The sequence below is a fragment of the Anabas testudineus genome, chromosome 7, assembly GCF_900324465.2.
Source record: "Anabas testudineus chromosome 7, fAnaTes1.2, whole genome shotgun sequence".
Taxonomy (NCBI): Eukaryota; Metazoa; Chordata; class Actinopteri; order Anabantiformes; family Anabantidae; genus Anabas; species Anabas testudineus.
This window is the reverse complement of record NC_046616.1, coordinates 21989142-22090944: the sequence shown is the minus strand read 5'-3', so window position 1 is coordinate 22090944 and position 101803 is coordinate 21989142. Positions and strand designations below refer to the sequence as shown.

Here is a 101803-nt window from a genome sequence, read left to right as displayed (position 1 = left end):
AGATACTATACATACTGTATTTGGATACATTTAAATTCAGTTTGGACTCTTTAACACCGTATCTATGATATTGAGCATAAATGAGCACCTGTGATGAACCTGTAGTAAAATGTAATACCTTTCTTTAGGAATGGAAGTTTTCATGCAGTGGAACGGCAGCGGGATTAGAAGCACAGATAGAAAGATAGAAAGATGATGAACAGGTTTATCTCCTGGAATTACATTTTTGGGGAAATTCCTGTCAGAAGGACAGTTCCCCAGCTCATGTCTTAAAATGAAAACAAGCTTTTCATATTGGATGAGCCTTGTACCACGGAGAAGTGAATAGAGCCCAGACATGTCTGTCTTTGTTGTATACGCCAAGCCCGTCTCCAGACTGAGGGCAGCGACTTGTAGGGCTGGATGCCAGGCAGAGAAAATGAGAGGCTGCAGCTCAGTGACAGAAGCAATGACCCTCAGCTGAACCATCTTTTACTGTTTATGGATGTGCTGTTGCTATAATGACCCACTTTTAAAGCCTGTCTGCCAGGTTGGAACATAATATTTTCATATATTAAGGTACAGTTGGCAGTATTCCCAATAAGCATGACCACAAGAGGCCACAAGAGTTCATACAGCTGGAGTCCACTTGTCCACTAGTATAGGTTTGTATTCCACTCAGCGTTCAGTGAAGGCCAGCTAACCTATCCTTACTAATGGTAGCACAGACTCCAACTCATCATTTTCTTCACGTTATTACAGCACCTTCTGAATCACCAGCCACCCTCACACATGTTACGAGGGCAGGACAGGGGTCCAGCCAGTGTTAGCTCACTCTGTCTTGTATGGGCCTGGTTGTGGTGATGGGAAAATAACCTGACTGTCAAAACTCACAGCAATGAGTAGTTGTGTAATTATACCACTCTGTTACCCAGTGGTTCAAAACGCAATGTGGAGTTACTAATGTACTCAGTCACAGAGTAGTGTCACACTACAGTTTACATTTTAGTGCACCCTGCACACAAATGTATTGGTCTGATCCAAAAATTCTTCTTCTGTCTCTAAAAGAACTGAAGACTGTAGTATTAATTTACATATATCTGTCTCTATGTCTTAAGTCAAAGGCCTCTGATCCTAAATATACACCACATCACCTGTCTCAGTCTGAAAGGTCTGCTGTTGTATATAAAACTGACATCACTAACATGCCCCTCTCTACTAACTGGAGAATCTGAGTTACTGAGAATCCAAATCCCCTGATTTTACCACATTTTCCAGTTCCATTATTCTTTTCATGATCTGTATTGGTGCACACAACAGCACTAAAGACACTGAGTTTACACCCTATAAAGCCAGGCCTGATGATGGTGCACCAGTGTTGCGTGTGCACTGGTTTCTCTGTGTCTAAGGTCGCACATAACAAAGTTCACAGTTTTACTTTCCATTCTCTGTCGTCCTACCTGCTGTCTGTCTAAGATGACGGGCGGGGAGATGGGCGTTTTGGGAAATACACACAACAAAATGAATTCATACTGTAAGGTAATGAGGACTTGCATGAGCTGTAATTGTTATTATTGCCAGACACAAATTGAAAAGCATAACCTGGCTGACACCAGCTATCAGTTGTCATTATGTGGGAAAACATGCCCTCTTTGCAGATAGCTGTCTGTTGACACCCAAAGTAATTTAGGAGGTAGTCGAGCTGTTGAAGGCTCTCAAAGGGGAGGACGAACACTTGATCAGAGCATTTTTATGTCTTCGGAGATGATTTGATTTCACATAATGTCTATTTTACAGTCAGATATGCCATTAATTTGCATGATAGCGAGCCAAAATGTGACATTTTTATTTAGACGTCCCCACAATGTTTGGAGAACAATTGGGTGGTGTTTTTTCTTCCGTCAGTCTTTCAGAGCGGTGGCGTCTCATTATATCATATCTAACAGAGCAGTGAATAGCTGCCTCTCTCCTCACATTGCCGTGTCAGGTCAATGTGCCATTTTTTAAGTGGTGACGAGAGGGAGGAGGTGGGGGTATATTGTTGACAGCGAAATGATGATTTCACATTTAACTCTTTGTTGTTGTTTTCCAACAGAAGAAATAAAATAAAGATGAAATAATAAAAAAAAAAAATTTAGCCTGCACATTATGCTATATCCTATATATTTATTACAGTTTTGTAATATTCTTTATTATCATCCAATTTCAATGTAGCGACTGCTCATCTGGAAGCGTATCTGTAGGTGTGCCACTAAACTGTACATCCACAGCGCAAGACTGACGCTCTCTCTCCTGTTAGCTCAGGCTGGCAAAGTGGGCAAGTCTGTGCTTGGTGCCTGAAGCGCTGAAGCGAGAACAAGGGGCTTCTTTCCCATGAACTGGAGCCAAGTGCCAGCACTTAAGGTGAAGGGCCGAGGCGCTGGAGAAGTAATTTAATCTGAGGCTCTGCCCAATTCCCTGGGCGGCCGAGTTTACGAAAGGTCACACAGAGAAACAGGCACTGGTGACCCCTTCCCAATTACAAGCGCTACAGCAGAACATATCACAGCACCGTCCAAAGTGACAGTCATTTAGCAGCAACTCATCTGAGGGGAGGAAGTGGGAGATGGATGATAAGGAAATAAAAAATGATTTGCCAGGACCTGTTAGCCACTTCTCTACACAGGCCTGCTGCTCCCCCAGCTCCTCCCCATCTTATTCTCACACACTTATATACTCCCTCCCTTTCCTCCTCTCTCTCCCTCTCTCTCTCTCCTCTCTCGCTCTGTCTTCCCACCCCCTGACACCCCTGCTGCCCATCTCCCTCCTGCTCCACAGACACGTGATGACTCCGCATGATTATTGGCGCAATCACTCATGTAACAGCCTGCCCAGCTTTCCGTGGGGGCTCCAGTATTTGTCACTGTCACTTCCCCAAGTGCTCCGCCATTGTCTTGGAAATTGTATGTGTAAGGCAAGAGATGCCTGTGACCCACTTCGACAAGGGAGCCAGCGATGTGAGGGCGCTCATCACACAAAAAAACAGCAGTTTGATGTGTCCTATTATGTGTCCCAGCAAGAGCCATAAATAATTGTGACAAGTTTTTTGTTGCGCGTGAAAGTCCTTGACTCTACCTCCTGTTCCAGCACCTCCTCTCTTGTATGGAGACGCTGCCAAGCACCCCCGATGATAGATGGCACGGTGCAGCAAATGACAACGGGATAGATTTTTAGTTTGTGCTTTGGAAGGGATCAGTAATGGTGCTTTGCTGTACAAAGCAATAAAAGAGAAGGACAAGAGACAGAGGGGAAGAGCAAGGGGAAAACCAAAAAAAAAAAAAAAAAAGATGCATCGATGCTGGAAAAGGAAGAATGATGGTTGGTGACGCATGATTTTTGGGCATCTGAGCACTTAGATATATGAAATCAGGGTTTGTCAAGATGGAATGGTGCTGTGATATTTGGCCACTCACCACAAAAACATACATAGAAAATGCATCAAATCTGCTTCGTGGTATTATATTGTCCACTAGCCCTGAAAAAGAATAGTCTTTTCTTCCTAGAATAAAAGAGGAAATTGATATGCCCCAGTACAACTGCATTGTTTCTGTGGTTTGTTTTTACCTTGGACAAACACGAGCTGTATGCAGTTGTTCAGCTATTCATTTGAGCACATTGTTTTTTGCTCTTTGTTCATTGCCAAGCTGTGATTTCGGACTGCTTAGCAGAGGAAAAATTCTTCAGTGAAAAATTGACACGGACGTTAGATAAAGTACCACCTGCAGGTCCCGGGTGCCAGGCGGGCAGGATACTGGTAGACAGTATGATCAGTCATGGTAATGAGCGCGAGGCTGACTTACATGCTTTGAATTATATGACTTTGAGGCCTAGGCTCCCTCAAACCAGGCTTCTGCCATTAGTTTAACCACTCTCTCCTTATCTCCGAGTCAAGCTGTGAAGTTTTAACAGAGCCATCACTCCCCTTTTTCCTCCCTAAATTGTTCCACCCCCACAGCAGTGCAGAGTGGGAACGCTCGTACAGGTAAATAAACATTGTTTGTGTTCTTCAGTTCAATTAAAGCTTCTTTTGCCTGATTTTTTTCCTCCAAAGCTAATTTGTCTAAACCTTTCACAAAACTGACATGAAATATAAATAATTTGTTGGTATCAGCAGTTTAAGCGATACAGCAGCATGTACTGTAAGCATGTTTGTGTGTTCGTGTTTGTCTTCTTTAGTTGCCCGCAGATGCAATTTGCTAATTGTAATTCTGCTTCCTCTATCACAGTTATTAATTTATCTCTTAAGACCACTGCGGCAGTGATGATCATTTATGTCCCTGCATCCGATAGCTAAGAAGTGGGCTTCCGTAAAAATCCATCATGTACATCGATGCACATTACTGAGGTAATTAAACAGGAGGTAATACTGCCAGATATCGTAAAATATCAAGGGGTGATCATACGCCCCTTAACACTGTACAGCCTCAGCACGTGGAAATGATGCAGTAGATGAGGGATCAGCTGCAAAACTCTAACACACAAATGTAAATGTAATTTGTCTATTTTACAGTATCTGTACCTTACCCCGTGAAAAATACTAATTATTTGAAATATACTGATTACAGTGAGCCGAGAAAGTGGCATTAAAATAATTACTTGTGAGCCCTCTCGGAGTTTGTACATTTAGCACTGTACCACCATTAGGAATAATCTGTCCAATTAAAGGTTGTGTAATTAATTAAGTGCACATTCTGTGAAGAGGAGAGGGGAGAAAATTTATCAACCTGCTGAAATATGACCTATCTTGTCCAAAAGACTAATATGTTTAAACAAAAGATGAAAATTGATGACAACATTATTTGTAACAGAATGCTCACTGTGCAACTATGATGCATCTGTACTTGGATTCGGCTTCGTAGCATTGTCCTCACAAAAGCTGTGATGTATTACCCCTGGCTGCTTGGCAATAACTTTCAATGAAGGGCGCTTTGCCTATCTAGTGAGACCGTGTGTTACTTTATCCCACTTCACATCTCCCACATTCACTATAAGCATCATGTGGTAGATTAGGACTTGTTTACATATATAGATTTGTAACCGGAATTCTGTTAAGGCCTTCGTAGAACAATATAAGCTAACCATGACATATGATGCATAGGAACTAGGAACTGAGGAAGTGTTGGCACTGAGAGAACATCCTGATACTGTACCACCACCCAAAAGTGTAGCAGAGCAGAAAATATCTTGCTGCGCAAAACCTGTCGGTTCATTTCTGTTATAGCAAGTCATTCTGAGCCAATGTCCTTTTGTATGTGTGTGTGTGTGTGTGTACGTGTGTATGCGCACATTTGAGAGAGCAAGCAAGATGCCAAGTGCACGTTCTTTCACCTGCCATTATAGTTTGTTGCCAACGCTACATACGGCCAAGATCGACACTTCGGGGGGAACAGGCATCACAGCCCAATATTTAGTTCAGTACAAACACACTAGCATGACCCAGACTCAGGAGCACTCAAAGTACAGAAAAAGCTAAATAATTTCAAAAATATATTGTATATGTTGGGTTTCCTATCCCAGAATCTGGGAATAGTAGTGCAGTAGTGCTCCGGTGTGACCTGTAAGGTGGCTTCAAGAGCACCATGGGAGTGTGAAGAGGTAGCAGTGGATATTGATGAAGAAAGTTTAATATGAACTTGAGCACTTAAAATAGAAGTCTAAAAATGTTAGTGATGATTAAGTCAATGACTTAATTTGTACAATACAGTAGTTGGCTCCAAAAAATGGAGTATCCCTCCTAGCTAGAGGTACATACATCATGTTCAGACCTTCCGGCAAGAAAAAAACTGCTGCAGTGGGTGTATGATAGAGCTCACCTGACAAAAAGCTTGAAATTTGCTCAAATGATTATATTTAGCTACAGCATTTTTTGGGGGGGATATGATATAAGCAATGGTATTCTAATGGACACAGACCTCCTTTAGATCAATCAGATAATCAAATGAATGTTGAACTCTTTGCCTTCATGTGTTAAAAGTGGTCTGAATCCTCAAAGGTCTGTTATAGCAGGTGAAGCCTGTTGTTGGAATGTCCCCACAATCTATTGTTGTTGATCCCCCTCTTTACAAGAAAAAAGCTTTTTAGAAATAACCAGTGAAATGTCCAAATCCAAGACCTGCAGCCACTTTCATGTCCTCTGCTGAAGCACCAGGTGACGCCCTCTTTAAAGAACAACAGTAAGAGGGTCGTATTATCAGCACGTTTTCTGTTGTTTTAGTGATTTTCTCAAAGGCAGGTTATAGTTTGAGCTGCAATGTGCTGCCTGGTGGAGGGCAACCACGGCACTGTACCACTGCACCTTCCTGAACTGACAGCTCCCAGCCAGGGGAGAGAGGAAGAGAGGGAGACATAAATCCTATGTCCTATATAAAAAGAAATACTATCCATGTCAAGGAAAGGTGGGATGCCCTAAAATGAATGATAACAGACTCATTAAAAATAACGGCCGCCTAAATGATAAATAGCCGGCTTGCTGGAAAGAGCTCAGGACAATGGCTTTAACAAATGAAGACTGCAGTGCTCTGCCTGAAGATGGTATTGGCCCTCTTCTCTTTCACTAAAATATCAACTGGTGCGAACTCTGTGTGTACTTCACATCACGGTCTTCACGCTCTGCTCTGTGGATAACTTTTAAACCATTCACTACCTACAGTACCAGTTCATTTTGTTGTACTACAAAACCAAATTTTAGAATATGGTAGTTGCAGAAAAACACGCTTTAACAAAGTTATTCAAGTGTGAAATATAAAAAAATATATATATATTTATATATACCGCCTAATTTATTCCACATCAGCTGGCATTTGCAAACGAGAGCCTAACAAGGATGCTGCTGGTTTTGGCACTACAAACAGACCACTATTATAACATGTAAACCTGGCACCATGCTTTAAAACCAATAGCCAGCGTCTGAGACAGATCTCGCATTCCTAATGATGACAGTAAATTAAGCAAAACTATCTCAACACACATTCGAAACTGTGCATCCTTTTCTCTCTCTCTCTCTTTCTCTCTCTTTTCTCGGACTGTAAAAACTCAGCCAGCGTTCATCAAGTATAAACATTTACATCTGTGTGACATAAACAGATTCCACCGCTGTAAATACTGCAGAGAAGAGACAGAGCCCGGGCCTGTCAGGGGGAATGAAAATGAGGAAGGGATGACTTGCTCTAGTCGCTGACTTCTGAACTGATAGACGTCCACCCTTGAGCAGACTTGATAAAGGGGAGTGGGGGGGGTGGAGGGGCGAACGTGTCCGTGAGTGCACCCTCTCGCTGTCTCTTCTGTAAACACCGACATTCCACACGCATGAGAACGTTATTTAGCAAAAGATTCATCGTGAATTCAAAGACCTGCAGTGACGAGAGTTATCAGAGCAGCGTGTTTCGCAGTGCTCTTTGAATCGCCGGGAACTTCAGAGCCTAGATCCACGTTAAATGTTACAGCTGTTGGGTGGGCTGTCTGGTTAGATGCCTCCAAATACATTGGATGACATGTTTATTGCATTTTAATTCCAGTGTCAGTTCTAGCAGTACCTGGTACAGCCAGACACTCATGTCTGTGTGTATACACCAGCTCTAAGGACTGATACAGGAAACAAGGCTTTGATCCGGCTGACAGCACGTCCCAGTTCTATATCTGATCTGGTAAAAACAAACCACACATACACTCAGGTTAATGTCAGCACAATTTTCATTTTAATTTCCGGGCGTATTTTTGAAGAACTTTATGTTTTTGTGGCCCAAGCGATTTGTTGTGGTCCTGTAGTTTCATGTTGAACATAACATTTTATATCTTGATACCACAAAACAATCCTAATATGTCCTTTAGGGATTCAGTTAGCCCGTGTTCAGACAGAGTGGACTGGGGGACTTTTGTCAAAAGCAAAAAACAACAAACAAAATTCAGCTGAAGTAGGTCATCACTTCTGAGATCTAAACAACTGTTGAAGAACAGCAGTGCACACTGCATTTATGTATGCTGTCCATTCACATACTTACTATGTTGTACATTTAAAACTGCAACTCTTTAAGGATTTTATTTGTAGAAATATCCTCTAAAACATATCTTTAGGTGAAGAGGTGCAGGGGCAGAAAATCAAAGTCAGGAGATTATTTTTGCCAACATTTCTTCTTTTTTTTCTTCTGGTGGAAATGAGTTTCCATAGTTTTGAATTGCACTGATAATAACTAAAAGTCTGTGCATCAGTCTATTGTGCCCTCCCTAAATGTTGGTTTTTAGTTTGGCAGGTACGAAAACAGTTCTTCAAACAAGGAAGGCTTCAGGCTGTTTATTTGTTGCCTCCTTAATAAAAGTACTGAACTTAAGAAATTAGCATAGCAACTACTGCCATATTACTAGCGGGCAGCACAAAGTCAGAATTTGGGGGACTGCTGGGGCCACAGCCACGTAACCTCCACTGCTACATGCAGTAACAATAGCCACGATTTGTCTTTATGAGTTCTTGTGTGTATGTGCCATAAATAATTAGGATATGATTATAATTCCTTCATGTTTGGTAGTAGTGTTTTTGAGTGAGGCTCCCCGATCTAACCAATGAGAGAAGCTCATTTTTTTCTGTTTGACTGGTTTTGTAAAATTCTTATATTGTAATTCATAGTTACCTAAAGACTGAACACAGCATAGGGTGGATTGGAGTGGATTGATGTTGGCTTTAATTGTAAATGGATAAAATTTGTGTCCTCAATCTACACACTATTGAAAATGTAGGGCGAAGGGCAAAAAAAAAAGGAAAAAGATTTTTTTATAGGTTAGGCAGTGTAGGTTGATTTAAAAGTCAAAATACAGTTATCAGTATCAACTTTAAATTAAATATAGTAATCAGTAAAGTGAAGGGGTCTGAATATTTTCTGTGTGTTAGTTTTAAATACCTCATACATTGACTATTACTTCTATACTGCTCTGTGCATGAAGTACACTATAGCACACAGTATTGCTTTTAAATGTAGCGTCTTTCATCTAGGTTGCGTCAGAGTGCATGTTGAGCAAATTACTGCAGCGCTTCATTTAGTGTGGTCATCTAAGACTGGCAATGTAAACCCAAAATGTACACTGTTTTTATCTAATCTAAGAAATTATGCACTGTGCTGCGTGCATTTAAATGTGCTTGCTTTGCTACCAAACAATGACCCTGTAATCTCTGGAATGATTTCAAACATAAGCCGTTTAAAGAAAATGGTAGTTTGAGTTAAGTTGTGGACAAGAGTTGCAGGGGGAGGAGGGTGGGTGGGTGGGTAGGGGGTGTTTCTAGGCAATTCAAGCACATGTACTGCTTGATTATACATAGCGACGCTCTGATAAGGCTTCATTGAAATTTACAGCAAGCAATCTCTACCATATGGACTCACCAAATGGAGATCACAGACTGGCAAAAGCAATCAGCTTTTTAATTAACAGAATTAACAGTGCGATGTTAAACCATAATGACAGCAATAAAAACAGTTGATGTGACAATCAAAGTGCACCAAAAACATTCATAACCATTATTTTCATTAGTGAGAGAAAGACAATAGCAGTGAGTGGGGTTATATTGGAGAGGGATCTCAGACCCCACTGTAATCACACTTGAATTAGCTGCAGATACTGCAAATACGCCAATAGGCTATAAAACATAGGGTCACAGAGAACACTCATTTGGGTTTATCTTGGACACTTCATTTGATGTTGGCCCATTCTCTGAAGGAGTGAGTGTTGTCAGAAGCAATAAACATTGTGCATTTTGAAACATTTCTGAATGTGAGACGAGGCCCAAATCTACAAAGTTGGCCGATCTGCTGAGATTCATCTTCCAAACTGCCACAGCACTGCATTACAACCAGAGATCTGATCAGCAGCTGAAAGACTTTGGCAGAAAATAGCTGTTTATTGACCATAAAACATGTGCGAGTACGCATAAAAGCACAAGCGCACGCCCCCGCGCTCACACAAACACACACCCAGAGATAAACCGTAGCACCACAGCAAGGGCCATACCCCCGGCAACAGCACACAAAAGAAAGTCAAATTATTAGAAATAATGAAAAGCCATCAATAAGAATTCTGCAGAGACTCATTTCATTCTGTTTTCAACAGCGTTTTTCAGCCCATTATTTTCTGTAAATGTTAACATCGCCAAGCCTGCCTATTGATTCTATTATTTTTGACCTTGCATTAGTGTCGGCTAATCTTGCATGCTATAAAATTTCATTTCATAGTGAAAAATACTCCAAGGCCCTAAGGGTGAGTTATACACAGGTTGCGGCACCCCTGGGATTCATAAGTGCACATGCGGGTAAACAAACCGTACATTTAATGTTTCTTAGATGAGTGAGCAGCACTGGGGGTTTCATTTCTTCCTAAACCTCAGGGTTTTTTTTCTTTCTTTCTTTTTCTGTGAGGTGGCTCAAAGTGAAGGTTAGGTAGAGAGGCTCATTCAAAGATGAATGTGAGCATCTTCCAAAACGATATTGTGTTTTCACTCCCATACAGTACACAGGCCTGAGAAGCATGCTGATCCACAGCAGCCAAATATACTGTGTATATATATGTATGTATGTATGTGTGTGTGTGTGTGTGTGTGTATTTTTTCCTCATTGCATGTATGAAGCATCACTGGAGATTGTTACATTTGTCAGGTCATATTCTGGAGTGACCCATGTTTGACCTGTGAACTACACCATCTACTTTGAATCTGCTATTATTCAATTGACACGTAATAATAGTATCTAGTAGTAGTGGAATAAATAGAAGAGAAAGAAGTCATTAAAGGCATGATGAGAACTGGTACATTAATGGATAACCTAAGAAAAAATGTTGGCACCAGTTTTTGTTGAGTGTAATGTTTACAGCTGTAAACTTCCCGTCATAATAAAAGTAAACATACTTACTCCAGCTCATAAATATACACTGCTCCAAACAATTAAAGGAACACTTTTTAATCTGAGTTTAGCATAAAGTCAGTTAAACTTCTGGCATATAATCTGGTCAGTTTAGTAGCAGAGGGGTTGTTAAGCAGTTTCAGCTGCTTTGGTGTTAATGAAATTAACAACAGGTGAACTAGTGGAGCAACAATGACACGGGACTGGTTTTACAGTTGGAGGCCACTAAATGTTTTTTCTCTCATCATCTTTTTGGACAGTTAGCACTGTCACAAATTTAGCATTTGGCTACTGTCAGTGACACTACTGGTAGCATGAGGAAGTTCAACTCCTCCAGGATGGCACATCAATACATACCATTGTCAGAAGGTTTGCTATGTCCCCCAGCACAGTCTCAAGAGCACAGAGAGGATTCCAGGAGACAGGCAGTTACTCTTGGAGAGCTGGACAGGTCCTTAATGCATCAACAGGACCAGTAACTTCTCCTTTGGGCAATGAGGAACACTGTCAGAACCGTACAAAATGACCCCCAGCAGGCCACTGGTGTGAACGTCTCTGACCAAACAATCACAAACAGACTTCATGAGGGTGGCCTGACGGCCAGACGTCCTCTTGTGCTCACTGCCCGGCATCATGGAGCTCGATTGGCATTTGCCATAGAACACTAGAATTGGCAGGTCTGCCATTGGGACCCCGTGTGTTTTTACAGATGAGAGCGGGTTCACCCTGAGCACATGTGACAGACATGAAAGGTCTGGAGAAGCCGTGGAGAACGTTGCATCATTTAGCATGACCGGTTTGGGGGTGGGTCAGTGATGGTGTAGGGAGGCATATCAATGGAGGGACCATAGACCAAAGACCTAAAGGCTACACAACAACACCCTGAGTGGGATTAGGTATCGGGATGAAATCCTTGGACCCACTGTCAGAACCTACACTGGTGCAGTGGGTCTTGGGTTGCTCCTGGTAACAACAATGTCTGGCCTCATGTGGTTAGAGTATGCTGGCAAGATCAAGGAATTGATACTATTGACTGACCCCCATGCTCACCTGACCTTAATCTAATAGAACACCTCACAGACATTATGTTTGAGTCCATCCAATGCCGTCACGTTCCACCTTAGACTGTCTGGAAGCTCAGTGATGCCTTGGACCAGATCTAGGAGGTGATACTGCAGGGCATCATCCGTCGTCTCATTAGGAGCATGCCTCGGCATTTGTCAGGCATGCATACAAGCACGTGAGAGCCATACAAAGTACCGAGTACCATTTTGAGTCGCTGGAATAACATTTTTGTAAAATGGAGTAACCTGATAATTTAAATTTCCATCAAACGATGTGGAATCCTTATGTTCCTATTACATCACGCGGTCCATATCAGTATACATTCTGAGCATGTATTTTTTCCCCCATTCAAATCAGATGTTTTCAAAGTGTTTCGTTAATGTTTTTGAGCAGTGTATTAACATTTATAGAAAATGTACCATCGTCTGGGTATGCCGTTTTCTTGTCTGTATTTCATTAAACAAAGTAAATTAGAGCGCTTCAAATAGTTCATTTGGTGACACTGTCAGTCACACTAGTCCATGAGTGGCTCGACAGGGCATCAAGGAGGGCAGCTGGCCCTGCTGTTGTAGGGTTTACTTCTTAGCTGCCCTGAACTCTGAACCAGTCCCACCTCAGTTGCTCTGTCTCTAAAAAGCTGTATTTAGATAATCGAAAATATGTAGGTAAATACAGCATGTCCATAAGCCAACATGCTGAAACCTCATGCCACCCTCTTGGCACCCATGCAAATTTTTCTAAATCAGACAGCAAAACAGTTTCAGGATTGAATGCTCATTCCCTAGTCTAAACCACGAAGTGGGGAATTATTTATTATTTTAGCACACTTCAGTGTAGAGCTATGAATTTTAACATTTGTATTTTCTATATTATATTATTATTATAAAATATTATATTTGAAAATGGCCTGCCACATCTTATGTAAATGGTTTACATAAAGTTTTAGACGTATAGAGTTCCGAACAGAGGCTAAAACCAACAGCAAGTTGCCTCTACTCACTATGATTTTGAGCCTAATTTCCTGGTTTTGTTCATTTGTCTTTGCTGTATAGATGTCCATTGTTGTCTGTAAACTATTAAGAACACAGCGAGCCACACCACTGCACTGGGCGCCATGATTCTTTGTCACAAAACAGTCTGACCTGAGTTACTTTTTTTTTTTTTTTTTAAAGAGCTGCAAACACTGAGCATAACTGTAAGTATAAGTACTCAAAGTATAGAGCCTCTTGCATTCTTGCAAAAGACTTTCAGCATGCTACACATAACATCACCAGAAGCATTTCACTTTTCCTTGATAGTTATCAAGGTCTGAATGCTCAAAAATGAGTAGCTGTGCTCTTAACTGGTCAAAGCAGATGGGGTAAATTTAAATTACCAGCTATGTCATAAACAATTAGACACAGGAATAGTTTTTATTTTGCAGGTTGTGAACCTGATGCACAACACTGTCTGTTGATGGAGACCAGACAGCTTGTGTTTGTGATATTGAATAATTCCGACATGATAAAGTCATTTCATGACAACAATCTAATCTGTGATTAATCTCTTTTTATTCTCAAATCATTTGATAAACAGTGATTATCATCCCACCTTGTTTGTTCTTGTTTTGTTGTGCCCCCCCATCCCCATCCCCACATTAGTCCACAGATGTGTGTTTATCTATTTTTAATCTTCCTACTACCTTATCACGCTTTTCAATTTGGAACTTTTGACACAAACACGCTGGAGCACTTTGCTTCAGCTCCAAAATTAGAGAGCAAGGAAGGGAGCGGCGAGGAGAGAGAAAGAGAGAGAGTTCGAGTGATTTTCCAACTGTGGATGCCTGCGTTCTGGGTGTCACTTTGGTTAATAATCTCCTACCAATCCTTCAACTTGGGTGCACGTTCAGGACGCTTTAAACCATGAAAACAGCTGGCTTTGTGCAGCCCAACTGTCAGAGTCTCCTTTGCTGTCGATGATGGAAATATCAAAGCAGTGAGCCGTGAGTGGACATCTCAATCTGAATCTCTTCAGCTCAGCTTAAGCACCGCTATCCTCCCACTGATAATTCATGCAACATACACTCACATTAGGAACACACTGAAGCGTTCCTATACCATCCTCTCTTTCTCACAGTTATACACGGGCAACATAAAGCTCAGTAATCCTGTTAAACTTGAAATGAAATGGGTTTTAGTCATTTCTCAGACTCGCCTATCACTTCGATATTCCATTGTCCAATGAACATCAATTCAATAGCCTTTCAGGCCCCAACACTGGTTTGTGCTCTTTTCAAATATTGAACTAAATAGTGAATTTAATGAAAAAGCCTGAGTTCAGTGATATACATAAGAGAATGCATTTTCCCGCTAAGTACATAGTTGTGGAAATTATCTCCATTCAGGGAATAAAAACAACATCAGTCCTTTTCAGCTGTCTCAAGATTATCATGCTGCTCTCAGTTGCTTTGCCAGCGTGCACTTAACCTCCCCATTTATTTTAATCATTGCAGCTAAACTAAAAAACAAGGAGTAATAGGCGCGGTCTTCCATGGAAATCCCAATCAACACGCATATCTAAACATTTCCGCGTCATTCGTCAAACGAAAACAAAGAATGTCTCCGCATCAATCCAGAGCGGCTGGATTTTTAGATTTATTAACAACCAGACAGAGTGGAAATTAAAACATAGAAATGGATTTGTCTTCCACAGAGAACAGATTGCAGCCGATGATGTTCAGAAGAGAGGCGGAAGGAATGCTGTGTTTGTTTTTCTTCTCCGGACCACCATTATGTGTTTTCAGTATGATGTGAGTTGGAGATCAAATTATAGAGGTCTCTGGGGCTCATCCAAGTTTAACAACGCACCAAGGACAGGCAACCTTAAGCCTACACACTGCTACAATGCTCCATGAAGAATGTAATAAATAAATGAGCAGATGAGTTGGGTTCTGACAAGTGAGGGACATGGCGCACCCTGTGCATTTTTGATAGTGATCTAATTCATCTGGCAGGCGTGGATGTTGATTAAATCAGAATGTCAGCCACTTGACAAGACAAGACACAAGCCGGCGTGGAACCTGTTTGAACAGCGTGAGCCATGCAAGATGGCCAGGGAGATTTCCAATGCTGTGTGGCCGCTGAACTGCGCGCAACCACCCCCTCCCCGTATTATCATCGTTTCCCATAACATGTCCGGAGAGAGACAGACGCACGCAGACAGATGGATAGAGCCGTGGAGGAATCCGCCGAGGGCCCACCTCTTCTGTTCTCTCTCAGGGTGACATCAGCCCTGTGACACTCTGGGTAAACACAAGGGTGATGATGATGGCAGGACCATGTTCCCCTTCACTCATATGTGCTTGATGCCTCTATCAAATCTCCTTGACAATCACAGAGCTGGAGGCAAGACATATGTACGTGCTGAAATCACAGGCTCTGCAATTATGGGGAACAAAGCTCCTCTGAGCAGACTCACTATATGAAAGACCATCAACGGTAAATCAGAGCAAAGAATGCTTAGGGTTGGTCTGTCTCTAGCAGCACACAATAGGAGTATGATAAAGGGGGAGTTTCAGACACAGAAATCATTGAGGCAGGTTGCTATTTAACTGATGAGTGCCTCTCCAGAATCACTATATCTGTGGAAAAGTATTACTTTGCCCCAAATCCAACACAATACCCCAGCCATCTGCCAAAATATGACAACAGACTGATGTAAACACACTTTGGGAAATGATACACATACACAAAAAGTACAAGTGGTGTTCTGCAAGTTCTTCAGCATCAGATGGTGATTGTTGTCGAATCACCATCTTTATGTAATATTTTCTTTCACACACAATTTTACATTTCCTAAAATCTACTATTCCCAACACATTTCTCGACTTTTGGAGCAAAACCAAGACGCACAGATCCGAGTCCTCGGACAACTCCTCTCCTAGCTCCCGCTCACCTTACTGCACGCACGGCTCCAAGGAGGTCAAAGCTACATGTACAAAGTCACTCTACTAATCTCCTTTGTCACTCATAAAATTTACACAACATCTCCCTCATGGAGGCCTGTCAGTTTGTGGCTGCCTGTGGCTGTCAGAGAACACAGATAATTACTCTGAGGGATCAGAAAAGGCCTTGATTATTTATAGGGCTGCATGTCTGAAAAGGAAAAAAATATTATATGCTGCTTTGAATGATTTCTTGTCAGTAATAATACAAGATTATTATTGTTTAAAAAAAGTCCAAAGTTAACAGCGGTAAACCCTGGAGTCATTTCTCACTGTATTAGTCTAAGGGCTTTATTTATTACTCACAAAATGAAGATTTCTTTTTGTATTAAATCTAAAGCGAGATTAAATTTTTCTAGATTTTCAGACAAGCAAATGAGCATTAAAAATTGACACTGAACAGTCAGATAAATATATTACAACCTCTCAGACTTCCCTTCCCTTCATGACATGATGTGTCTGTTATTGCATATATGTCATGGCTCGTCCACGTTTACGAGTAATAGTGGTCAGGTGAATGATGTTTTTTGTTTGACTTGTTGTTGTGACCTCACCTGCTGTCTGATAACAGTATGAAAAGCCCCTGAATTATCCTAAGCCACGCGAAGGAGAAAAACAAGCCACTTTTGAAGAAGAGCTGATGATCATGTTACAGTGATGACTGGCTTTGGTGCACCTCACCTTCACATCATAAAAAGCTTTTTAACTTTTTCCATATACTATGAGATGGTGCTGTAGCTAACAGTTTAATCACTCAGCAGAAATAGTGATTTTAAAGCCCCTGAAAACTTCTTCTTCAAATCTTAATTGCCTCTTTTGTATATTTTACAGACACACACAGTCACAGTCTTTCTGCAGTAATAAGAAAACAACTTCTGTCCAGAACTACTGTCTTCAACAAAAACTATATTTTCGTGACAAATTTAAAATTTTTTCAAATTTTTTTCATCACTGAAAAACATCTACACTACCACTCCAAAGTTTGGGATCACTTGCAGATTTCTTTGTTTTCCAAAGATAAAAACTATTTTTCATGCAGTTCACAAACAGTTTTATCCATTTTACAAACAATTAAAATTAATCAGGTGATTTTTAAAGAATGATATACATTTTTGCTACTCAATGCTAGGATATGCGAGAAAGCTTAAAATTTCTTATCATGCTGTTAACTACTCACTGCAGAGAGGAGCACAAACTGTCTTTAACAGGTACAGAACAAGGAGTGGGAGGCCCCGATGCACAACTGTGCAAGAAGACAAATATCTGAGAGTGTGTAGTAAGACAAAGACAGCTACACGTCAAACCCCAGTGTCAGAATCACCAGTAAAGAGGAAGCTTCAGGATGCTAAGACTGGATAAGACAATAAAAACAAAAGACTGAGATGGACAAAAGCACAGACACTGGACACTGGAAGACTGGAAGGTGATGTCTACAGAAGGCTTGAGGCCTTCGAATTAAACAGATAAACATTTGTAAAACGCAGAACAAATGAAAAGATGCTAGAACAGTGCTTAATACCTTTAGTCAAGCATGGTGGAGGCAGCGTGATGGTCTGGGGGTGCTTTGGAGGTGGTAAAATAGGAGAATTGTACATAGTGGAAGGGATCCTGAGCAAGGAAAGCTATCACAAGATTTTGCAACGCCACGTCATAGTCTGTGGGCAGCACTTAAAATGGGCCAAATTAATTCTACCGCAGTATAAGACTGCATCAAGTCAATCCATCTTGTGGGAGATACTCCCGGAAGGAATCTTATCAAATTATCTTGCAAAATTTCTGCCAGGTCTGCCAGGCTGTAATTTTTTTGATATAGGCAAAGTTTGAAGAACACATTCATTCCCATCAAAATCGTTCTTTCTAACTCTGACAATGTCAGCATTTCCTGTTCTTTTGCTATATTTTCTATTCATATTAATTTTGTGTGTGTTTCCTTGGAAAACCCAAAATTCTAAGTGATCCCAAAATTTTGAGTGGTAGTTTACATACGGTGGAGGAAAGACAACTGGACAAAGAAAACTTAGGACCCAAGGGCCCAAGTGCTTTTAAGCTATTGTAACATTATTGAGTGCTGGGAATGTCAGTTTAATTTTAATTCAGTTGTCTTTTGTGTCACTATATAGCTCCTTTATGTAGAAGAAATTTGTTCTAAAACTAACGTTAATGTAGATAGGGACTGCTGAAGTCTGGCAGCAGTAAAGACAGATTACCTTTAAAAGGTTTTTAATCAAGGCTCGTCCTGTCAGAAAAGGTTAGTTGATTCAACTTAACTGGTGATTTTTGTAACTCCTTATTTGCTGTACCACTAAATACTTAAAAAATAAAGACTGGACCTGGACAGTGTGTGGCAGAGCATAGCAGAGCTGCTAAGTGGATTTCCAGTCTCGTGCTAGATTTACAAAAGTTACATGTTGTAACTTAAATGTGTAGTTAACCACCGACTGAAAGTCATCCTCTAAATATCCAAACATCTTACTGCATGTAGATTTCCTCTTGAGCTTAACCAGTGCAATGTACAATATTTTATTCAACAAGTGAGTGGATCCAATTTTTGAAGTATTTGCTGTTCAGCGATTGAGGGCACAGACACTGTAGCTTTGGTTAATGCTAAATTTGGAAATGAAAGCTGAATTTACAGAGAAAAGTCAGCCTGTTGTATTGTGTAAAGCAAAGTGATGTGGACATTGTGTGAGACCCAGAGCTTCTTCCACTAGCGTTGTGATGAAAGAAGGAGTTAACCGAACAAAGATCTGAATACTGGATTACAGCATGTTGCCCAATTTAGTGCTTGGAAAGCCACATTTTCTGCACACTTTCGTGTTTTTGAGGCCATAGGGCATTCTCACTGGTGTCCTTCTCTTTCCAAATGGTTTTGGATCAAATTCTGATAATGAAAAGGGTCAACACGTGGGGCTTGTGATGCTTAGTGAAAAAAATCATGATTTGTAGCTTCTTCTTTGTATTTTCTATTGGCAAAAAGGCTTTTTAGGCCAGTGTGCATCATCTGATCCATGTGGATGTTTTGGTTACACAGTTTGGTTGTTATGCCAAAATTGCTTCCCAGTCCAGAGCTGATACTGATTCTTTGGAGTACTAAAACAAGACTGAGATCAAAGCTAGACTGTTGTGGTTGATTAAAAATAGTAGTACTAAGGTGCTATTTATTAAGATGTGTGTATATATACATATATATATATATATATATATATATATATACATATGAAAATCAGCTGATTTTCTTTATATTCATTCAAAAAAGTGTAAGAAAGATTAAAAAATAGGCTTCCCCAGGCGTTAATACTGGTTATTTAAATCTCTAAAAGTAGTAAAATAGTGCAAGAATCAAAACCATCTTACCTCCTATTTAAATCTAAGACACCACTTAAATGTCAGCATAATAAGAGATAATAAATTCCAACTGAAAATTAATTTTATGATATGTACAAGGCCTGAAAAGTGCACATCACATATTATGAGCCAGGATCAAGCTGGGGGCAGGTGCCTCTCTTCTCAGAATTACAAGGAGAGTTTGCAGACAGATATGAATTTACAATTAGTCTCATCCTGGCGACTTCTTAAGGTTTGTGACAGTGTCTGGGGTTCCACTAAAGGCCATGTGTGTGAAGCCATGAATTTCTTGCGACAGGCTACGATACCAGAGAGGCTATATTTAGGGAGGATAACTAGTACTGCACAGTATAATCTGACATTTGTACCACAAGGGAGCCATACTGCAATGCTCACAAATGACAGTGTCACTGTTGGTTTGTGTCCCCGGTGGAATAGGTTAAAGAGAACAAAACATGTTTTTGCAGTGGTGTGCCGTTCTGCAAGACAGATCTAATAAAACTGTATTTGATTGTGGGGGTATGATCTGACTGTGGCTGTCACTGGTGAGTGAGCCCCCTGAGCGCAGAGACAGCAGCAGTCTGGTTGAAAAGGAACAAAGAATCCCTGGGAGCGGTCTCAGTAGACTCTGAAACAGGAGTCTGCATGAGTGGCCTGCTTTCGATGGCTGACTTGGGCAGGGCACTTCAACTTCCCCATCTATTTCTCTGGCCTTCTAACCACGGACAAAGAGAACAAATAGAGGCCAGCATTGTCCTAGTGTTGCAGCTGTAGATTCCCTTACATCTCTAAGTATATCATGTAATGTACTTTATATTCATGAATAAGCGTGCTATCAATCTACAGTTGCATTTTCTATCTGTTCCCTGATGCGTTGTCATAGTTTAAATTATAACGTCATATTTGAGTACCTGTCAAATCCTTTTAAAGAAAACAAGCATGATGTAATTCTGTCCAACCAGGCAATTCATTAGCCCAAGTCAAACACCCCTTTTGCAGTTGGCTGCTGTTGTCCTCCCTGCGGACGCGGGAGAAGCCACTGAGGTCCGCATTCACCAAGGTGATCAAACCTGCGTCAGCCTACACCTGCTTCCCCTCTCAGGAGGAGCCAGGACACAACAAAGCCGCAGCAGCACACTTGGGGAGTTGAACTAACCGCGTCTTCAATCACCACGTCTCTGAGCCATCCAAAGATTGAGGGTATTTAGAAAAAAAACAAAAAGAGGAAAAAATAAAAAAGCAGCAATGTACATGGAGGAGTTTGCTTGGGATACATACTGCACGAGCTTATTGATGTGCAAGGGATATTGCAGCCACTTAGCCACTGTAGTGCTCTAGCAGCTATGTGACATCTTGCATTTTCCCATGCAGCCTTTGCACAGTCTTTCAAAGCAGAAGGAGAAACAGTATTGCTAATAAATAGACATATGGAATATGAGTGTTGACGACATCTTTACTGTGAGACAGTAAAGTCATGTTAGCAGAGGCAGTATAATATTATACTAGCTAGATGCTCAGTGGATATTTGGGGATCAGCAATGTGCAGGCTGTTTTTTTTCAATGATATGTTTGAATTATTTCTTATGGGTGTGCATAATAGCAATATAAATCTTTCTGGGTGTGCAATTACAAAGACTGGCATGGTCTATTCCCCGCTGGGTGATCGCCTGCGAACAATGACATATTACCGGCTGGCCGGCAGTGGTCATTAAGAACTGATATGGGATTTATGGTCAGTCTTTAAACATGAGATGGCATTAAAGAGATTTGAATACAGTCAAAATGGCACAAAGAATCCTGCCGGAGAAAGATGGAGCTAATGAACTGTGGTTAGAAAGCAGGGGGACATAAAGTTATTTTGGGTAAAGCCAATTTCTCATCAAGCAAAATGAGTCTGATTTTAATCACAGGTTGTCAGAGTCCATAACCAGCTTGCTGTGTTATTATGGTATTGTATTGGTGAGGTCTTATAGCGTTGTAATGTGCAAGGTTGAACAATTAATAAATTATGTGCGTATATTACGTGTGCTTCAATTTGCAATAATAAAATGCGTGTTGAAAAGCAGATGACAACACGTGAAATGTTATAATATGGAATGTGAAAAACACAGTAGGATTATATTACAAGAGTTCAACACGAAAACCTTAAGTGATCTCACTCTGTGTTCCTGCATGATGACAACAGCTCTCTATATAAGCATGTTACTAATTTCCAGTGGCAATTAAGGAGTCTTACATTCCACATGATACCTGCTGAGTGAGTATAAGGAGCTTAAACATCAGATGTGTTCATTGGAAAGGGAGAAATAAAGACTTTGCCTCATCATATCAGTGCCAGCCCTTAAAGTGACTGTTTATCATGAGGTAGTGCTCAAGGTTTTAATGAGCTCCCTGCCTGTTCTAGTATAATTCCAATTAGTCCCTCCGTCTCATATAATGGCATGATTACCTTGTGAAGCCTCTATTGTTTTCCGTACAAGCCTTGAAAGGAACCCTGACTATTTTAATCTGTTTCCCAGTGGCAGCACACCTGCCAAGCCAGTTACACCTCCTGCAGAATGATCACAGGTATTGGTTCATTAATACAGAGAATGGCAGTGTATGAGCCCCCCCCCCCCCCCCCCCCCCCCACCACACACACACACACACACACACACACACACACACAACTCCGATCACACTTAGCAGATAGATGAGGAAATAAATGTTAAAATCAGATTTTCACTGCATTTATCTCTTCCTATTAAACTCACATCATTCACAATTTCATTCCGTTAAACCGGGGGGAGATCCTTATAACACAGAGAAAAAAATAACAACATTGTGCATATTTAATTCTGCTTCGGTCACACCCAAAAGTCCTTGTGTAATAGTTTAGGGTTTCTTGAATGTCTCAGCTCACTTATTATGAAGTGAGAGGGATCTCAGTCAAAGTGATAACAAATCCTGCAGCTGTGTCAGCCTCTAAAGTAAGGGCCATTACCTCAATTTTGGTCGCTGCCATTTCAGAGGGAGAGAAGAGTAGGAGCTATTTTTGATCAAAACCCAGGCAAGAGGAGAATCAGTCATTAGCAACAGCCATTTGCACTGTCATCTTGTTTGGACAGCCTGTGGCTTCCCACTTGGAAAAAAATGGAACTGCACGAGCCTCATACTCCACAGCTCTCAAACCCAGGGCTGATTAACCAACAAACTCACAGCACAGCCCAAATGACGCTTTACTTATAGGTTTGTCATAAGGCCATGTTGAGAATATGCATAACGAGGTGTTAATCCACGCAGCCAAATAATTGAGCTAATGTTGTCGATTCGATAACTTTTGCAGTATCGCGAGGGCAGCTCGCTCTAGAAGCACCGCGTTGTCCCTCGTATCTCGGTAATTGATTCGGAGCTCAGAGGACACTGTCTCGCACAGGAAATGTTTCATTCAAGTCATAATTTAACAGGGTATCAGCAACAACGAGCACAATGGGAGAGGATGGTAATAGCCGGAACCCAAAACTGAATTTAGATTCTCTCTCAGATTTGACACTCGTGCAGAATAAGAGACAGGAGGAAAGAAAATGGTAATCTGCAAGAAAACCCTTAAAAGAATCAATTTGGCAAGGTGTCTGAGAATGTGACTTTATCCGGCACTGTGATTCCGACTGTCTCCTTTAAGAGTGGGATGACTGTCTTTCTTCCCCGCTGACAGGCAGACCCGGGCCAAATTGACAGTTCTTTAAAGCGCCTGACAGAAAGCCGCATTAATTAAGTCATTGCTGGACTTTAATTGTGTTAAGAAGTTGAAAAAAAAATCTAATATGAGAAAAGGTTACCAAGTCCTCCGTGGTGTCAGATTTTCTACTTTCTATGAATATTAATGTGCCTAATGAAGACAATCTTCGCTTCATCTCCCCATTGTTCTGTATTCAGGTGCCAAGCTTTCACAGCCATTGATTTGTTGTTAAAGAACAAATATGTCATGGGAGAAAATGACTGCCACGTCTTTTATCTTAAATTTATCAAGTAAAATGCCTCTCTTTTCAGTTGAAGTGTGGATTTTTTTTAGTTATTCTAAAAAGATTTTAGCTGAGTGAATGTCACGCAGAAGTTGTCAAGGTGTGTTTGGGTGTTAATTACATGTGGTAAGCCAGTTTTGCTGTTCTGCAGTGAACAGGGAACAAAAGGAAATTCAGATTTCGTGGACAGTAAATAAATACAAAGCCAGCACAGCAAACCGAGTGGAATGAAATAATTTAGCTTTTAGCATTCAGCACTTGAGCACACCCATTGAAAAATGTTTGTTAAGACAAACTACTGGATGCTCTCAGGTAAACACATGTGCAGGATCACGATTTCTCCAAGGTGCAGAGCTGCTGGGGTACAAGCGTTTGGCAGATATAGTCATGCAATAAGATATTTGATGTCAGGTTACAAGTTCTTTGTGCCTCTGGGGGTGGAGGGGGAACAAAACCAAGCGCTCCCCAAACTTCAATATTAACCGGGCATCATGATTGCCAGGCATATTGAAGAGACAGAAATTCAAATGAATGTCTCTCCCTGTGATAAGACGACCTGAGTCCTTGTGAAAGATGAGCTATGGCTATTTCTGGAGAACGAAGTGCTCGGTCTCGCCACAGGGCAAACCCTGAATAGCCAGGGTTGGAATTACTTGAAAAGAAGGACTGGCTGATGTACTTGGCACTTGTCATTGAAGGAGTGTCTTTTGTTCACAGTGCCATAGATCTCCATCTGAGGAAACTGTACAAAAGGACTCGTGTTTTTGTGAATCCTTTTGTGAAAAATTAACAGACACATGTTACGGAAGGGGGAAAAAGGACACTGTCAGAACTAAATTTTGCAGCATCTCGTCTGAATTTACTGTTTTAAATTTTGGCAAACCTGATCCGTAATGCACTCTGTGTGCTTCTTTTCTCTCTCCAAACGTCCTCGCCTCCGAGGAGTTACCATAGCTAATTTATGTTGCAGGGCTGGGTGTACACAAAGTGTGAAGGATGGGGAACCGTGCACTTGCGGACGTCCCTTTAATGCATCTGACAGAGACGACTTCTTACTGATGTCATCCCTCTGTGCACATGGTTGTCGGTGAAGTTCACATTGTTTCCCACCAAAAGAGACACGCACACACACACACACAAGCTAGGCTCATCAATTTAATGCTTCCTTCAAGGGGAGCTGTGGTTTTACATGTTGAAAGAATACATGGTAATTCAAGCCAACATAATCTTACTCAGTGAATTTGATTAATTTGTTAGTAGAGACAAAACTTTAGCACATAATGTATCACATAAAAGTCCAATCTGGAATCAATAAGTGCCAATTTAGGTCTTTGAAAGTATAATTGTAATGATTCTGACACAGTTAAAGGTTTGTTTACATCAGTATTGATGGGAAAACCATAGGAAAACATCTGTTTTAATTATGATCCGCCAGATTTAATCTATAAATCAAACTCCTCAGTTATTAATGAGCGTGTAGTTAACATTTATGTGGACAAAAAAATTATGGATTGTGGCTTTAATGCCCCTCCCTGTAGCAATTTATGTTACATGAACCAGATTACTCAAAGGTAACTCGACGGGGGGAAGTTCTTGCTCAGATTTACTTTAGTTCCCATGTGCTGTGAACCAGACTTACTTTAATTTATGGGGAAAGTTTAACTTCTGGCTTTGTGCTGCAATTATTATAATTCTGACACTGAGCCATGATGCAGTTTTTAAATGAATCATATGTAATGTTCACGCAGTTGATAATTTTATTATTTTTCATGTATGTCCTTTTATAACTGATGATGATTATTATTATTTTATTATTATTATTATTTCTTTGTTTTCAGCTGTAATTGTGACTATACTGACCCCAAAAAAAAAAAAAGACACAGGAGAACAAATGAAGAGCGGCATCTGAAGGAAAGTAATGAAACGTCTTTCAACAACACTTTGTCTCTGTTCCTTTGGCCAAGTCTAGGATACCTATTAACACTCCCTTTAAATTATTCATACTGATGGATAAAACACCTCCACAATTAATTGCATGTGAGCCACCCAACCTCCTTAAATCTGTTGAAGAGGCTGGATTTCACAGCATGCACTCGTTAAATGTGTAATTCCCCTGCGCCAGACTTTTAAATATTGAGCCGAATGTGAAAATAATAACTTTTACTGTACTGTAGGTAAATATGGTAAAATACATGGCGGCTGATTAATGGGCCTAGCATGAAATATCCTCTCTTTATCAACCCCCTCCCCACCCTTCTCCTGTAATAATACACTTTGAGAAGAAGGAAAGAAGACGAGAGACGCTCTTCTGATATGAAACTTTCCCATCGTTTGTATATTCTGTTTCATGGACATCACTTCAGAGCAAATGAGCACCACACGTCTTCGAACGCTCATGTAAATTACATCAGCTTCCCGACCTTGCCCCAGCCACTGTGAAAACGACATTCAGTGTTATATATTAATCATATACACCATCAATATATGCAGTATTAATTGTCCTACTTCTTTAAGAAAAAAAAGATTTGTTGATGATGTTTCGCTGTGGGGAGGTCTTCTCTGTCTGAGTTGTTAATTTGTCGAGGATATTTAACATGATTTCATTTACTGACTTGCTGAGCTGTACTGTTGTTTCTAAGGAATTCGTGTTGGCAAGGATCTGGCCATACGATAAGTATCACGATATGTGGGTTATGATATATTTGACATTAGAAGTGAAACCGTGAAGCGTTCGCGTCTGAAGCACATTGTCAGAAATGAGGTGTTCAGGGACTTTCCAGAATGTAGGTCATCCATGTTTCAGACGATCTTGTTGGTGAGCCATTCAGAAACCGAGTGTAGGCCATCTGTTGTAGAAACACTTGAGTTAGATTCTGGATTTTAAAATTAAAATTTATTTAATTGCTTAAGTTTGCTTAAATCTTGTGCTGAGCTCTTTAGGTTAGTTTTCAGTATTCTTTCAATATATCTAATTATCTCAATAAAATTAAGAGACAAATGCATATGTGACCAAAAAGTTAATTTAAGACCTCGATTGAAAACAAGTGTAAGCCAGCGATATTATAGATTTTATATCCTGCTATTTTTAGTCAGACATGTTTGCTAATGCTAACATTAGCACTGCGTCTACCTGTGCTTACATTGGAGTAGAAGAGTCATTTGCTGATGATAATTTAAATTGACACTGCTATCTAGAAGTTGGGGTTTTAAACACACGATAAAACACTATATACAGCAAATCTTTGCATATAAACGAATGAATTGAATCATTCATTTACAGTATATGCCCCCTGCCCCTAGTTGTTTTCATCTAGAGAGGAGCAATGTCATGTTTCTGGACAACGCCATTTTAAAAATGCTACCTCGGAGGTGAAAATTAAGTTATAAAAAAAAAAAAACATGCTTTAAACAATGAGGGTAAATAAGCATTGTGTTTTTGTAGATGTCTGCTGTGCATAAGCTCATCCAGGAAGAAGAGTGTGCTGCCCAGCCTATTTATTGCTGTGCTGCTGAATGCAACGCCAGCTCAAAAGGCTTCAAATCATTGGGGAGATTGTTAGGCTTCTGTGAAAATTACGGAAATGCAGGGGAAATGGATGAGCAACACTTCATGACAATTAATCAGAGGCCGCTGATTAATAAAGTTCATTTTTTATTCTCGATGATTCAGGGGATTATCAAAAGGACACTGTCCTTGTCATTTTGATTAACAAACCCATCCTCGCTCTGGAAGAGGACGCGCTGAAGGGAGACGCTTTCTTTCGCCCATAAAATAAATATTGAATGAGAATATTAACTCGTTAACCTTGACAAGTATTTGTAATTTTCATAAGGGGGTAAACTAGCGGATTCAGCACAAAAAATGCTGTGGGGGTTTGTGAAAAGGCACAGGAAGAGGGGTGGGGGACGACAACACACAACAAATTAGAGAGAATGAAGAATGCTACTGCATGAATCCTGTCATTTTTATGGGCTGCAATGATTAATTTGTTTGTTCAAATTCTCAATTAAGCCAGGAGGAACTGGCAGAATTAGAAAAGGAGAGCAGTGCAGCGTTGTCTTGGCTTTGCGAGCACCCTAGGGAGATATAGCCCTACCTGATCTCAGGTCATCAGGCTATTGTGCAGACAGCTCACACAGCCTGGAGCAGGGGTGTGGTGTACGTCTTCAGGATTCATTTCAAACAGCTGAGGGAAAAAAAAAGTAAATCAAAATGTTTCGTCAGCCCCCCTTCCCCTGATAAATCATTCTGCCTTTTCCTTTCATTTGTCCAGGTCGCCTTGTCAAGGGTAATGCCCTTAAAATGTCAATTGTCAGTGTGAACATGCATTGCATTAGATATAAAGTACAGTTCACCACACAAACAGTCAGTGCTATACAGAAGGAAATAAAATATGGAGCTTGCACTTCCCTTTTCCCTGGAGGCCCTGTGCACTTATTATTTGTCAGAGTGACAGATGTTTTTCAAATGATGGTGTCTCATGTGTGCTGAACTTCTACCAAAGCCCCACCGTGAGAGACTGCGGGACGCTATACACCATCTGATGGCAGAAACCTCCATGGACTGAATCCCTGTGCTGAGAGGCTTTCAGCAGGGAAGTCTTAACAGCAGAGGAAGACATTGCCGGGGTGGTCTGCCAAAGGTGAGCCTAGCCCCTCACTGAGGCTTCGGACCTGGAGCTGCATAGCAAATATGCAACAGCACAAAACTCTGAAACCAGAGTTAGATTTGCTTATCAGAATTGAATTTGCTGAGTGCTGCAAATTTTGTTTTGGTGGCTGCAACAAATATTATTTACAGCACCAGCATAAATATTAATATAGACCGAAAAACAAATTTGCAAGTAACTCCGCGACTGCTCAGTTTCACAAACTGAGCAGAAGTAAAGAGGTCATTTTGTGATGTGCATTTTTAACTGTGTGTGGGAGGTAAACACTCAGGTAGCAACATAAAGCTGAAGTAGTTTTTAATGAGCCATTGTCAGAATAGGTTAAAATTTACCTGCACTGAGTGGGTCAATTAGGTATTTTTGCTGCTTTCCTTCTCACCTTCAGCTCTAGCCATAACGGATCAACACTAGGCAGGCTGCACATTAATTTAATTACATATTACAGTCTGTACAGTAGAAGTGGTAACATGTATGGTGAACTGCACTGTTGCTGTAACCATACATAACCTCAGATATGCAAATACACTCATGATTATCCCAAAGCAACTGTACTGTTTTTGCTCCATATTTCTGCAAAGTATGCAGCACGCTGTAAAGATGCATTATCTAAATGGACTTCTGTCTGGTAAAACTGCAAACAGAGAGGAATCCCAGCAGGCACGGATGCGTCTCTTACTCCTTGTTGACCCATTGAAGTGTGGACAAGGTGTTAGATTTTGCGCTTTGTTTAACCAGTGTCTTTAAAATTAAGTACTACATTTATTAGACTTCCACTTCTGCTCACTAACGTATTTGTTTACCTCTATAACTGTTTTGTAATATTGAAATCAAACAAAATGGTACATCTTTTGTGCACTTGAGTGTAACTTAAAAATCATCTAGAGAGAGAGGGCTGTGTCAGTTCTACATACGCTGCAAATTCTCTTAGCAAAAGTGCAACTTTGTTATTGTGTTTACGACCATTATATGATTTTTGTAATGAAGTCATAGTGTGTTTTCCGGACCAGTGGGTGCTTTTAATAGTGTTGGCCACCTTTCTTTTTTTCAATCCAAGGTGTCCTCTATACAGAGCGTATATCCAGAGCAGCAGCATTGACTACAGCCAGCACTCGTGAAGCGAAAATGCTTATTAGTCAAACAGTCCCCATCGGAATAATGCCACGGTCAGCCAGTGGTGAGGGATAACTCTGTATAGATGACACTCTGGAGCCTATTCTGTTGGGGATCTGCTGTAGTACAGCCCGCACAAACATGATGTATGGACACACAAGCAGAGAAGCATCATGGGACCACACAATGGAAGAGCTGCGGATGAGTTACCGTAGCAAGAGCAGAGCTTGCATCGAACATGCACTTCAAAACAATGACAGTATGTTCTAGTTTCTGTTTAATGATCCATTTGCCCCAGCAACCTTGATCAAATCTGTCTGCAAAAACAAAGCAGTTCAAAACGAATGTGGACTCGTTACTTGTGATGTTAATGCCTATGGTTTCTATGCAGTGTGAAAAAACGAAATAAAATACACCCAAAGCCATTTTGTTCTCTTTTAAAAGTCCAAATGAATGAAGAGTACGGTTACTGTGAAAACAGCGCATTGAAGTTCATCTTGTCTTCAGAAAGGTTTGATGATATCAGGGCTACGTGCAGGACAAATGACGATCTAATGGCCAAAACACAAGCACTTTGCAAACATGCTAGCACTACTTCATCACAAGCACTTCTCAGAGCTACTTTCTACATAGTGTATTTAGTACAGAGTATTTATTCTTATCTGACATAACATAAAGAAAAATACTAGTAAAACAAACTACTAAACTAAAACACAAAACTTGCAAAATGCAACATGATATAGCAAAATAAAACTGGCAACAAGAAAACACACAAAATGAACAAACAATACTAGTAGCTATAAGAACAACAAGAACAAAATGTATATGTACAAACGGGAGGAAAATAATTAGACATAATCAAGAACAAATTAGACATCATCAATAAAATGTAATAATCATTTTCTCATTTATTTAATTTATTTGTTTTTAGTCGCTGAAGGCTACTTTAGCAAGTGTGTTAGCGTGGCTGCTAACAAGAATAAGTTCATTTTTGAACTGTCAACACCGCTTGTTACTGGTCTGTGGTGCAAATAACCTATTGTTTTTCAAAGTTCACTAAAAGTTGTTAGTGAAAACTAGTGATTACAGTTGACTTAGAAGATTTCGCCATGATATTCTGCACTTTTTAATGCTGGTGTGACTGGGCGCTAACAGAGCGACATCTAGCCTGACTTTCATTGCCAGGGCCCTGCAACTTTAATACAAAGAGGTTTGTCAACACATCATATATTTATGTGGGACATTTGCTGCGTATAGGAAAGGGGAAAATCAATTTCCCACCCCTCTTGATAATTGATTGATTTTTTTTTTTCTGAGTGTACTGGAAAGATGATGTGCCAGGTCTATCATAGCAGCCAACATCTGCATATAATTCTACATCAAACAAATATAGTAATAAAAATAGATACCGCACTGTTGACTATCACCTTACCTATTAGCTGCCTCTCTGACTCCTCACTTTAAAATATATGAATGTATTAAACAATACAAGCACTTACCAGAGACCCAGCAGTACACTTCACTGATTTAATTCCTCATCTCCACTTAACAGTCTCTAAGACACTTTGTCATTAGCCAGTAAACCTTCTCAAAATAAATCCAATCCCATAAATCTACCTGTGAAGAAATCTGATACTTTTAAAAACTGACAGCTACTGACCTTGAGATTTATTTTTGTCACACCAGAAACTGTCTCCCTCAGCAACGAGAGATGTGCCTGTCCAGATGGTTTTGTGTGGCATCGTCTTGCTAATTGTCAGTGATGCCATCAAAGGGATGTAGCAGACCTGACATCTTAGCTGATGAGCAATAAGATGAGTATGAGGGGGGGAATTAGAGCCAAAAACATGTGACAGTTATTTTGTGCAGCCTACCTATGCTTTTAAGCACTTTAAATCATTTGGCTTCCTTTGTTTCCAGCATTTAGTAGCAGACTAGGATACGAGTACAATAGCACAATAGAAATATGTTATTACTGAACTGAGGTTCAGAATGATTATAACTGTTTAATTATAATGTGCAGCTAGCTGTGCATGCATGTTATAAATATCTCTGAAATGACAGTAATGCACAAGAAATAGATCCACAATCTCATGCTTTGTTCCCTATGGTAATAAGATGTTTTCTGAAGCTATTGCTCGTCTGCATTTACTTTTAAGTTGATGGGGCTGCAGCACATAAGCTCAGCAGTTTGTCTCTGGTGATTGTAAAACATGCAAGACAAAACATATGACACAGGGGATGATCCTGACCTGAGACTGACATGTGCTAAAGTACATTATAGTCATCGCCAGGATAAAGGTCACATTGACTCCTGTTATAAATTGGACAGGACAGCTCCAGCATACATGGAGTGTCAAGTGTGAGGAGGTCTGAAAGAAAATCCCATGGATGTTTCAGGACACACAGACACACAGAAGCGGACGTATAAAAGTGTCCGCGTGTCTCGCCCTCACTTGTGATTAGCACACTTAATCGTCACATTAAAGGAGAAGTCCGCACTAAGTTCATCATATAATAGAGATGCAGGGAGTGAGAAACAGGCTTGTGTTTTTCTGCCTAGTGGTCATCAGAATAATATAATACAGAAGGTGAAATAAAAGTTAAAGTGTTTATTGTTGATGCTCTTCATACAGCTAATGAGTGCATTCAGAGTTTCAACTCTACAGAAAAAAGTAAAAAAAAAAAAAAAATACACACACGCTCACACACAAACAAACACACACACACACACACACATATATATATATAGAGATATAGATATATGTATATATATACATGTTCATCTGAGGCATAATGGTCTTTTGACTAAGAATACTCCGCCTGGAACTGCAGTAAACAGAAGAGCAGACTTTTGCTCTCAGATACAAAGGGAGACGACTTGAAAGGAAATAAGCAAATGATTGCAATGCCTCATTAGGCGGGTTTTATTTGACCGTAGCCAATTAGACAGCATCTGTAATTTAAAACAGTCAACCTAAAAAAAGACCCAACGAAGAACACATTTCTCTCATGGGACTGAATCCTTTTGCCTTGTTTTCATTCAAATGATTTTTTTTCCCAGTGACATTTTCTATTTGAACGAATATAAATAATACACAGAGGACACTCAAGTTCAGCAATATGCAGATAGGCAGCCTACAGTAGGAGTTTGGAAGCGAAGATGAAAGAGCAGAAGGATTTCGCCGAGGTCAAGGTTGCGTGCTGATCTGTTTGGCCTTGCACTCGGCTGGCTCTGCTGACTTGTTTTGCCGCTGCTTTGTGATCAATACCTCTCCCTCTGTCTTAATCAACGACCCGCTAAGGTACTTGCGGGCTGCTACTTTAATGAAACAAAGGTGCACTTTAAAAACAGAGCTGCAGCCTGGGTGAGACTGACAGCTGGTTTAGCCATGAATCACACCTGAGTGCAGATTAACGCGGCGCTCCTCGCAAACAGCGACAGCACTGAAATATTGATAGGGAGAAGTAGATTCTCGAGGCTTGTGTGAATGATCCGCATCAAAAGATAGGACCAAAACAAGATCCTGACTGCTTACTTTGCAAGGGGAGCCTCGTGAAAAATAGTAACACCTGTATTGCTTATACTGGTTGTTAAGCATTGGAATAAAATTTTGTGCAATATGCATAACCAAATGCTGGAATAATGAGCCATCTGTATGTGTGGTCCCTTCCTTGGAGATGCCAAGAACGGCACCATCTGTGATGCAGCTACCAGCTGTTTTCCTTCTTATTACATGTTTATTAAAAGCTGAAGTTGTCCTCTTCAAGAAGAGGAAAAGAGAGCATGGGTGGCAATGTTGGTTATCTGATTGCCTCCATCTCCATTAGAAACAGTCTTGAGCTCCGATCCTGGTCCTATAAAAATACACTAACTGTTTCAACAGAACAGAGGGAGCGCTAATTAAAAACTCCTTCTTTTTCATCAGCGACTCACAGGAAATTAAGAGAACAAACACGAGATTGACTGGCAGCAAAGCAACAAACATGAAAGAGGATGAATGAATCTAATCCACCAGGACTGGAAATAAATAAATAAACAATGTCGCTCACCCCACCTTCACTTAGCCCTTTTGGGTTTGTATTTCAAAAATCCCTCAGCGGGGTTTACGCATCTTTTCTATTTGCATTGTTTTCAATTTTCAAAACCTATTAGCAAGCTATCGATCGACCACAATTGAGCATTTATGCACAGCAGGCAACCTACATCCCTCAAGTCAAAATCAGATCACATCTCCCATAATTGAGGGTGGCAGAACTGCAGACCACCCTCTGCAACTGTCAACAAATTTCAGGAACTCAAACTAAGATGCGTCAGGGATGCATCCTGCACCGAGTGATGGACATTGAGAAGGAGAACTGGAAATGTCCATCAGCATCCTCTGCCATGTGCTGAACAAGACAGGTCAGGTCTGAATAGACACTGACAAACCCAGGGTGGACACACTGTCGACGCAGACTAAAGCAATACCAAGGGACAAGTGACAGGCTGCTCTGATGCCTTACCTAACTGCAGCACAAGCGTGCACGAAGGCAAAAAAAAAAGTATGTGGCACACCGGGCACCCACGCGCACGCTCATCCCCACGGACAGAAAGGCCTCGCTGCCTTGAAAAGGAGAAAAACTTGAGAGGCTGCGTGCAGCCTCATTTGAAACAGTCAAAATGCTGAAGACTGCACTGTATGTTAATACGTGTGATGAGAAGTGCAATTGCAGAATGGAGTCTAAAACAGCAAATTGATATTTCTGACAGTGCATCCATTTGTGAGGTGAGTGTGTTCACTCTGCTCAATGCTCAATAAAACAAACAAAATGCCCTCTATTTCTGTATAAACAATTACCTGCCATAGATTGTAACCTTATTGGATCGAGTGAAATGTTTGAAATAAATCATTAAAGGCGCTGACAGGGCATTTATCTTCACTCTTGCTTTAATGCTCTGTGCACAAAACAGTGGATGAAGTCAGTCAAGGGTGTGTGTGTGTGTGTGTGTGTGTGTGTGTATGTGTGTGTTTTTGAATAAGCCAGGCCCCAGTGTGCCTCAGTGTGTGTGTGTGTGTGTGTGTGTGTGTGTGCTTGTAAGAGCACCGTTGCGTGTGTCAATCCTCCTGTGGAGCCATGTTCTCAAAGCTCTTCATTTTGAAATCAAGCATGAATAATTAAGCCATTTCACAAGGCTGCTTTAACGATATATTACATGAGAGGAAATAGGTCAAGCAGCAGTGTTAGAATGATTGTTTGCATGGGTGTTATTGGGCTAAAAGAAAAAGACAGCGAACAGCACGCCAAACACTGTACTTACTCTGCAGACTGACTGACAGCTCCAGCACTGGACTTATTTTCCTACAGATATGAAATCGTTTTCTGATAACTTTTGCTCTAACAATTGAGGTTACATCTGGGTCGTTCCACCTGAGGCAATATATCAACTTTAACTCCTCACACTGGAGGTGATGCTCGCTAGCACGCAGAACACCTTGGCGGACAAAACAGACAACTGCGCTATTTAAATGTACATTTTTCAGAGTTGCCTGTAATCTTTTGACAGACAACAAATATTAAAAAACAAATTATTTAAAAGGATTTCTCCATGGCGCATTAAAGTGCAGCAAATAATTAGGCTATATGTCTACTGGCCATAGTATGGGGAAACAGCAAACAAGTCAAATATCATTTTTGTTATTAGACTGTTTGAGTCCATTCAAATATACAGAATATTCAGAGAACACATGCACGTTAGAGGAAACCTGGACTTTAGAAATTCAAGGTCTTTTATCTGAATTTTTATACAAACACTGAATTACTTCTAATGTATAATTACTAATACATATTTACACATTAAAAGCCACCATCATGCGGTCTGAAACTATTTGTGACTTTCACACATGCAGTGAACCTATAGGATCCCTGTTATTGCACAGTGTATGGGGACCTGTATGCACTATCACTGACCACTGACCCTGTACAGTTTAATACAATTCAATACAGCAGCTCTGCCATGAACTCTGCTTTAGCAAAGCTATCATTTCTCAGTTTTTGTTGAAACTGTCACAAATCCCACTACTATGTTTATTATTGAGGTCAATAATGGAGCTGTATTGCACTGCATTCAATTGCTTCTAATGTTTTGGCCCTATTTAAATGAAATGTTTGGCCCACAGTTACATCAACAAAAACTGTGAAATTAGAGTTCATGACAGAGCTGCTTCACTAGATTGTATTAGATTGTGCAGGTGGACCTAATAAAGGCGCTACACTACTATGCCAACTAGTGCTTTCATTTCATCACCTTGTACAATGTGTAATGCACAAACAGTCCACTTTAGTACCAAATCAAAAGTAGTCACTAAAGGAATGGATTAAGAGAGGAAGAACGGGAGGTATTAACACCTGTCAAGAAGAGAACGACAAGTACCCACTTGTCAGCTACCAGCATGAGGTACGAACTGCAACAATATCACAGTGGTGTCTATGTCTCTATAGTACAAAATATAAAATTGTGAAAAGAAGTAAGTTGTGACTGATGTGGGGAAAAAAAAGCTGCAATGATCTCTGTCATTTGTTACATTCAGCCCTGAGGACAAACACGCCGAGTCCCACTAAGCTCCTTTAACTGTGCTTTCAACAACAACAGCACTCACATCAGCTTGTTCAACCTCACCTACTTTCAACTAAACTCTGTTCTCCATACTCAGGATGGGACCACATGCTATTGTGTTTATATAACTATTACCACCTTTTGCTTCTTTGAGAACGGCTGCACCGCGAACATTTCCCCTGTAAAATTAGTATTTCGTCTGTTTCGGGAAACATCTCATTACCGTCATCAAAGATCTACAATCACAGTGTTGTTTCAGGGTGCGTTAAATGATAATGAGAGATTACCTGCATCCTCTTGTTATTCACCATTCTTGAACAATATTAAGCTTGCATCATTATATTGTTGCAAAATAGTCCTGAAACTGTTATTTTTAAACTGCTTGTCAATCATACAACTAGAAACTTCATTTTTTTTAATAGCTCTTTGTTTTTACCGTAGCTTTGGTATGTTTTCACAACGCTACATGAATTACATCTTCAAATCAAGCAGCTGCTTTTGACTATAAGCATATGTTGTTGTTCCCCTTTGAATATTATGAAACCGGACATCAATCACAGGCTGTCCATTGTACATGTAATTTCATCTCTGGATTAAAGACAGGTTTGAATTTTCGAGACCATCCTCCTTTTATCATGACTAGAGCATTATAATTAGACTCCCTATTGAAAGACTGTGTAACTAAACAGTTGAACCACATAATATGAATGATTCCCATGTTATGATACTGGGAACAGTCTCAGTTGAGTCCAGATTTCGCACAATAGGATGACCCCCACAAAGCTTGTGTGCTTTCAAATGTTCTGCATCCACAGAGTCAGTCTGGAAGACATGTCTCTTGGCTATTTGCTGGAGTCATGTACATGTATAGAGCAGTTAAATACAGCTCCGACCTGGGAGCAAGAACCAATAGATTCTAAGTTTCCATTTCCCAAAGTGTGGATTTTGTTTGCAAAGATCATCTAAAAAAAAATCTGCAGTTATTTCTCATTCTCTTTGACATTTGTATGTATTACTTGGAAATGTTCGAGTTGTAGAAAACATGTCCAAAACGAACGGAGACAGATAAAACCAATTAACAGCAGCACCGTCCACCACCTCACCGGGGTGGCTGAAACAAAAGTAAGCCAACGGATGTGTTGAACTTGGTTATTTTTAGGCACAACCGGTTAGGTTAAGACACAGAATCACAGTAATCATGGTTACTGTAACACACAGCGCTTCACACTGCATGTGTGCCTGCATTCGGGGCCCAACCGGTAACTTCTTTCCTCTGCTCGTGTCATAATTACTAAGGACACTCTAGGTCTATTTTACAGGTGGGACAGTGTCCTTTTATAGGTCCATATAAAAAACAACACTGGTTTCAGCAGCTTTAAGATTGTCCTAGTGCATAGTGTATATAGTAGTGTATAAACTAATCTGTCCTTGGGAGGACTCTCCATTAGATTACAGTGTCTTTACGTTGGACCGATGTGGTAGTTGTTTGTATCATTGTTTTGTTTGTATTACTGTTTCCTGCTCCCCAACCGGTCGAGGCTGATGGCCGTTTAACTTGAGCCTGGTTCTGCTGGAGGTTTCTTCCCCTAGGAGGAGTTTTTCCTCTCCACTGTTTGCCTAGTGCTTGCTCAAGTTGATCTTGTTGGGCTACATGTGTTTCTTGTCTTGTGAAGCACTTTGTAACATATGTTTAGAAAAGTGCTCTATAAATAAATTTATTATTATTATTATTATATTTTAAGAAAAGAAGTAAACACCTTTGTAGGTTTTTGGACTGGACCAACATCATGTGTTGTCCGTAATTCATAGTAATATGTCAAACTGACTTTACAGTTGGTATGAGAATCTAAATCTTTACATCTTACTCAACAGATGGTGTCATTAACATAAAGAAGTTTTAATGATTGTTTTCTCATATCCTTTTTTTAAGTGATTTGCTGTAAGCCTGTGAAGTTCTGGCTTTGAAGACAACAATACAGTGAGTCCTTGTCTAGGTGATTTGGCCCATTAAACTTTTGAGCTGCATTAGTCACACTGAGAGAGTGAAACTGGAGTTTGATGGTCTAAATGTAACACTGACATGACACGGCGTGAAACTAGCTACAGTGCCGACTCTGTGTGAGATATAACATTCGAGGTTAACCCGAAGCTTTGTGAGTCTCCACCTCCACGGTCCAATGACGTCTGTGAACACAAATCCAAATCTCTCAAAGCTAAAATGATGAGAGGTCAAAACTCTGGCTCTGGCTGCCAAAAGACGCTTTCTGGAGCTGCTTTGTTGACAATAAATAAAAGGTTGATTTTGTCAACTCTCTGGGACTTTCATGGTTCACTTGCAGGGAATGTGGGCACATTATCAGTGTCAGAGCTCATTGGAAATCCAGCTCATATGAGTGGAGGAGGAGGAGGAGGCGTGATGATTGGTTAGGGCAAGAACATTAAGCCAATCAAAGGCAGAGTACGGCGGGGCATGCCTTTGCCTTTGAAATATTTTATTCTGAAAATCAGCTGTTTAAAATTTGTAAAAAAATAAATGTAGCACGTGTTGCTGTTTGTTTGTTTGTTTTTTTGTTTTGCGTGATGGGCCACACTGTCCATTGACACTGTTCCCACTTCTCCAGACACCACTACTCCACAAATAATGCACAAACTCTGCTCCCCGTTGTTTGTCAGAGAAGCAGATCTTGCTGTTGATGAGATGTGAGCTAAAATAATTACTTATCAGATTTAAGGCTTAGGGAAACATCTGCTTGTGTAGATTAGCTGGGAAAATGTTCAAATTCAGTTTCACTTTGAATTTAAAAACCTGTCAAAATTCCCAGACATTAATTTAAGGGCAACTGTACCATTTTTCTACTTGCTTCATTTGTTTCTGTGGTATTATGGCATTAAAACTATCCCTATATTTTAATACACCCACTGCTTCTAGCTGAAACACTTTTCCTCCAGATGATGTCATCTGGAGGAAGTGAACTGAAAAACCTTTTCGGAGAGAAGCAGAGATATCTTTTTATAAGGGAACGGCAGAGGGAAGTTACTCAACATCAGGAAGCTTGTAAGAATGTTTCATGTTTTGTTGTCTGCTGTCTCACCATGTGCTGCATATTTGCTGCTTTATTGCAAGAAGAGCCACAGGTGGCTGGAGGGAAAAAAAAAAAGCACTAACAAGACATATGTTTGTCACATTTTGTTACAGCCGAGGATCACACTTAAGGGGAAATCTGTTGAAGTTGTATCCTGGAAAATCCTCAGGCAGCCAGGTATGAGAGCTGCAGCCGCGTTAGGGAGAAAGAGCTCGTCAAGACTTAGGGGATGACAAATTCCACCATCTGCACGTGGATCTGCCGCTGACGGTGATGCATGAACGGGAAGGAAAAAGTTTGAGAGCTACAAACACTGATCAGAAAGTTTGCAAGAAGCGGAGTGGGCAACAAAGGCGTGGGCGAGCCAGTGTGGCGGTGCGGATGACGTACGGTGTGGATACAGTTAGTGTGAGAGGCAGTGGAGCGAGACCATCCTGGGAGAGATAAGTAAGCTATTGATGGTGGTGGGCAATGGTGTAACGTCTGTCACCGCACAAGCACACTTTGTGTACACACGGTGTTAGGGGCTGTCAGACAGGTATGGCACTGGCTTGATTTGAGTTGTGATTGATCGCACAGGTTCAGGTGGAGTTCACAGGAGGTCTCTGGTATCATTGCCAAAATGAGTGACAGACACAAAATAGGGTGATGGAATATTATCAGGAAGCCATTTGTAATGCGGGGCGAGCCTGGATCTCTAAGGGGTGTTGTCTCCCTGAAATGAAGTCATCCATCACCTCAACTTCATATTTGATTAGGTCATGAGTAGCTCTTAAAGACAAAGAGATTTTTTTTTTCTGTGCTCACACGCTATGATTACTAAAGTTATAGGCTGCAGCGTGAAATGTACTGAACCTTGCATTAAATGTAGATTTCATGGTTGCAGACATTAGGATCAAAAGCTGAACAGCAGGATCAACTGCATGTCAACTGTTTGTCATGTCTGTTTTAAGCTCGATTGATTCTGTACACAAAGCAGGTGTTGATATGGGTCTAGTGCTTGAACACATTTACTTTCCTACTTTTAGGGAACAGGACTAAATAAGAGATCAAATATTTTAACGTTGATTCATCTGTTGATCAGAATGCAAATGTTTTAATAAATGATCTCTTACTAATGGTAAACAATCTCCAGCTTTAGCTTCTTAACTGTAACAACGTTCAGGTAAAAAGAAGAGAATATTTTTTAGTTTATTTTAGTGTCGATCAGCAATTCAACCACAAAAGTAAGAAAACTGAAGAGAGAACTTTTCATTATTTATAAAGTAAATAATTATTTTGAGTTTAAATAATTATTATATTTATTTGTTCTTTAAACTAAAGAATTGGTTTAGTAAATAACAGATTAATGAAGCTGCAACTTACTTAAATTAAATTAAATTAAATACTTAATATGTACGCAGCTGATAATACTGATAGTATAGTTACCTGGGGGCCCAGGAGTGAAAGGTCAGACTGAGTCAGCCAATTAGCCTAAAGTCAGATACACTGTGCTTCATGAAGGCCTCCTACACCCTCAAAAACCTACACCTGGATCCTCCACACCACACTTTTACAGTAATTCAAATGTTTTCCCGTAGATTGGTGCCTCTAATTTGCAGCAAGAGTCAAAAGAGGAACTGTTCACATCATAGATAAAGAGAGAGGAAATATAAACTGAATGTGAACTTAAATTAACATATCCACTGATCTGTGTGTCCTGGAATGGTAAATTCCAGGTTGTAACAGAGCAAACTGTAATCGAAAAGTCTGTAAAGTGTAATCAGATTACAGCTGACACGCTGGTTGGTTTCAGTAAGTACTCTGTAACAAAGTGCATTTCCACTGTAACTTTCTCCAGCACGTCTCTGCAGGCCTCCCAGCTCGCGTTCAGCGTGGGAAGAGCTGAACAGCAGGTTGAGGAAGTTTCTTTTAAAGCATCATAATCACACGAGCAGGGCTTTTTTTTTTTTTTTACTGGCAGTTGGACCTAATGTGCAATGGCGGACTGTCGCTGACTGCAGCGGCTCGTTCACGTCTCAAACGATCTCCCAAACTTTTGTCTTTTATCTAGCGAGCCGAGGCGGAAGCTGCAGGGAAATGTCTCCAAATGGGGGGAGAAAAGCAAAGCTGCACGAAAGAAAAAGGCAGAGAGCGGAGAGCAGATAGACGAGAGCAGCAGCAGAGAGCAGCAGCAGAGGCAGCAGCAGCACGCCGTGCTTTTCACTGGCCTCTGTTCCTTTAATAAACTCATGGTTATCTAGTGTAACAAATGTCTCGCTGCCATCATCAAGTCCAGGCGAGGAGGGAGGAGTTTTTAATGTTCAGTTTGTTCTATGGATCGATGTCTGCTGGCATCGCCTCTCCCCCTCGCATGCACCGTGCGTAATATGCTGAACCATTACCAAAGGCTTTTTACGCGCATTTCCCTCCACATCGTATCCGCCGAGAGCCGCCTGCTGCCCGCGGGACTGACTGACACACGTCGATCAGCATATGTGGCGCTGATGGACGAAAACGGATGGTGAGAGGAGACGATTCGCCCCCCGTAGGAGGAGGAAGAAGAAGAAGAAGAAGAAGAGGAGGAGGAGGAGGAGGAGGAAGGTGAAAAGAACGAGCCCGATTTGACATCAGTTTCCACTGAAAGCGATTCCGAACTGGATTTTTTTATTTTTTATTTATTTTTTGAAGACACAGTGAGAGAGACTGAACTACTCCGAGAGCCAAAATAAAGACTCTCTCTCTCTCACACACTCACACACACACACACACACACTCTCCCTCTCTCTATGCAAGGACTATCGTAGACCGCATTCAGATTTCACCTGGACGCTGTAGAGACCTGCGACTCCAAAACAACAACAACAACAACAAAACAACAAAACAACAAAAACAACAGAGCAGACATGCCACGGAGGAAACAGCAGGCGCCCAGACGGGCTGCGGGTAAGACATTTCTTTTCCGAGAACCTGTTTGAAAACGAGTGCGATGTTTGTGGGTTGGTTTTCTCCTGATTCTGCCTATAGCACAGGGCCCCCCCCTCCTCCTCCTCCTCCCAAACTTTTATCATGTGGGACCCCCCGAACAGAAGCGGACCCGTGCGTCCCCGTGCGTCCCCGTGTCAGCTGGATCATAGTTAGTCAGAATGGAGCACATGTTTGTTCCGCTGTGTGTGCGCTCTGCTCACTTTTATAACGAGCGAGGGCTTCCTACAGGGGTCCCGGACCCCAGTTTGGGTACCGCACAGCTATAAGAAAGTCAGATGTTAAAACAATGAGGGGGGGGGGGGGGGGTTGCAGCATCACAAGCTGCAGCTGTGGGGAAATTAACAAGACTAATAATACAAACAGCTGAGCAAACTGTCTATTAGGATCAGAAAGAGACAAATAACAACAGAAAACAGTGCACCCCCCCCCCCCAAACACACATTTCTGTATTCAGTGATCACAAAGTTTAGTTTCCTCGCTGGGGTGCTTTTTTTTTTTAAAGCCTTCCTCGCTGCGTTTGATTTGACCCGCATGAAGTGTAGAGGAGAGGAACGAGGTAAAGAGGGGGGGTGGAGGGTGGGTGGAGGGGAGATGAGCGATGTTGGAGCCGCTGTATCTGTAGCAGATGAACTCTGCATGAACTCTTTATAATCTTATGGACAAATGGAGAATGGGCTACACTCACTCACACACACTGCACTGCATCCATGCTGCCTTCAGGGAGTGGGACACCTACACACACACACACACACACACACACAGAAATGAAATTTCTTTGTGCAGCAGGGTAATGTGGTAAAGTCTACAGCATACTATATGCACGTCTAGTGTGTGTGTGTGTGTGTGTTTGTGTGTGTGATAGAGACAGAGGTTTACAGGCAGTGTGTTGGAGGCACAGGATGAACTGGGCCCTCTCACTGTTCAGGCCAGCGTGTCAGTAATGTGATTGTGTGTGTTTATTTGTCTCCTCATCGTGTAATCCTGGAAGATCGTGCTCTTTCGGGACACTCGGTCTCAGCATTTCTCTCTCTTACAAAAGACACCCAAACATCCCACTGACCCCGTTCACAGTCTTTCCTTTATGAAATGCTAAACTTCCCCCTTAAAGCCATTTTCAGAAATTCACCTGACCTTATTTTTCCGCTCGCTTCCTCCTTTCCTGTGAATTCTAATGCTCCCAACAGTTGCCTCATTATGACGGAGCCGGTGGATTAAAACTAGATTGATCAAGGGTATTTGGGCGTTTGAGGATGCAATTACTTGGTTGTGGTGTGTTCAGAAGTTATCAGTCTTTATTATGGTTGCGGATGTAGCAACCAGATGGCAATTGTTCTCTGCCAATAATAGCGTCTCTTTATACCCGCTTAAGATACTGAGACCCTTATCTGCCCGGCACACTCTCAGTTTACACACACACACACACAGACACACACTAAATATTTTTCCCACATTTCATCCTCCAAAAACACCCCCCCTCCTCCTCCCTCCCTTTCTTAAAAAACAATGCCCCCCAGTTTTTTATTCAGCGAACTTTTGAGAAGGTGCCTAAGTGATCCTTTTACACACTCACAGCTGCCTCGCCTGTACTCTGGTAAATGTGTCAGCCCTATAGAGAAATAAGCCTTCCAGAAGAGTTTCTTCATTGTTGAGGTAATTGTCTCCTCTTTGACAGGCACATTCATCAGTGGCTTAATGGTCAATCAAAAGTTGGCAGGCAGAGTGTTTTCATTCTTTCCTATCCACTACATTAGGAATACTTAATCAAAATGTCTCCCGGTAATGGCTGTGAAGAGTTCATGACTGACTGATCCGTTGTCTGTGCCGATAGAAAATTAACAGCTCGGCACTGGAGAGATGTGGGCCTGCAGATAAACAAATTGTGCATTAATATTTCATCTTCAAGACCTGGGATGTGCTATCAAGCGGTGGAATATTCCTGGGCTGTGTTGTCATTTTTCTCGCGTTCATTTTTTTTTTTTTTTTCTCCTGTATTCTTGAAGGCTCTTTGCAGCTGTAACTCATTTCACTTGATGACTTTACTGGGGTTACAGAGAGTGACGACAAATTGATTACCTGGCAGAGCAAGAATGGAGCGAAGAGAGACGCAGGCTGACAGTCATGTTATAATAATATGTTTAATGATGTGTGGAGGGGGAACAAGGAGAGAGGAGTATTGAAAAAAGAACATGGAAGATGCAGAGGAATAGGTTTCTTTTTTTTTTTTTTTTTTGTTGAGGGCGCTTAAAGATGCAGTATCCCTCTCTTGATGGAAATTTTGCAAGGTGGTGTAGCCATTCTGAGCTCAAACATTAATTCAGGATCCAGGGTGCGTGCATCCTCCTCTGGGAATTGTATTATTAATAGGTGGATTTGTAAACGTGAGACCACAGACGCACTAGTAAAGGCCAGTTGTTTCTGATTTACTTCCTATGCATACGTGGGTTAGATGGTAATTTAAAATGCCAATTACTCACTGGTGCAGAATAGGCTGCACTAAACCTTTGCTTTATCACGGAGGAGGCTTCACTTAGGTAAGAGGGCTACTAGGCTACGGATTCCAGGGTGAAATTTGTGTATCAGGTTTATATATGGTGTAAATGTAAAGTCTTAAAAGTGCACGGGATGCATTTTTGAGTGAAGGGTGCCATATGTTATTTTGCGGCCGTGGGAGTGTATTCATCTTAGTGCTGGTTTTTTTGTTGTTTTTCTTTTTTTTTTTTTTTACAATAGCTTCTGTGCCTCAAACCGTTAGCCCAATTTGCTGTTAACAAGATAAATTGGAGAACAGACAAAGGCATTAAGTGTTGCAGTGCCAGCTAGTGACTGACAGCAGCTTGTGGGAATTGGCTAGCAGAAATTCATCCTAAGTGGTTTGTTCAGAAAACATCCTACGATCAAGGCAGATGTTGTTTATCCAGTTTAGGTAGAAAAAGGAAGTCCATTTCCAATGACAAAAGCTGGGAGGCAAAATGGCAGCAGATACAAGAGGGGCTGATTATATTTCTCTAATACCAGATTAGCACCAGCTTGGATTTTATTCACTGCAGCATTTAGAGCAGCATTTCTTTTCTTCTTCTTCTTCTTCTTCTGTTTTACTTGAATTTATTTAGTTAGATCAGAAAGAGAACGATACTTGTGGACTTGTCTTATATCATTTTAAGCGTTTCCATGTGTATGATAATTATTATTACAGAATAATAATGAAGGCCAGGAGAACTAATAGCTCCTATCAGCTGGAGCACTGCAGGTTCAGTATGTAAGTAATGAAAGTGACCATAATGGAACAATAGCGTAAAGTACAGAACAGACAAACTGTACAGCTATGAGAGGGTGGAGCTGCTAATCTAACTGCTGCTCCAGAGCCATGGAACAATACATGAGAACAGTTTGGGCAAACCATCCCAGCCCTCGTGTGACTGCTGTATGAACAGTTTCAACATGCCTGTTTGATCGTTCTGATATTTTGAATTGTGTTCTTGTTTGAACATGGGGCTGTTGCGTACTTTCCGAGGCTGAATTCAATAGAATTTGTCCACGTTCAACAGCACAGATTCCATTTTCTCAAAATCTGCTGCAGATACTGTAGTTTGTTTAGCGTGCGGCCACTTTGTCAGCTCTTTTTCAGCACCCAGAAACTCTCCTTCCACTGAAAGTTACCAACTGATATTCTCATTAGTGGGTATTAAATCTCCACTTTTCTGTCTGGATCTCTCTGCGTTGGTGTAAACAAGGCAAATGTTTTGTTTTGATCAAATCCAGCCTCCAAATTTTTGTTACATCAAACCATATACTCAGACTTTGTTGCAGCGCTTGCAGTTTTCTAACTTGCCGGCTCCATCCTCAGAGATAGCCTTTAATAACTTTCTCCTCATCAGCTGCTTTTCATGCCGCACATGCTCGCTGTAATTTCAAAAAGAAAAAAGTCACATGAAGTCAGGTGGTTTGAGTGTGAGCTCACTGCATCGTCTCCCGCTTCCACGCCAGGTTAGGTTGACAGGTGGAGGGAGCTAATAGTTTTGCGAAGGCTTTTTTGTTTGCGTGAGAGGCAGACAGGGTGGTGCACTGTCTAGGTGATAAGAACCAAGACTCCCGTGCCCTCCAGCACAGTGATCTCTCTTTTCTCCGCTCTGCGCTGCTCTCTCGTGTGGAAAACCAAAAAAAAAAAAAAAAAAAAAACAGCCTGTTATGATTGGTCTCAAGGCAAGTGCCTGTGCAAGCGTTTGCACCTCTCTACAGCAACTGCTCATTCACCTTGCCTTCCCTTTGAGACCTGCACTAGTTTCCAGGCAAATGACACAATTTGATATGCCGTTGGGGTGATTCATGTGGATAATGTTTCCATGTGATCATCGCTGCAGAAAAGAGACTATTTCTTGTTATGACTTTTTTTTTTTTTTTTTTTTTACTCATTAAGTCTGACAATAACTTGAATATTGGGAGAGTTTATTGCGAGCAGGCTAAAACTCATTATTTCTGCTAGACATCCCAAGTACAAAAGAAATTATGTTATGGTTTTTTGTCCAGGTCCCTACAGATATAATGATTTACAGAGGGTAAAATGGGGAGGAAACTTAATAGCTTGGGTTGTTCATTTATGTGGATTTAGAGGATAGGAATGCAAGGCAGGCTTACAGTTAATACAGTAGCACTGTGGGCCTGGTATTGATTACACGGAGGAGGTATGGTATGTTTTATGTGGTTTATGGTCAAATGCTCTGCACCTCATGTGCTTTGTATTATAGTAATGACAAACATTTTCGTCATAGTTTATATGTTTGTAATTTATATCATCTGCAGTTTTGTCAGGAGCACGTCATCTATTTTTTTCTTCCCTGCAAAGAAAGTGAAGAAAATTGAAGCGAGGACATCCATCTTGTAGTTGTTGACCTACATGCACACTTAGTCCGAGGGCAGATGCAGCACTGTATGTTGGCCCATATGGTTAGGAGACCTTTAAAAACAGTCACAGCCAGATCAGGTTAACGTAGCCTCAAACGCTTCTGAATTACATTTCCATATTGTTACTTTTAAGTCCTTTAAGGCCGTTTGAAACAAATGACTGTAGTCTGATTTCAAAGGTGAGCTTCATTCATTAAAGGGTGGGTGGTTTTTCAAAGCATAATTAGCACAAACAAACAAAGAGGGAAGATCGTGGTTTTGATTGTTTCCCTTCTTTCGCACGTTAAAGCTCGACTTAAATCACTCTATATACTGAACAATTATGCAAAATGCCTAGTAATGAACGAATGTGACATTTCCCTTCAATTTGTGAACACCAAAAACCTGAGGAAACATTAATCTTAAGTTATCCGCGGTGTACCTGATTTGCTTCTTATCAAATCCTTAATGAGCTTCAATTAAGATTTATTATGCAAATTAACCCTCAGCTGCTGCCGACTGCAGGAGCAGGAGCTATGACAATATTGTGCTAATGGTGTTATCTGTAACAATTACAAAGGTAAACTGGCTTCACACTGCACGCTCCACGAGTCCACGAGAGGTCAGCCCGCTCAACGTGTGCTCGGCTCTTCTGGAGATTTGGAAATTTGTTTGTGAAGTCTTCATCTTTAAGTGCCGACGTGTGTCTTAGACAACATTTCATGCGAGTGTGACAGTAGCGTTGATGGCCCAAGCTGGGTTACTGATTGTTGCTGTGTTTAGTTTCCACTGAAACAGTAAAAATATTCACCACTTACTGGAGTACTAAAGTATTTGTCTCACTGGAAAATAAATGAGAAGCCATTAAACACGTTAAACAAGCAGCACATATAAACTGATTTTATTGATCAAATAATGTTAGATTTGGCTTTACACAGCTTTGGATTACCTCAAAATGAAAGTGTGAAACCAGGCCCAGCTTTACGGTCACCATGGTTACTGCACACGGTGGGGTTATGACCAGAGGAAGTGCTGCCGGACACTTCACTCCAGCACTGTATGAAGTTGTGAACCTTGCACCTTTTGTAACTTCATTTAGCACGAGGCTGATGGCCTCCTGACAGCTTTATAGCCGACATGGTTTATGAGTCGCCATGTAGCGCAATTACATAGGACCTAATTTGATGAATCAAGTCAGTGTTCCACCGGCTCCGTTGACCTCGCTGGCCTGTGATCCTCTGTCTCTCCACGGGGGTCAAACACAGGCTTTCACACTGTGTGCAGTGCAGTCACACTCCAGTGGAGAAAAAAAAACCTTAAACATGCACCTCTTAATACAGCCAATCAAAACTGGGCTGATTTGTAATTAGCTATTGTCGGTTGTTTTAAATGTCTTTGGCAAAGCATGCCTCCAAATGAATCCGTTAATCAGCCAAATGATGATTTGTCCAAACTCCACCATACTGCAGCACTGAGTGAGTCTTATGGTTCTGATCTTTGTTTATGTTTAGAATACATGTGCCATGCTTAACTTCATTGAAACACACTTAACCTATTGATTTGCACTGGTGAGTTTGACATTTAATGATTGTACAATACATTAAAGCAGCATATAATATAATATAATATAATATAATATAATATAATATAATATAATATAATATAATATAATATAATATAATATAATATAATATAATATAATATAATTAACAAAAAATAGTAAACTGCATTTAACTCTGAGTTAAACATTGACATATTTACTGTAATTACTTGTAATTATAATCATACATATAAATTGTAAAGTACCAATTTGAATAGGTACAACTGAATAGAAAAACAACCAGCACTGTTGGCTGTTCGTTTCTTTCCAGTTTTTCTCTCTTCTCTCAGTAGAAATGCTGATTTCGGGGGGATAGAAACTCCAGCTTTGTAATTAGCAGAGCTTTCACATACTGAACGGCTCATTTGATCATTTTTGTGAGCAGCAAACATGAAAACTGACAAGAATAAAGAGTTTATTTTTTTCCTCATAGCAGGGGGTCCAGTGGATTATGCACCTTATTGAACACATTAACATTCGGCCCCTGACACCTCGAAGTGAGGTTCTGTTAAAACCAAAATATGAACTATGGAAATGAGAATATACAGTAAGTTTTGTATTTTTTAGTCTTTGTGCCAATTAAAGATTTCTAATTAAATATGATTGTGAAGATGTGGGAAAGGAGATGTGCAATATATTTACTGATGAGCCACATATGTGTTGTATAGCTTATCAAATGTTGTTTGAAAAAGACACGCTGACGTGTAGAATAAAATATACATTTATTTCAAAAACAAATACACAAATAAATCCTATATACTAAGTCCTATGTGATGAATATGAGTAGGACTGTTAATGTGAAATAAATAAACGAGTCCTTCAAATGAGAAAAAAAGAAGTGTCAGTGTGTGCTGATTTTTAAACATATAAAATCTTTTAAAGGATGGTAGTGTTTACAGAGGCACATGCTTTGGACATACGCCATCTTAATAAAAATGCCCAGCATTTGCTTAGCATGAAGCTTCCTCCTGTATCTTGCTCAGTTCGAGCTACCTCAGAGACTGTGGACTGTGCTGTGTTGCGAGCGTGCTCCTTAGGGCTGTGCCTGCCTGTTTGTGTCTACAGTATGTGCTGAGCTAGTCTGTTGAAACAGCTTAATTGATACTCATTAAACAGCAGTGACAGCTTAGGTGTCCGTGATGAATGTAGAATAATTCTGTTGTACTTACAACTTGATTAAGGAGAAGCACACAACACGTCAGTGCTGTAGCCTATGGCTTGGTCTGTAAGCACTTTACCAGCTACTTAAAATGATCAGTCTTAGCAGCCGTGCTACTGTACCTGCAAATCACCTTTTAGATAATCTGTTGCAACTGTGTGTGTGCGAGTGTGTGTCCTGAGACAAACAACTTTTCAAACTCTAAATGAAAAATTCACATGAGGATTAAAAATAGCTTCTGGTTTATTTGGCTTTGATTTTGATAAGTTAGAGAGTGTAACACCTAGCAATAAACTTCATCGAAAAATTTGAATTATGTTGACTTTTCCTTGTGTTTATTCAGCCACAGTCTGGCATTTCCATACAATAATAAAGTCAATGGATGTCAGGCAGATGAAAAATGTGCATCTTGTATTATTTCAGTTAGAAATTAGAGGCAATTGGAATTGGTTCAAAATTGACTGTCTTTGTAATGAGTGCATGACGAATGGTATAATTTAGAGGAGAAAATGAACGCTGGGAAACCAAAAATATTATTGTGCAGCTTTTTATATGCCATGATATTCTATGAAGATGAACTAATTTCACTAAACACCCCCATAAAATCTACGCATAATATTTTTCTACATCCTCACAGAGGCATAGTTCACACATTGTGCATCAGGTCATCAGGGCATGTGGCAGACACTTATCACCGTGATCTGATTTGGTGTTGTGTTCTGTGATGGCCTCAGAGAAAAGGCTGCTGTTCAAATCCTTATCACTCGCAGATTTCGGGGGCCCGTGTCGCGCCTCCTCGCATTGCTGACATCCGATTAAGCTTGCCGTTAACAGAACGGAGGCCCTTTTCTCCCATTTTTGTGAACACATGAAAGTGGGGGAATTTCCGCAGAGGATGGATTTACAACTTTATCCTCACATGATTAATATTACACAGGGAGGTCTTTGTACAGGAAGCAGCATGTCTAATTATGGTCCAACTGTGTCTGACTGAGAGCAAACATGATGCCAAAGGCTGCCAGTAGGAACTGCGCCGACACGTCACACAAACGGGTTCGTGTGGGTGTGTGTGTGTGTGTGTGTGTGTGTGTGTGGGGGGGGGGGGGGGGGGGGGGGGGGTGGAGGGGAGGGTGGGTGTGATGTCATCGTCACCCAGATTTCAGGAAGCTAAGCTCACAACTGATTGAGCAATGGCACAAGTCAGGCTTTCAGTGCAGTATGTCCAGCTGGCAACAAGCTTCTAGAAATTCTGTGGGCATATGGGATTTAGCTTCAATAAAAGCCATCAGGGAAGTGTTTTCACTTGTTTTCCTCAAGGTTACACATTTCTACCAAACACATAACGACACCCATGACCTCACCGATGATAACCACAGTATGTCCACATCTCGCTGTGCGCTTAAGAGCAGATGCAGATTCATCACCACCCCCCCCCTCCCCTTTTTTTTGCAAGAATTTCAGGGACTCCATATCCTCCCACGTTTGCCTGTTCATCATATATCTCTGGCTAGACGTTTCAAGAGGTTGCTAGCCAGGCCAGCCGTAAGTCATCCTGTCTATCAAGACCAGGCCGCGTTTCTCTGCTCGATTTTCAGCTGTTACTTGTAAACCAGAACAGCATTCTTAAGATTAACTGAGTGACAGAGAGGCCTCTAAAAGCAAACTATAATAGTATAATATGTTACAGTCATACTTTATGGCCTTTAGCGTGTGAGGCCAAGCATGCATATGTGTGGAGATGGATCAGCTGAAGGATCTAATAGGCCTGCATTGCACCTCGGGGAGCACAGAGAATAATTGTGTTGTGTGCTGTTTTTCATTAGGCTGGTATTAATATGTAGCGTACATGTCACAGGAAACCTGCTTGGACCTGGTCATCGTCACAAGTGTCCGCTGGTTGCGACAAGGTTATTCTTTTCCTGTTTTTTTTTTTTCTTTCTTTTTCTTTTTCTCCAATGCGCCTCTTCAATAGTAGTCCTTTGAAGAATATGTTTTTGTCTTGAAGTGTGTGTGCATGCGTGCTGCTTCTGTGTCTGCCTGCGAAAAAGTCACTGATATAGAACTAACTGTCAAAATAAGTCGTGTTCAATCCAAAACCGTTTAAGTTGTCAAGGACACATTTTCCTCCCTCCCATATCCTGACAAACATTGAGTCAGCAATTGTCTGTTGTATTTTCAGAACTGGTATCTTATGCTCCCCCCCAGGCCATTTTAAAGTTGTAGAAAGTGGTCATTTTCTCTGTGTCAGTGGGAGGTCAGTGTTGTGGCAGTCAGCAGAGCTATTCAGTGTGGTGAAACAGAGTCTATTGGGAACCCTAAAGACATTTTGTCCGGCGTAGTCACCTCTCACTGTCTGTCTTCATGCCTGTCTCTTTGAACTCACGCCGCTTGTAGAAAGTCTAGAAGAGCTTGAAGCATTTGTCCGATTACTTCCAGATGTCCAAACTTTTATTCATTCACACCTAAGACCACTCGGCTGTCAATTTGAAACTCACCCATGAAATGCACATATAGGAATATTTGCATACCCTTCTCTCTCTGTGTGGCCATTTGTCCTTCTGTCAAAAGTAGTTCTTGTTATATTTAGCTCTTATTCAGTCTGAATATCTACCTGTCGGTCTAGCTCTCGGTCTCACTCACTGTGTTAGTGACTGACATGTCCTCTCTGTGCTGTACAGTGTATCCCTGGTAACTGTCGCCTGGGGCCCACTCATCCCTAAAATGTAACAGAGGTCACACACAGATCATTGCTTTTGCCAAAGGCCCCGGCTTTAACACAGAGTGACCTGTGCGGGATGGCGGTGCAGTGGCTGGTCAGTGATGGATCTAGAAATAACACGACTATAATCGGCTCCATCATCGCTGCAATGAAGTCTGTTTTTTTTTTTCTACTTGTGCCTGGAAATCTGGTTTGGATGAGAGGGATGAGATTGGGTGGATTAACATTTCCAATTTCTAAGATCTATATCATACCTGCTTTTAATTGTGTTCAGAGCTGCTCTCATCTTTTACACATTTAATTGCTTGCTTACACTTGCTTATCTGTGTGCAACACTCGGTGACTGAGCCACAATTGCTTGAGTCATATGGGCCTCGAATTGATAACAGACATATTTGACATTTAACTGGTTTTGTTACACTGTAGAATTGTGAACCTCGACAAAATTGACTTTAAGTCAACTTGAAAGAGCTTAGAAATGAACCTGTATGGGGAAAACCAGGCCAATTAAGACACAGTAATAATGGCTTCACTACTGCAATATTTCAACTTATTTAATTTATTACATGAAAATGTATTTCGATTGACAATAAGCTGAAAATAAAAGCTGAAAAAGTAGCTTAGCATAGCTTAGCATTGGTTTTGCACTGAGAGGCATTAGTCTTCCATACAGGGCATTGTGGTGAGGGCTACGCGCTACCTTAAGCGTTTCATTGCCTCTGCGATACCCCTGAACATGAACCGAATATTTCTAATCCAAGGCCCGGGCTGAAACAACAGGATAATGGGGCAGCTGAGCTTGCAGGCTGAAGCCTCATTAAGTGAGCAAACTTGAACCTTGTTGATGTACAGCAGTTAAATCACTTATCACGATCCCAAATATATTGCACACTTCCGTCTTTTGGAATGTGGTTTGTCTCTTTCCTTTCAGAGACACTTCTCTTTCTTCCCCCCTGAAAAAGCTTCCTTTGAAGCCAGCTATAATCCCCAACCAGGAATTCCTCACTCCCTCTGTGAATTAGTTGTTGATGTGGTGGATCAGTTGCACCCAACTTCCAGGAGGGCATCCTCACTCCCCTGCCTTACTGGCTCAGTGTATGTGACCGTTTTTATTTCTTATGCTTCGTCTGCCACATCCTCTTATGCCATAGTGGAGCAAGCAGCACCCATTGGTGCCATACAACTACTTGCACAGTGTGATAACAGAATTTATCAGTTTCTTCTGAGACTTGTGACTGAGTGTGGCTTAGTGGGGGTTGATTAAGTGTCTGCACGGATATGTCTGCGAGGGTTCATAATGATACTTCCAGATTGTCCTGTGAAACATAGGAATTAAAGTTGGCTGCCACATGGACCTATTCCTCTACTCAGAGCTTATCAACATGCTTTAGGCACATCTTTCATTTGCTTTGTGCATTGCTAAGACCCCATTATGACTTTTATATCAGTCTGGTTTTAATTTCGGGTCACTGACCTCCCGCATTCTCTTCACCTGCTCCCCCAGTTTCTGTAAGATTCAATAAAAAGCAGGGCTTGCAGGCCCTTTAGCTAATCAGTCTCTATGTGCACATTCTTGTCTCCTTACGCGCGCTCGCAATTACTCGTGTGTTTGTATGCGCGTGTTTGTATTTGTGAGTGCCTTTATGTTTGCATGTGTTTCCTACATGCTCCATGGCAGCGACCCAGCTGAAAAGTTCCGGTACTGTCCAGACGCATCCTTTGGGGACCTCATCAGCCCCTGAATTTCCTTCCCCTAACGCCGAAGGGCATCCATATTCATTTCCTCCTCTGATTTGGGGGAAAATGATGAAAGGCTGGCTTTTTTCCCATCTCTTATTTCCTGCCAAGGTTGCCTGCATTTTAATGCAACGTAAATCTGCAAAGACCTGCAAACATGCTCCCATTTGGACATGACCAGTTGCATGTTATTAGGACCATAGCACGTCAGAAACAGACACAGACTGAGGGTTATTAGTGTAATAATATGTTAGTGTCACAATACTCGTGTGGATCACTGTGCAGTACCGTACGATAATCCTTTAATCATAAAACTGGCTCATTGTTAAATTTGTTAGCTTCACTATTGTCTGTGTTTACTTCCAACAGAATGCTTTCTCTGTCTCCTCACTGAGGTCTGCTTCTCATAAAATAAATATCTCATCCACTGTCAAGTTATGAGGGCTTGATGATATCATGGAGATAACTGCATTGGTTTGAAATAAACCTGTGATTAAACTGGTGGGTGGGTATTTACTCTTGCCGGAGACGGGAAATGAATGTTAATGAAAATAACAGTCACATACAGTAATAACCCAACTCTGTAATTATTGCCATGCTTTGATGGTGCCATATATACTCAACACACACATGTGCCTACTTAACTAAACCTCAGGTAGACTATTAGCCCCACTAGCAGGATCCTGTCTTCTGCTATGCACAACAGCGCTCAGGGCGGGGCAGCCCGGCCCCGGTGACGGAGCAGGCTTGCAGTTGCCGAGACAACACTAAACACACATGTACACAAAAGGGAAGGCCCCACTGTGAGAGAGGATCATCTCTACCTCTGGCTGGATAAAGAGTGGTGTCGCTCCACTCGCTGGAATGCACTCCTACCCTACAGGCGTATTCGGCAGAGTGTGTGTGTACGGTTTGCACCCTGATCATTATTCATGACACACCGTTCACGGTGGTTTATACTTACAGTACACCACCATACCTAGAACACATTGTTCATGTTCCTGTGTTAAACAACTACAATGTGTTTTACTTGAAAAAAGAAGTGAGATTTGTTTGTTGCTAACGAGAGCTGATAATGACAAAGCTGTGTGCTTGTACCAAACGTGGGAATTCGGCTGATGGCAGAATAATAAATATTACAACACTGATAAATGAAAGCTGTCTGGATGAGTTTTAGTCTGTTTTTCATTCCAGAATTGAAGGTTGAAATCTTTGATGTGGTGTCTGAACAACTTCATATCAGATGCTTGGCTGTTTTGTCTCTTGTAGTGGCACTTGATAAGTTTCCTCCAGTGGCTTTATAGAGCTCAGAACTTAGTCTGTATTGTTGGGCTCCGAATCTGGGCCACGTATGATAACAGTATAATCCTTCTGTACAGTAACCATGCAACTGTCTGTCATCTGAGGCCTGCAAGATGCAAAATAGCTTGTGGCTGTGGGTGTCTGATAGACCTCGGTTTGTGTTTGTAGTGCAGCTTATAGTGTGATACACAGAGAGTGTGTGGGCATGTATTACTCTGACCCAAACACACTTTTCCTGCTGACCAGTACAGCAGAGTAGTGTGCCTCTCATCGTGAAGACAGGTTATATGCCGTTTCCTCTAAACATTCCACAATCTGAAAGTTAATACAGCTCTGAGGAGACTGAGCTTTAGTCAACGTTTCTAACAAGCTGAGGGATTTTCATCCCTTAGCTAAACTATAATGTCTAGAAACCTTTTTTTTTTCCCATTACGCTGTTTTGAAATTAATAAAAACCGTATTCGGTGCTGCACAGGTGAGTGGCACTAGGGTTGCGTATAAAGGAGCTTTAATGCTAAGCTATATGGAAAACACAGATTTTTAAGAGAGTGAGTAAAACCTAAGCACAGCTATGGGACACAGTTGAGCTAATTGTAAACAGCTGCAGGTGATATCACCCTTCAGACAACGCAGGGACACAAAGTCCCGCTGAAAAGCTGAGGAGTTAAAGAAACAGCAGATCCAGTCTGACCCACTGTGGAAAATACAAAGTGTGTTTTAACAATAAATGATACCAATTTACTCTGTCTCCATGTGACAAATGTGTTTTGTGAGCAGTCATGCATTTGCACTGCAACATCCTACAGGCAAAAATCCCCACTGAAAAGCCCATTAGAATCAAATGAATGTCAAATTCTGCTAAGTGTTTGCACATGACAAACATCTAACATGGCTAATTGCAGATAAGTGTCAGGGTGAAATGTGTTTTGAGCCTAAGATGGTGCAAAATAGTGTCAAGTATTTTTGTTTTAGTACAGTTGTGATGAAGCCTACTAGGTTTCTACCAAAAGTGCCAGAAATCCGCGCCCCCCCCCCCTAAAAAAAGAATTGTTTGTCTGCATTATCATCTGGGTTTGTCAGCACTAAATCACACTGGTTGTTAGGGTTGGTTAAGAAAGAGCAAAGTTAACTGTTCCTCGTTTCTCAAGACAAACATCTGCATGTCATTTCAAACAGAAAGAGAAATGCTACACACGCGATGTACAAAGACACATGAAATGCTGCTTTTATTTTCTTTACACGCTCTCTATGTTATGTAGTACGCAATGTGCAGCAATTATTATTATGAAATTATTACAAAGGTCTTGTAAATTCTTCTACTCGTCTGCTGAAAACAGGAAACACGTTATTTAATGTCAGCAGATGCTGTGCAGTAAAATCTAACTTCAACTTAAAAATATGAGTTAAAGGCTTAACTTAAAAATATAATGCTTTCATGTAACACAAATATATATTTTGTAGATTAAATATTTCAGGCTGTGTAAACTTTTGTCTTAGTTTAGTTGATTTGTTAGATTATTGAAGTTAGGTCGCTGTTTAAACTTAAATCTATGTCAGCTTCATGAGAGTGGTCTGTTGCGTAAACCTCAGTCTTGCTTGATTTCATTTGTTTATTTATTAAATGGTCTGGGTCTTTCAGTGAACCTAAGCTCCCATAATATAGTCTTAGTTTATTTAAAGACCTAACTCTTCAAACTAAGGAATAGAACCCTAGTTCTGGAGCTAATGTAATAATATATAGCCATGATGTTAAAGATATTAGCCTATAGATTGATAAATTATAAAGTGAGTCAGTCATTTTAATTTAAAATACCTAAAGTCAAAACAAGTCATAAGTCATAAAAACAGAAAAATTAACTTAAATATACAAATTAAAATATTTTAACTGATTTATTTATCATAGTGTGTAAACTGCAAGTGAGACTAGTGCAACTTTGGATTGTGCATACATAAACGCATAAACTTCATAATTTCAGGCAACTGGAAGCTGCAGTACCTAGAGAGTATATATCAACTGATGAGGAGACCAATGATAAATCAGTGCAAAAGCTGAAATTATTTTCTACTTTAAAAAATTTGGTGAGTTCATTAATCAGTTTTCAGACTTTTAACCAGGTCAAGGTCACATTAAGAGATTAATTATGTTACTATAAATATTGTTAATGACTGTAATTTGACACACATATGCATAAATATGTATACAGGAAAAATAAATGATCTCATTCCTCATTTTCTGGCATTCATTTAGCAGTTAAAAAGGTATTAAAATTAATTTGATTTGGTATTTAGTCTTAAATTTAACATAGCTGAAACCCTATAAAGACAACAAGAATAATAAAATTAATCAGTCGTCATAAAACGTATCCGCAGCTATTTTGAGTCACTTACACATGTGATTATTTGATGCTTATGTTTGTCATAAGCAAGAATAAACGCAATATTTTAGGGTTTTGGATGATTTGTCAGATTTGAATATGTAAACATGAGAAATGTTTCTCTTTTTTGACATTTTACAGACATAAGCACTCATTGATTAATAAATAATCCGCAGATAAATAAATTACAGTGATATGTATCTTAATAATTAGTTGCAGCCCTAGACTGTCAAAGTGAGTTTATGCGGCTTATGCATTTATATGTGGCGACTTGTTCCTGTGTCTGCAAGTCCTGCAAGTGCTGGAGTTGAACAGCTTCCAGTGTTGCCATGCAGGAGTGTGACTGGGCACCATCTTGTGTCCCGAGCAATAGCAGCAGGCTGTTCCATGGCAGCACACCAGCTGCCTGTAGCAGGGAGAGAGGAGAGGGAGAGGAGCCGGGGCTGGGCCTGGGCCTATCTCAGATTTGGGCCTGTGAGTTATTGACCCTCTTTGATAAACCCCTCTGAATGACAGTGGCATAATTCAGCCTAAAAGTTTGCACTGTCACCAGGATGAGCTAACTGTCTTCGCTGAATATATGGGTGCAATTTTCGAAATAGGTTTATAGCAATTCTTGGGAGAGGAGGGCGAGATAGCGATATTACTGACTTTATCACTGCAGCTGAGCAGCATCTAGCACCTCTCTCCTCTGTATCTCTATTCCTCCACTGTAGAGCAGTGAGGGATCACACAGCACATGCTGTACACTGTAGGTACTACTGAAGAGAAAAGAGTCTGGATCCTAATGGGAAAACGAGAAGTCATTATTACAATAATACTGTATTATCCGCTGTTATCACAAGCTTATGTGTTTCTTCTAGTTTAGTATCTGAACCCAACGTTTGTCATATTATCTTCTTCCAAGTGGATCCTGTACACCAGCTATCTTAATACCCATTTATATTCATTTATCAGATGGGTAATGTTACCTCAGTTAGTACTGTGCACTTTGTAATGTTGCTAGGAATTATGGTTCACTGTACCGTTTCCCTTTGCAAATTATATATATGTACATTATCAAAATATGCCAAAACCTCTTTAGTCTGATTTTCAGTGGCTAGTGCTCTATATTTAGCCAACAATTACTCTTTGAAATGAGTCAAACAGACATAGTGAATGTAATTTAATAATAATAGGAGACCTGTTGAGCAATAGGTAAAATAATGAGTCATCGTGTCCATAAAGTGCACCTTTAATCCCTTTTTTTCCCCAGTCAGGCTGCTTTCTTAATGTACTTCCATCAGTGTAACACAGTATGAACAGCTCATTGCTGAAATCTCACTCAATCTGTTGGGTTTTTTTTTTCTTTCTTTTCTTTCATTTGTTGAGACAGAATCTAGAAGAATTTCATATAGTGAGTCCAGTATAGTGCATCCTATAAATTGATTTCGACCCAGCCTTTAAACAAAAGGAACACTGTTGCATTGCCATCCTTGGCTGATGCCACTCCCTCTTTGGCTCACTCTGAATACTCTCCTTTAATAGTGTGATGGGTGGTTGCTGGCTGAAAAAAGAAAAAGGTGCCTTATTTAGTGGGTTGAGGAGAGGTAGGCAGAGTGAGGGTGGGTTTTCTGTGACTGGCATCGATCAATCACTCTGTGAGGAGAAGCTAATGAAGCAGGCTATGGTTTATTAAAGGGTTTGCAGAGAAAAGATTACTGCAGGGCCTCAGCTTCCCACAAGCCCAGGGAAGGAGGAGACAGTACACCTCGAATGTTTAGGGGGCTACTCATAAAGCAATCGAGGTGTTTACTTTGAGCTGGCTCTTGTTATGTGACCTGGGTGTGAATGCAGATAACTTTAAAATCAGCTTTTTTGGCACATGTAAAGTAGAAAATAAACACAGGACTACTAAAGAATGTTGATACGCTGCAGGTTTGGATCGCATTCACAGAGTTTGATAGGGGAAGTCAAATTACATCGAACAAGTACTATAAACACTATTTTATAATATGTGACCACTGCAAATTAGCCCTCAGTTTGGCATTTGCAAAAACAATCTGGATTTTGAGGCTGTAAAATAACCTTATTCATAGAAACCTAGGCTCACTCAGATAGTTTGAAAGACAAATGAGTAGCAGGGGAGTGAAAAATGCAAAGCAGATGTTTTTCTCACCGTTTTTAATGGCAGCAAGACATTACTGATGCCATTACAGAGACCTTTTATGGCTTCTTTTAATCCCCTGGCCTGCCTGAGGAAAGAAACCCCTTGTGGTGCAAAGTAGCCTCTTTACTTCAGAACGACAATTTGAACCCATTTCCAACTCACTTCTCTAATCTGCCACGGGGTTTTACATGGCTTCCTCTGTAATTATTCTGCTCTGAAATCAAAGGTAAAGAGGCATTAAAATACACCTCTTAGGTAAACATATGCTGCTCATCACGTAGGGCTTGACTCAAAGTGTCTTTTGGAACAAAGGGTGCCAAAATACTGCAGCTCGTGTTTAGGAGTCTTTTCCCCGCTGCAACTTATTTTGGTCATTTGGTTCGCATTTCCGACAAAGCAATCTTTGATAATGAGATCCAATACCTAGCAGTTCACGGTTGGACAGTGGATTTACATGCGGTCCAGTGTTGTCTGTCTGCTCTCTGCATTAGACCCAACCTGTAAAGCTCAGAGGAGCACTTACAGGGGTCTGGTTAGGGGCTAAAATGAGTAGGAGATGAACTATATGGCTCCATCCCACAGTCCAGCCGACAGTATATCAGCGGAATCGCAGCCGCATGGGTGTGTGTGTGTGTGTGTGTGTGTGTGTCTGAACGCTCTGCTCATAAATATCTCCCCCACAACCCCCTCCCCGACCCCCCTCTCACACCACCCCAAAGGGGCCTCTCTGATGGTGATGGCGAAAGGATGTCGCTGTCTGGGTGATTGAGTGCTGCTGGTCCTGGCCCTGGGCACATCCCTGCGCTTCTGAGCCCAAGTGGGAGGCCTACTGCTGAGCGCTGGCCTGAAGGGACTAGCCTGAAGGCGAGCAGCCGCACAGCAGCAGGATGTGCCTCTCCTTCTGTCTCTGACACCAGAACACCGACTTAGTGCAACTGCTTCAGCGTCTATTAATAGAACAGACAGTAGAAGATATTGAATTAGCTGAATATTGCTGTTCACGTTTTGTAAGTCACACACTCATTTTTACATGTTATAGGTGTATACGTGTGTGTACTAGCCTTATGTGAACTTGCACCTGATTTCCTTTAGCCATTGTCACTCTCACTCACTCAGAAATCTGAAATAATCAAGGCGCAGTAATTAGCCTTACTTGCTGCATTGTAATTGGGGGCAGACGGAGGTTGCTCATTCTATATTTTTCCCCCCGTTTGATAATTGCAGACTTTAGCGTGCCCTCTCTGCTTAATTTTTCTGATCCTCCTAAGCTCGTTCCCATAGTTATTTTAATGCTGCGGCTCCTCGTTCCTTTCATCAGTCATCAGAAGCTCCTGCTTTTTGAGAGAGGGGAGAGTTCGCTTTGGAAACCCACCGTCTATTCCCTTTTTGGGTTTCAGCGCCATCAGCCTTCTCACTGCCTCCACCATGAGAGCCTTGACACTGTCCAGGTCCATCCTACTTGGCAAGAGGGAGAGCTACAGAGAAAGGCAGAGTTTATTTCCTGTTCTTGTGAATCATATATCAGTACAATTCCCCTCTGTGCTGTTTGGCAACGGCGGAATGACGGGTGTCATTTATCATACGGACTGAAAGAGGCTGTGGGAAAAGGGATTTGAATTCTTCTGGAAGTGTGTGGACTCTCCTTAGTGGTGAATCATTAAACGGAGGAGTTTTTCAACAGGGATATGAGTAACTCCTTGCTCTGGTACTTTGTTCCCCTGTTTCACTGGCTGGCTCAATCATTAAAGTCTCAAAAATAAGATTTACTAGTTTTATATAAATTGTGAAGGGACATGGCATTTAACTTGTAATTGGGGATTTTGTTCTGCTGAATCCATTAAGTCGCTCCTCAGACTTTGGTTTGATGCAAGCTCCCTTGGTCATGCTTTGCAAGAATTATATTTAAGCTAATTTAAATGTACAAATTTGATTAGCGCTGCATTTGACAGCTTCTTGTTGTCCTGCTAAGTGAGAACATTTTCATCTTCACTGTACAGTTATTTTATTTTTTTTTTACTCTCCGCTTTATGTCGACTGGTGTTTAAGATTGTGCTTTATAAACATTTTGTGTTCCTTTGGATTTTTCTTTTCACTTGTCAGGGACGGTTACTTTTCCCCACATTTTGAGTTGGGTGATCAAAGAAAATGACTTTTGATAGGTTGTCACCAGCTCCTCAGCTGCACTGGCAGAAATAAACGCGTCAAGCTTTAACTTATCCTCAGAAAAACATACTCCTTACCCCTGCCGCTCTAATTGAGTGTAACTCCCAGAAACCTGTGAACACACATGCAAAACTGAGTAGATCATAAATCAGGCTTCTATAGACAGCCCCTGCCCCCCTCCCAAGTGCACCCCTTCCAGAGCCTCCCCAAAGGAACTGCTGGTTTCCATGAGCTGGCTGGAAATCAACCTTTTCTTTATGATATTTTTGTACCCACCATCCTCACTTTTTAGTTTTTTTTTTCCTGTGAAACTTAGCTGAAGTCCTCATCAAAAGGAGAGTGTCAATAAGGTATCGTATAGGGAAATGGGGCTCAGTGTGTTTCAGCTGTCAGCAACTGTTAGCTGTCTCTCATGTGCAGATCACAAAGTTAAATGTGCTGTCAGCAAGTCCTCATCTAGAAATAGACGTGTTGAGGTTAGCCTGAGAAGCACCGCCACATTTCACCCCCCCTCCCCCCCACCGACTGCTGCCCAGTAGAATATGGATCTATCAAACAATGTGAATACACATCAAATCTGAGCGTAAAGGTGTAATGAAGCACATTTTCAGCTTTCAAGGTGTTGGAATCTGCTAGGAAACAAAATGATCCAGGGCTATCTGCAAGACTGCATTATTAACACATCCAATGTTGATGCTGTTTGGTAATATGTAGCTTTGAGGCTGCAGCAATGCAGAGGTCCGTGCTGCCGAGACAGTTATATCTCGATGTTTTCTGAACCCGAGCTCCGAGTGCGTGACCTTTCCCAGAGGCCCAGAGTCCCGGGCCGGTATCTTGACATGTTAGCCTGCCACCGCCTGCTAAAGAAGAGTGTAGATGCCCCTGAGGTAAATGAAAACATTTGGTTCTTGCCAGACCTGTTCACATCTCAGCTGGGCCACATGAGCTGGCAGGTGACGCGTGTACTGAGGAGAATCGGAGACCGCAGCGGTGGCCTACTTCTTTTCTTCTACGCAGGCCACAACCCAGAAACACGGATGAATATGTTCTTGGCTCAGAAAACGCCTCAGTGAAAGTGACAAAGACTGACCTGCATCCAGGTGAAATTCAGGCTGTACCTTGGTCTTTTTATTCTCAGGGATCGGTTTCTCGGTTTTCACTACTGGTGTGTGATACCTTAGTGCTGGTCTGTTTTGGAAGATGGTCAGTAGTTCTTCAGTGCCTTGTTTATAAAATCCCTGTCAGTAAATTTAGGAATTTATTCAGAGGCTGTTCGTTCCTGATCATCCTAGTTTTTGCTTTGTAATTTTCAGAAATAGTCTTGACATTGTGTCACCATCTCATATCAACATCTGCAATTAGCAGACAATCCACATCCAGGTCCCATGGGGAAGAATGATTGCAATTAAAAGCGCAGGGCAAATGTTAATTAAGTAAACTACTTGAAACTGGAAACAGTGAATGTCTTAAATGTTTTTACTTTTAACCTTGCACTTCTTTTCACTTCCATTTATATTTGCAGCCTGGTGCGAATTACAGTATAATTTTAGAGACGCAATCAGGGATTTTTTTTAAACATCTACACCTGATTAAAAACTGTATATTGCAAATTTTAAATTATGAAGACATGTTATTCACACTTTGAGCTGCTCTGCCATGTAATACTGTTGGTAAATGTTGGGATGTTCTCCAGCTGACTTTAAGACTTGTAGTAGATAACACTGCAGTTCATCGGGTTATTAAATCAGAGGGAATAACAGGCCAACTTCTGGCCATTCTCGTGATTGATGAGCCAAGCTTTATTTGCTGAGGCGGTGTGTTTGGTCCTGTGTAATTGTCTACCAGATGGCTAAGCTAACTGTTCTTAAATGCCTTCAGACCTGCAGGGGTCCTGGGTCTTAACATTTTCCCAGCTAATGACATTATGCCGGCAAACATCTCATAGTTTTGTTTCTTTAGTTTTCTGATCTCTAATGTTCAGGATCAAAATGGCTTTGCAAAGCATTTAGTTCAAATTATTTCTTCTGTGCGTTTCTGTTTTTAATTTGTTCAAAGCAGATTGTTTTGAAGTTGCTCTATTGGTAAAGTCCTTTGTGAAAATGAGCCCACTCAAACTTGAAGGGAGATGAGAGAGAGAGGGAGAGAGAGAGAGAGAGAAAAGAGGGAAGTGGGACTCCATTCTACCTGTGAGGAGTCAGATTGGAGGAGAAAATGGATCTAGGTGGCAGTGCGAGTCATCAATCACAGCCCCTCAAGGGGAGCTGCAGCTAAAGCTGCTCTGAAGTGCTATCTGTCAGCTGCTCCAATCCAGCCGGGGGACCAGAGAGGGGCCGTATCGCTACCCATCAGCTCATACTCAGCACACAACTGCCATGTAAACATGTGCAGGTGCTCCTGTCAAAGTAACCCTGGTCCCAGTTCACGAGGTCGCAAATATTTTCCCAAATGGTCAGTTGGCCTTCTCACTTTGGCAACGTGTCCCCCTCGGTCATGTTTTTCAAAGCAGTATCTCCGGATGCTGCACTTCCTGTAATCGGGTTTTGATTGTTAACAGTGTTGGGAGGTTTATTGTAATTCAGAAGTGAGCACACTGCTTCTGCTGCTTTCCTCCAAATCCTGAATAAAGCCACCAAGTGCTTCTCCGCCAATGTCGAGCCGCGTCTGTCGATACCTCTCAAGATGGATAGTTGTTCTGCATGCTTATTGATTCGGCACAGGCCAGAGATATAAGTATCATTTGTCATTTCTGGAATTATTTGGAGTCCTAGTTAAAACCCAGCGTGGGGGGGAGATGGCCGTGCCTTGGGGGGGTTGGTACTTGGTGGGGGAGTAGCGAGTTGTCTGGGCTTTGATGAATGACTGCACGGGTTTTTGGTTTTTACTGCGAGCGCCGGGGCCCTTTAGCTGCTATTTGCTTTCACCGTGGTCCAAGAAAAACAATGCGATGGGTCCAAGGACTGAGCAGCATCGTCCTGTCATGTAGCGTAACACATCGAGCAGGGTGGTCCAGGCAGAAGAGTCGGGAGGAGGGTGGGCCTTGGACACTACATGCTGCTTTTCCAAAAGACCCAGTAGGCTGTAAAGCCGTCCTGCTGCTCTGTGGTCCCGGCTGACGGATTTGAAACACATGCTATGAATTTGAATATTTAGTATTCAGAATCTCCGGTTTAACAACAAACAGATTTTTAATTTTTAATTTTAAAAGAGCACACAATAGAGAAGCAGAGGGACGTTGTTCGGTAACAGTAGCTCCAGCGGATCCCCTGTGACTTCGATTATGTTCTGTTTTGGGCACCAGGCCAGCAGCAGAGCTGGCTTCATTACTGTATGGATCATCTTTTAAGACCATTTAAGATCAACGAGCGCTATTGTCCACTAATGACAGAGACTCCAAGAAGTTCATTACACTCAAACCCTTTGATTCATTCAGCTGCTCGGTCAGAAATATCGAGTTAACTGATTCATTCCTTCCCCTTTTGTGAGCTCGAAACAAATAGTTTTATTTGTATTTTTTAAAGTGTGACTTGAAAGTTGCGTGAAAGCGCGTTTTGGACTTTGGTGACAGGGGGAAAAAAAAAAGTGTTTAACAGAGGAACATGTTTAACAGCAACAAAAGAGGAGAGAAGAGAAACCTCAGACACATGAATGACAAGTAATTATTTCCCTTGTCCATCAAACTGTGTTTTGATGCAAGGATGCGATCAAACATGATATGAACAACTTCAAGCCTTCAAATGAAAATGATTCTCAAATCGTGTGTGAGCTTTTTTGTGTTGCGCCGCAGCATGAATCATTTATAAACACACACACACACACACACACACACACAAACACACATGAGGCAGGGCAGCCGTTTTTTTGCCTGACCAATATTATTGCCACAGCTTTTCAATGCGAGATGACCATTGTGTATTCATTTCCATTTTAGCTTGCCAAAATGTCTTCTCACAGCAGGAGAGGGATGGAGAGAGAGAGGAGAGAGATAGCAACAGCTTTGTGTGTCTTTCAGTTGTATCCCCGTACGCGGCCGGGCTGACCAACTGCCCCCGGTCTCCCCCACGTAGCCGTCAAACAGGACAGTGCACCGGGCACGCTGTATTCTCATCACTTGTCCTCTCTCACATGGGCAGAGCAGCTTCCGTGAGGCCTCGAGGAACACTGCATCCTGCTATCGCACACAAAGAATGCTTTTATTATGAGCCGCTCTCGCATTGTGCTGTGGTTCCTGCAGAAGCCTCATAAAGTGGATTATTAAAAAAAAAAGAGAGAAGTTTGAATAATTAAAAACAATCACAGCTGATATACTGTGTGTTTTTAAGTATTCATTTAAACACATGCTCACTACAGTATATCATGAAAGAGGGTATTTGCATTAGTAGGGCAGTCTTCTCCATTTTGTTTGCCAGAGCAGCAAGAGGACAGACAACAGAGGCCCTGCTTAATCCCTTTGGAGAACTAGTGCATGAATTGATATATCCTCCTCTCTCTCTCTCTCTCGCTCTCTCGCGCGCTCCCCGTCTTGCTAATGTCTTTCCTAGAACTTGAACAAACAGCCTGTGCGTGTAGGACACATAAGACAGATGTTTAGGATTACTTTCACCTCATTGCTCTATTGTGTGCACTTTAAGGGAGCTCAGCTGATGTGGAATGCCACTCATTCAGGCTCTCTGCTCCTACAGGGCTCCTCCTGTTTATCAAAGTGCCATCTGCACTCAAGACAGAACAACACACAGTTTTTAAGGAGTGGGATGGATTCAAGTAAAAAAAAAAAAAAAAAAATCTAATATTCCTGGCATGTTGCATTTTTAATGCTGCTGTAATTTAAAAAAATGATAACACATGTAGTGGGAGACTATTAGTGTTTTAGTTCATATCCACTGTTTTTCCTCTAAAGAAATAAAGCCCCCAGTTCTCCTCCTCCGCTTATACAGTGTGTGTGTGTGTGTGTGTGTGTTTACAGATGTAGAAATAAATGGACCAGACCCACACTGATATTGTTGAGGGGTGACATTATCTTTTAGCAGAGCACTTATCTAATCTGGCTGCCGTGGGAAGCTGGAGGAAGTGGCTATGGGACAGGGGCCGGGGATGCTGCATCTTTAATTACCATTGATATCGCAATAGAGAAGAGAGGGATAGATGAGCACAGTCGGCAGGGGGAGGGAGAGGGTGGTGGGGTAGGGGGGGGTTGAGTTGAGAGAGGGAGAAGACCCGTGTTCACTTTTTAATTAAGGCTCCGTAGTGTAACTCGTCAATGTACATTATTGGAAGAATGAACGTCAATGCCATTGCTTTTTCTCTCCCTCCTTTATCTCTGTCAATGATTCAAAGACATGATTTATGGTTCGTCTCCGTCTTTCAGGATCATCCATCAAGCGGCCGGCTCTGCCGCAGCGCCACCCGTTGTAAATCATTCTGAAAGCCTGTCACTCATTTCCATTAACCGTTCCTCTGTCGCTCTGGTCTCCGCCTCCCTCAACCTCCTTTTTTCTCTCCCCCCTACCACCACCATTCATCCTCCTCCTCCACCACCCCTCTCTCCTCCCCCTCGGTGCGCAACCTACAGCCACGCAGGGTATCAGTTCCGTTCCGCTGCCTCGTCCGCCTACCTTCTTTTCAATAAATTAACCACTTTCTCCCATGCAATGAATAAAAAGGCTCTGCACTCATCTTGCAGTCGGCACCTACTCCTCCTCCATTACAGCTGAACACCTTAGAAATGTCACGTCGCTGACTTGTAGGCTAAATGAGGATATAGCACAGAGAAAATATTTTTGTTGCGCCGACTTTTGCTGTGGCAATGTTTGAACAGCTCTGAGATGTTTGCAGTGTGGTATTAATGAACATTTCTCCCACACAACACATACATGCGCCGTTTCTTTTGTTGTGGTTGACTTTGCCAAAATTTAAGCACACAATAAAAAAGCCATGTAGTGTAGGTGTACTCTTACACTATGTCCACATGTAGTTTTATGGATACTTTCTAAGCAGAGGTGGCAAGTACATTTACTTACTGTACTGTACTTAAATACAATGTTGATGTAGTTTACTGAAGTATTTCCAATGCATGTAAAAATAATCGACTAGTCAATGATGATGTGTTAATATAAATTAAAGAAAACAATACTTTTCAAAAGTAGAGAATTTGATGCAATGGTAGTAAAAATGCAAGTCGCGAATTATGTAACGAAATGTCAAAGGTTGAAATTACAGCTAAGTAATTTCTTAGTAATTAATTACAAATAAGGTCTAAAGTTATATATATATATTTATATTATATTATATATTAAGAAAGTAAAGGTACAATATTACCCTCCATATTAGGAAGGAATAAAAGTAGCATGTAATAGAAATATTCCAGTAAAATACCTGAAATATTTACTTAAGTACAGTACTTCAATAAAATTACCTAGTTACTTATCTCCTCTGAAAAATTACTTTCACCTATAAAGTTGTGTCAAAGAAATCTGGACTTGATTTTCACATGAACAAGATAACAGCAGCATCAGATTCACTACTGTTACGTACATTTTCAAGTTTAGTTCTAGTGCTTGATAAAAGAATTTCATCTGGCAGTTGAGTATTTCTTGAGGCGTGTACTTGCAATTTTACTTGAGTATTGACTTTGTTTACTTCTGCTACCTCTGATTCTACTTAAACAGTTAATGGATACAATTAGCCCTGTAATTATTCCATGGAGCAGTGGTGGGCAGTCCTGCTATTAAATGCTGTTGGTTTTCTGTAAATTCTACCAGTAGTTTAATTCAGACACTCTAACAAAGACTGTAGTCTTTAACCAGTTTTTATAGAAACAGGTCTTATGAACAGAAATAATTGGCTCAATGGAGTGACTGTCAATCTCTTACAATGGTTGATGTGCCTGCTCTGGGGAGCCCAATTCACTGGCTTCTTTTTTCATTCTAATCAACATCTAGATATCAACACAGCAGAATACCCACAAACAGCAGAAAGCCTGTTTTGAGGGGAAACTTTCAACTATTGGGTGCCAACACATTTCACTATTTGGGCAGCCATTGTTCTCAGAATGGGCTGTCAAAGTGACAATGCGCACCAGGCAAATCCAGAAGTTTGCACTTTTCAGAAAACAGCGGGCCCTAATCATTTTGTGGAGGACGCTTGACAACAAATTTGCCATTAAAATGAATGTGAATAGGAGGGAGCTGGCTGTTATGAAGCATCTCTGCCTCTCTTACTGTTGCTCGTCTTGTCCCACAGAGCTCCAGGTTTGGCGGGCTTGCTTCTCTCCCTTTATGCTTGCCATGAAGCAGCCTTTGGTTCCACTAGAAACTGACAGTACCACGCTTCAGCTGCAAATTCACTGTGTAGCCTCATTGTATTTAATGAAGGGAAAAAGTGGCAATCTACTATTAATGAACTTGGAATGTAAAAAAAATGCCTCCCTTTGCTGAAAACTGCATAAAACTGCTTGTACAAAGAAAGCTCGACTGGAGCCCATCCAGAATCTAATGAAAGATCCATACAGGGACAGAGCGGGTGGGAAGAGTTAGTGAAATGCAGATTGTTTTAATAGAATACACACAGTCTCTTCCAGCTGCACTATCAGATTCATCAAGGCCTGACCTTGATGGAGGGCTGTTGTTGTTTGGGAGGGCCAGTGTTTAGGGTTCATGCAAAGTTTATGATGCAGGGACTGTACGCACCCTGTATACATGTGCAGATCTCAAGGGAAGACTAAATGGAGCACAGTGCATGAGACAAAGAGTGAAGGAGACTCGCCACTGGCTGCTTTAACATTGTGTTGTGAAATAGCATACATGGCAAGAAGAAAGTTAAAGACCAAGTTAATATCAAAGACAATTAAATTCTGGATATTGCCCTTCAGATGCAAAATAAAACTGGATCATATGACAAAGCAACTGTTTGCAGAACATCAGACAATAATTGAATTGGAATTGGGCTAGTGGGCATGAAAAACAAACACCATGTTAGGTGAGTGTAGGCCATCATACCTTTCACTCAGTGTCTCATAAAAGTAGAACAAAGCTCTTATGTGTGTGAGGCAGTGGTCCTTTAAACGATGGCCCACTTTCCTCCCTGCTGCCACGCAAACATTTCTGACTGACATTCAATCAGGGAAATTTGAACCGAAGCAAGATGGTCTTTTATTAGTACCGCCCTGTTTGCTCGACTGGTCAGCTCCAATATGCGAAGCGGTTTGAGTGGCGTACTGTAAGATGATGGGTTCACTCTCTGATAAGGGTGAATGAGGGGTAAACTGCTCTTCTGCAAAAAGGAACCATCAGACCTCATCATGTCGCTCCTGGAGAGCCATGTCACGGGCTTTTCAGAAACCAAGTGACAGACCGGCGCAAGGCTGCTCCCCTCCTGCTAGTGGAAAATACACTGGAGCTGAAGCCTCCCTGCTTCTGCTCCGCCAACTGGAACTTTGTATCAGTCAGGGCAGAAAGGATCATCTATAATCTGACAAATATACACTGAGGCTTTTAAGCCTCTTCATTTGAAACGTTATCCTGAATGCTTTGCCCAATTGTTTATAGTTACCTTTCCTTGTTATCATAAGAGGCTGAAAAGGAGACAGTGATGCTGTGTGCTGTGTACAATTACAAGTACAATTCATAAATTCAAAATGTTAACGTAATAAAAACAATAAAATAGTAGCAACAAAATGTACTTAAAGTAAAAGTACTTGTATACAATCAATTAAAATTGATGTATTAACATGTAACACATTGACAACTACTAAAACTAAAAGTGGAAAAAAGTACTGTATTTGCCTCTGGAGTTAAACTAAAGGTTTAAGTAAAATGGAAAAAACTCAAGTAAAGTAGCAATAGCAGTAGTATTTAAGGAAATGACTTAAATTGCCTTCCACCATGCCAGATATAAAAGGTATCAGAAAACAAATCTACATTTGTAGTTTGGGTGAACTAACCCTTTAAAATTCCCCAATGACTTGATCACTCCATGTGTCTAAATACATGTTATGTATACATAACATAGCAAATATCCTCATGTCTTTGGTAAAGCTCTGGGAAACAGCATGGGAATGTTGTGTGTGTAATCGTCTCTGCCGGTGCTGATAGGGGACCCTTTGGTGAGATGCAACACCAGGCGACCGCATGTGATGTGGCGTCTGTGGCACGTTCAAAGTGATGACTTAGGTGCCGGGGTGCAGATTGCAATTCTCTCCCACCGCTCACTTCCAATTAAGCAGCAGGCTGGCTGATGCGTCTCGGAGTAGGCGCTTGTAGTAGGCATCAAAAGGAGCGTCGGTGTCGCTCGGTGACATCACGGGGCTCCTGGAGCTAGACATGGGCGATCTGATGTGGCTCAGTAAATACCAGGATTCACATCCATGCAACATGCAAAGGCAGACTTTTAAATATTCACACGTGAAATAAGAATACCCATAACTCCAACTGCTCTCAGGCTGTGCAGCTCAGCCTGCCTTTGACTACTATATTTTTGTGTTCATTACTGGAGATGATTGTGCATTCCAAAGTTCTCTGTGTTTTTAGTTAACAGAATGTTGGTTGTGAAAACATTTTTGATTAATTGCCATAATTATTGTGATCATTTTTGCCCAAATGAACAGCCAGATGGCAGGATATGGTGTCATATTTGCGATCCTATCATATTAATCTGGCTCTAGGTCCATCTGAGCACATTGTGCAATTTGCTGTGTTCACAATCTGTCCTCAAGTTGTCCATGTCTTTTTAGTTTCCAGTGTTTTTTTTTTTATTTTTTTATATTTTTGAGCTGCAAGTTTTTATTTGATTATATTAGACTATTAAATATTAAAGTTGAGAGTGTGTGAAAGCGAGGCATTTATCTGCATGAATAGCTTGTGTTTAGTGAAGTAAGTAATGTGCTTTAAGTAACATCTCCGTCATGCATACAAAAATTAGTACGAGTGTTTCCGTCTCCTGGTTTTGTAGTTAAAGCCTCAGAAAGATCCAACAAAACCGCCGTTTGGGGTGGATGGGGGGGGGGTCACGGATGTTTTTAGACATTAGACCTTTCTGTGTATATTTTGGCCATAATGTGCATCACAATTCTGCTATTAACCATCTGCTTCTAAATAAAACATGATATAACCTCAGCTACAGCGTGTGCATCGTTTTGAAGCCTTTTAAGTCTTTTAACACCATTTAACAGTGTTGGAAATGAAATAATGGGTCAGATGGGAACTAATGACGGATTGCTATTTAAAAGAAAGTCAAACATGATTTCATTCTGTGATATCAATTAACCTCCAGACAAATTTTGTCAAAAGGAGCAGCCTGAGTGTGATTGTTCTCTCTTTACTCTGCAGTGTCCTTGGGCTCGGGGAGACTGTTTCCTGACAGGGAACAATGAAGAGAGAGGTGTTTACAGATCTTTACAGATGGCTCCGGGGCTCAGAATTAGCTCTTCACCATTTCTCATGTGATTCGGGTTCAGAATTAACTTCAGATGTGTCATCAAGACTATCATCAGGATGTCTGACAATGTATCTTTTTGATCTTGACGTGCGCTGCTCACCGAGTTAGTCAGATATCACTGTCAAATATTAAACCTTGTGGCATGTGTGTCTCATGCTAATGAGAGCTCAGTGAAGAAATCACATCATGGTGACTTTTATAAACACAACATCCTGTTTCCAACGTTGTAGGCACAAAAGAACTTCACAACTTTGGAGTTCGGATTTGTACAAAAAGTACTTTTTGACTGACATTTCACACCTATTTATAACAACAGATGAGCCTGGTGACTAAGTGTTTTTAAATGCACAGACACCATTAATTGGGTACATTGCTTACATGGGAGTAGAAACAGAAAGGAGAAAGACATGAGCGTTAGTGAGACAGCCTGGAGATTGCTCCGTGATCTTGACCCGCGTTGTTAGCGTGTGCTCTGCTTATCCAACAGCCTCCTTATTTCTCCTTTTTGTTTCTTCTTCGTTTTTTTTTTTTTTTTTTTTTTTTTTTTACATGGCATAAATCCAGGAGATGAAAATGTCATGGAGCAGGTTCATTTTGCAAAGAGGTTTTGATTGCCATGCGCGTGTAATTGATTGTTCCAAGGACAGGGGGAAATCTAGAAATGTCATAACAGTCCTGCTTAGGTTGGTCCCACCGCTAGGCAATCGATGAGAAGTAAAAAGAGGTATTGATTTGCGAGCAGCAAAAACTGTAGCTTGAGACAACCAGAGAGCGCTTGGGAAAGTGGCACAGACGTGCAGACCTGTCACTGGCACCTATGAATTACCCAATCTTCTCTGAAGATAGTGTTACCTCAGATACTCACAGAGTCCTGGGCCGGGTATTGCAGCTGTCCATTAGCTGAGCTCCTCAGGCTGCTAACTCTCTGTGGCTTGTCAGATTAATGAAGGAAATGTTGACCTTCCAGGGGATAAATGTTGATGTTCTCACCGTTACAAAAGTTTCTACTGGCATGTTAATATTGGAAACAGAATGCCCTTTTACAGCTAGCGCACGCATTTCTGAAATGATTGACACTTTTTGAATAGACTCACTTGCACAAGGGAGCTGCTCTAATAAGATACTAACTCCTAAACTTGAGTTGTAACTATCGCCATGTAAGACTTTGGCACCAATCCATTTGGGCAGCCTGCTGCCATGAATATGGCAATAAATGTAATCTACTATTTCCTATGCAGTTAGTGGGTTTCATGTACATGTGGGGGGAAAAAAGCCTGTTGGCTCAAAAACAGGCTGCTGCTTCTGTAAATCCGGGCTTTGCAATGCCAAGAGTCTGTTCTAACGGATAAAGGTTATAAACACTTCAACCGCCTGATTTATGATGGACACCCCAGGTTTTTTGACCTTTGCATATCTCTGTCTGAAGATATAAATTTGTAGTGACACATATTGGAGGCTTTACAGCAGTTTATGACATGCTAAATCTCAAGCAGGGAATGCCAACCTCTTGTTTTGTAAGACTAGTTAGGCTGGGAGTTGCCTTGCATGGACTGAGGCAACATTTTCAAAGCAGATGTTTACTATTTTTTATAAGTTATGGCAAAACTGTTCCAAAGAAAAAGCAATAACTGTTAGTTTGCTTTTATTTGCAACGCACACATTATATTATTCTATGATGCACTTTATTCTTTATTTCTGACAAACTTGTTCATCATTATTCAATGATCTTGTGTAGGTGTCTGTTATGGCATTGTCCTTGAATCTGATCTTGTGTTGAAGAGTAATGCAGTTTGGCACGGCAGCAGTACTGTGGCAAAGCTGGCATGGCAGCGGTACTGTGGCAGAGCTGGCAAGGCACAGTTACTGTACAAATAGCGTGGGAAGCAGAGTTAGACATGCGGGTATCTTGGAGTTATCCCTGCCAGAAGGTTAATTGGTGCCTTTGGATGTCTGCTACTTGGGGCATCTGATAGAAAAGCATAAAAAAGCAGGAAGGGTCGCTTTTAATCTGGGTCAATTTGTCCTCAAATACCAAGATATAATATAAACATTCACAGTCAACTTCATATATCTACATCTAAGTGGTTATTTCCAGGCAAGCAGTGCAGTTCTTCGTGAAATGCACATTCATCTGACTAACTTTAGTGAAACAGAACCACATATTTTGTTGAATGTTAAGCCACATTAAATATGCAGGAAATAGCCTTTACATGGTGGTGTGTACCAGGAATGAGCCATTGCTGGATCGGAGAAATGCTCATCCACCCACTTTGGTGCATGTTCTTACCGGTCCTCCAGTTTTAGTGATGACTTTGAAGAGAGAGGACATCAACTGTGAGCTTGTCATAGCCATTGGTGTTCTCCTTCACTGTGAATACTGTATATAAGACTATAAATAAAACATACCTCTGTGCTCTTGACAACTCTCTCCCTCAGCATCAAGGGTGTTTTGGAGGCCATCAGTGATCGCGGTTGGCCAATCAAAACATCTCTCTTGCGGTGGATCAAGGTCACAGCACATTGGGGCTCTTGGGTGTGTGTGTTTGAATGTGGGTGTATGTGCGTGCGCGCGCATGTGCAAGCTCTTCTTCACTAGGCCCCCGTTCTCTATGTTTGTTTTGAAAGTCCGAATCCCATCTCCATCTCCATCCATTAGCTGGCAAGCAATTCACCTCCAGGGTTTCTCTTGAGGCACTTGTGAAATATTGATAAAAAAAAAAGTCTTATTTTCAGAAGGCGAAGAAGAGAGGACATTCTATGGGCTGCCCAGTGTGGGACTCCTAAGTGCTCGGCTTCAGCCACCCCCTCATGGAGTGCCCTCTATTCAGAAAAGAAATATTAACCACATGAAATGCATAAGTGCCTGGACAGGGCTGTTATGTCCTATTCATATTTAACTCAGAGCACATCTGCCACATCTCCCCCAAAATGCACATTTTCCAGCGTGACTACGAGGTGGAAAATGTCTCAGATATATGACAACACTGACAAACTGCATTTATTGCTGGATATCTTGAAGAGATATGCAAACATTGGTTGTGATATTGTTGATGTGGAGTTACTGGGTGGTTAGACTTAAAATAATCTGAAACGGCTATTGTCAGAAAGGACAGCGTCATCTTCTGTAGCTGTGTTCACATTATATGTAGCAGGCCCTGCAGCCACATGAAAACCTCTCTATGCTGAGTCAAGAGTTTCCACTAATTGGATGATGGGGAATGTGTCAATTAGAAATACTGTTGTTTAATTATCTGTTAATTGAAGCAATAATGTTTGTGCTCTATGAGTTGGGAGAATGAACAGGTGAATAATGAAAGAAGTAATTGCTGTTTATGAGACTGTCAGGGAAAATATAATGACGTGACAGATTGCCAGTAATCTTTTGAAATTTGGTATAATTGTGTAGTTTTAACGCTGATAATTGAATCAGCTTTTCCACCAGCATGATCAGCATCTTCATCAGCATGAGTGTTCACATTTGCAACATATTTTTATGATGCTGTCAACAAAATCAGTTTCCTGATGTTGAACTTCTGAATACTGAAGCTTTGTGATACTGGTAATTTCTTCTAAAGTATTGTTTTTGCATCTTTTCCAGTCAAGCATTGTAATTTATTGATACACCAATGCAGAGGCATTAGAAGATTGGAATTTGTGTTAAGCCATTCCTCACTTGGAGTTTCAGGGAAGCTGAGATGTTATACAGAACAGCAGGCTTGCATTTTCATTGCAGTTTTGAGGCATCCATAATCACTGTGGAATAGGTCATTTGCAATAACACTTAACAGGCCCCAGAAGAATCAATTTCCTTTTGTCACTCAGTGGCCAATGATTGTTGTAAACATCTCAACTTGAGGCCAGAAAAACCTTGGACACAGCACTAAGTCAATGGCCTGTCGTGAATCACATGGCGCTGTTACACCAGCAGCAGTCTGTTAGCAAAGACATCATGTCCAGTTATACTCTCCAACCTCCCTAGGCACAAAGCAGCCACCATTACGTCCTGAAATTGCTTTTGTGACTTCTCGCAAAAAAAATAATACTTGATGCCCTATGCGGGCTGTCAACATATTGTGCCTTGAAAATGAAATGATAAATTCACTTAACTGTTGTTGCACAATGTGTTTTTATGTCATTAATTTTATGTATCTCTTTGTTTTCTAGTATACATGCCTGATGAAGATGCTGTTCTTCAAGATTCTGTCACTGAGGAAGACGGAGAGAACGGCACTCAAACCGAAGAGGAATGCTCAGAGAAGACCAGCCCCAAACTGTCTGAAGACAGAGAGCTAGACAACAAGAGCACTAACACTTACAGCAACCAGAACTCTCCAATTAGTGTCCTGTCGAATCAAGAGGCAGAATTAGAGTCACGCCTTAGCGACAGCAGTGACAGACTTTCAGACTTCAAAACCTCTTCACCACCTGAGAGCCAGAGAGATGAGGAAAGTCGCAGCTCCAAACATAAAGAGGAGATGGGCAGCAGCTTGGAGAAAATGAGAGCAGCCTATGCAAACTTTCTCTCTGATTCTTACTGGACGGGGATAGGAATGGACTTGAAAATGGGCAAAAACACCAGCAAAGCCAACTGTGACAGCACCAATGGAAGCACCAAAAGTGAGTTTGATTGGCACCAGGATGCCCTCTCTAAGACCTTGCAGCAGACACTTTCCCCAAAGCCTGCGTCCAAACCCAACCTCTTTAGCTCCGTCCACCTGTACAGGCAAACCACCAAACCCTGTGGCTCGGTGTTCACAGGAGCCAGCCGATTTCGCTGTAAGGATTGTAGCGCTGCTTATGACACGCTTGTGGAGCTCACAGTCCACATGAACAAGAGTGGACACTACCAGGACAACAACCACAGCAAACAGAGTAATTCCTCTGCCTCATCCTCAAAATCTAGGAAACGCACTTTGCAAGATATGGAAGGGAAAGAGGATGCACAAAAAGTTTTGAAGTGCATGTTCTGTGGCCACTCTTTCGACTCACTACAGGATTTAAGCGTCCATATGATTAAAACTAAGCATTACCAAAAAGTGCCTTTAAAAGAGCCAATCCCAGTAATCACACCTAAATTGTTGCCACCAGCAAAGAAACGGGCCTTTGAAACAGCAAGACCGTGCTCCCCTGACTCTACTACTGGTGTATCTGGCTACACTGAGGCTCAACGTGCAGCCACCATTTCGAATGCTAACAATAATCGCTATGGCTATCAGAATGGAGCGAGTTATACTTGGCAGTTTGAGACGTGCAAGTCTCAGATTCTTAAATGCATGGAGTGTGGAAGCTCACATGACACCCTCCAGCAACTCACCACACATATGATGGTCACTGGACACTTCATCAAAGTCACAAACTCAGCCTCTAAAAAAGGTAAACAGTTAGCACTTGACCCCCTGGCCATAGAGAAGATCCAGGGCTTAGCTGAGCCTCCTGCCAGTGACACTGAGGGAGAAAAGGTGTCTCCAAAAAATGCTTCCCCCGGGAGAAGTGAGAAGGATTGCCAGGGGGAAGGCACATCAGACAAAATAGAAGAAACTGAAGCTAAAGATGACAAGCAAGAGAGTGAGGATCAAAAGGCAGCCAATGGGGCTTTTAAGTACCCTTATCTCCGTGAGGAGGATCTCGAACAGGACTCAGGTGGAGGAGGGGACATTCTTAAATCTTTAGCCAACACAGTGGCCTCTGCCATTAATAAAGCTCAAACGGGGACACCAAGCTGGAGTGCCTACCCGAGCATTCACGCCGCCTATCAGCTCTCTGGCATCATCAAAAGCGCTCCACTCTCTGCATCTCCGCCTGCTCAGCTAAAGCAGACATTTAACCACAAGCTGAGACCAATTGCCCCAAAGGGGAAGTTATACCATAGTGCTGTGGGAGTTGAGGCTCCCCAGGGACAGCATCAAAATGTGGACATCAAAAAAGAAAAGGTTGGCATTAGCGATGGTAAAGAAAGTCAGAATATTAAGTTTGATCTGTTGGAGAATGATGACAGCGATTGTCAGGATGATTCCTCTTCCTCTTCAAAGGTTGATGCAGACTATGTGAATGAAGGGAGTGAGGCGATCAAAGGGAAGTTGAGCCCAGATTTCTCTGACAGAGGCAAGACACCGAGCCCCTCTGCCAGCAATGGACGCAGTGCTACTTCAGAGCCTCTCAGTGACATTCCGGATATTCTTGGCATAAACCCTCTTAGTGCACTGCAGTCAGTTCTGAACAATCACCTGGGAAAAGCAAACAAGCCTAATAACTCGAGAGTAGATAAACTCCCTTCTCATACCCAGTCTATTTTTGCTGACATGAATCGTAGCAGTGAAAAACCAGCTTTAATGCTTGGAAATCCTATAAAAAATCGGCCTGATAATACCTTTCTATTTGTTAGCGATGACCAACCAATAGACCTGACAAAATCGAAAAACAGTAAGCCAGGTTCATCACTACTACAACCTTCCACCCCAATGCCACAGAAATATGCTCTGTCTGACATAGCTGATATGGTCAAAGTTCTTCCAAAAGCCACAACACCAAAACCTTCCATACCATCGAGAATCCCCACTATGAAACTGGAATCAGATGTCAGGCGCTTTGAGGATGTGTCTGCCGAGGTGTACTCTGTCCACAAGCGTAAAGGTAGACAGTCCAACTGGAATCCCCGCCATCTTCTCATCCTGCAAGCTCAGTTTGCCTCCAGCCTCTTCCAGACCTCTGAGGGGAAATACTTGCTCTCGGACCTCGGCCCTCAGGAACGGATGCACATCTCCAAGTTTACTGGGTTGTCCATGACCACCATAAGCCATTGGTTAGCAAATGTAAAATACCAACTGCGGAAAACTGGAGGGACCAAGTTTCTGAAGAACATGGACACGGGCCACCCAGTCTTCTACTGCAATGACTGCGCTTCCCAGTTTAGGTCACCGACCACATTCATTTCCCATCTGGAATCCCATCTCGGGTTCCAAATCAAAGACATGTGCAAAATGCCAGTAGAGCACCAGACGAAAGTAGAGGAGCCAGAACTGTCAAAGGTCCTCAGTGTCAGAGCCACAGAGGCTCTAGTCACAGAGGAGGACATTGACGCAAAGTTCAAATGTAAGCTCTGCTGTCGGACATTTGCGAGCAATCATGCAGTCAAACTCCATTTGAGTAAAACTCACAGCAAGTCCCCTGACAACCATTCACAATATGTGGAAATGGACAAGGAGTAGCTTTTCATGTTATTGTCACTTTTTTCCTTCTCTTCCTTTTTTTAAATTTTAATACACGGGTCAAATATTTCAACCATTTTTCAATTAGCGTTGTGTAGTGTGCATCATTACGATGTTTAAAACATTTCATGGAGTACAGCAAAGACACACTGGTTAGAAATTGTATAAGGAACACTAAGAGATACTTTTGCACCCCGCTCAAATGCATCACCAGTAATGAAATGTATTACTGCTTGAAGAAACATAATTGCTGATGTTTGCATGCAATAGCCCTGGCTATGACTACTATTTATTTGTATGATATGTCAAGTTTCAATTGTATTTCAAAGACAAAGTAATGAACTAATTGTACTTTACAACTTCTGTGATACAGTACACCTGCATAAATGTGCAGCTGATACAACAGGAAGCCCGACACATGATAACACACATGCAGACCTGTACAGTGTATTGCTATGTAAAGCTGTTTTGTGTTGCAATGATAGAAGAGAAAAAAAGCACTTTAATAAATGTTTAATCACCAGTTTAGACTCTGATTCTGTATATGACTCAAAAATAGCTAGGCAAGTTTGGCAACAAGGATATTTCACATGTAAATATATTTTAGAAGAAATAAAATAAGTGTGTTTCATGCAACAAGGATAAAGGCAAAACAGATGATACCTGTGATACATGCACCTTTTTTACTTATTCAAATAAAGAGATAACATTTGATAACTGCTTGCATTATTTTTTCCTTTTTTATGTTGTCCCTTTAATCCTTTTAAGAGATACAAATATCTACTTCGTACTGAGATCTGTGTTACACACAACAGATTATTCCCATATTCTGCCAGTAAATAAGTACTGATAATGATTTTCTTTTTAAATTATTTGGTAAATTCTTGATAATTTTCTTGAAAGCTAAAAAAAAAAACAAAAAAAAAAAACAAGCTAATGAGTGTATATTAAAAATAGAAATTTGGTGGAACTGATACATAATCCAGTATTTCTACATCCATTTACAGGAAAAGTGTTATAGTTAGCAGAACATGCAAACGTGACATTTGTCCAGAGGCAAACATGCAGCATTAATTTGCCAATAATAAATGAATAATGAATAGAAAATATGAACCTTTGTTTTTAGTAAATTCCTATTTTCTAATGTTTAGTTCTTTCCAGGAAACACAAAAACATTCAGACCCATAAAGCATCTCACATTTAAACTCTGTATATGTTTTTGATCCTAATCCACGGCAGCCTCTATAACACAGAGTCCAACGTCCTGATACAGTACAGTACACTGCATTCTCTTTTACCTTATGACTTTTAGATACACATCAAAGATATATCTTCTTGTCAGACTTTATTGCTTTCCTGTGAACGCCACTGCTGTTGCTGCAAGATGGTATCATAACAATTAAACATATTTCCTCCAGCTCTATTATTTCAAGGCTATTAAAAATAATTGCCTCCTAAATTCATAAACATTTTATGCAATTCATCTCTTTTCAAGCAATCAAGTCCTCAATTACCTCCACCCATCAAATCTCTATTTTATAACGGGCAACTGACATTTGATGGTAAATGGGAAAAAGCACACGAGCACAGTGGTGATTTGAATGCTGTGACACCAACTTGCCCCCTATTGTTGGAAATGAGCAGGCAATCACGTTGTTCATCAGATGACTCCTAATGCAGTTAAAGTATTCAGCTATAATTTCTCCCTGCATTTATAATTACTGTCAAAGACCACACACCTCAGTGAGCAGATTAAAGCTATAAATTATTTAGTGCCTTTCTTCACCGACGGATCTCTGATTTGTCTGTTGGGCCATTATGTTTTAGAGGAGCAACTTACTCTAAATGGAAGTGAGCATTGTTCTTAAGCTGCAGCAGAATACTTGGAAGAAAAAAAAAAAAAAAACACATGAATGCTAATGCTTTTGTCTTTATTTTTAAGTGAGGCTGCTTTTTTGCACAGAATGGGATCTATTGTAATACAGAATTTATCAACTTTGATTCCAAATCTTTTCCATTTTTACTAAATCGTTTCCTATACATAGATCTAAATTATTATTCAAAGCATATATAGGCTACAAGTGCATTTTGAGGATTCAGCACAACCTAGCAGAGATTCACCCACGGCTAACCAAAGAAAAAATGCTATCATCAGTGCAATCACAGAAGGAAATTAGTCGTCTCTGACCATAATTTGCTCTAATAAGTCAAAGTCAATGTGGGATTTATTGTTACTCCACAAACATGCTGTATAGCTCTGATGTAAATAAAGCCAAATGTGTAAGGTTAATATAATTCCCATGTAATCACTAATTATTTGAAACGTGCAGAAAGTGCAGTGGGTGGAAATTGAAACAGCGGCACGCATTTTTTACATAAACATGATGCACTGTAATATGAGTACGTACCTTATTAAATACTGATATACTTCAGGTAACGCATGGTAGGTAATTCAACGAAAGAAACATTTTTTTTTTGTTGCTTTGCATAAATTTATTTTGGATGTTTGCATATTAACACAGTTAATCACACCATATATCTAACATGTCACTGCTAATTACAGTCAGCTTTCTGCTGTTGCGCGCGCACACACACACACACACACACACACACACACACACACACACACACACACACACAATCTTAGTTTTAACTGATTATGACAGACATTAAGCATTGTAACATGCTCAAATGTGGACAAACAGTTAATATGAAACAGTGATCTCTACGTTGGCCTGAGCACCCTCTCAGACCTTTTGTTTCCAGGAAATGTCTCAAAATATAGTAAAACCAATCAAAATGTGCAGCCCACACTAATGTAATTTATTATTTTCACTAAAAGTATCATTGATTTTAGTCGAGCTGTGAAATTAATTTGAAATGAATTACAGCTTCAGAAATTTCTCACTGTCTGACCTACAACATCAGAAGTGCTTCCATTTTTCCCAGCTCTGGAGTTCATTTCTAAAACAGTTCTAATAGCTTAGCTGAAAAATCAAATTATGCACATAAGTACACTTATGCATTGCAGACGCAGTGAAACCCGACCTTAGCAAAATTGACGCCAGCTCGCATTTGCAAATCCTTTGTCAATCTGTCATTAAACATGCTATCAAATAATGATAAGTGTACGCTCCTTGCTTGCACTAGCGTGCGTCTCCCTGATGCTGATGTGCTGTAATAGGGCAAATGTGCATCAGAATTTGCCTGCTTGGATACACACAAAACATTTACACTGTGTCTGACTTTGCTTCGCCCTGTGCCAGGCAAGCATGGATTCTCTGCATCATCTGGTCTGTAAACTAGAGGACTCGGGGTAGGGGGTGGGTGGAGGAGTTCAAAATGTTCATCACACAGCAGCAGGGTAATGACGAGCTCATGTGTTTAATGAAGGGCTTTAGAACTTATAGCTATAATGACCCACATCCTAACTCTCTTTTCTCCCATTTATTCTCCCCAAAGTCCTCAGGTTATTATGTCCCTCTGAGAAATATCCCAGAAAGAGCATTACATCTCTTCATTCTTTTCCACTGAGATAGCAGAACATTTCATCGTCCTTTTACTCGCACTGTACAATTGCAGATATACTGACACCACATTAGTTCTGAACGTGGAGGAGCAACTGCTTGGAATATGAAAGTAGTTCAAAAATGATGCACCTTCATGCCATATGTTTGCTTATTTCTTTTTTGTTTTCCAAATAAAATAATACTAAATAAGACGTTGTAAGAATCAGCTTCATAATGAATTCTGCCTCCTGAGATTGTGAGCTCTACAAGACAAAGAGGAATGCATGTATGCCTGCTCCCCAGCATACATCACATCTTCCAAATAGCCCATAGTCCTCCACTGTTAATGGTGTTGCTTCAAATATGCTAATTAAGCAAAAATAAGTGATGAATGGAATACATTTGATCAATCAAGTAGGCCTAAGCCCCTGGTGCTGCATATTCATTGTACATCATGAATATGAAACCAAAGTCATTTATCAAATATCAGTTGCACATTTGTATCTTATTAATCATACATGCTGAAACTTCTGTCTTGTCAAAAAAGCTGAAGGTTGATGAAGCACTTGCAAAAAGGATTAAACTCAGGGAACTCGGGGTAGTGCTTCAGTTATAATGCATGAGATATTTTCAAACTTCCAGAATCTTAAATAGTCGGTTGATCCTCGCTCCTGATATCGCTGGGATGATTTTAACCATTTGCACATTTGGCTTTTTAATTTTATCATGCTCTCATTTTAGTCTTTTAGACATCCTCTTGTAACAGTTGCTTAATAATTACCCATATTCACTACTTCTTGATTTATTATAGGTCTTTGAATAATGTTTAGGTTTTGCAAGTAACCCAGAAATAATTTAATACGGGATTTTGTAGCCTGAATTTCAAAGTAAAATTCATTTTATTTTTACTTTCAACAAAATTTCTAATCAAAATTCAAAAATGTAGACAGTGCTTTGCTTTCAAGTCCAATATTTAGTGTTTATAAGATAAAACATTTTATAAGACATAACATGGTGAGATATATATATAGAGTAGACAAACTGAATGACACTACTGACAAACACAGTTGTAGCAAAATAAAATGTCTATTATGCAATTACATTATATTGTGTTATAAACAATTTATTTTATTTTTCTATACTGCTTATACATGTCAAATAATGGGAATTAAAGTAAAATCTTATCAAACCAGCCGGGCTAGACAGTATGTCACTGTAAAGCATCATCTTGATCTGTCATAAGAGGAATCTTTAGCAGAAACATAAAGGAAAACTTCATTCTTATCAGAACAAGGGAACAAAAGATGATTAAATAAATCAAATTTAGGTAGATTCTAATTGGATCAAATGATGCCATTAGCTGTGGCTAAACCTTTGTGTCACAATGTGGGGAGGTTTTCTTTCCCATCTCACAGTGGATGAGAGAACTAGCACTTGATTGCCAGCAGTTCATCAGTGCATCCTTCATATTTGTCACCCAGCCTGCCTCAAGGCAGCGTGCTAGCTCAAATTGAAGCTGACATCTTCCAAATATGAAAGCAACAAATCACACATTTTTATTGGGCTTAATCTCCAGCCTAGCCCCTTGCAGACGTCAGCACAATCATGGACGCTGCTCTAATTCTTGCCGACTGGCTGCTTGTGCCTCCCAAGCATCTCTGGACTCGCAGAGCAAACGCAAATGCCCAGATAGCAGAGACAGGGGTGACACCTAGCTTATTAGGAGGCTTTAATATGATGGTAAGAACATGTGCAACTCGTGTAGCAGGACTGTACTCGGAGTAATCCATGGATGAGCTGTAAATAGAGATTGCACACTGGAACATATTGGATCTCGTGACAGCTAAAACGTGGACATCCTTTTGACTCATTGGATTATTCAGTTGTTTGACTTGTGCATTCACATTTGATATTTTTAATGTTTTGCCCGTGAACTTTTAGCAGGCAGTCGTGTGGGTTTTGTTGGTGAAATGAGAACATACAGGGACAGAACTGAAAAAAGACCAGTCCCAGCTTTCTATCAATGAGACTCTTCTAAAGCCCTCTGCACCCTGTTTCCTATTTGTTGCTGCCCACATCCAACTAAAGCTAATTACAAAAAAGTCAGAAGTTCAGATGTTAAACCGAATTCAGTGTCTCTTCACTGTGATATTCAATTCAACAATAATGGTACCGGTGACAAATTCTACACGTACAAATAACTTGTATAGTATATAGTATGGAGAAGGTAAATCATTAATGGTTTAATGATGGAGGTCTAGTTTGTCATGATTTAAAAAAAAATGTGTAACTGAGCTTCTCGGCCACATCCTGCACCGCGTGGACAATAAAGACACACGGCTTTCCAGAACCAAACATATCCTAGCAGGAACCATAAAGACTTACTGCTGGGAGCGAACAGAAACCCAGTCACTTTTTGTCAGCTTCTAGCCAACAGAAACCCATTTTTTGTGCAAGTCTGATACCAGAGAGTGCCAGCATGTGTGACAAGGGGGCTTTAAATGTTCTTCAAAGATAAACTGAACTAAACAGCCAGTGCCAAGAGGAACAAGATAGCAATTGACTACAGCTTTCTGCAGGACCAGGCACCCACTAGATATATTGTTGGTGTAATTTCAAGCTTGACACTGGCTATAGTGAAAATTCTGTTTGTTTGGCCACTACTCGTGGTTGTACACTGGCTGCAGCATCGCTGCCTGAGTTATACAGAACACAATTAGAGAGGTTTCTCTCGTGCACAGTGCACAATGAGGAGACCTGTTTTAGATGTTTATTGTAATATTGTATTTAACTATTTGTAATTTAAGCACAAATGCTAATTCTACAACCAATTTAAAATTACCAATTATTTTCTAAGGTTATTATCCTAGCTGAAGATGGGCTGTTGGAATCATGCTGTGGGGGCTTGAGCTGTGGACACAACACTGCCTGGGACTTAGAAAAGTGTTTGGAAAATGTCAGGATATGAGTGGAAGCTAATAAGTAGTTTTCTCCCTTTTTTCTTAAAAAAACTGCTATAATCAGTATTTTTATATTAACAGTCTAGTGAAGGGGGGGCTGGTAGTGACAAACCTAAAAATCATTATCACCTGAGCCACAGCTCGACGAACCTTTTTAGTGTCTTGTAGATGTTTGTTTTATCATTTTAGTTAAGTCTCATCACTCAATATTTTGTGATTGCAATCAGCAGTTTTTATACCAGATCTTTTTGTCAGAAACAAGAATCATAAGGGCACGAAACTCAACCCAAACTGTAAAGTTAAAGGATGTAAAACCAAAACATTGGCTTAAAATTGCTACGAGTAAGATGAGAATCAGATCATCAGAACATCATCTGTGACAAAGTACAGTACACAGTATAGTCCATTAATATATTGACAAGCTGACAAGAGAAGCTTTAATAAAACCGGTTAAAGATGAACATAAAAGTCACAGGAGATCAGAGAAATATTCTTAGATCTAAACGATGCATCAGTGGTATCATCCGGGCCTTGTTTAAATCAAATGATTGGTCTGTAGCACAGCGCTGTGGTCTGAACTTACTTATTGGATTCCGCTGAAACTTGGGAAAATTATGAAACTCACAGCTGCGTTTTCCCATTTCAAGAATTACACAGATGAGTCCAAGGAGGAGCTGTGCAACATCTGTTTGCTCATTTATGTGTCAAACACCAAACATCAGAAATGACTGATCTCACTTCGACAAAACTTGGAAATGATGTTCTCACCACTGCTTTCTGGCATTGTGAATTATACTGATTGGTCCAGGGGGAAATTACATTTCAAAATAAAGTGACAGATCTGTTGCAGATTGGCCCAGATGGGGACATTTTGGGGGACAACATGTTTGTTATTACTTAGTTCTACCAATGTACTTTTTTGAGGGTGGATCTTCTTACACATTATAGAATCTCAAAGTTTCGACTCACTTTATTTCTCAGACAGCTGCAAACATTTAATCAGTCATTTGTGAACATTATAGCACAGTGAGGTAGAACCATTATTAAACCAATGAAAGAGTCTGGGAAGAATTTGACTGTCAGCACTGTGCAAGGTTGTCCTCGCTGTAAACTATGGGATTGGATTTGGACCTCTCCAGAGAATTGAGGGTTTGTTGGCTCTGTTGTCGGCGGCAGTCAACAAGGGCACACAGATGCTTTCTTTTTCCACTACAAATTTGTAGACTGAAGCATTTTCCGTTCGCGTCTCCTTTTTTGTCCATTTTGTCACGAGGACCATTCATACCTTTATATTATTAGTAGATCAGTTCCGGATTTGCAGCCTTGTTGGCCCCAAAGCCAGAAACACGTATTCCTCACTTGTGTTGGGCTGCGATGTAATCATCCTGCTACCAACACATGAGAAACAATGACCTTTTTGATTGACAAGCAATTTTACAACCTGCTGCTCTGTACATATACTGGGACAATATCACTTCACATGATTTGGATCCTAAGCATGTAGCATAGTTTCAGCAGCAGTGACACTTATAGAGTAAAATGTAGTATTTGTAACATGTAACACACCTGACTGAACTGTATTATTTTAACAATGGAAAGTTCTCATTTTCCCACGTCTATCAGTCAGTCTGAGTGGATCGTGGCCAGGAGGGGGTTGGGTTGATGGATGGATGGAGTGATGGGAGGGGGGTTGGGTACAGAGCTCTCCACCTCTTGCCCTCCTCTGCTGTCATCTGTTGCCCCACAGCAGGCCAGAGGTTGTTGGCGTTTTGCTCACTTGTAATCCGTCTCACTGTCTGGCTGCCGGCTCTCGGGTCACCTGTCACTCAATTTGACATGAATCAGCATTGACGCCAGCAGATTTAAGCTATTTCTCTCAGTCTGTAAACAGAGCCTGGGTCTATGGGCCTCTAGCAAAACAAAACAACAAAAAGAACCCCCCTCACCACCCACCCCTGATCTACTGAATGTTGTCTGATGACCCATAAGCACCTGAATTCGGTTAAAGTGTTTTGTTTTGTTTTGTTTGTTTTTTTGTCATAAAACTCTAATTAAATGTGGAATGGAAATCAGTTTGTGTTAATGTGACATGACATGCTGTTGCAACTCTTTTCCAGCTCCAGATGAGAACACAGTTTCACACAGAGCAAACACAGGGTTGTGGCAATAAATTGTCATTCTGATTCACAATGTTTTGATGATATAAGACAGATTCATCATGATGAATGCATAACCATCAAAAAGCTAAATCGTTGTTCCCTTTGACATAATACATCACTCCGGTCTGAGAGGTCAAAAAATGCAGTGCAATGCAAACTTAAAATGGACATACAATATAACATAAGTTATTTAAGTGAGTATGTTCCATTCTGTGTTGTTTCATTACAATATAGCAGTGACGGTCAAACCAAGTCATCAAGGACCCCTGCTTGGTTTCCAGCTCTCCCTAGCATCCAGCTTCTTATTGGCTGAACACACCTGATCCAGGTAATCAGCTGTGGATAGGGCAGAGATGGCTGGAAAATGAGCAGCTGCTGCTGAATAGGGATTACAAGCACCCAACACTTGTTTGGTAGCGTATTTTGTTTCTGCTAGTGATGTGTGATCTTGATATGCTTGGAACCAATAGATGATTTGCTGTGCTGTAGTTCAGTGAGTAGAGTTTGTGGAAGTCGAATCATGGCGAGTTACTTGGATGAGCAGTGAAACGTCTGGATCTAACAAGAAAGAAGTCCAGATAACCTCAGCTGGATGACTGAAAATATCTTCAATACTTCTATGGAGTCTCCACTGTAGACCATTAGCAGGTGATCTGCTATGAAACATTGTGTGATTGACAACAGGTTCAAACATGGTGGAGGTAGTTGGATTTCACTGGTGTCTGCCATGGAGGGTTTGGAGAGTGACCACACATACATGTTCCTTTCTTTAATGTAAGTAACTATTTTACACATCTTACAGTGAATCACTAATATGCCAGCATCACCACAAGCTGTTCCTTCAAACAGTTGAGTCATGTAGTGACCCAGGGTATTTGGCCACAATGGTGGTTATGACACAGTCGCAAAATACCTCACTTTCATGAGTCTGGATCATGGGAGGCTTCAACAGCATCTCTCCACATGAACATACATTTTGGAGCATATTTCTAGTAAACCATGTTGTTTTTAATTCCATATTGTATCTTGATGTTCTTAAATTCAGGGTATGGAGACGTGCAGTGCAACAAACACTGATGAGGCACTGAAATCCCAGTGTCATATTTCCTATCTTCTTGTATTCTTGCATTGCTACAAGTACCCAGTAAGTAGTCACAGTAGGTTTCACCCACCGTTAGGGGACAAACAAAATAATTACATTGTGATTCACACTGTATGAAACATTACTCTGGTGTCTTTTGTTCAACAAACGTCACAGTGTAGAAATTAGTCACTCACACATGATGAGTTGTTGACAACTAAACATTATTTTCACAAAAGTCAACTCACTAACCAAACACAATGTTGATAGTCCAGTATGAAGGTATTATTGCCAGTACGTATAGATATACTGTACAAACAAACACATTACAGTTTATTAATCTGAGCCACAAATGATGATTACCAGACCAGTTCTATTTAAACTGGTCAAAATGTCAAAGAGATCTTATGAGAGTCCCACTTCTTCATTTGATTGCTCTCTATATTTTTCTAAGGAAACACTGAGTGGACTCTTTTCCCTTCTCATGACACTTAGTGTAGTAGTGTTACATCAAGTAACCCATAATCATTTAGAAACCCTTCTCAATCCTCTGTGTATTAGAAATATGCTTCCTCTCCAGCCTCATGTGCGAACTAATGCCACAAATCCATAAGAGTTTATGAATTTCTGAAAGAGCTACCTCGCCAAGCGTGAATAGCAGCTACACTAGCGACTTTGTGATCAGAGGAAAACTAAATTACACTGGTAAGAGCGAATGTATCTCCTGCACCCTGAGCATGCTGTAACATATAGAAAACATTGCAGCTGTCTTCAGCTAAATAGTTCTGTAAAAAAAAAAAAAGAGAGAGAGAGAGACATCAGATATTTTACAGGAAACTGATGTGTTTGTTTAATTTCATCTTCATGCAGAACATGCACTGTAAAGCAGAGAGGCAAAATCGATGTAATGATGCAAACGTAAGCAACAGTGATCATATGAGTTGCAGAGACAGTTGTCACTGTGGTCAAGATTCAGATATGGACATGTGCAGTCTTAAAAACCCAGCCACTGTGCAGACAGGGAAATCAATACAGCATTTTGTTATCTATCTCTATCTTACAACTTAAAAGAGAAGGATTATATGTCATAGAGTGAGCCCAGGCAGACTTAGGCACAGATCTATCATTGTAGGGAGTCACAGGCCTTTTCCTGTGTAAATCATGTGTCACATGGGCAGCAAGTTCATTCTCCGGCCATGGAATACATTTAGTCCTTGGACACGGACTTCAATTTTTCACTTTTGATCGAGTGCTTCCCTGCAGTGCTGGACCTGTAAGTAGATTATTTTCTAACACGAGGCTTTCATTGCTCGCTTTGTTATTGTTGCTGTCCATCTGAGATCAAACATGAGGAAAAATAGCTACACATGCTAAAACAGGTGATTGATACATTTTAATTACTCCACTTCTCTTAGGAGCGCGACTGTCACAGCTGCTGAGGTTTTAATGTGACAAACGCTTGACAGCGAGGCGAGAAAGGTAAATGACACACCTGTGGCGGCGGCGTGAAGGTACCAGATTTCTCCCACCTGAGCACTCAGTCCTGCACATGTCAGAGGCTTCAGCGCGACGGCTGGAGCCTCAAACGGTGAATAATCCGCCCCCATTGTTTTCAGGACCCTCATCCTTGTGGATGTTTTGGAGCCATCTCTCATGTGGGATGTAATGCTGACCATGCAAGGTGGGTAAAGTGAAAAATAGCCACAGGAAATGTGAACCGTCACACACTGTAATACATATATAGGGTTTAAAGGGTTCTCCAGGAGATGCTCTGTGCATTAAAGTCATTGGTACAAAAAGGATTTGTTGTTATTAAAACGTAATGCGCAAGCAATGATTGATTTTACATGAATGACTGCCATACACCAAACTATAAAGACCTTAAGAAATTGATCCTTAACCTCATGTGGTCGGCATAAAAATGCAATCTGTGGCGTAGCCTCTCTATTTTACATGTACTGTATATTCTAAGGTATGGTTACAAAGACAGAGCAGCAGGTAGTCACTCATTCGAGACATCTATATTACATCTGTGAGATGGAGTCTTCCAGAGACAATCATGCCTGCGATTCACTTTCAGCGCACAAGAATCATCTTGTGTCATGAAAGTATGTGAGCGCTGAAATAGTCCGACAGCTCCCACGTCTAGCTTTCATCATCTCTTCCCAAAGCATTTCGATTTAATTTAAGTGCGCCGGGAAGTGCTTTCATTTTGTTTTAATGAAGTTTTAAAAGTTGGCTGATCTGTAATGTAAGCTGCTGCTGCTGCAGTCCAACTTTCACTTACCTATCATCTGTTCTCTGTGTGATTGCCACAGAATACAATATGATGACCTGTCAGGCATTACGCCGTGTGGGGGATATTCCGGAGTTCACTCAGAAGTTAATCACCGCTGTAAAGACATAAGTCTGTCCTGCAGTTTCTCTGCAGTGATGAAGAGCCATATGCATCTATCTATCAATCTATCTGTCTTTTACCAAATGTTAGCGTTGTTTCCTCAGCATTTCACAGTGACTCTACTGATATATTAAAGGAAGTGCTGGTGCCTCTGCTATTGGGGACTGTCGTGAACGCCACGTCCTTTTACATAAAGGCCACCTTGAATACCATGGATTAGAGCACACACTGTGGGAATCTGGCTCTTCAAGTCTCACATTGCAGAAAGTGACCCAAGATTATGTGAAACAAAGACGCACTAAATGCCGTCATCTACACAAAGACAATGAGATGTTACATCCAGTGTCGCGGCATTATGTTGAGAAATTTCAACAAAGAATTGAACCATAGACAATATCTACTTGGAAATGGAGAAGGGTCTTAGCTGCCACATCAAAATGGAGAAAAAAGGCATAGCATTTGAAAGCCTAGAGGCTTAAACTAATACAAAAAGTCTAATCAGACTAGCAATCCCTGATGTTAATGAAGGTGTCACACGTTGCACAAAGAAAGTTGTGCCTGGCAATCTTCCATTTTTCGGCTGCCTACACCAGTGACATTTCATCTCACATTCAAAGAGCGCTGAGGCCCCTTAATGAAATGCATAATTAACATATTCTAATTGTGCTGAGCACAGTGATGGTTTTGACAGAGCTCACTTTCCATGTCTAATTCAATGCTAATTTAATCTGTTCTTTTCCCGCCGACATGACCTTTCTTGATTGAGTTTCACCGCAAAGAATTTTTTGATGGATTGATTTATCAACCTCTTGGAATGCAACAAAAGTGCCACTTTTAGACAGACGAGAAAAGGCGAATGACGAAGACGGTGGCAGACAAAATCAGGTGACTGTGGAGAAAAACAATTTGATATTTTAAAATTAAATGAAGCCGGGGAGAGCTGTATAGAATTATGTCCAATGAGACAGTGTAGTATTAAAACACGCCTGCACAAAACACAGCGTTTTGAATCCTGCGGCTCTAATGGCATCATTTCTCAGTCACAAGCAGAACATTGCTTAAGCCATTCGGCTGGCGTACCTTTAACATGAGGATTAAGAGGAATCTAAGGGTGTCTTTATGACAGAAAGAGCAAAAGATATCAGGACTATTCATGGATCTTCTTAATCTGAGTATTTACCAAAGGTTGATGCTGAGTAGGAAGCTAAGAGCATCTCGGCCCACTCAGCTGTTTAAATTCCCATTCATTTATAATGGCAAAAAGAAAATGATATTCAACAGAGGCGAGGACACTGACACAGCCTATAGGAGACTTTGTTCAGCTTCGAGCTTCGGGTCACAAATTATAGGAAGATTTGTTGTAGGCACAAATTTACTTTCATAATACACATTCTGCTCCTTTACAGTCTTCTGCAGATGTCATCATATATTTTTGCACTTTTCTAAATACAAATGACAGAATTTTCCTCCAATGTCTGATTCTATGTCCCAGTATGAGGCAAAGCCTAGGTAGTGAAATTAGGGGAGAAAGCTGGGGATGAGGAGGAATGTGGAGCTGTCAGTCAGTCAGTCAGTGGGAAGGGGGATTATGCAGAGCTCAGAGCGGTAATTGAACACCGTCGGGCCCGCCCTCATTTACATCTCTCCCTTCTGCTGGCTTTGATTGGCAGCTGTACATGAAATGCCACATCAGTTGAAAGTATGTTGTGAGCTGGCACTAACAATCCTGTGGCTCCGGGGAGACCTGCCATATTGTAATTTGGTTATCAGGCATGAAGGAAATAATTCTAAGTGCCAGGAAATGTGAGGCAGAATAAATGCTTCATTGCTGCAAGTTGCCCAGGGTGACAGTTCTTATTTAATGTACAAGAGCGTCCCGTTGCCTGTAGATTTGAGGAGCAGAGGAGGGGAAGGGAGATGTAAACTAGGAGGTGGAGGATTTTCATAAAGACGGCGAGTAAATGGAAACCTGCAGAGAACAAAAAAATGAACATTATGCATGATTTGAGGTCAAACTGGTGCTCTAAATAAAAGGCAACAACAGATGCATCCTATAATATATATTTGTATTCACATCCTATTTTTAGGCTTATACGTAGAATTTCCAGACAAAAGCCATAAGCACAGAAGTAATGCAGATTCGTGCGTACCGTTGCATCATTTGGTTGACATGTAGTGAAAATGGGTCCTGAACACAGCCACTTCTCTTAAGTGGCTCAGGCCTTATTTGTTTTGATGCACTGTTTTTGCATGGGGAGTCTTTTCTCTTGAGATGGAGCTGTCACATTGTAAAAAGAAGCCCCCGATGCTGGCAGCAGCCCCCGGGCAAAATGAAAACAAGTAAGTGGCATAGATAAATCATGCCAGCCAACGTCTTGTTGATGAATCAGATAAGACCAGAGCATCTCAAGAACACTGGGCTTAATGGAGGTCCCAGTGGCAGCTGTGGGTGGGTTTATAATGACTGTAGAGTGTTTCTTTTGTTTACTCGCAATTATAACACAGATCCGCGGTGAGATACATACATAGACAGACAGACAGACAGACAGACAGGCAGACAGACAGGCAGACAGACAGACAGACAGGCAGACAGACAGACAGGCAGGCAGGCAGGCAGACAGGCAGACAGGCAGGCAGATACATTGATAAATAGATAGATACTGCTGTTCCCATGTTCGAAGTCTGGTGACTTGACAGACAGGGGTGGATCTAAAGGGGGGCTAGTTGGAACAGCAGCCCCCCCTATTATAGGGTTATCCTCTCAGCTGCCCCCTCAAAACCACTCCCACTCCAATTCTTTGCAGATCCTAAAATTGTAACTGTAAAATCGAACGACATGTCCACCAAACAAACTGAAACAAACAAGACAAAGTCAGTATTCATGTCAAAGGTTAAAGTCTTATCCTGCCTTCACACACATACACACTGGAACAGTACTATGGACACCACCCGGGTGAGCTGCATGTGAGAATGCAAACATCTGAATCAGTCTGCTTAGAAATAACCTGGACTCCACCCTGCAAGCTCCTCAGTACAAAGGCTGTGTGAATACAGCAGGTAACAATGTCAGTGTTAGTGGTGTTCTTGTTAAACACCCACTCAACATTCATCTAGCGACCCTGCTTTTGGTTATTTGATATATGTATGGATATTTAAACGGGCAATACACTTCTCCTGCATGAACACATAAGTCAATGTAAACATAAGCATCAAACCCAATGGATGAGTTGGGACTGATTGAAAGCTTACCGGGTCAGCTAGAGTTACTGCTACTACAGAGGTAGCAGTAGCATCACCTCACCTCACCTCAGATAAGACACCAAATCTCTCTGGGGCTGTGTTCTCATATATGTTCAGCTGTTCAACAACCATTTCTGTATGGGATCAAAAGTAAAGTCGTATATTAGTATATTAGTATATTAATAAATAAAATGAGCACACACACTGGATGGACAGCTAGAGTAACGTAAGGAGAAGCTTGGCGAGTTTGAAAAGGAGTAACGAATTAGAATTAAAGACTGTACCATAAAAACACAACTTTAGTTGCTTTGAGTGGATCTCATAATGCAAAACTGGATATAAGAAGGAAAACAAATGATGTCAATAAACATTTTGCTGTTCAGTTATTCACATTTTTGTTAATAAAAATCATTCACAAGGTTTTTGCCATTAGACATGAGGCTTAATCTCAGCCTTTGATGGCTATGTAGGTATGTAGGTAGGTAGGTAGGTATGTAGGTAGGTAGGTAGGTAGAATTATGTGAGACCATTAACAATATTTCTCCTATTTGTTGATACAGGGCTAATTATTCATAAACTAATGGGGTTAAGAGAAAGTGGCCTCTGCCATCATCTCTCTCGTGAACAGTCTGACAGAGAGACGTGATGGCTGACATCCCCTGGCAGAGTGTGGATCATTTGTCCGCAGGAACAGGGGCCACTCAGTTCCAAATGCCATGGTGTGGGGTGCCCAGACAATGGGCTCAATGCTGGGCTATTATCCCCTGTGTCAGCAGGGATTGGCCTCCCATTTGAAGAGGTCCACTCGTCTGCATCCATGCCACTTTGAGGAGCATCATTAGGTGGGCCTGTCAATTTCCAACCTAGTGTTATCTGGATGCTATAAATACCGTGCATCATTTCTCCTTATATTTGCCTTCATACCATCCATCCAACTGTCTGCAGTCCTGAGTAGATGGTCTGCTCAGTGCCAAGCAATGTCTGCTATTTGTTTTTTAATCAAAATGGATAATACAGTGAAGTCTGAAGCCTCCTGATGCCACATTCACACCTTTCTAATGTGTGGACAATTCTGCATACTAGACATCAGCATGAATCTTTGTTAAGAGACATATTTAACTCTCTCTCTGACCTTCTCTGACTGTATCAATATAAGTCCATAGTCTACATGTAGCTGGAGTGACAGGTGCCAGGTGCTGTACTGTAAGGCTGATTTACATCAGTTTAAATAACACTTACGTTGATCATCTGCCAAAGTCATGATGGGATTCAAGCAGGTAAATACTGCTGAATGTAAAGTGTAACTTCATGTCACACTGGGTTTCTACTGTACTTGATCAAACGGGCTTGTGAAGGGCCGAGACAGGCTTAGACCATCATTAGTCCATAGTAAGGTTGCAGACTACTAGTAGCTATCTCAGCTCATGGCCAAATTGGCTGGATGTCAGTCTGTCTGTGTCTTGTGAGGTGTTAAGAAGCCTAATGATGTCTGGTCTTGGCTGCTCCATTGTTTGGATGTTGATCTTCCTCTGCAGGTGAGGTAGGCGGCTGACTGTTACCGGAGTATAATTCACAACACAAATATCTGTGATGAGATTTTTTTTCTTTTTCTTTTCTGCTTCATGTTACAAGATACGGTAGTACCTCAGTGTCTAAACATTAATACGAGAAGAAATCAAAGACATTTAATTTACAGCGAAGCCTTAAAAAATTCCCATTAGCGTTTAATCTTTGCAATTTATAGAAACGATCCAGTGAGAAGGTGAAACAGGATTTGATTTTGTAATGTTTTGTTTGCACAGATTTATATATGGTGGTGTTTCCTGACACATCTCTTACTCACGCTTTTGGCTCGTCTTTAAACCTCCCTTTGGCATTGCCACACTAAGTTATGTGGATTGCCTGTGAAGATGTGATATGTTGGAAGCACTCAGACTGCCCCCAGAGAATTGGCCTGTAAACCATCATTAGCGAGCAGAGAAGTGTAAGTCTTTAAAATGTTAGATCCAGCTGACGTGCCATATAACCCTTTTTATTCCCAGTGACAAACCAAACCAATCTAAAATCATGTATAATTATGGCAAGGCAAATCCAATTTACCCCTTCTGAATATAAGGTTTTCTACATAAATGAATTATAGATTCAGAAACATAAAGCAACTGCAGTATTTCACATGGACTATCTCCTAATTCAGCTTGTGTAGTGCAAATAAAAGATGGAAATTTAAGTGATTACTTGATGTATTTGCACGATTTTCGAAGTGACGGATTCAGCACAAAAGACTCTTGGCGAAGTAGTGGGATTTGTACCGCCTTTCTGATCTTATGGTCTCAAAAAAAAAAAAAAAAAAAAAAAAATGCCCTGACTTTTGATGCAGTCATGGCAAGACGGAATTTCATATTTAGCTTTGACATCTTGACAATTGGGGAGAGACAGAGAAAGAGGCAACCTTCACAAGTTTCAAGCGCACATAAAACTTAGATCAGTTGTATTTTTAAAGGTGCAAAGGGAAGTCACCATACTCAACCGAATCAACATTTCAAAGTCTTCATGGAGCCCTTGACTTTTGTGGCAGATCACAGAGGAGTGGATTGGCAAGACTCATTTACATTGTTCAGAAATGTGCCGCTGGCCTGTCTCGAAAAGAAAAGATACCCTTTACAAGACTTAAATATAACCTTTTGCCTTTTATTCCGTGGAGGAAAAACGTTAAAAATACACAGGAACAAATACACTAGCATACACAAAGTGCTACATATAGTACGCTGCATTAATGCTCTTAATTTGTCCTCATTTTAAGTGTTTGAGGTCTTAAAATATTAAAAAGAGGAAGTTTGACTGACTCCTCGAGCAAGCCAGATCTGTGGACCTGTCAGTTGATTAGTCCTCTTGATTACCATTTATAAGAGGCCCCAGCACTCTATTATTTGCATTCCTATTTAGCCATGATTTTGCAGAGGGCACACTGTGATTAAACTTGTCAAGAGGCCTGATTGACAGGGTCAAATCTTCACATTCCATTCTGCTGAAACGAGAGAGAGGAGAGAAAAAACGAAAATAAAACAGACACTGGATGTGTCAGCTTCCCTCTTCCTTTCGTTTTCCGCTCTCATGCTTTGCAAGCCCACCTCACCCCCCTGTGTCTCTCCCTCCCTCCCTCACTCACTCACTCCCCCCCCCTCCTCTCTTTCCCTCTTACAATCTCAGTCAGGAATGTTTTAATTTTAGGGATAGATTCTGCCTGTCAAGTGAGGCTGGATGGCCTGTAGTTCAGACGATGAGATGTGATGGGTGTAAAACAATAAAAAAAAGAGAGTAGGAGATGGGAGAGAACAAAGAGGAAAAGAGCTCACTTTATTGGACAGATTTAATTACACTGAATAGAGATTAAGGCATGCAATCCACTGAGGTGTGAAATTAACCCTTGATTACTGATGAAGCTCTGAACAGAGGCTGAAAACAACGGTTAGAAGAGATTGACCACTCGGTAGCGGTAATTATTTCACCTTTTTTTTTTAAACAAAAAAATCCAGATAGGTAATGTTAACATGCGTAAATGAAAACGGATGGGCAACTACATTATTAACCAGGCTGGAAACGCTAACACAGAAGAACTTGACATGATCTGAAATCTAGCAGCTTGCTTGCATCAGAGATTACTAACCTTTCTGTTAGGCTGGGCTCTTTCCCTGGAGGGGAATGGGGGCACAGTGAAAAAAAATAATAAAATAAAATGAAAAAATAAATAATTAAAAATGCAAAAATGAGTTGATGCAATCTGCTCACTCGAGATGATGTTCAGGGCCTATTCTTCTAAAATCTCCGTGGATGAAATCAATTTAGAAAATGCTGTTGTGAATTACAGATACCTGAAAGACAGGATTTTCTATTTCAAAATCAATCAGTGTCAAAGATTTCTAGATAATTCATACTTGTTTGGTGCAATTCAGTTTATTCATGTGGCACATTTCAAAAACAACGTTGCAAAGTGCTTTACAATGCCAGACTAGTCAAGTCAAAGAACAACAACTTACACAGAAAATGATGAAATAAAGGCCTAAAAGCATCTTATGAATGAAGCCATTGTTTCTAGCGCCGTGATGTTTAGTCATCTTCCCATCAGCACACATTATCAGCCAGTCAGCCAGGAGGGAAAAGGGACATCCTTTCGTTCAGACCTGATGTTCACAACTCAGAGACAGCCAAATGCACTGCCCCGCCAAGGCTAGCTGTTCGTATAATTAGCAGTAATTAATGAACAGAAAGCAAAGACTCGTTTGTATTTTAAATGATCTTAAATGATCCCATTAGCACTTGTCATAGTCCTGTACACTAAACAGCGTGAGTTCAATTAGATTTTTATCTTATTTCTGTGTCATGATGCCACATTTGAAGTCTTCCAGATGTGTGTGTGTGTGTGTTTTTTTTTTTTTCAAATGATCTCCAAGATGGCTCCATCAAGTCTTTCCCCTGCCATAAGGTGTCAGGTCCATGCACTGAAATGATATATATTCTGAAATATTCATGTTTTCTGACAGTTTTCTCTAATACACTTCTTATACACTTACTCTCCCTCCTATAAAAAGTGTTTAGTGAAGTGTATTATATTGGGTAGCTAGGCTAAACCACCACTGCCTACCTCTTATCCCTAACTGTGCGTGCATGACAGCATGCATACAATAAAATATGTACCCTGTCTTGTACGTTTCATTTCCGGGGCTGAACGGACAAGGGAGGAGGACAGAGAAGAGAAATAAAGTGCCATAATGAATCTAAAAGACATAACTCATTCTGATCAAACGCACTCAGGGATGAGTCATGCTCCGGTGAGCCCCTCTGACCACTGATGGGTCTACAGCAGAGGAGAGGATGAGGCGGGATTGACGAGCGCACATAAATTCTAATTATTCCCAATGTATGCAAGGCTGCAAATGGCCATCTTCACAGTGGTGGCCGGTGACGGCTTTTTCTAACAACCCCCCTCCTCCCTTCTGAGAATGTCCCTTCAGACTTGTTTTTTTTTTAGTTATTTTTATGAAGAGCTCTGGCTGTAAAGCTGGGACAGGAGCTATAACGCAGAAGGAATGAAAGCAGCAGGTCGTGCAGTTGGTGCAGATGTGAGGAAAAACACACCAGCTCCGGCTCTGCTGCTGGGAAAAGAAAGGTACGATGATCAATTAATCCAGGCAGTAATTGGATGAGTGTGTATGTAAAGCGGTAATGCTGTAATGAAAGTCATCCATTGTGCACATACTCTCCCTGGCCGGTGAACCATCCCCCTCATCATCCTCTGGATCTCAGGTGCTTAGCCATGCAAATCTGTCTGACAGCCCAGTACATCTCTGTCTGCCTAATTGGACAGTATAGAGTTGTTTATGGATATTGCAGACATTTAGGACTCAGTTGGGGGCTGCTCAAAAATCATTAGCAAACGGCCCCTGTTACTGGACTGTCAACTTCACTTCACTGACGTCAAAGCATTGCGATAAAAAAAAAAAAAATGTTTATCTCTGTCAACAACAGGAAGAGGCTCTTTTTAAACGGAGCGGTATAACTTGCTGAACATTCAAACATGTTATGAAATGAGAGTATCTGGAGTCGAGCAGCTTGTTATATCACTCCTGCCGCTAGTTTTTGATGTGTAAGCGAGGTGGTGTTTTTGTTCATTAGAAAAACTCTGTAGAGCTTGCAGTGGTGGATATTTACACAGCTTTAGATGAAAGGTGGTAGAATACACTGTATAACTGCCAATATTAGTTTTAGTGCCTCACACTCCTCCTATAATTAATGTTTTGCTGAACCTAAAGCTGCTATAGTGCACATTTTCACATTAACAACAGATCAAATGAGCAAGTGTGTGTGAAAGAAGTCGCTCCCACCAACAAACCTGCAGAAAAAGATGACCCAACGCTGCAGTTTCTCTTTGTTTTATGTAATGTTGTAACATCTTCCAGCTAATTGTTGTGTTTTAGGCCCACAGCTCCTTATGGCTCAGTCTCATTAGCATTGTTTCCATACACAATAGGCAACTGTTTGCAGGAAAACCTTTAAAAAGCCAACATATGCTACCTGCTCACCACCGAAAAGCAGACACGGTGTTCGCGAGGGAGCTTAGTAACTTAGAGCATTTAGCAGGTAGGAAGACAGATGGTTCCCCTGGGCGATGGTGGAGACAAAAACAGAGCGAAAAGGAAAGTTAATATTGGTGACACATTCATCAGGTGGACACACACTATGAACGTTATTGCATGACTGCTGGACGTGTAAAAAGGCAACAGTTCGAAAGAAAGTTCACCACATAAACTTCAAATTTAACCCCACAAAATAATTGGTCAGTCCACAGTTGAAGAACAGTTTTTAACTTGGCTCCTCTACTTTATCCACATCTCAAATTCAATGGGACAGCAAGATGTCAGCAGCATCTCCTTCATGACCTGTAAATTGCGAGGCGAGGCTTCCACGGATCGGAGTCTCTTACTGACTCCAGGTGCCATCTCTTACCCAGGTAAACAACACACATGCACCTGGTCGTGCTCAGGATGTAAAAATATATAAATAAATACATTTGATTCATCAGACTAGAGCACCTTCAGCCATTGCTCCAAGGTCTAGTTATGATGCTCACATGCTCATTATGCTCTTTCAGCTGTGGACAGGAATCAGCATGGACACTGTGACCAGTCTGCAGCTACACAGACAGCTGCGGTGCACTGTGTGTACCTGACACCGGTCGATCATGACCAGCATTACATTTTGCAACAATTTGAGTTACAGTAGCTCTTCTACTATGGCACAAATGGGGATCACACGTGACCGGCCACCCTTCACTCCCCAAACACATAAAGAAACCTTGGGAGCCCATGGGACGTTCAGTGGTTCACTAGATGTCCTCTCTTGGACCACTTTTGATAGGTAGTCACCACCGCATACCAGGCATACCAGAAACCCCACACGCTCGGACCCAGTTGTCTAGCCATTACAATTTGGCCCTTGTTAAAGTCACTCCAGCTCTTCCTCTTGTATCTGCC

At 41.0% G+C, this 101803-nt stretch overlaps 1 protein-coding gene across 4 annotated transcripts; it reads left to right on the top strand.

The window, feature by feature from the left end:
• Positions 1-38650: 38650 nt before the first annotated feature.
• On the top strand, positions 38651-80142 carry LOC113167768 (teashirt homolog 2). Of its 4 annotated transcripts, none has more exons than XM_026368612.2 (4): positions 38651-38718; positions 38860-39193; positions 40800-41671; positions 76388-80142. In XM_026368612.2, exons 3-4 carry the CDS (start codon positions 41632-41634, stop codon positions 79426-79428), a joined length of 3081 nt encoding a protein of 1026 aa, XP_026224397.1. In that variant the 5' UTR covers positions 38651-38718; positions 38860-39193; positions 40800-41631; the 3' UTR covers positions 79429-80142. The 4 variants fall into 4 exon arrangements, with proteins under 4 accessions (XP_026224397.1, XP_026224393.1, XP_026224396.1 ...); XM_026368608.2 differs by having other exon boundaries at positions 40587-41671; XM_026368611.2 differs by lacking the exon at positions 38651-38718 and having other exon boundaries at positions 38756-39193; positions 40587-41671.
• Positions 80143-101803: the final 21661 nt, after the last annotated feature.

Bases quoted from the DNA above. Each gene is read 5' to 3' on its own strand.
- LOC113167768 (XM_026368612.2), top strand. From the start codon at position 41,632: ATGCCACGGAGGAAACAGCAGGCGCCCAGACGGGCTGCGG. The intron at 41,672-76,387 runs GTAAGACATTTC...TTTGTTTTCTAG, and splicing joins GGCGCCCAGACGGGCTGCGG to TATACATGCCTGATGAAGAT.